The sequence below is a fragment of the Cibotium barometz genome, chromosome 49 (assembly GCF_041138505.1).
Source record: "Cibotium barometz isolate CiBa-2024 chromosome 49, ASM4113850v1, whole genome shotgun sequence".
Classification (NCBI taxonomy): Eukaryota; Viridiplantae; Streptophyta; class Polypodiopsida; order Cyatheales; family Cibotiaceae; genus Cibotium; species Cibotium barometz.
Genome location: NC_141094.1, coordinates 37847000 through 37969603, shown reverse-complemented (window position 1 = coordinate 37969603; position 122604 = coordinate 37847000). Strand labels below are relative to the sequence as shown.

The following is a 122604-nucleotide window of genomic DNA, read 5'->3' as shown; positions in this document are numbered from 1 at the left end:
GGATGGCTTCTAATTTCAGAGTTAGGAGAGCTTCTCAACTCAGAAAATCCATAATCGAGGGTGTGGAGGGCATATTATTATTCTTTAAATAATAAAAAATTTTGGTTTGCGCTTTCTTTTTTTTGGCTACCCTGGCGACCTTATTTGTTTCTTTTTTTTGGTTAAATCGTCAATTCATTGGCCGCTCTTCCCCTTTTCTTTTGTGAATTTACACAATTTCCTCTTTTTTATTGTGCACTGGCTAACTTAATCGCAAAGCTTTGCTTTACAAGAATTACTATTTAAAATTGTAAAAAATCTATAGACATTGTTGTCTTGCTGCTTGAATTTTTCTTTCCCCTCTCTTCTTTTTCCATCATGGCTGCCAATCACAAGAGAGTGCATCTCGGCCATACAATCAAGAGGCATTAATTTGAGAAAATTTGTACAACAAGCCTTAGGAACGCATTCAAGAGAATGTTGACATGTAGTTGCATGAAAAGACAAATTGTTGCTGTCGTCGTTTCTGGCTGCTGAAGTCATTGTCGTCATTTCGCTGGCGGCCATGACGGTCAGCAATTGAAAACCAGTTCATGGCTACCACCGTTGGGTTTCCTCTCCCTACTCCTTGTGAGGCCTCCACCAATGCTTTGCAATTTTTGTTGATTTCACTATTTTTGGTGGTTGTGTTAAAAGGAAGATTTTCATTAAAGCTATGTAGTATTAAACTTATACTAGTACTCAACCCGTGCGTTGTTGCAGTATGTAAAAGACATTAAGAAGCGAAACGCATGAATGGAAGTCGGAATACAAAGGGTCAATTAGAATACAAAGGGTCAATTGAAGGGATTTTTTCCTCTTATTTTTTAGAAATCCAGGATTTCTTTTTTTCTCCTCTCCTTGTGTCTTGGTTGTCCATGGCTAATACGTAATAGATATAAGCTCTAATATTTAAAAGCTTTAAATAATAATAGATATAAGCTCTAATATTTAAAAGCTTTAAAATAATAATAATTAAAAATTTCTTTCTTTTTGTGTTACGCTCAGCGCTATGCCAGCCTAATTTTTTTTTTTAATTTGCCTTCTTCTCTCTTTGCACTGGTGGCCATCGCCTTCTCCCATTGTGTGCCTACTAATCCCCTTTGCCTTTTTTTTTTGTTCCGCTAGCCATCAAGAAAAGCTTCTTAAAGCTTCAACATTATTAAAAAAACTAAGCTTTATAAAGCTTATAATTTATAAGCTCTTTGTTACAAGGATTTAAAAGCCTTAACACGTTTTTCTTTTTTTAAAAAAATCTTTGAGTTATAAGCTTTAAAAAAGAGAGTTTTTAAGCTTGTAAAGCTAAAGCCTTTAAATCCTTATATTGGAGCTGGGGGTTGAACCTCTCTTATCCACTTAAATTTCTTGTCGCTCGCTTTTGGCCATCATCGTCACCAGCTCTTTCTCTCTTTTTCTCTACCGTTCGCCGACTCTTAATTTTTACCATGTGCTACACTGCTGATTACCAATTGACAAGCTTTGTTTTAAATCTTTTGTACAAAAGATTTAAGCTTTAAAGCTTTATGCTGAGAGGATGGTCAGGGAGACAGCCATTTCCAACCAGCTCAGCAAAACACTAATATCCGCATGCAAGATCTGGGGCTCATCAATTAGTCGCACAAGAAAGGAGTCAACGATCGGAGCCCACCGATGATCTGCATACCCTCCTTGAGCGTGCCTCGAAATTGGGATAGTTGCCAGTAACTCCTCGGGCCCCTCCTCAAACTCTTACCTTGTTTTTATCTACACTAACACTCTCATTACTTCAATATGACATCAACTTAGCTGAAGATATAGGCCAAGGAGAATTAACCATTATTAAACAAAATACTGAAAGAGATGCTGACCCAACAATAATTATGGGCGTTTTCAGGGGGGATCTTATATTAACTAACCCGCAACAAGACATCTTCTTCTATCCCTTGCATCCTATAGTCCTCAACCTCCGTAGTAGTTGGTGTCGTGTGTTACAAAATTCAGACATCCTAGACAACAATGTTGACAAACTCGACCTGTTTGTTCCAAATGGCATACTAGTGACACCAGCCAACTACAAGGTGGCGGCTAATACTTATCAATGGTTAATTAGTCGTGGATGGTTATAAGTATATAATACTCACCAACATTTAAATCTTTGTGAGTCTACCTTATATCACCCGGTTGGCATCCTTAAGCTCTATACTAATATACACAAGCATTTAGAGGCTATGCTCACAAACATAAGCTATAATTTTGATGCCACTCACATAAATTACCCGAATGTTTTGATAACGAAGAAAATTGGTCTTCTTCCTACTTGAGAGCCAACATTACCTTTTCTTACTCGGCCTGCATTTCTGCCATACTATCCTAAGTGCCTTCCTCATCTTCTTTTGCATTCTCTTCATTCAATATCACTTCAGGATGGCCGACCAGGACTTCTGGATTGTATCTCTGTACAATCATCTCAATATCCATCTCAAATAGTGACAACAAATTTGGATTTTCTTTCAGCATCTATTCTTCTTCGTCATCTTCTACCCCTTCCAGGTAGTTTAGGCCTTCTACATTCATGCAGTGGTCGGTTGGCCAAATTCAGCTTATCTTTTCCTATACGATCAAGATGCAAACGTTCTTCCCCCTCGATTGAGATCATGTCTATATCCCAGTTGTGCTTTATCCTTCCACTTCTGAGCCATGATCTTCCCAACAGCATAGGATATGCACCTACTATCTTAGTCATTTTGAGGGCTATGAACACGACACTGCCACTTTAATTTGATCTCCCCTGATTATCCCAAGTGGTCGGACTCTTCTCTGATCAGCCGTGCGAATCTAGAATAGAGCTAGCTGCATGTCCGTGATTCCTAGCTTTTTGGCTAGGCTATCTGATATTATGTTCACTCATGATCCTCTCCATTGTCTCCCCTCTAATCTTTATGGTCACTTTTGGAATAGATGTGTCACACTCTTGGACTTTTTCCACATTCCTACATTCTGCTATCAAATTCTCCGTTTCGTGCATAGGCATCTGCACCAATCTCTCATTTGGTATTATGTCTTGAAGTAGCTTTTGCCTTAGGTGGGAACTAGATTCAACATTTGGTCCAGTGTGATGTTCAGTTTCATCTTGTTGAGATCCCCCCACAGATCATATTCCTTCATGGAGTTGCTGCTTTTCTCCTGTGAATGGGCATACTCTGGCCTCTATACATTCTTCCTCCTTTACTTTCCTTTCTTTTTCCTAACATTCCCTTGTTAGCTTTCTTATCCAGACTTCTTCCGGATTCCTTTCCACTTCCTTTCTCAAGATACTTTCGCTAATCTGGGTTGTAATTGGCTCTAGTTGGCACCTTAGCATCCTTTCTCTGGGTGCTCTATCATTGCACGTTGGCTTCTTTTCTGCTACAATTTCTTCCCTCTTCTTGACTAGGCTTGTCCTATCCGGACCCTCATCAGAATCCTCTCCCACGAGCATGCTTTCCTGCATTATTTGTACCATCCCTTGTGTACTCTGCACCAACTTGGTGATTTTCTCCACGGACTCTCTATTGTCCTGCCCACTGTTCTGGCTTTTGCTTCTGTTCTAGCTCGGGATTCCTGCTTATTGAAATCTTGATAAGACCTTGCGATCTTGTCACAGCCATCACTTCTTGTGGTTTTTCTTGTTCTTTTCCTGCCTCCTAGTCCTCTTTTACCATGTTTACAACAACTGCATCAACTCCTACTAGGTTTGCCTCCCTCTCCCGCAGCCTTGCCTCTTGTAGTTCCTCTTGATGGTGCTTGAATATGGGGTTGTCGTTTTGTCTATGCGCTGGACCATTGCAGTAGAAGCAAGCTCCCCTTTGCCCAAATCTTCCGCCTCCTCTTCCATATGGTCTGTTGTTTTGAGGCCCCATGGCGACTTAGTTGTTAGCGGGCTGGGACTTGCTACTGCCGCCTTTCCATCACTCTCAGATTCTTGTTCTGAGTGTTGTACCAGTGTGGTTGCATCTTCCGTAGATAGTGCATAGCTGCTGCACATGCTTTTCAATTAGCACTCCTTATTTGTATGACCTTGATTTTTACACCTTGTGCACCATACATTTGGTCTACATTTCTCCTTTGTTAATTACAAGATTTTAGTTGTAATCCCTTGTACTGATCACCAACCCATCGTTACCGCCAGGACATATCAACTTTGGCCCCACAAGAACTCTTTCACACTACTCTAGGAAACTTCACATGACTTTTTCACACTAATCTAGGAAACTTCACTTGCAGGTTTCACCCAACAATGGCCATCTCCTTGAGCTTCCCGCCTCCTGTTTTGAAGCTCTTGATGGTCTCCTTCTTGATTTCTCAATGGTTCCAGAATCTATCGTTCTTGCTGGCATGGAATCCCTTGTTGCAAAATCTTCTTGGATGATGCAGTTGTCCTTCATTTTCTACATCTTTGGCCTGTCTACGGCGATGGTACTTCATTGCTATGTTTGAGATCCCTTCATTCTTCATGCATTATCCATTATACTCCCATGCCTTTCACGTGAACATTCCCGACACTAGTGTGTGTGCACTTCCTTTCTAGATCTATTTTAAACTACTAACTCACTGTGTAGGATTGACCTTAGAAGTAGCCTCTATCTTCGTGCTCCCCTACCTGGCGTACCAATTCCCCAACAGGATCACCAAAAGTGTCGGTGTCTAGTTAAGACCTAGAACTTATGTGGTTTCAGACCACCTAGTCGGCTCTAGAAGAGTAGAGTAGCGACTAATGCAAGTGTGCCCAATGCAATAAGTCAACGCTAGGTCATTGAGCTACTTGTACAACAGGGAGTTGATCACAATTACAAGCAGGTTAGTTCCAGAGTGTGTCCTAAATCTGAATAGGAGTCCACATCCAAACAGGACCACACTTAACACAAGAGTGAATGAAGAATAGACAAGGATATGTAGAATGAAACATAATTAAGAGAAATATCATTTAATGTGTCATTCCTTAATAATAGTTTGAATCATATAGTACAATGCCTTAGCAAGAGCTCTGCTCATGAACTGCTCACTCAACTGTTCCATCTTCCTATTTAGTACTGTTTCTCTCCTTCGGGCCCAAGTAAACCCATATGATTCTCGAACTATCTAGGCGAAACACACTCTAGCTACAATCTCAGTCGGGTAGTCTATCCTCTAACTCCCCTTATCTCACTAATCCCCCTTTACCCCCTTTACAACTACACGGGTACTACCCATTCTTCAAGAAACTGTTACAAAACAAGAAGGCTCGGTTTGTTGCACAATGGTTAGTTTGGGCACAGTGGCCAAATGAGCTAATTGGCCGACCAACACCAACTTGATTAAACATATTAATCATGGTAGATGATATAAAAAGGCACATCCAAAAATAAAATAATGGGCGTCCCCATAGAGGTTATGATTAGCATTCCCTCTTGCTCAGGATGCAATTGACCTCGATTGCATGGATAGTATGAGTGGATAAGATTTTGGTAAGAATATAAAAACTTTTCTAGCATCCATTTGGCATGATCAATAAGATGATTCAAGATATTTAATATAAGTGTTGCCAGTGGGTGTATTGTTAGTCTCATGGTCAATGATACTTCCTTGTCATTAATTTATCCTTTGATTTTTATTATTTTTAATTAATTAATTATAATAATAATTATTATTTCTTGGAAACATATCAGGTGAAACTTTATTTTGAATAGGTTTAGGCATACCTAGATCATAAAAAATATGTTTATGTTCAGAATTACCCTCTTGCTCAAGAGAAAAGTCGTCATACTTATGGTTAACTTGTGTAAGAAAAAATGTCAAAGAAATTTGTATGGTGAAGAATCTTGATGATGTATTATCATTGAAAGCCTTGATTTAATCTAATTTCCATTGAGTGAAAAATAAACTTTGTCATCCCACTTGATATCAATAAGAAAATAGAATTTTGAAGCAAAGTGTAATCGACAAAGAAAATAACTCAATGTTGGATAAACTGATTTGTAAATTGTCAATTAGCAAGAAATCTGAGTGATTCAGAATTCACTAAAGCCCAAGAAATATGTCAAAGTCTGAGATTTATCGTGAAATCCCACTTGGAAGATTTTTGTCCATGTTTTTCTTTTGTTAGCCGAAATTATTGGTGTTGTGGTTGAATAATTATCGAATTGTTGCTCCTGAAAAAAAAACTCTCGAAAGGTGGTAAATTTTTTTCTAAAAATTTGTTGTTAATTGCTGAATTTTATTTTTATTTTGTAGTAAGGTGTGTGAAGGGAGGTAGAAGCTTGCAACTTTTAAAAACCATAAATTATAATCTTGTGAGCTTTTGTTATAAGCTTTATAATATCAAGCTTTTTACACAAGTTCTTGACAAATCTTCTTGTTGTTGCTGTCGCCTCCTGTGCTCTTCTGGCAGTAGCTTCTCTTTGATGGGCCTCATTAATTTGATTTAATTGTTGTGCTGCCAGTCTTTGTGTATCCTGTAATTGTGCTTCCAGTTGTGATATTGTCTCTTGTCTTCTTTGTGCCTCTGCTTGGTTGGTGAGACGATTGTCTCATTGAGGCCTTGATTTTTTTTTTTTGCATGTGCTTTGTTAGCCTGCTCTCTTTCCTGTTGCAGTCCTTGCACTCTTTCTTGTTCTTCTTTGAGGTGGGCTATGATGAGGAGCTCTATTTGTTGAAGCATATCCTCATTATGCTTTGCGCCATCTTGGTACTCCTGCATTTCCTTAGTATGCCTAGTTGTGAGAGGCTCTGTGTTTGTGCTATCTCTTTTTGTAGCTGCTCCTTTGTTTGCTTTAGCCTTGAATTCAAGTCAGCATTTTTGTTGATTTTTTGTACAATGGTTTGACTTAAAACTAAATTATTGCTTTCCAAGGCACTATATCTGTTTTCTTGTTCTTCTATAGCCTTTAAACTCTTCATGATTACTTCTTTATGAGTTTCTTCTACTGCCGCCAAATTTTCTTTTACGCTTTGTATTCATGCATTGGCCTCTTCCAGCTGCTTCCATAGGTTGGCGTTCCTATCATGTACCATGTGTGTTGTCAATAAATGGCAACGCCACACCTTTTATTCTTGTTGGTACTAGTGGCAGCTCCTATTTCTGTAAGGGGATCATGGAGTAGTGCGTCTACGCCTTCCGGATGAATTGTTGAGAATCCACATCCTTGAAAGATCCAAGTTACGACAGTGGCTTATTATCATCCAACCTTCTTCGTTTGCTTGGACTGGAAGTATCTGGGGAGTGTGGGCACTTACTAGATTTTGTTGGATCCTCCAATTCTTGTGTTGCCACTGGTGCTTCTTCGATTACTGGTCTTTCCAAGGCATGGTCCTTTGGTGTTCGTTCTTCATCTCCCTCTATTGGTGTATTCGCTCGTGAATCTTTGAGTGGTGGGGAGAGGTCTTTGAAGATAAGTTGTGGAGGGCTCGTTGGAGGGGAGAGCTATTATTGTTGTTCCTACATAGTTGGGCTTTGTAGCTTTTCTTGGAGGGCCTCTTGGTATGTTTTAATCTTAGATGCCACTACCACTTCCAGTTGTCTGCTTGTCGTATGTTCTGAGATATTTGGCGCACAGAGATCGGTGTTAATTACTCGGGGTAGCACTTCAGCCATTTTGCCTAGGCCGACTTTGTCCAGCTTAGCTTTCACTTCGGCATCCTCTAATAAGTGGAGGAACTCCTTGCTGTGGCATTGAAGAGTGACCTTGCCATGTGGTGTGGTGACCTCCTTCTTGATGAGTGTGCCTTGGAGAAGAAGGACTGGGCGTAAGGGCCCTAGAAGTTAGTCTTCAACTTGCTAGCACTTTGGGACCCTGTAGCACTACTGGCTTGTGTTGTAGAGGGTTGCTCTCGGGATTCGGATTCTGAAATAGACATCTGTGGCAACATATATGGTCAGTCGAATGACTGGCGGAAGCTTTTTTTTGTTTTTTTCGGTTAATTAGTGTTAGTGTGTGTTGTGATATATATGACGTTCAAGAGTAGTCGTGAATGATGAAGGCGTGAATTAGTAGACGTGAAGTTCAGGATGTGAAGGTCTTCACATGAGTTAGCAGACGTGAAAGTCTTGACGTGAAGGTCGAAGACGTGAAAGTCTCGACGTGAAGGTCAAAGACGTGAAAGTCCTGACGTGAAGGTCGAAGACGTGAAAGTCCTGATGTGAGATTACAGACGTGAAGTTCTTGATGTGAAGGTCGAAGACGTGAAAGTCTTGATGTGAAGGTCGAAGACGTGAAAATCTTGAAGTGAGTTAGTAGACGTGAATCCGCAGTCGTGAGGCGTGAAGTTGCAGTCCTGTCTTTTATGCATTTCACGCCTTGTAGGGATAGAGTCTTTTTTCTTGTAAAATAAAAATTTACGAATATACATTCAATAGATAATGCATGGCAAGCATTGATCATTCCATGAACATTTAATATAGAACAAGGGATTCTCGACTTGACACAAATTTATATTATCACGAATTAAAGATATAAAAAAAAAGGAAAGCAAAGAAAAGCTCCCACCTTGATTAGTTTGGATAAGTGATGTCAGGAGCAAGGAAGCGATGGTGCGCAAGCAATCGAATAAGAAAATACATGAAATCACTGAAAGCAAAGTGACAAGACAAGACAGAGATTTGATTTTATAGCGTAGCTGTTGGATAGGGTAGCTATGCTAAATGAAAAAGCCACATGTCATGTTGTAATTGGTTGTTGAGTTCTTACTGTTTCACGGCGTGAACTTCTTCGCACTCTTTCACGGCATGAAACACTAAAAAAAATGGTTCAAGTCGTGAAAGACTGTAGGGTGGTTCACGGTGTGAATCATTTTTCTGCAGTTTCACGTGGAGTCTATAAGATCGAGTTTTTATTTTTGTGCTCAAACACTCACACATGCACATGATGATGCATTTTTTTTCTTTTCCCGTTAATTTACCATTGAAACCAAAGGTTCTCCTTGGCACTTTTTGGCATTTTTTGATGTAATCGTTTTAATTCTATTTGGGAGGTTCTTAGTGTTCCTTCCACCCAACTAAATATTTTTGTTGTAGTGTCTGGTTGTGTATTGCTTATATTTGGGACACCCTTACCTTTACCTTCACATGTCTTATTCCATTCCGTTTTCAGTGTAGGTATTGTTGTTGCCTAGGTCATTTTCAACTTCGTTTGCTGAACTTTCTTTATTCTCCACACAAGTGCAGGTGTGGGTTTTGAGCTTTTGGGGAGTTGATGCTGCAAGCGCTCACTCTCCTTTGTATATTGATTCGAACTTGTGGTTTTGACCATGGACTTTGGTTTGGGTACCCATATTGCTGTATTGCCTTGATAGTAGCCTTGTGCTCGCAGTAGGTCTTTTTGGACCCATTGCTGACGACAATCATGAGGCCTCTGTAAGTGCTTAAAGTTCTGCCACTTAGTAGGTGCTGGCAATGTCCGACTTTTGAACTGGGCCTTCCCCTGAATATGTTTATTACTCATTATCTCCTTTCTCTCTGGTTGATCCTTGAGTTGATTCTTGGGCACACCCATTTATGTGTGCCCTTGTATGTTGGGTATTGTGTAGGCACATTCAACATAGTGGGTGCAGATTCTGTTTTCTGAGGTGTTGCTTCTGTAGTGATGATTTGTTTTCCTTGATTTGCCGAGGTCCATAATGGTATGGACATGACCTTCTCATTGATGCTCAGTGATGCTGTTCTTTCTTCCCAGCAGTGAATATTGCACTTGTTGGCACAAATCTAGGATTATCCTAAGATCATCGCCTCTTCCATTGTACCTGTAGGCATCACAAACACCTTTCCGACCAAGGGATTATTACTGATGGAAATATTAACATTTAAATACCCTTCGACCTTTGTGGTTGTTAGGTGCACACTACAAACTTACGCATCCATGGGTTCAAGGTGTGGTCTTCCAAAAGCTATCCAAGTATTATATGAGATTAAGTTGTGGCTGGATCCTGTATCTATTAATACAACACTTGTTGCAATGCCTTTAGCTATCCCTTCGTCCTCAAGGGTTACGAATGCCATGTTGACATGAATTAGGCCTTTTTGCATTTTAGCTTTTGCTTGCCAAGCCTTAGCCTCATCTTGCGCTCGCTGGATCTTTTCTTTTGCTAATTGTTTCTATTGTTTTAAGAGGTGCTCTTGCAAGAGCATCTCCTGGGTTTACTTCTATTGACATAGCCTTCCATGTGGATGCCGTCAATTGTCTCTATTCGGACAGACCCTTGAGCTGTGATTTTCGATACTCGGAATGGTCCCAGATCTCGGTATTTAAGTTTCTTTTTCCTGGTGTTTCCCACACCATACATTATGACAAGGTCCCCTATTTTAATTCTTTTTGTTTGAGGTTTCTATCAAACCAGTGTTTCTTGCGTAACTTTTTGACCATGAGCCCATGTGATGCTATCAATCGGGTCTCATCTAGTTTTTCCAAGTCTATTAGCTTTCCGCTAATGCATTCTCAGTTAGACACTCTTGTACAATAATCCTTAAGCTTGGGACTAGGTGTTCCATGGGCATAACCGCTTCAGCACCATAAGTTAGATAAAAACGAGTATATCCTGTCACTACCTTATATGATGTGCGGTAGGCCCAAAGAGCTGCTATCAGCTTATGCTCCCAATTTGTTCAATTTGCTTCCAATGTTTTTGTTAGGATGGTACACAAAATCTTATTGGTACTTTCTGCTTGACCATTGGCTTGTGGGTAGTAAGGTGATGATTTTCGATGGATTACTAAGAATCCTGCAAGCAAATGATTAATTACCTCATTGATGAAATCTCATTGATGAAATGTGAGCCGCGATTAGTCACCAATTCTAAGGGGCAGTCGAATCTTGATATGATTTGCTCATACACAATTTTTGTAGTTGTTCGTGCATCCGCTTTCTTTGAAGCTCTGGCTTCTGTCCACTTCGTGAAATAGTCCGTGGGCTACGATTATGTAGCGAGCTTGGGATGGATGCGCCGCTGGACTAATCGGCTCCACAAAATCTATCCCCCATTTTTCAAATGGTTGCCTTATGATGCCTTACGATGATGGGGGTTAGTGGCATTTTGTCTTTCTGTTGAGGAACAACGAAACGTTGTCATTCCTCGCATCTTTTGACGAACTTTATGGCATCCCCGAATAATGTAGGCCACTAGAGTCTAGCTTGGAGAACTTTTTGAGCTATAATTTCTCCAGAAAATGCCCGCCTGCTATTCCCGAATGAGATTGTTCCAGTATGGTCATGAATTCACCCTCTCTTATGCACCGTTTGAGCACATTGTCTTTGCCCAATCTATATGATTCTCCGGCAATAAATTGATATGGTGTCACAAGCTTGATAAGCCTCCGCATCTTATCCTCAAGGGTACATCCTACGGAAAGCCATAAGCCAAATACTCAAAGATCTCTTCACTCCACTCAGGTGCCATATCCAATTTGAATAGATAAGCATCAGGAAGGTCATCATCGACACCAGTTTGGTGGTTCTCCATTTGGAACTCTAGACAGGTGGTCACACATCGATACGTCAAATTTTGCTATTGGTTGCATGCTAGCCCACTAACCTGGTGAGTTCAAATTGGACTACCCAGTTTGCTTCGCTAGTCGTCGTCAGTTGAATGATGCTTGCAGAGATGAACTACACCACTACAAAAAAAGAAGGATTGGCCATGGTCTACGCAGTCAAGAAATATCGACATTATCTCTTGGCAAACAAATTCATATTTTTTGTAGACCATCAAGCCTTGCTATATCTAGTGAATAAGCCTTTCACCACGGGAAGAATCACACGTTGGCTACTATTGTTGTTGGAATTTGACTTTACTGTCATGGTAAGGAAGGGAACACAGCAATATGAGATCCCAATTGGGGGGTCAAAAAATGGGTGCGCCAAGGCTTGCTTCTTCAGACGATCATAAGCCTCTTGACATTCCTTGGGGTCCACTCAAAGATAATGAGAAGTTTATACAAGGGTCTGGCTATCGCAACATAAAATATGATGAAGCATCGGTAATAACCCATATGACCCATAAACCTTTGTACTTCTTTGTAGTTGGTAGGCGGTGGTAGCTTTAGGATCAGTTTGACCTTGCTATCATCTATGGATATACCATTTTTTGAGACTATTTGCCCCAGTATCACACCATGCTTGACCTAGAATTGGCATGGAATGGTCCAGTTATGGTACCCTAGCGGGATTCCCCCCAATAGTAGCCTCTGTGCATCTTTGTGTAATTAAGAGCTCCATGTCTTGTAAGAATGTAGAATGATTGATCATTAACTCAATATCCTTCTTAGTATAGAGTCAGTCCTCTGCTTCTACAACTGAGTTAATGATTGATCATTAACTCAATATCCTTCTTAGTATAGAGTCGGTCCTCTGCTTCTACAGCTGAGTTAGCTATGTTACCCTCTTCTTCTCTGGTTGTAAACACTTCCTCCATTCTAGATTCCTCTTCTTCTCTGGTTGTAAACCCTTCCTCCATTCTAGATTCCTCGTTGATGGGTTCCAAGTTCAGAATTTCTCCATCGCTTCTTCCTGTAGCAATTTCGGGTTCTTTTCCTCATGATTGGAGAGGGTTAACAATTCCTATCTCCTTTCTCTCAGCTCTTGCCCCACGAGTATCAAGCTCTTGTTTCCTTAAGCTCAATTCTTGGAGTTGTCGATCTACCTCACATTGTTGGAGGTCCAATTCCATTTCCTCTATGGTGGGAAAGAATATTTGGCCCATCCTATAACTGTACTTTCCATATCTCGTCTACTAATTTGAGGGGGTGCCAGTATTTGATAGCCTAGAATTCAACGCTTGGAATGGCACTTCTTGTCTTGGGCCGAGTCTAGCGTGGTAGTTAACGGACCTATGCCTGCAGATTGCGCTTCTTCATCCATGACTAGTTTGGAGACCAAAAAATCCCCAGGCGATATCAATGATCCCACTGGACTTGGTTGGGGAGTGTGGTTTATCTCCTTCCCCAAACCCAGCGTATCTCAGCCCTTCTTCCATGGATTCTTCACTACTGGTCTCTGCGGTGCTCAGGTTTCTCAAAACACTCGTGTGTGCTTGTGGAATGTCTTGATCCTACACTTCTTTGGTAGGAAGTTTCTAGATGATTTGATGCACTATCGTCAGGCGTAAGATCGTCTCCGATGAGTTTTCCAGATCTTAAGTGCATGTATGTATGATTTGATAAGCTATTAATCAACCCAATTTGATTCAATTTTCGATTCTATCGCTCTATTTAGGAGGCGTGAATTAGTAGAGAATGTTTCACGTCGTGAAACAACAGGACTCGGTTCACGTTGTGAAACTGTAGGAAAATGGTTCACATCGTGAATTATTTTCCTGCACTTTCACGTGCTCAACAATTTTCCTCCTTAAGATTAGATTCCTTCTTTCAGTCAAATTCCCTTCTTTAGTCGACCCTCATAGCCTTAGTTTTGTCAATCTGTTGGTTTTGTTCTTCATGTGAAATAGTAGGATTTCTTTTACGTCGTGAAACAAAAAGTGTTTCATGCTGTGAACTACTCGAAAATGGTTCACGTCGTGAAAGTCTAATGCACTTTCACATGCTCCGATTTTTGGCGGGTTGTACTGTGTCAGAGGTGTAAGGATAAGAGTTTCTATTTTTGGAATGTAATCCTGCGATTTGTGACGAAAATACTGCAATGATTTTGTGAGCGACTTATGGCATGAAATTGCAAGAAAATGGTTCACATCGTGTGAAGAACAACTTCCTGCACTTTTACGTGGAGTTTTCCACGTCGGCAATTTGTAGTCTTGGGTGCATAATACTTATCCAAATGATAATAATTACATTGTGCCAATGCTAAGGAATGAAATGCAAGTTCGTGGCTCAATCAATGGTCCCTAATGTTTTTGATTTTTTTAAATTTTTTGAAAAAAGAAGAAAACAACACCCAGCCTGCTTCTTCACGTTGGTGTTTTTATGATGCTAACATCAAACTTATCAAGAGTAACCAATGAATCCTTTCCTAAACTACTTTCCACAACATTCACAGCATCAAAACTATAACTTTTTTCTCAACCACACACACCTTATCCTTTCATTTCCACACAATAGACTACCAGAATGCAAAGGCAACAATGAATACTACGCATTGGGGCTGAAACTCAAAGAGTATGGAAGAAACAAAGGTGTTTCCTGGCAGCGATGCCAAAAATGTTATGGGTTGCCTCACCTCCAAGAGAGAACTCTACACATTCATCTAATGGTGGATAAGCAATAGAACACAACCATCGTGGGGTACTTACCAATGCTTCGATCTCGAGTCCCTTGAGGCCTCCAAGATCACTTTGTAAAGCTCCAAACTCCATTTGGTTGGGAATCCTTAGATAATGATGAGTTTTTGGATGATGCGTATGGTTTGGGTGGATGACTTCTACATCCTTGTCTTGTAGGTTATCTACCAAGTCTATTGCCTCATGTGGGAGGCATGAAGATGTAGTGCCTAGAATAGTAGAGATTACCATGAAGCCTCTTGCTCTTGAGATTGATCATATCCAATCATGAAGTTTCTTACTCTTGAGATGGATCATAAATCGATCAATGATGAGTGATAGACCATCTAGTCTTTCACAAGTGATGCATCTTATGTGGAGATGCTTGGTTCTAACTGAAGTTCTAGCAATGTGGAGATAGACCATCTAGTCTTTCACAAGTGATGCATCTCATGTGGAGATGCTTGGTTCTAGCCGAGGTTCTAGCAATGTAGTTTTACATTGTTTCTCCCTCCTCCTACTTGAGACTATAGATCTATGCAATAAGGCTCCATCTGACTCCATTAGGTGAGAATCCACTATGAAAGTGTGCTTCAAGACCTCATAGCTAGCCTTTTCAAGTGGATTTAGTGACCTAAACCACTAGCATGCTTTGCCTTCAAGGAAAAGTCTGAATAAGGAGATCTTAATGGGATCATCAATCCATCCCATTACCTCACAAATTTGATTAAACTTCTTTAGGTATTAAATGGGATCATTAATCTGTCCCATTTCCTCGCAAATTTGATCAAATTTCTTTAGGTATTGAATGGGATCTCCAGTTCCATCAAATTTGGTCATCATCCTTGAGATATGGATTGGCTTGGTTTTTCCCAACTCTGAGCCTTTAGGTGTTATGTTGGTCGCACCCTCCTTCCCATTTTGAATGACACTATTATTATGTTCTCTACGTATTCATGTGTGGTGAGGGAATGTAGGGAGAAAGTTACATGAAACCCTTTGTCTCTCATGATTCAAGATCTCTTTCCCTATGGGGTCGGTTGTGCAGATCTCTTGCCCAATGGGGCTAGAATGTGTAGTTTCCAATTACCTTTGTCCTCTTCTTGAACCTACAACCTAGAATTCAGGCTATAGGTTCACTGTTGTGTGTAGTTTTTAATAGCATTTGTCCTCATTGGCTACTACTGATGTGCATGTTCACTGTAGCTAAGGACACATTTTGCGTATGCTCGAGCATGGATCCCTTGGTTTTGAGGTAGTCTGAGACATTGGGTCCTTACCCCTCCTTGTGTCCCCTGTTCCTCACCCAATCAGAGAAGAATTGGAACTAGGATCCATGGTAAAGGAACTTCTATAATGGGCTCCAATGGAGAGCCGAACTCCTGCCTACGCTATGCGCACTTACTATTGGTACTATGGAACATTTGTCCCTAGTGGTACAACAAAAGAGACATGTCCCAATTGTTATAAAATAATTATAGTTATTGGGTTATTTCTTGCTCATCTTGGGCTTGTGATAAACCTAGATCAAGTTTGAGACTGAAAGTTTGAAACATTGTGGCATTTGACATGGCTTAATTGCTCCCTATGGGAGCGAACCTTGAGGTTCATGGTCTTGCTCCCACTTCTTCACTAGAGTTGTGCCAAAAAATAGGGCACTTAAAGACCTTCTTCATAAAATTGAAGGCATTGTTTACACAACCAATTGGTGATTCTGGAGTTTGGAGAGCTGTGCAGATCCTGTTTTCAAAGGTTTCTTTGTTCCTCCAATCACATTTGTGTTTTGTTAGCTCATTTCTTCCCAAAGCTCCTCTTGAGATGGTGGATTTGAAGGAGTTTAGCCTCTTCTAAATAGGCAAGCACTTTGTTGAGTGTTGTGGTCATTTGCTCCTCAGATCGAAGGATTGATGGGTTTGAGGAAGTGTGGCTTGATGCACTGTGTTCGAACGTTTAGTCTAGATTGGCAATAAAGGTCCCTAATGTCTCTGGTGTAGGTTTGAAAATGTTTTCACAAGTTTTTTTTTTGAATTGATGTTTTTTTTTTGCTAGTCTCATGTGTCTAGGTTCATATCTGGAGGTTCAGGCCTTTAGACTCATGTTTTTAAGCTCACGTATATAGGATATATAGGCTCATGCATGTAGGCTCACATGTTTGGGTTTAGGCCTCTACACTTACGTATGTAGGCTTATGCCTAAAGGTTCAGGTGTCTCAGCTCACACCTTCATGCTCGCATATGAAGATTCATGCTTGTAGGTTCACGTGTCTAGGTTCACGTCTCTCGGCTCACGTCTCCAGGATCACATATCTAGGTTCACATATGCATGTTCATGCCTCTCAAGTTTGTAGGCTTAGGTATTTTTTTAGTTTGAACTTGGCTCACGTACTTCTCTGATATGAAATAAGACTACATGGGGTGTAGAAATCTAGGAATTGGGCCTATAAGACAAGGTTGGTGTGTAATTATTGGGGGTAATAAGTGTATTAAATTTTTTAATAATTTCAAAGAATAAGAATTTTCCTTGGAATTTGTATGTGGTACAGATTATATGATAAGAAAATCTTCTAAGGATATGGCTACGTATATTTATACGAGTCTTTATAGCAGTAATTATCCGTTCGTACTATATTAGGTATACCTACCTCCGTACTCACGTCTACAAGTTCACGTGTCCACGCTCATGACTCACGTGTCTAGACACACGGCTCACGTTAGTAGGCTCATATGTCTAGACTCGCATTTTTTTGCACAGGATTGTGGCCTCATGTCTCCTACTACTAAGAGCTTGTTTGGTCTCATTTTTGAGATTTTTAAACTTAATAGGGTGTGATTAATGGACATAATCCTAATTAATGGTTGTATTGCAACTAATTAAGTATTTTTAAATGATTCAGCATGCATCTAATTTACCAATTCCAATAATGTATGAACAAATTATGAAATGCATGAACAAAAATTAGTTATCCCACTCTAAATCAACCTTATAGAGCTCAACGCTCATGTTTTTAGAGTGGATTCTGCTCCTAATTATAATTGCTAAGCTAATCCTTAGATTAAAGTAATGAAATCTAAGCTTTGCTTGGGCTTAAATTTCATGAAAATCACCAAAAAATGAGGGTAAATGAGGGTTTTACCCTATCAATAGATGGAAATAGAATGCCCTACTTTGCAAAATAAACTTCAAATCAAAATCAAACACACAAACAAACACATGAGGAGGTACACCCTTGGGCTTCTACATCAATGTGGGATACATCCCTTTGCTTATGTGGCTGCATGCGTATGCTTTGCTCTTGCTTGGCTACTTATTCTCGCTCCCTTTCTCTTCCTTGTGATCTTGGCATTACACCCCCCTTGGTGCCATTTTCTTAAGCTACTGCAAGGTGGTCAGATGCGAGTTTCACAACATATTTTCAGCCCCCCTCATTTCTAACTTTCCCGTATTTAGCTTTATCTTTAAGGACTAGTTACCTTTGCATATATAGATGTGATGGGTTCATGATTCATTTCCCAATCATGAACCAAACGTAGTCCTCACTATATGACCCCATGTTGGTAGAAAGACTCACTTGGACTCATGTACTAAGTATATTTTAACCTTTTGACATTTAGCTTTCTTAACAATTGACATTTTTTCCCTATTTTTCAATCCTAGTGCTCTTTTTATCATGATTATATATATATATATATATATATATATATATATATATAGAGAGAGAGAGAGAGAGAGAGAGAGAGAGAGAGAGAGAGAGAGAGAGAGAGAGAGAGAGTAAGTATATGTAAAGCATAAAAAATAGTAAAGAACACTAATATAAATAGGGGCATAAAAAATAGTAAAGAACACTAATATAAATAGAATAAAAAATAATTAAAAAATTAAAATTATATCATTCTTATAACCTTTTATAAAATAGTTAGTATCAAAGAATGGTCATATCATTAATATATCAGATTTCAAGGACGTACATAGAATAAGTCATTATAAATTTAGAGTAAGAACGTACATAGAATAAGTTGTTATAAATTTAGATATATTCTTTGTATCAATCACTATAAGACGATTATTCTCTAAAGTATAAATTTTTGCACCAATCATATTCTTTGTATTTTATACCTAGTGTCAGAGTCTCATTTCAAAAAGTAGAAACATAAAAACTATGGTGAACAAAGTACAAACTTTCACGCCAATCATCTTCTTTGTATTTTCTACATAATATCTAAGTCTCATTTTGAAAACTAGAAATATAGAAACTATGGTGAGAAATAGAAGATATTTTTATAATTATCATATAGAGATTGATACAGAATATGAGCCACTTAAGAAACGAAATGAGTTGAGTACTTTGACTCCATTAGAGGCACCAATATGAGAATGCAAGGAAAGAACAATATGGATCTATGGATAGATGGAAGGATTTATCCAAAGGATCCTATTACAAATTTTACACATCCATTCTCAAATGTCATGTCTTCTTTGATTACAAGTGATACAATAAATGGTCTCCCATGGATACACGATACATCTTCATGAAGAAAATGAAGTAGAGAATCTCTAAATAAATGGTGGTGGAAGCCTTAAAAAAAGAGTTCAAGTAGCTAAGTATCTACAATACTAACTATTTGTTATTTTTTCTTTACATTGATTAAATAAATTATAATTTTTATTATAGGGGAGTACATCTAGATAAAGAAAACATTAATCCATGCAAAGCTATTAATCGATATAGTAAGCTTATTTTATGCTTTGATTATGTAGAATATGTGTGAGAAAAAATGGTGCAAAAAACCTTAAGAACAAATTCATTGAAGAGTTTTTACAAAGAAATACCATAGACATAAATGTAATTCAAGAAACACTTGATAGTGTGGGTATAAGCTGACAGATAGTCTCAAGTTTACAAAACATTATAAGGCAGGCTAAGAGACAACAATATCAAAGCAAATATATCCTACCTAAACCTACGTTTGTTAGACAAGAATGTCATACAATGAACATTGAACTGATGTAATATCTTGGAGAGCCATATCGTATAGAGGATATCTACCATGAAAATAAGAAAGATCTTATTTTAAATAAATCCAATAATATATTCTTCGATGTTGTGGTAATTCAGACTTCAATGGTTATATATTTTGATATTACTCATGTGATGAAGTCAAAGGTGTGCTTAAATTTGTGATCAAGCTTGACGAATGTAAAATCGTCAAAGGAAAGAAACAAGAGTGTGTTTCAATGACACTTATGAACAGGGCTCTTGATCCTTGTATAACAAATGCAACCACATGTTATTTTAGTGTGCAATTACATTTGGTGGTTAGTAGCATTTGAGGTATGTAAAAAAATTCTTTAAATTTAAGTTCAGTGTTGATTAATACAATTATCTAACATAATGAATATTGAAGTCTTATCCTAAAGTATATTCTTTGACAAGTGAACAGTGAAGACTTTGATAGGTGAACAGTGAAGACTTTGATATCTTGTACTGGATTTTTTTTATCATACTTCTATCCCCACTACAATATTAGATCAAACAAATGGTAAAAAACTTCATATAGATGGGATATAGGAGAGTTCAATGTGGAGTGGCACATGGCAAGAGATTTGAAGACACTCAAATGCATATATAATGTGTCTAAAGGAGGCAATGCAAAATCTCTATGCTTATATTATATAGAAGTTTCTAAATTCATGAACAATAGGTATTGGAAAATAAGGCTCTTGTTAGACACCTCAAGGATCTTGAATTTAAGCAAGTGCTTAACATTTCTCTTAAAAGGGTCCACATTTACATCTTGAATTTAAGCAGGTGCTTAACATTTCTCTTAAAAGGTTCACATTTACATCCTGCTGCATGCTCTATGTAGAATCATAGAGAAGCTTGTGTATCTCTATATAGGACTTACATGGAAGTTAAAACTAAAGAAAGAAGGGGTGAAAGCTATCAAAATGATAGAGAAAGTACTATCTGATATGGGACTTCATGGTGGCAATGTGCATATAAAGACAGACACACAAAAGTCTACCCACGAAAAAGATGTTCCAACTAAACCATCAATTAGTGGAGTAAAAGTCAGAAGGTTCCTATTATTTCATGGTGGTGACGAACAAAAGAGAAAAACAAAGAGGCTAACAAATAGACCAAGACCCAAGTCGATAATCAGATGTGAATTATGGAAGAATCTTCATAATGCAGTGAAGATGATGTTTGTAGATGATTAAAAAGCCATAAATAATAAGCAAATGTTTGGAAAGAATTAGACCAGATATTTGGATATTGCGATTTAAAAAAAAGGAATAAACAAGACTTTCAAGAATTCAAAAACTGTTTAGAATCTTTCAAGTCATATATGAAGGATGTGTGGAGAGATCAACATTTCATGCATTACAAGGTAATATCATTTCTATTTTATTTTATTTATCCTTTGTAAATAACAATTTTCTAACTCTTCTTTTTGTGCTTTCCTAGCATATCATATACAACCATCTTTCTTAGTTTATCAATGAGTATGTAAGTCCATAGACATACAAGCCATGGACGAGGAAGTGTTAACCCATTCCAAGGGTTAACAAGAGCTACTACCATTATCTTATATCAAGGAGTCAAGGTAGATACACCAAAAGGTCATACATTTAAGATATGAAGCAATGGTATCCAAATCTACAGCTTGGACAGGCGCCCGTAATGGTCCTATGAAATACTTATGATGATTTTCGCTTGAAGAGTGTGTGGTAGTAAGTTAGGATAGTAAGTTAGGATGAAGTCTCAAGTGATGTAATTTATGGATATATTATGAGATGAGTCATTGTAATATCATTAGGCCTCTTATAAGCCTAAAGTGCCCAGTCGGCCACAGTTTAAGTGAGTGTGAACACTTAGGGCCATGTATATAAGTGAATATCTCTCATAATATAAAGGACTCTCCCATTGTGCAATAGAGTCTTGCTCTTGCTAATCTTCTTATCAATCTCTCTCTCTAATACATGCTAGTGAGTGTGTGAGTGAAGTGAGGTGAGAGGAGGGTCGAGTACACGTAGTGTAATATGGCAGTGTGACAACGCTCACGGGAGACACGATGGAATTGCTTCTCAAAGGAGTTGTAGAGCTTGAAGCCCTCAAGGGTTATGAGCTCGGCCATTAGAAAGATCCTCATGACAGTTGCGGTTCACCAAATAATCTCTTGTTGAATGTGTTTCAAGGGGGGTTGGGTGAGCCATAACATTTTTGGCGCGCCACTATCGGGGAATTATCCCTTGGCTTTTTCCATGGTTTTCCTCTAATTTATGCATTACCCACTGCCCATTGCCCATTGTCTTGATTAATCGTTTCCCATGAAAGAGGTGGTTTTGATGGTGATTTGTGTGTGATTTTGTGAGAATTAGCTCTCTTTTTTGTTTTGTAAAGAATGCTTTTTGTTTAATTTTTAGCTTAAATTATTATTTTTGTTGTTGTGGTTTTTAATGTTCTTAGGGCTTGCGCATAGAGTGGATTAGGATTTGTTTGCTTCCATTGCATCAAAAAATATAAATTTTAGTGTTTTTTAGCTTTCTTTAGAGTTAAACATAGAGCTAGAATCATTAATTTTTGCTTGATTTGTATGTCTTTTGTTTGATTTGTATGCATTAGAGTGTTAGCTAGCATTAGGACTAGCTTAATCCTTTTAAAATTTTTCTCAAAGCCATCAAAAAATCCTTGAAAAAATCGACTAATCTTCCTTAATTGACTGGTTTTTGTCATTAAGGGTGATTAATCCAATTCAAGAGGTAAAAATATTTAAAAATGTTATTTTGGTCATTAAGGGTGATTAATCTAGTTCAAGAGGCAAAAAGATTAGAAAATGTGTTTTTTTGTCATTAAGGGTGATTAATCTAGTTCAAGAGAGCAAAAAAATTAGAAAATGTATTTTTTTGGGGTTGAAATTGATCATGTAAGAGGTCAAAATTAGTGTTTTTTAGTATTTTGAGAGCATCTAGATGCATCAAAACACCCAATTACACCCTGTTCTTCATCAATTGGATGAATTTCCCTCACCTTTGCATAAAGAGAAGAGACTAAAATTAAGAGTTTAATTAATCTCTAATTATAGATTAATTTACACATTAGTCGATGCACATATCTTATCAATTTCATGCTCTATCCAATGATGTGCTCAATGGTGTGAATTAATTAGTTATAAGTGGTTAATTAGAGTCTTTGATTAGTCTAAAAGGGGAAAAGATTAATCTTTGATTATTTCTTAAGCACTTTTTTTACATAACTCATTAAGGCTAATACGCATTGAATGAAAAGATGCCAATGAGTTATCAAATTGTCCATTTTGGGGGTCATTTCTGAAGGGTGTAAGGGGGTGTCATAAAAGGGTTGACTTTTTTTTATTCCCACTTGCCTTTTTGGGAAAATGCCCATATCTCTCCAATTTAAAATTCAAAAAATATTACCCCCAAATCAAGAAATTAAAATTTCCCTCTAGACTAAAAAAAAACTATGAATCACCTGGTTCACGCCGAGAATCGTACCTGCTGTTTCACGTCTTGAAATAGCCCCCGCACGACAAAAAAATCCCGTGAACTGTACTGTCATTTCATGCCCTCACGTAAAAAAAACAATCGGACGTTTCACGCATTAAGGTCTCACACCTTAAGCGGTTCACACCTTAAGCGGTTCACGCATTAAGGTCTCACACCTTAAGCGGCTCACGTCTTAAGGTCTCATGCCAAAAAATAATAATAATAAAATATGTGAAGTCCACTTCACGTCGTGAACTGCACCCTGCTCATTTACGTCGTGAAAGGGGGTCCATCGACAAAAAAAAAGGGTCTGAAAAATAGCCCTGTTTGGAGGCTCATATCTCTTAGACCGTGAATTCGATATGCGTTCTAGTGCTCATCCCAGAAATCTAACGTTGAGCTCTTTGAAATTGGTCTTGAGCGTCCGAAAGGCAAAATCCATCATTTTGACTTTCGACCAGCAACCTCAAAATTTTGACTTTCGACCATCATTTTGACTTTCGACCAGCAACCTCAAAATTTTGACTTTCGACCATCATTTTGACTTTCGACTAGCAACCTCAAAATTTTGACTTTCGACCATCATTTTGACTTTCGACCAGCAACCTCAAAATTTGACTTGGAAAAAAATCAAGGCAAAAAAACAACCCTTAAAGCATTAAAAATCGCCCAAAACAGCCCGAAAACGATTGCAAGCTTATTCGGGCTACTTTTTGAGTGTCTAAACGACGAAATCACGAAAAAGTTAAAGAGAAAGTTTTAGTACTCCAAAAATACTACAACTCTCTCATACAGAGTTTTTTCAAATTCCTTTTGCAACACATTAAAAAACGGGCTGTGAAACAGGAATTTTTTTAAAAAAAAAATTCATCTTGAGACTGATGGAAAATGGGTTTTGAGACCTCCTCATCCACCTCGGATGCTACTGGCATGCGCTTTTTTCGAAAAAATATATTTGTTTACATGCATGTAGCACCTAAGCTAATTAGAGCAAACAGACACCCGTTTGAGCCAGTGAAGGGTACGCCAGGCCTCTTGAGCTGTAAGAAAAAACGGGCTGTAAGAAAACCTAAAAAGCAAAAAAAAAAGTCCTTGCTCATTAAAGGAGCAATTGACAATGCAAGATATGGCCATGATAGAGGGATTACGTGGGCTCACACCCAGACTGAACCCAATGAACCCTTGAGGTCCATGCCCCAACAAATGCATCTGCCCATTCCATTTTCCATGCCGACAACAAGCGTGTCATCGGGTTTTACATCCCGTGTCACATCAATCCCTCCAGGATTTGGTCCCTTGCGTAGCACTATCACAATTCCTAAGCCTTTAGACATGCTAGGTACCAACCCTTTGCAACCCCTAGATACCCACACCTTGGACATATTGACTAGTCTAGGAAGGGGAGTCGCCCAAGGTCTAAGTGAGTCCTTACCCATATTAGCACTTACACACGGCCTCAGTGACATACAAAAACACAGCCGTACAGATTTCCCAAATCATGGATAAATATGATGGAATGACTGATCCTGTTCAATTAAAAATGTTTGAACAACGATGTGAAGTCTTTGGAAATCCAAACTGCCCCACCAAGATACATGCGTTGAACCTATGCTTAGTAGGAAAGGCTAGTCGATGGTTTATCATATTGATGCCGATGATCAAGACAAACTTCAGGACCTTGAAAATAGCCTTTATCCACGGCTTCTCAAGACAAGGTGATCGGTGGAGTGCAACAAGCGAACTCTATTCAATTGAGCGTGAACAAAATGAAACCATTAGAGACTTTATCCTTCGGATAAATCTCTTGGACTCACGATGTGAGCCATGAGAGAAACTAAATGATGCTCAATTGAAGAGATGTTTCATGATGGGCATAAAGAATAATAGTTTACATAACTTGATCATTGTATCCAATCCAAAAACATTCGATCAATGTTGTAAAGAAGTAATACATTTAGATGACAACATGATGGAGGATGAACACGATATGAGATGTCCCTCATCTAAACCAAGTGAAGCAATGGCTAAAGAAAAATTGATTTTGAAATTGTCATTCCCTGAATTCTATGTAGCCTTGCTTAAACGTTTTGAACCAGAATCTCCAAGAGAGGATGAGCCCCCTCGAAACCAATCATCCTTAATGCCTCTCCAAGTGATGGGTGAAATGCCTTGTGTTCATTGCAATTACTACGTCCATCCTAATCCCCATTGTGCCGCGTACAAGGAGCCTATCTTTCTGTACTGCATATATTGTAAAATCTTTGGTCATAACACACCGTAATGTCCCAATTTATATACAATTAACTCAAAACCTCCATCTCCCATGCCCCAACTAAACACAGTTCAAAGGGTCGAAACTGCTCAAAAACAGTTCAGTTCAGTGTTTCTATTGTTGTGGACCACAAAAAGTAGCAGACTGCATAGTTTGGAATAACAGCCACCACTGACACTTTGCAACCGATATGTGAACGATGTGGAATTGATCACATATTCCAAGATTGCACAAGGTGAGTTGCTTCCCTGTAACCTGTCTCTCACAGAATACAACTCTTAACATGTTGAGTGTACAAAACGGGCAATTGTCCACGGTACCCTTGAATGTGCTTATATGCTTACAAGCTAAGGCACGAGACACACTAAAAAAGAATGCAAAAGAAAATACTTCAAAATGGGTAGAAGAGCATGTTTTAAAACAGAAGCCAAAAGAGGAAACAAAACCATCTAAACCCAAGAAAAACAAGGGCAACCAAACTGTCAAAACCAAGGTTGAAATAAAAGACGAGAAGGAGCCTATGGAGGATCTAATCCCAAAAAAGAGCCAAAAGCTACACATGGTGTAAAAGCATCCACCTCAAAGGCTAACCCTGAAACCAAAAAAACCACGGGTAAGAAAAGAACAAAAAAACCAAAAAGAAAGTTCGTTCTCGTCGCATGGGAAACCCTAATGAAAACCTGACCATCCAAGGAAAGTCAGCAGAAGATGAAACAAGTTCTAGTATATTACTTAGTGAGGATGAAACAAGTTCTGATTCGTCACTAGGTGCACCTCATAGACCAATCAAGAAACTAGAACCCGCCCAATCACCCCAAATTGAAAATCATGATCACATGACAGATGTGGAATGCAAAAAGCAAGCTCAGGAGAGCATGCTTAACATTGTTGAGTGTCATACAGGATCACTGGTTGTGATTGAACCTCATAATGCCAATCCTAAAAAAGTAACCAAAATACAAAAACCGAATGATTATCACTTCCCCTTTCAAGAGAAAAATGGTACTCATTTACAAAAGAGTCATTAGAGGCAGATTGCATGAATTATGCGATTGAAAAAGCACGTGAGGAATTCGATGAATCCCTTATTAAATTAAAGTAGTCTCTCAAATCCTCATTTGGAGGAGTGCTCTTCTCTCGTGCGAAACTAGCATAGCATTAACACTTGCACCTTTAAAGGCTAAACATGAGTTGTACCAAGACATCAAGAGCTACATAGAACAGGACTATAAGGATTCGCAAGTTTCCAAATAGACCTCACTTAAAGTTGTCAAAGGATCGAGTGTGTCATTGTACACATTGGGCACTCTTGAAAAAGCTGAAAGCCAAGAAGAGGATGAAAGTGAATGGGAATATGAAACCGAAATGGGATCTAAAGCTAAAACAAAAACTAAAACATCCATGGTTCCTCTTGAAGATTCTATCATGGTATGGTTGGATTTCCCTACGGGTAACAATGTTAAGCGTAAACGCGCATTGCTTAGCTCTCGAGTTAGTCATAACATCATGCCAAAAGACACTTGGGTGTCATTGGGACAACCTAAAATCATCCCTAAAGACAATGGTCTTGCAAGAAATGCCAATGGATAAAAGATTGAAGTTCCAGGTTACTTTGGCTATGTTACTCAAACAATTGGTGAAAATGTGGAATTTAGATTCCATGTTAGCCTAGATCCCCTTGAGTATGATGTCATTCTTGGTGGAACTTGGATACATGACTCATTGTATTCAATTGATAAATCCATGCAAACAGTCACCTTGAACACTCCTGCAAGCATTGTGCAATTGCGATTATGGGAGAAAGAAACCTTGGAGGAGCTGGAACTTCTAACATATCTTACTGAGAATATCCTAAGAATTATGGTTGGATTAGAACTTTCCACTAGAGTCACCACAATTCAAGCATAGCTTTATCCAACACGAGAGCAGAATCTCATGACCCTGAGTTATGGGATTTGTTAAGCCAACAAATACTCATGGCTCATCTTGAAATAATTTCATTTACACAAGACTTGAACTTGCCGTGTTTGGGGTACTTTGAACATATAATGTATATTGAAACTAACCCCCTTACTTGCAAGTTTTTTGTAGTTGAGTATGTGTTGGAAGCAGATTTGATCTTGGGGCATAAATGGACTATTGCTGCTCAAGCACCACTATGCTTTGCTAGTGATAGGGTCATCATGATGGTCAACGACACAAAGTTGACAATATCATACTAGATGGAAGAGGATCTAACCCTAATGGATTTCTATGATGTTGAATGCAAAAGGCTACAAGCCTCTTTCTTGGAAGCCCCTCTACATAAAGACCTACCATCTGCATTAATGAGCGACTGCGATAAAGCATCTACTCCTCCAACTCCATCTTCACTCACCACCAACAAGAGAAAGAGCTTCTATTTCCAATGCCAAAACCTCGCAAATCGGCAGCTATTCTTGAAGAAGTTTCCCAAGCGCAACCATCTACCTCTAAAAAGGAACTCACAGGAAAAGCCCTGGATCCCATGCCTCTTCAACCACCACCCTCACCACAGGAGATGGCTGCATGCTCAAAAGCCTCATTGTCAACAACGTCCATGAGTCTCAAACCCATAACCTTAGTTCCAACCAATGTGAAGGAGGACCCAAAATCTTCCACTTCAACCAAAAAGAAAATCCACCAAGACAATCAAAATCAAGGTATCTTAATGGTATCAAAATGTGGGTGGAGAAGCAGCTACTTGTAGTCCAAGGTTGTACCACGAAGACACCAATCCAATTTGGATGCCTTGATCATCAAAGTCTCTTCCTCCTCAACGCAGCACTCAGAGGCCAAAGAAAAATAAAAGTACTCCACAACATCATCACAAAAGCCTATGCGAGTTCCTTAAAGAACTCCAACATCTCAACAAGTATGGGTACCAAAAAGATTACTGTCTGCAAGCATAAGGGTACTACCAAGGTAATACTAAAGCTTGGATTCCCAAGCGCATCAAAAAGTATCCTAAGCTTGCATAAAAAAAAAAACCTTAGCACCAAAAGCATCATCCACCATTTCATAATGTTCATCAAAGATGGGTGCTTGTGTACATGCTTTAGGAACAAGGGTATTATGATGGTAATACCTTCATATGGTTGCCAAAATTGAACAAAGTGAAGAAAGCCTCACCATTGGCTTCAACCCCAACAACTTCACCTAAAGCTTGACAAGAATGGAAACCCAAGCAACACCAAGCAAGCCACTCAACCTCTCTCATGCATATAACACATACATAAGAGCTTGTGTGTTTAGTCAACCCCAATGGTGGTAACCAACCAAAAGTTGAACCTACTACCTTGACAATAATTGTGCCACAAATTCAAGAATCAATTCCCACGTCTGCAAACGGAGACTTATGAGTGCATCAAGGACAAACTAACAATGCTCTTTTCACCCCTCCAGATGAGAAGCATGAGTGCAGAAGCTATGTGTGGCAAAGTAGACATAAGACCCTATTCTATAAAAAAGGAGAGTAGCCACAAGAACCTATTGCTTGCAAGGTGGTAGCAAAAAAAAAAAAGACAAAAAAGAAAGAGAAACAAACACACGGGTGTCACACATATGGCCTACCTAAAAATGGTAGAATATCACAAGCAACTCCCAACGATCTTTAATGGCCAATACATTTTTGTTAAGCTTATGGCTTACTATTCTTTTGGCTAAGTTAATGTAGTAGTTGCTCCATGAGTACATATCCATACTCATGCACTAGAGGAGATTTGCACCAAAGCCTCACTATCATCGATAACCTTCCAGGTACATCTTTGGATGGGGGGTCATGGTGGGCGAAAGCTTGGTCCATGATACAACTCATCACCTGGAATTTTCCTTCAAATTGCAAACCTCTCTAAACATAAGTCTTCACAACACATGGATCTTTAATCCATAGTGAAGATATCTATATTAGCCTCGCAAGTCGACGTAATTCTATCATACCTCACCAACAAGTGGCTACTTCACCAACAACAATTTAATAAGAGTCTATGTGACTCAATTCTTGTACTTCATGTATCTCTGCTTCATAAAGCACTTAAATATACATAAAAGCATAAACATCACATGGGAAGAAGCATGCAAAAACAGGTCCTACACTCAACAACATTTGACAAGAATCCTGTCACAAAAAGAGATATCATCGAAGGCCAAATTCTTCAAATGATAAATGTCTCTTCAATGAATGAGATGAGGAATTGAGAATCAAAATCTCATTCTGATGATTTTGTTTACATTCCTTCGGATCCTTCCTTCTCTCCTCCCCTATTATTAACATCTCTTAGTTTCCCCACTAACACAAATCACATGTAACTCCGCTTATGAATGCCAAAAAACAAAGTGTAAAAAATATTAACAAAAAAGGCTCACAAAAAAATATAAAAATGAAATCATTCGCAAATATCCCCACCCACCCACCCCATTAGGAATTTTTGCTAATTTCTAACCTTCTCATTTACTAACTAGCCTTTCATATTCCTTCAAGAGGAACAATGACCCTTGAAAGCCATTGAAAGAGCTTGTTAATTCTCCCCACGTAAAGGTTTTCAACACGATCACGAGGACGTGATCGACATCACAGGAAGGGGAGAATGTTAACCCATTCCTAGGGTTAACAAGAGCTACTACAATTATCGTATATCAATGAGTCAAGGTAGATACCCCAAAAGGTCATACATTCAAGATATGAAGCAATGGTGTCCAAATCTACAACTTGGACGGGTGCTCATAATGGTCCTATAGAATACTTATGACGATTTTCGCTTTAAGAGCGTGTGGTAGTAAGTTAGGATGAAGTCCCGAGTGATATACTTCATGGATATATTATGAGATGAGTCATTGTAATATCATTAGGCCTCTTATGAGCTTAAAGTGCCCAGCTGGCCACAATATAAGTGAGTGTGAACACTTATGGCCATGTATATAAGTGAATATCTCTCATAATACAAAGGACTCTCTCATTGTGTAATAGAGTCTTGCTCTTGCTAATCTCTTGTATATAAGTGAATATAAGTGAATATCTCTCATAATACAAAGGACTCTCTCATGTATATAAGTGAATATCTCTCATAATACAAAGGGCTCTCTCATTGTGTAATAGAGTCTTGCTCTTGCTAATCCTCTTGCTAATCTCTCTCTAATGTATGCTAGTTAGTGTGAGTGAAGTGGGGTGAGAGAAGGGACGAGTACATGTATTGCAACGTGGCGACATGATAACGCTCGCGGGAAACACGGTGGAATTGCTTCTCAAGGAGTTGTAGAGCTTGGAGACCTCAAGACGCGCTCGGCCATTAGAAAGATCCTCACACAACAGTTGCGGTTTACCAGGTAATCTCTTGTTGGATGTGTTTCAAGGGAGGTTAGGGTGAGTCATAATAGGAAGGAATAGAGAAAATTTAGAGTTTTTCAATGGTTCTACATAAGAATTTTCTTTAACTTGAAAAAAAGACATCAATACAATTCATCATATGTAACAAGAACAATTTACCTTCTTCACAAATAGAGGAGAGAAGAAGCGTAGAAACATTCAACATCACATCATAAGATGATGCAATGGATCTAAGGAAAACAACGTGTAGGAAGAAAGTGGATTTCATTAGAGTAAATTCATAGTCAAATATATATATATATAATTTAGTGCTATAAGAAGTAATAGATTGCTTCTTATGTTTTGTTGCTTATACGACGACTTCACATTTCCTAAGTGTCCTTTTCCTCAATACATATAATTGGAGTATACGCTCATCTTATCTCATGTATAGTGAGCTATTAATTACAAAATTAGAGAGTACATACTGTTTTTCTCGTGTAAAAAATTGAAATATTTACGATACTGAGGCTATACACACTACTCTGAGTGGAAAAGCGTGCTTGGGATCTTGTCTCAATGCCCTACATTGTTTAATATCATTGTGATCATTTCTATGTGAAATATCTCCATATCCAATGGAGTGTAGGTTACTAGCTGGCTGTGCTACAAAAGAGGACATATTTAAAAATTACCATAAAAGAAAGTAAATGAAATGAGTGGATCCCTACCTCCTCGAAGCTTGATTGTAGGAGTGAATCTAACATGAGCTTTGCATTGAGGTAAATCCTCCAACAATAAGTGTGACCATCAACTTGCTTTGTAACGTTGACCTTTTTGAAATTAGTTTGGTCGGCATGAGTGGCATCTTGTGTTATTGCCTCACAACACTTAAAACTTTTTGAACAGACCTATATACAATATTGTAATTAAGTATCTACATAGAATATTCACATTGTTAATATTACAAAGATTGGTAAAACTTTCTGAATAGACCTATATACAATATTGTAATTAAGTATCTACATAGAATATTCACATTGTTAATATTACAAAGATTGGTAACCCACTTACAATTTCACAATTCCATGATATCTTGCGAGACAGATTTGGCGCAGTAGCAATTTTCGATCATATCAATAATTACCAAGCTCTAGTGCGAGCTACAAAAACGTATCTTTCATTTGACAGCAGTGTGATTGCTTAACTTATGACAATGAGTATGTAGAGAAATTTTTACTCACCTTTTGTTATAAGCCAAGAGAAAAAATGTCCAGGAAGCTCTTATCCTTATGGCGCCAAAAATTGGAGATGATAAGGTCAAGAATAAAGATCTTTCGTTGCATATCTTATGGAAGGTCACTCATGATCATATTGAACACCATATACACATATGAGTCATATACATATAACATAACAATAAAGTCAGAACTTACCTAAGAAGAGTAATCATAATTGTGTCATTCATTTCTCTCCTTAGGTCTTGGAAGACGTCAATTTCTTCTTCATGTAGACTAAACTATTGTGGTTCACTATGCAAAACTGCCCTCACAGTAAATTTGTGTCTAAGTTGTTGTAGAGCAGCACTGTTTGTGCCTCATTGACCACCTCTTGGGCCAAATAACGGATTTGATCTTGAGGATAGACATATCAACCCTTCCTCTTCCTCCAATGCAACCGATTTACTAGATGTAATATACCTTGCAGAGCTTGCCACCATTTCCATAAGTAGTTGCCTAAATTTACATGATTGATCAAAAGAATTAAGATTTGAGACTATGATCAAGTTGTCCAATAGGTATAAACACCCAAGCATCACTGAACCACATTAGAGAGGACCAAATCCACCTTAGGAAAGACTGAAATCTCATGATAGGGTGGCTATCTACATTCTGTGTTCTGTGTTTCACTTTCCTGGTCATTTATACCCTGCACATCCATGCCTCACGCAAGGAATGCCCTTTTCTCTATACCTAACTCAACCCATAGATGCCCTGATGATACTCTCCACTGGGCCAATGGCGATCTGCATATCTACTTTTGGGTCATGGGGTGCAAGGGTTCTAAAAGACTATTAGGTTCCTCAAAGACTTCTTGAAGCTCATTATGACATTTAGTTGCTAGATCAATGTCACGACAAGCAGCAACTTCGTTTCACTTTTACATCCCCCGCTGATGGATCAGATATGTCATGATCTTACAAAGAACTTTCATCGCCTGGTCCTTGCACAACATATTGAAGATCGGCTGAATACACACACATGAAAGCTCAGATTACACATGCCCGAGTCCCCAGTCAGCGGATCGGGTACATCATGATGCCATGAGAACTTTTGAAAGCGGATATTGGATCAGCCTGCCCAATCCATGCCCATTACAAATGACACTATGGCGTAGTCAATTCAATCGATGGATTCGCCCAAGCAAAAGTGCTGATGTGCATCCTATGTAGTGGTCTTATGGCTCTTATCACTTTAACGATGGAAACTCCATGAAGAAGAATGAACGAACTACTCATGTGAAACCCATGAGTTGCCTGATACACACAACTTTTGGGAAATCACAAACACTCGAGGAACAGGTTGCCACAGCAGCAGCGTAGAGAGGTACCAACTATCACAAGAAAACACTACGTTTTTAAAGGGGATTACGTGCTGTGGTCATGGCTCATAATGAGCTTGCACAAGGTGAGCCATAGTTTCCTGGCATTCCTCAAATCACATGGGTGTTAGTGGCTATTAGCAAGTGACCAGTCCATATAAGCCAAGCATCTTTGCCTACAATGGCATCTAGTATTCATTAAAAGTATTACACCAACATAAGCCCACATTCTAAAATGTTATCACTTCTCTCCATTTCTGAGAATATGTTACACTAATGAAAGGATTGGATTGGTTTGGAGTGGTTATTACAAAACTAAGATTTCAAACCTTCTGGGATAAATCTACCACATGCTTCTTGGCTTGTACAACTTCTTAGCTCTGAATTATGTACCATTGGCTGGCTGGGTAAAATCCCAACGACTCTGGTAAAAGATAACCATATACCATCAATGAAGTAACACATGCTATAGAACACCACGCCCATCCAAATAGAAGCACAAGAAAACCACTTGAGGTTTCAAAAAGAAAATTTATATCACAAGAAGCAATATAGAGACCTCCAAACAGGTCAAAAAGTATGGGTGTGGGTTCTTTTTTTTTTTGGGGGGGGGTTGGAGTGTGAAAAAGAGAGAAACACCCTCTTGCTCCACTCAGCCTAGCCATGCTTTTGTAATGGTAGCCCATTTCCCACTGCTGAGCCCAACCAACGTTGACTCTGACTTGATTCTAGTCTTATGGATCTGAGCGAGCGTAAGAAAAGGTTTTCCGGCTACCTGGCTGTCACTTCCACAAGCGCATGCCCACCAAGTCCTTCCCTTTCGAACAATGAAAACACGCCGAATAGATCATCCTTACATGTCAAGTAAGATGGGCTTTCATTGCAGCCTCAAACTGCAATTGCTACATCCTCCACAGGAAGAGAGTCCCTGCGGACTGATTATCACAACATCAGTAACCCAGTTAGTATGAGAAATGGGTAGGTAGACACATGTATCATAGACAAGACGGCACACACATGCCTGTACACTTCATTCTTCCCTTTGAAAACAACATAATCACATCCAGTCACCTTAGCATACCTTTTTTGGAGGGTCGTGCAGCTAGGGCTGCTACTTCTGCAGCAATCTCAGCGGCTTCAGCTTCAGCTTCTGCAGCTTCCGCCTCCTTGGCAGCCTTCTCAGCTGCAGCAGCTGCTGCTTCAGCAGCAGCCACAGCTACAGCAGCTGCTCGTGCAGCTTCTTGAGCTGTCTTGTATTTCAACTTTGCAAAATCGACATCAAATCTGGCAGACGGTCCACCTCTCAACTTCTTTTTTGACAGTTCCAAAGAATTGGCATCCTGCAAAGGCCTGTTTGTTGGAGACTCCATATCGATGCCCTTCAACACTCCTTTATACAATTCCTTCCTCTCGTCGCGCACCTGTAATAGTGTTCCTTCAGACTTCGAAGTTGGTTCAGCCGTGTTCACTTTATAATTCTGCTTCACCTGCCAAGACAGCAGGTTGTAGACAAATATTGTGTTAATCATGTGTAGGAACTCCATGATAGGGTAGATCCCCCATCGATGAAAGACAGGCAGGTGAGGTCTCCCCTTTTTCCTGGATAGGCATCATATATGTAAAGCCCCGAAGTGTTAGCATATAAAAAAGGACTTATTAAAAAAACATAGAAGGCTGTTCACTTGGAAGCTTAAATGGCTAAAATCCAAAACACATCCCAAAAGGCGAGCTTTCTTGATAACGTAGAGGCACAAGGAGTTGCTTTGTCAGTATACTGCCACTTTATCAAAATCCTCCTTTTAAATTGCAGAGATTAATGATATCTCCAATGTCCATGCACAAGGGAAGAAATACATATCTGAGGTGTAGGAATTGTCCATCCAATGAGATCTTGATCACATAACACAACATACAAATCAGTAGTCCATTGGATGAAGCAGCCAAGTTGAATGCATGTGCCATAGATATGCCACCTATGATATGTTAAGGTTCCGTGAGCGGAATGCCAGATTGCAGATGAGGTCCCCTAAGAGACCGGGTTGGAATCAGGTTGTCAGAGTCAAGAATATAGCACTAAGGTTCCGTGAGCGGAATGCCAGATTGCAGATGAGGTCCCCTAAGAGACCGGGTTGGAATCAGGTTGTCAGAGTCAAGAATATAGCACTAGCACGTCTCCAATCAAGCATGGCAAGCCTTGTTTTAGACTTAGCCTTGACTTCTTCTGGGGTTTCCAAGGCGAGGGTTTTGGTGACAGCACTGAAAAATAAATAACCACTGCGCACAAGCGTATGCACTTGTACAGTTTAACAGTCCAAACGAAAGAGGAATGCCAGGTACTCTGGAACCCACAATCATTTAGCCAGCACAAACTAAGAGAGATTCATTCACACAGGCACTCGGTCCCAATTTTGCTGCTGTAGCGCACCCCAATGGGGTGGGTGATGGATATCTGGGAGAGATAAATAGGTGGATGGATAGACAAACCAGCTGGCCGTAACCTGGACGAATTCAAAAGAACCCATTTATCCTAGAACGCCAACATTTTATTCAGCTTTACCCAAAAATAATATTGATTCCGCACTCACTGTTGGCAGGCAACAAAGCTTGCAAAGAAAAGTTGCATTGAGCAGCTCCGAATCTGGTTTAAGTAAAGACCAGATACGGAAACATGAAGTGGGGTGTCCACCCTGTGCAACTGCACCCAAGTGTGAAACTTCATAGGTTTTAGCAGCCCAATAACTGTGGTGTAGCCTGTTAGAAAAAGTGATCTATGTCATATCATAGACAAGGTCAAAGGGATGTGGATGAATGTGGTGAAGGCTAGGAGTTATCCCACATGCAAAGGCAAAGCCCATATGGTACTTGGACCTATATAAAGGGTCATTTCAATGTAATGTAACACAACAATTCATTCTCAAGTACACAATCTCTTGGTCAAGTAAGTGCATCTTGTGTTGCTTTGTATTGCTTTTGTCATTTGTTTATAATCATGTTTAGCATTATGTTTGAGCCTCCATAGGCTAGCCTAGTCCTAGATCCATGATTTCCAACATGGTATCAGAGCCTGGTTGGTATGGCTTAGCTTAGTTTAGTTGTTTTGCCATTTCTCTTCAATATGGTGCCCACAAAAGGAAGTGCCATTGAGAAGAAGGAATAGCAAAATTATTGCATTAGTCTTTGCACCATTAGGGATCTGGTAGGTTCAGCTCTCCAATAGCTTAGGTTTATCTCTCTTAGCTTAGCTTAGTATTTTTCATATCAGTAGCACTTCTATCTTGCAACAAGCGATAGAAAGTATGAAATAGTGGTAGGTAGCACCAGCACGACACCGCATAAGAGAAGCAAAGCTTCACCGAGAACAAGAGAAGCAACAGTCCATTGGTTGAGGAAATAGCAGCTCAGCTTGGCGAAGAGAGAGAGAGGGCGCATCAGCGCCTACGAGTAGAAGTAGACAACAACGGGAGAAGCTGACGGCAGCGAGGAGGTGAAAAGAGTTAAAGGGTCGCTTGGAAGAAGGGACCGGCTTGCTGAGGTTCTGCAGGGAGACGTCGGGGAGTGTAGCAGCTGCCTTGTACCAGGAGGACGCCTGGGGGGTAATCTGCAGGCGCAGAGAAGGTGGCAGCAGCCGCAGGTGTGAGAGAGGAGAACTGCTGCTGTTCGTGAGGGAGCTGAGGACTTGCTGTGGCTGCTGACGACGGCGACTGAGTTGCACAGCTCCTAGTGAGGACAAACAGAGGAAGTGCTTGAAGAGAAGCAAGCGAAGCAAGCGAAGCGCAGTTGACCAGATCCGAAATCAGCGTGGAGCTCCTGACAGATTCGAAATCAACGCGCAGCGCCGGTGAAATAAAAGCTGGCCGTTTTTGCATTTGAAATAAAAGATTCTCTTTTATTTTTTTTGAGACTAAGGTTTAAAAAAAAAAAAAACCTTTAAGAGGTTGTTCCTATGGCACTTAAGGAAGGATGTTCTTTTACCTCTTTTTTGGAAAATTCTCTGCATTATGCTGATGCCTCAAGGATGGGAATGCACGCACAATCTATGTGCAATGTCAAGACAAAGAAAATGCTATGCAAAAATAAAGATGCAGACAGAGATGCAAAAATGAATGAAGACAAAGACGAAGATGTCAATGAAGATGAACAAGATGCTGTCTATGTTGATTATTATGTCATGGCTCACATGTCATAATGACGAATGATTTATGCCCTCTCTTACCCAAATGTTTATGTATGGACACTACTACCACCGAACAATGTAATCATATAACCACCTCTTATGATGATGAAGAGGTACCTGATGATGAATGGGCTTTCTAAAGCCATGATGATGCACTCCTTTACTCAAGATGTATGTTCACCTCTGACCACCGATGATGTAGGTCATGTGATATGATGTATGCTCACAGTTCTCCTACGTTGGCCATGTAGCCCACAAGGGGGGATTGATGGGAGTTGGGTTTCCATGCTCAACACATGATGGTGCACATGAGGCACAATGTTCATGGATATGGAGTATTGGAGAGACACATGATGGTGCACATGAGGCACAATGTTCATGGATATGATGATGATGATGATGCTATGATGATGATGGGGTATGGGAGAGGAATGTTTTCATGTAGGAATGTTTTTCATGTCATTTTCTTTTTGCAATGTAGAAGCTATGCTCCCTATGAGCGATGCTAATTTCTTTTATGTACTGTAGAGCTATACTCCTTATGAGTTAAGCTTTTTCTTTCATGTAATGTTAGAAGCAAGGAAGGGCATTATGATATGCCATGATCAAGGAAGGGTGTTAGAAAAAGTGATCTATGTCATATCATAGACAAGGTCAAAGGGATGTGGATGAATGTGGTGAAGGCTAGGAGTTATCCCACATGCAAAGGCAAAGCCCATATGGTACTTGGACCTATATAAAGGGTCATTTCAATGTAATGTAACACAACAATTCATTCTCAAGTACACAATCTCTTGGTCAAGTAAGTGCATCTTGTGTTGCTTTGTATTGCTTTTGTCATTTGTTTATAATCATGTTTAGCATTATGTTTGAGCCTCCATAGGCTAGCCTAGTCCTAGATCCATGATTTCCAACATAGCCTATCCAGCTATGCAATCTACGCTATCATATGGATAACAATATCAACCCCAAAAAAGATGACAGTGCTTTCAAGGTCAATCCTATACCTACCAAAGCTCTAATTCCAAGATCAATCTTACACCTACCAAAGCTAAAATTCCAAGATTCATAACCATAATGAATTTAGAAAAGCATAGATTCTCTTTGAGTCTTCTTGAATAAAACCCCTTACAAAGAAGTACTGGATTGAGCCTACAAAAGCAAAAGATAGGACCAGACCTTTACAAGATTGCCTTGGCTGACCATGTCCCTTAGCTTTGAGCTTAGAAGTCTTCTGAAGTTTGAAGGCACTGGATGGTGTCCCTGAAGGTCACATTTTGCATGTTATTGACCGATTAAGCTAACCCAATAAACGTTGCTCTTAATAATGCAGAACAAAACCAGCGTGAAATAATGACCTCAATAAAGGATGCAATTGCAGTTGTGCTGCAGCCGTTTGGATCATTCAGATCAATTATTGCATTGACAATCAGTTCTGTGTACCTAAATGATGGAAAAACACAACACTATAACATAAGAATCAGGCAAACAATATAAGTTGAGTTCACTATTTACTACAAAGTGAAAGCAACAAAAACCCAATGTGATAAGCATCTCCTTTACCGTGTCACATGAAGTTGCCCTTGTGAAAATAATATCCTCAGGTTAAGAGGTGGTGATAATTATTTTGAGGTGTTAAAAGCAGAGTCATGCCATTGCCATTGTGGTGGGGGCTTTCAACCAGTCCCATCCTGAGGCCACAGAGGCCACAGCCTCGCACATTCATCAACTTGGCCCCACTTCACATCAATATCTTTTTCTCGGAAAGTAACTAACCTTAGGGCATGGCATGATGATCTGGCATAGGGATCCCAAGTCAACCATATCAACATTTTATGCTTGTGCCTTGAAGAACCCCAGTTTGCCTACCAATGCCTTCCAATGACTAGCAAGTTGGGATGCAGACGACTCAACAGGGTTGACAGCATCTTCTACTGGGTAGAAACATGAGAAACGGGTTGGGACTTCGCAAATGCAGAATTTTGACAGCAATGTGCTGCACAAACATGAGAATAGGGTTGAAGAATTATCTTTCCCCTTTGTGGTGCACCTTCCTTTCATGATAAAATCAAGAATAGGAAGGGTTACAAACTGATGGCTGTTGCTGAATTCCTCACTGTGTACTTGGGCTAGAAAATGGATGGCTGCACCTTGCAGATGGCTCTAAAGACTTGAAGCTCTATTGTTTGTTGTAAAAATGAAGGGGCCAGCCAAATCATTTGATGATCTCCATAATACAGAATCCTACTTCCCTCAGAGGAATCCCCTCTTGGTGAGTATCAACAGGGTAAAAGAACAGTACAGATGTGCCCATCCATGTCTCATTTGTTACTTGATTAAATCTGTGTATGTGTAGTCTTGAAGCTTAGGACAAGCCCTATTCGAATGCTCAATTTCATGGCAAATCAGACATCTACTCTCTTTCATGTTCGGTTCATTCTCCTGGGTGACCAAACGGCCAAATTGGCCTATGAGACCGAAGTGTTACAATGTTTCCATGATATATCTCATCCTAGATGGTACAAAAATGAACTGAACTGAATGTACAAGGGTAACAACTGGATGATAGAGCCAAGTGATAGATGAGGTAATGTACAGAGCTCCTTAGGGTGCACCTCTCCCTAGTAGTGGTCCATGTGGAACATCGGCAATGGGGGCAATCAAGGGCAACTGCCAAGAGGCCCCTAGGTCCACCGAGTCCGATGGCTGAGTGGAAGTAGTCTGGTGTTGCTATAGGATTTATTGGATCTGGATCTGTAGACCAGATGTTTGCCGTGGGGGTGGGGGACGCTTGGCACACTAGTACTGCTTCACTCCCATGTGACTCCTTTGGTCTGTCTCAGCGGGATGGCTTTGGTGGGTGCATCAGTGGTGCTCTTGTCCCCTCCGCCTCTGAAGAAGGGGGTGATAGTGGCCTGTTGGGAAAGAGGTGGCGCTGAGGCCTGGGGTCTCTGGAGAGGATCCTCCGGTGTCTGCCCATCTCAAGTAGACACATACCAAGGCATCTTTGGTCTAGGAAGTCTATAATCTTGGAGAGTGGACCAAAGCCCTATAACTCAAAGCAAGTAACCTTCAAAGAAAGCTTAGAGTTTTTAGCACTAGCTTCAAAAAGAACATCAAGTTTAGAGTTTTCAAAGAATCAAAACTCTAATCACTTGGAATTTTCAGCACTAGCTCCAAAAAGTACATCAAGTTTAGCCCAAGCTTTAGCAGCTGATTCAAGATTAAAAATATGATGTAGATGGTCATCACCCACGCCAAGAGCAATAATGGCATATGTTCTTTCTTCTCTAGAAAGATCTTATTTTCCTCCTTGCAATCCTCTCTCTTTCTCTCTCTCCACCCAAAAAAAACCCCCTCTTCATTGCCCAAGCCCTATCCTCTCCTTTGCCAGGTGTTTTCAGCTTTTGGGTTGTTTTTCTCTTTGGCGAGTGTCGACATCTTCTGGTCTTCACACCTTGGCAGCCGCTCCGTCATCCCCGACCGAGGCTGTTGTCCCTTGCCTTTCCTTCTCAGGAGCGGACCTCCAGTCCCTCGTTTTGAAAGTCGCCTCCCTGGAGGCCTCCACCTTGGTCTGCAAGATTGTGGGTAGCCACCCGACGCGTGGACAGCTTAGGGATCTTTTGCAAGCAAGCCTTATCGGCAAGCTTGGAAAGATCACTGATATTCATCCTTTGGGGCGTGGATACTACCAGGTCGAGTTTGATTTGCCTACAGCATCGAACAGAGCCATGCAGCTCAACCCCGTCGCAATACGCACGGCCCAAGCCTTTTTTGCAAGGTGCTTGGACCCTCTAGCTGGCGTCGGAGGCTTTTCTTGTGACAGTTTGCTTTCCTGGTCTCAAAAAGAAATACCTTCCTCCCCTCCCGGTAATAGGTGGTGTTATCGAGAGAGTGATGGAAACAACCCCCCCCCAAAACAATTGCTGCTTTGGTCCTAGCTCAAACGGCAAGGATTACCTCTCTTCCTATCTGCATAGTTCCTCACGTCATATCGGTTCCTTGCCTGCGTGGAGCTCCTATTTTGTGGAGACTTGAGTACATTGGCCTCCCTGACCAATGCTTCATTTGCTAGCAGATGCAACACCTTGCTAGAGCTTGTCCCCCCGCCGTCAGCCCAAGAGCGCACCTCCAATTGTCCCCCCTCCCGTTCCCAGCTCAGTTCCTCATCAAGGGGGAAGGGGAGATCCCGGCCCCCAGGATTCAAAGCACCAAGTCTCGGCCTCTGAGGATCTCGATGTAGGAGAGTGGCAGATCGTTAGTCCGAGGTGGAACCACCATCGGACTTCTAGAGTAGAGCGGCACGTCGCCACGTGCGCTAGTCTCGGAGGCAACAAGAGGATACGGTTTTGTTAGAGAATCGTTATGAGCACTTACCTTAGCACCCCACCCTGTTAGCATTTCATCCCTGTATGCTGCCCATATTTAGCCCATACTTTGTTCCCTTTCGGCCCTTGATTGTGGGCTGGCCACCCTATTTTTTCCCCGTTTTCCCCCTATTTTTTGGCGTTTTTCCCATGTCGATTGTGGGCTGGCAACCCTATTTTTTCCCCGTTTTTCCCCTATTTTCTGGCATTTTTCCCAAGTTGGGTCTTCATGTCCAATTGGCCAGCCCCTTACCTATATATAGGTGGGCTGGCCTCTCCCATTCCATATGTTCATTAGTTCAGTTGTGTGGTTCGTGTGTTGAACACACTTGCTCCCTTTTGTATCCTTCACTTATGAGACTACTAGGCCTCTTGCTTGGGATTGTATTCATATTGCTCGCTTGTTTAACAGGGCACAAGCAGAGGGTCTCTCAGCTGAGTGGACCGTGCACACTATAGCGCCTATCCACAAAGCTGGGGACATGACAGATCCCGGCAACTATAGGACGCTCATGATTGGCCACACACTGGCCAAACTATATGGAGCAGTGCTGGAGGCAGAGCTGAGTACATATGCGGAGAGTGAGGGGCTACGCGCTCCTGGCCAGGCAGGCTTTAGACGGGCCTTCTCTACTATCGACCACATCTTCACTCTGCGTTGCCTGATTGATCAAGCGAAGGCGCGGAAGAGGAGGCTTTACTGCTGCTTTGTGGATTTCCGCAAAGCCTTTGATACAGTGCCACAAGAGCAACTCTTCCAGCGACTTCAGTCATTGGGGATACCCACAGAGATGACAAGGGGCATCTATGCATTATATGAGCAGGTACTGGGACGGGTACGATGCCCAGGAGGCTTATCTAAGACCATTGCTAGCACCATTGGTGTGAAGCAAGGATGCCCCCTCTCCGCTACTCTCTTTGGGCTCTACATCGATGAGGTGGGTGATTTCATTCTACGCGGAGGAGGCTGCAGGATCGACATCTTAGGTACACCCGTCCACATTATGCTATATGCTGATGACATCATTCTAGTGTCTGAGTCACAGGAGGGACTACAGCTACATCTACAGGCTTTAGATGATTTTTGTACACAGAGAGGGCTGACAATGAACCTTGGGAAAACCAAGCTTATGATATTCCATACGTTGGGGCAGATCCGACGACAGGCGATCTTCACTCTTGCAGGAGGCCAGGTTGAGGTGACTCATATGTATACCTGGGGATTACATTTGTTAGTACAGCAGGGCGCTTCTCTATGGCACGAGCAGCCAGAGACAGATTGACACGAGGATATGCTGCCCTGGCCATGCTTGAGCGACAGTGCCACTAGGCACACTTTCAAGAGCCCCGCACAAAAGGTGGCTATTCGACAATTTGGTCACACCCGCATTGATGTACGCAGTGGTAGTATGGGCACCTGGACTCTTGGACACAGATCGAGAGACCCCAGGTTCTGATGCTCTCACGGATGATTCACAGCAGCAAACCATCTGTACCACATGACATTGTCATAGCAGAGTTGGCTGCACCACCCATGCTAGTAGAGGCTCTCTTCCAGGTGGTCTGCTTTATTCATCAAGTGCGAGCCATGGCTCCGGACAGATTGTCACGTAGAGCTTGAGGCATCCAGACAGTTAGCTGAGGTTGGTGACACAGGATCATGGTATGCACAGATGATACAACTATTGACCCAGTGTGGGTGGGACATAGATCACTTACCACCTCTTCAGTATGATCTTAATGCTCCACATATGCAGCTCTCACACACTGAGAGGAACAGAGTTACGTGACAAGACTTATTGCAGCGCTATATAAGGCGGACATGGATCACACCCCACCAGCCCCTGCCTACGAAGATGCTATACTACAGAGATTGTTTTATGAGCATCTCAGAGGATGGATTTATTCAGTGACCCGGATATATGGATGTGTTCATGCCTCACAGTGCCCGAGTGGCGATTGGCCAGCTCAGAGTGTCATCACACCAGCTTGAGATTGAGGCAAGTAGGGCAACACCGATCCCCACAGGAGCAAAGAGGATATGCAGACTATGCAAGAGGAGGTTGAGTGAGGAGCATTATGTATGCAGATGCAGAGCATATAGTGACATAAGAGAGAGATACACCACCATCTTTAGTGCACATCCCTCACTCCGCCAGATCATGGAATCCGCAGACCAGCGCAGATTTGGCCAGTTCTTGCTGCTAGAGACATGGCGCCACGAGAGGCACTACTACGGACTCATACCACAGGGAGAGGTGGGCGACAGCTCCAGCTCACTGATTTCTTCCAGAGATCTATCCCAGTGCCTACCCTGACACAGGAGGGTGTCACACTTCAGCGCGTTGCGGACCTCTGAGCCAGACAGAGACCGAGAGCACCAGACTATCAGACTCCCAGACTACATCAGAGGGAGATTACAGAGATACGGGCTCGACATCAGCACCATATCCAGGAGCGGCTAGCTCACTTACACTCACACCCGGAGATCATGCTCCAAGGGATTTTTGCCTCGCCATCGCCTATGTATCGCATATTACACCCCCATTATGGTACTAGTTGGAGCTAGACAGATCTGCATTGCATTCTTGTATACCCTACGCATATAGGTTGCATACTGAGCCTTTAGCAGTAGTGCTCCATCCATCACCCCCCCCCCCCCCCACTAGCTCCGTACTTTCATAGTTTATTTCATGTTTATTTTGTCCTTTTTTTCTAGACATCTAGAGGACATTGACAGTTGTACATTGATTTGTCTCATAGGTCGAGTTCGGCCTCTAGTAGACGTTAATACAGCTTTCTTTCTTTCTTTCTTCTTTCTATCTCTCTCTCTCTTCCCTGCACTCCCTCGTCCCTTTGCTTCGAACCTACGCCGCCTCCTCTCTCTTTGCTGCGCCCCCTTCGAACCTGCGCCCCCTTGAACTTGCGCTTCGAGCCTGCGCTGCCGCCTCTCTCTTCGCTGCCTTCACTTCGAACCTGCCCTCCCTCTTCCCTTCACTTCGAACCTGCGCCGCCTCCTCTCTATTCGCTGCCCCCTCTTTCCCTTCTCTGTCTTCGCTGTCCAACTTGTGCCTCCTCTTGTTGCATGTACTTGCCTCCCCACTTGCAGCTGGCCACTTATGGGGGCCACCAACTGAGGACCAAAATCAATACTAGAAGGGGGACCCCTTCATTCCAACATGGACAGCTCGCTGAACAACATGGACGAAGAGGAGATTGTCGCCGAACTCGGAGGAGCCACCAATGCTGCATTTCATACACCGGTAAAGTCCCCTTCTGTTAAGAAGTTTTATGTGAGAAAAGGTAGGGAATGGACACTATCCCCGGGGTCAAAACGACTAGGGAAGACATCCAAGAGAATCGATGAAGCAATGTATGATGAGATACATAGATTGGTCAGGATAGAGATACGCCACTTGCGTGAGAAAGTTAAGCAAGAAATGCAGCAAGAAACACACGCCAGTTTGGCTGAAAGGTATGCAGACATGTATGCAAAGATGAAGGACGAGATGCAAGCCCAAGTACGGGCGGAACTACAGGTTGCACAAACTTTCATGCAGGCTGAAATCAGAAAAGAATTGCAAGAGGAAATGCATTCAATGATTGCAGAGAAAGAAAGTATGATCTTGGAATTAAGGGCAGAGCTGAATGCATGCAAGGAAAAGTTAGACCATCAAAATAAGGGACAAGGCATGGCTGCAGCACCTCAAATGCAGGAGGAAATAAAAGAACTAAAAATTCAAGTAGAGAAGGAGATAAAAACCTTCGCCAAGGTTGCACAATGCACCAAGGCAGAGGTGGAAGAAAATGCTAAGTGGATTGATGTGGTAAAAAAGCACAAGGGAATGCCTGACAATAAAGTGGAGGTGATGAATGCAACCCTCGAAGAAGAGGCTAAACGGCGAGCCAGAGCCCTACATGTATGGGTTACAGGGTGGGGGGAGAAAGGTACTCCTCAAGAAGATGCTAAGACACTGAGTACAAAGATAGGAGCCACAGAGATTCATATAGCAGAGGCTTGGAGAGTGGGAAAGGATGCCACCAGAGCACGAGCATTGATATTGAAATTTGCAGATATGGATAAGAAGAAGGCTTTTCTCGCCAAGAGGGCCGCGCTTAAGGGAGAGAAAATTTATCTAGATGAGGATCTTATGCCGGTCCAAGTAGCACACCGGAAGGAAAACATGCCTCGACTGTTCGAAGCACGTAAGGAGGGGAAGTGTGCTGTATATAGAGATGGGCAAGTATTCATCCAGGAGCGCCGGTCATCCTGACGGGGCACGGCCTATGGGACCTTGAAGTTATCGGTGTGGAACTGCAATGGAGCCCTACGGGTAGATGCAGGGTGCTTCGAGGACACTTTCAAAGGCCAGGATATTGCCATGTATACAGAGACACACCAATGTGCAGGGAGTAAATTACCGGAGGTTCTTGGGTATAGATGGGAATCAATATGTTGACCCCAACCACGCATAGCAGGGTGGACTAGAGGAAGTGGGGGGGTAGCAGTATTGTTAAGGGAGGATTTACGGGAGGCAGTACATGTGATGCATAGAGGTGCAGACGCACGCTACATGTGGATCAAAGTGAGCACAAATAGACCTCGGGACATTTACATTGCAGTATGCTACTTCCCACCGGCACATTCCAGATCGCTATGCCAGGAGAATCACCATATATACCGCTGTACGAGGACATCATGAGATTTGCGAGCTTGGGAGATGTACTACTAACGGGGGACTTTAATGCACGTATAGGCCGGGAACAATCAGCTCTCTATGCTACGGATGAGCCCATGTACCGCAAGCTAGCAACGGATGAGATAGGGATGCAGAGATCTGCCCAAGACACAGGAGAGGTAACAGAATATGGGAGACACTTCCTAGCTTTGGGGAGTGCACATGGGCTAGTTAACTATAATGGCCTATCCCGTTGGCCAGGTTCACATGCTCTCACATGCTGGAACAAAAAGGGAGGAGCTAGTACAGTGGATTACCTGATGGGCTCACCTACCTTGATACATGATATACAGGATCTCTCCATTTCAGGCAGACCCATTGGGATAGCAGCAGACCATGCATATTTGACTAGTCATACCAGATACCCAAGATATCACTTTACTCGGGAGACCTCTAGGGTATATGGCAGTGCAGTATATGATGGTCTGTTCGCTCTTGACCCGAGCAGTCCACTTGATGAGCTTACGAAAGAGTTGGCAGATGTATTACATGGTTCAGCAGCATATGCTTTCCCGTATACCCCCCCACTTTCTACCCCTCCTCGCCATACGGCCCCACAGAATGGTTGGTACGATGATGAATGCTGCGAGACTCGTGACCACTTGCAACGGCATCCACACACAGACATGCTAGAACGCTCTTCAAACGCCTTGTGCGGAAGAAGCGGGATTACCTGGCCAAGCTTGAGATATGGAGATATACCAACTATTTTTGGGGCAGGACAGCAAGAGGGTGTGGAAGATGTTCCATGAGCGACAGCCACCCACACCTATCACAGCACCTGAGGCATCGCATGAATATGCAAGAACTTTATATGAAGTACCAGGGTAGCCCCCCATCCCTCATCCAGCGACTCGCCCGGATCATATTACTTTTGTCACCATTCGGATGGTTTTGGATGCTATTTAGTATTGACAGACTACATAATGGAAGAGCCCAAGACCAGGATGGTCTGGTGGCAGAACATTTTTCACATGCCCGAGATGTATTGGCACCACTGCTAGTACACATGTTTAACAGGGCCATTTGCGAAGGTTTCCCAGACAGTTGGTCGGCACATACTATTGTACCTCTATTTAAGAGTGGTGACCCCATGATACCAGGGAACTACAGGACCATCATGATTGGCCATTGCTTGGCCAAGATATTCGGATCTATTTTGGATCGAGAGCTGAGTAGAATGGACTCAAAGCACCTGGGCAGGCAGGTTTTAGACGAGGTTTCACGACTTTGGATCACATATTTACCCTCAGGGCTCTCATTGAGGAGGGACGAGCACAGGGGAAGAGGATATATTGCTGCTTTGTGGATTTCCGCAAAGCCTTTGACACAGTGCCACGTGCCAGACTCACGAGGAGATTGCATGACATTGGTGTTCCCGAGGTGATGCAGTGGGGCATTTATGCATTATATGAGGCGGTGATAGGCAAAGTACGGACTCCCGGAGGCATGTCGGATACAGTGACAGCACCATTGGGGTGAAGCAGAGATGCCCACTATCACCCACCCTTTTTGGACTTTTACATTGATGAGATATCCAAATACATTGACAGGATGGGGGGGTAAGGGGCCAGTCTGGCAGGGGTTTGGATACCCATACTGCTATATGCCGATGACATTGTACTTATTGCAGACTCCCCTGAGGGTTTGCAATAGCATTTGGATGCTTAGCAGTCATTTTGTGCAGATAGGGACCTCAGTGAACCTTGGGAAGACTAAGATTATGGTCTTCAATACCGAACAGGCCTGGGTGACTGGATCTGACCATCAATTCACTTTTAGAGGTGAATTAGTGGAGTACATGTTTGTACCTCCCCTTGCCTGCAATGGACTCTGGGAGTGCACTTGTGGTGCAGGTAATGCCAATGGTCTTTGTGGAGCTAGTAAAGCAGGAGCTCCAACTATATGATTCATCCTTAAAGTGGGATTGAGTCGGAAACACCTGTTGGTGTCATGGTTACCCATGCGAGCACAATATCCACACCATAGGTTAGGTCTTGGTTTGAGATGCAAGCATTCCGTAGTCATATGATTTGCTTTACAGTATACACACTAAAACATATCCCTACGCGGATAGAGATGGGGATTGCCTATCTCTTTCGGAACTAGTTTAAACTCATCCTTGAGCTGCTTCATCAGTCGTCCCACCAACTCTATATCCTCCTTCTTTTCATCATTTTTTTGAGATCCACTTTTAGAAGGAGTTTTGAATGATGTTTCAAAACCACCAATCTCCTTTGGAGGTCCCATTAGCTTATCATCATAATCAATGGCATTTAAGGCACATTCATTGAGAGTCTTATGTCTTCGAGCGTAGAGGGCATCGTGAAGCTTCTCGCTCTATAAACCTTCTAAGAATAGAGAGATCAACCATGTCTGCCTAAGCCTTTCCTCGGGTTAAACTGATTAACAGAACTCCATTTGGCTCCAGTTTTTGCATAGGCTATAAGGAAAGATTCTTTCAAGTCCTCATATGTTGCTTTGCTTTCTGGTTCTAGGGTACAAAACCATTTAGCTCCATCTTGTTCGAGTGTGAAGCCAAAGGCTCCGATCTTTGTAGGATCATCTTTTACACTCAATGAAGTTTCAATATAACATACCGAAGCCCTGTTCCAGTCAGTGACATTTTTGCACAGGATATGGGAGCTCCCCAGACCTAGCACTTATCTCTTCTAGGCAGTTAGCAGTAGACGGCGATACACGCTGTTGGTACGCCCAGATGTGTACCTGGCTGAGATTACATGGCATGACGATTGATGCACTCCCTTCATTTGATTACAGCCTTGACTGCCCCTTCTTGGACCTTAGTCACTCTGAGCAGAATAGGGTGATCAAGATGGACATCGTGAGGCTAGATGCAAAAAGGACATGGTCCAGCCCACCCCCTGTCAGAATACGCAGCAGAGATGATGACCAGATCTGGGAACACAAGAGCAAAATGCATGCAGAAAAATACAGCACAAGAGAGAGAGAGAAATAGGCGTGTAACTCTGCTCTGATATACACAAGAAGATCCCGGTATGGTACACTGAGTGGTATGGGGCTGGGGGCCTATTTATATGCCCCCACATCAGCGGTCGGCCTGCTGTAGGCAGCCGACTGGCCTTGAAAACTCCACGACCAGCATCACATCCAGTTGGCCAGATCATAAGCAGTCGGCCAGCTCTGGCATGGAGTCGTGGACCAGTTCAGCAGTCGGCCAGCAAATGGACTACCTCCCAAGCCACAGAAAAATGGGAAAAATAGGGAAAAAATGCGGGGAGTGAATGATGGACAGGATTTTCAGGCCTCATAGAGCGTTTGTGGGCACATTCTTTGATGATATGATTGTGCATTCACAAACTCAGGAAGAGCATAGAAGGCATTTGACCATTGTGTTTGCAGAACTCAGAAACCATAGGCTGATGAGAGTAGAATATTGCAAGATGCCGAGAAGCATTTACAGGTTTATGAGAAAGAGATGTTGGCTGTAATTCATGCTCTTTCTACATGGAAACACTACTTGCTTGGGGCTGATTTCACTGTGCAGACAGATCATCAGACCTTGCGTTATTTCCTCACGCAAACTAAGCTTTCAGAGAAGCATATGCGTTGGGCAAACTTTTTGTCTATGTTTCACTTCCAGATTGTGCATGTGGAAGGCAAAAAGAATGTAGTGGCAGATGCTTTGTCACGCAAGCCACAGGTCTCTGCAGTTTCACTTGCTTATCATCATGAGCTTGATGAAATGAAAGAGCAGTATGCCCATGATGAGGACTTTGGCAGGTTGTATGATCAGATGTCTGAGGGTCAGCGGCATGAGCATTACACTCTTAGAGATGGATTTTTATTGATCCATGGCAGACTGTGTGTTACCAGGCCATTGCGACTCAAGGTTATGATTGAAAGTCATGCTCCACCGTATGCAGGTCATAGAGGTATTGACGCCACGGTAAAAGCAGTGGAGACTTTCTTTTATTGGCCAACCTTGAGAAGAGATGTTGATGCCTTTGTGAGGCAATGCATCGTATGTCAGAAGGTAAAGTTTGACCGTCAAAAGACACCAGGGTTATTACAACCTTTACCTATTCCAGATAGACCTTGGGAGAGCATTGCCATGGATTTTATATTTGATCTTCCATGGACACAAACGGGCAATGATGGCATTTGGACTATCATATGCAGGTTCAGTAAGCAGGCTCATTTCATTCCCGTGCGTAAGACGATCAAAGTGGATCATATGGTGAAGTTGTTCATGGCGAACATCTTCAAGTATCATGGCTTGCCTACGTCTATCATTAGTGACCGTGATCCACGGCGGATGACGAGTTTGTTCTGGAGAGGGTTGTTTGACAACATGGGTACAACTCTCAAGTTTTCATCATCATTTCATCCACAAACCGATGGTCAATCAGAAGAGGCTAACTCTACAGTGTTGGATCTTCTTAAGTGTTATGTGTCACAGCACAAGCAACAATGGGAAAAGTATCTTCCTTTGGTGGAGTTTGCATATAACAACACTGTTCATACCTCGACAGACAAGGCGCCTTTTGAGATTGTGGAAGGAGGGAAGAAGGTACCACCCATTTTGCACACAAAGGATAAGATCTTTGAGGCTGATCAGTATGTGGAAAATATGGATGAAGCTTATAGGAGAGTTAAGTTGGCACTCCAGAAAACTCAGCAAAAGCAAAAGAAAGCCGCAGACCGTCACAGACGTGCTTTAGAGTTTGCATTGGGTGATTGGGTTCTTTTGCGCTTTGAAAAGGCTAGACTCAAGAAGATGAAGGGTAAAGAGCGCTTATTCCCTAGGTTGAGCATGCGTTTGTGATATGCAACGGAAGTCTTTGTATTGGTTGATCTTGTCACACAAATGCTCACACCGTCTTCTGTATCCTGAGTTTCGTGAGTTTAGCAATCCATTTCATTACTTCAAACTTTAAAGAGATGAGAGAGAGAGATATGAGAACTCTACACCAGATTGGGTCCCGAATTACCCACTGAAGGGCCCCCTATCCCGATAACGAGATAGTATTTGCTTTATTACTTTAGAGAGAATGACTTTGGACTGTAGATAAGCCGAACGCAAGATCTCGGAGGATCGGAGAGCGGCTGATCTGTACACTGCTGTAGAAACACCTCAATGACTTGATCTCGAGCCTATGCACTCTTCCCAAGGGCATGAGGAAGGGCTGCACACCTGAGGCTCAAAGAAGAAGAAGGTGGACTGTTCTACTCACTGTTAGAATGCTGAAAACACATAGCTATGTTACCTTCACCAGATGACTGCTGAATGTGTGGATGATGCACAGAAGGCTGGACACTGATGCAAACAACTGTTTCAGGGCTGGAAACTGCTGTAGACTGAACCTTCAGGGCTGGGATCTGTTGTGGACAGAAACGCTGGAGTGTTGAGGATTCTGTGGACTGAAACGCATGAGAAACAGGGGCTGCAGGGCCTGCTGCTGTACAGCTGTGCAGAAACGCAGAGAAAACTGCTGATTGCTGGGCAAAAACGCAGGTATATGCAGGCTGCAAACTGCTGATTTCTGGCGTTGGACTGAGGATGAAGGGTATGCTGAATCTGGGCCTGAACTGAGGCTGAAACAGGGCTGAATGCAGGCGCCTAGGGCTGGGCTGAAGCTATGGTTCTCAAGGGCTGGAGAAGAAAGCTTATGGGCTCTAGGGCTGGATTAGTCTTGGGCTGAAAGCAAGAGAGAGGAGAGCTCTTAGCACAATGAAGACTGAATGAGAAAAGAGGCTCTAGGCAAGCCTATTTATACTAACTGGAGGTTGGTCATTTAATAAAGTTAATATTTATAAATGCCCAATAATGCAAATAATGATAAATAAATACTAATAAATATGGGAAAAATACCAGATAAATCCCAGTAAATTCCCTAAGGCTTTGGGGATGTTCTAAATGATGCACAGGCATATGAATGCATATTATGCAGGATGCAGAGTGCTTTCTGATGCAAACCCTAAGGCTTCTACTGACTCTACATGCATGAATGATTCTCTCCAAGTGGGTTAAGGGACTTAACTGACTGACTGACCCACTAAGGCTGAGGAATGACCTACGTAGCTCGTGCCTGACTTATCCTGGACTGAAGATGTACAATGGGGTCACGGCGTACGACAATTATCATCCTATTGGGTTCTAAAACTGTACAACTATTGCACTTCTGATGATGAGCCATCTTGTCACCATGCACTGAGTGCAGAGTGCATGTGACATTCCCTCCTGATTAGCTTGGCGGTAGGTTCATGGCTTCCAAGTAGTTCGCCAATAACTGGGGGTACTCCTGGAAGAACTCCTCGTCGAGCCATACAGCTTCGTGGGTACCTCGATCTCGGAACTTCGTATAGAACTGACGAATCCATCGACTGGAACCATGCTTCCATCGATGAAGAAGGATCTGCTCAGGCTCAATCACTTCTACCTCGTCTACCACGTCTGGCTGCTGTTCATCTGAAACATCAAACACTTCTAGACCAACATATGGTTTTAGCCAAGAAACATGGAAAACATCATGCATTGTCCAACTGGCAGGCAACTTTAACTTCATTGAGACATCACTTATCTTCTTAACTATTGGAAAAGGGCCAAAACTACGGAATGAAAGCTTGGGACAACGTTTGCCCACTTGTTTCAATCTCTGCTTCATGATACGCAAATAGACCCAATCCCCTTCCTTGAAGTGGACATCTCGTCTAGATTTATTTGCCTGTCTGCTATATGCTTCCTGAGCTTTGGTCAAGCGGTCTTTGACTGACTCAATGATCTCGGAAAATGCTTCCGTGGTTTTATTAGCCTCTAAAGATGGAGACACCATTCTCGTCAAAAGAGAAGAAAAACGGCGACCAAAGGCTGCTTCATATGGAGTCCGTCCGACACTGGATGAATGAGTGTCGTTCAAGATAGCTTGAACCAACGGAAGATAGTGCTCCCATTTGGACTGCTGGTCATGACAGTATGACTTGAGGACATCAAAGGCCAATTGATTATAAATTTCTGTCTGGCCATCTGTCTGGGAATGGAATGCACTAGACAACTGCAACTTAGTTCCAAAGTTTTCAAATAATGCCCTCCAGAAATGCGAGGTAAACTTGGAATCTCTGTCTGATGTTATGGTGCTAGGCAAACCACAAATTGGATACCAATGCTTGAGAAACAGACGGGCTACGTCCTCGGCTGTGGCCGTATGCTTGCATGGGATGAGCATGCAAAACTTACTAAAGCGATCCACAATGGTAAAACACTGAGTGTTACGGGATCCAGTGGATGCTGGTAGAGGCCCTACAAAGTCCATAGATATGTCGATGAAAGGTCCGTCGGGGATAGGCAAAGGTTGAAGTAAACCTGCCTTCTTTGTATGGGGAACCTTGACTTTTTGACAAATCTTACAAGCTTGTACATGTGCATAGACATCACGCCTCATCTTTGGCCAATAAAAGGACCGTTCTAATTTCTCGAGGGTACTGTTGATACCCCTATGTCCTCCAACTAAGGAGTCATGGGCATCGTGGAGAAGAGCAGAACGCTTTTCCCGAGTAACACAGAGACGGTTCTTGTAGAACAACCAACCGTTCTGTACTGAATAGTGGCCAGGCTCAGAAGTGAGGGCCAAACTATACTAAGTACCACACTCAGGGGAGTCGACATATTTGTCTTTCATACTATCCAAGTCCTTCCCCGTGATTTCGAGAATGGTAGCTTTGTGGACTGCCTCGATGCTGGACTTTTGACTGAGAGCATCTGCTACTGGGTTATGCTTACCAGGGATGTGTTCAATCATACCTCCAAACTGTTGGAAGATTTGACTCCACCTGGCCTGTCGATCACTCCACTACTGGACACTTGGCATAGTCTGGAGCCACTTAAGTGCTTGGTGGTCTGTTTTCACTGTGAAAGCCTGTCCATAAAGAAAAGGCTTCCAATGTTTGAGCGCTGTGATCACACCCAAAAGCTCTTTGTCATATACCGAATAATTCTTTTCGGCGACATCCAACTTTCTGCTGTAATATGCCACGGGTCTATTGTCCTGCTGGAGGACTGCACCTATGGCTACATTGCTGGCATCGGTGATGACCTCGAAAGGTTCGTCCCATGATGCTAACTTTAATACAGGTGCTTCTGAGGCAGCTTTCTGGAGTGCACAGAATGCATCAAGTGCCTTACCTATAACTGAGACTTTCTGCTTGCGAGTCTTCACCCCCTTGAGCAAGTCGGTAAGAGGTGCTGCAAGGTTGGAAAACTGATGGACATGTGTGCTATAGGCTTGACAAAGACCTACAAATGAACGGATTTCTTGGGCGGTCTTAGGAATATCCCAATCTAAGATCTCCTGAACCTTTGATGGGTCCAGTCTAATCCCATCGGAACCGATGATGTAGCCCAAATACTGAACTTCCTTAACACCAAAGATAGACTTTTTGGCATTTATGTAGAGCTGATTATCTCGCAAAAGTTGCAAGACTTTCTCCACATCTTTCTCATGCTGCTCCGCAGTGGCTGAGAAGACTAGTATGTCATCAAGGAATATGAAAACACACTTCCCAATGTGGACTGCGAAAATCCTAGACATCATCTTATTGAACGTTGCGGGTGCATTTGTAAGCCCAAAAGGCATGACTACGAACTCGTAGTGACCACGCTCTGTCCGAAAAGCTGTTTTTGGAATGTCAGCTTCAAAAATGCAGACCTGATGGTAACCACTCTTGAGGTCGATCTTAGTGAAAAACTTAGCACCGTCTAAACGCTCCAAAATGTACTCTATCCTGGGCATAGGAAACTTATTCTTGATAGTAGTGAGTTTGTTTAATGCCCTGTAGTCTACACAAAGGCGTGCAGACTTGTCCTTCTTTTGGACAAATAGGATAGGTGCAGCAAATGGGGAGGAAGAAGGCCGAATGAATCCGGCTCGGAGAAGCTCTGATAACTGCTTTTCCAACTCGCCCTCTAAAGTCTTGGAAAGATGATAGGGAAACCTGCTAGGAGGATCTGATCCAGGGACCAAATCAATGTGATGGTCCTCAAGGCGAGAGGGTGGGAGACTGGGCGGGAGATCGTCCCTAAGCATAATGTCCTGGTGTCTGGATAGGAGGTCTGCTAACTGAGGGACTGAAGATGTAATGGATGCTACGAATGAGGGAGGGGCTGTTTGAGCACGAACATAAAGGAGTGCTCCTTCTGCTCCCTTGCGGATAGCTCGTCGGGCCTGGAGATGTGAAATCAATGGGATGCCAAGAATGCTTCTATCCCCCCGAATCATGAGACAGGCTCAGGAAAACCTTTACAAATAGTAAAAGTGTCCTGCCCCCAATTGGGAATAGGCTCATACTAACGGAACCACTGAATTCCTAAGATCATGTCACACCCTAACAGAGGGGAGACGATGAAATCTCGTTGAAATGAGGCCTTCTGAACTTCAAAGGCAAACTGCTGTGCCTTCTGGGAAATGTGGGTGCGAAGACCAGGTGTAAACCCGTCCACATCCAGATGATATGGGACTAAAGTGCAGTTCAATTTATTAGCCAACTGGGGAGAGATGGCATCTTCAGAACTGCCCATATCGAAAAGGACTACAAACTGTCGGCCCTGGGCAGAGCCATAAGCTCGGATGAGGCTCTTCTGAGCAGCATCGCTCTCACCCTCCTGCTTAGCATCAAATACCACGGATGGCATAGGATGCATGGAAGGTACAAGTTGAACTGCATTTGAGGTAGTAGGCGGGGCTGGAGGAGTTGGGAAAGCTGTGGCAACTGTGGCAGAAGGAGCTTTGGCAGCTTGTGCCGCTTGCCATTTGTGGCAATCCTTCTTACCATGCCCTATAATATGACAGAAAAAACATCTATTTTCTGACTGGTACTTCTTTTGCTCCTCTGGAGGAAGATAACCTCCAGTAATGCCTGCTTTAGCCTTTTCATCAGGGGTTTTCTTAGGTTCTTTATCCTTCTTACCCCCTGAACTGGAGCTATTACTGCTGTCCTTCTTAGCATCTTTAGAAGATGCGTTACCTTTCCCTGTCTGTGCAGCTGATTGCTGCTGCTGGGGTTTGGTACTGGACTGAGATGCCTGCTTGGGCTTGCCCCCGTTAAGTTTCATTTCTTCATTCTGAGCGAGAGTCAGAGCCCGGTCATATGTACTTGGTTCAAAGTTACGAACTGTGAACCGAATGTTGGAGTCCAATCCACGAATGAATTGCTCCATCTTGGCCTGCTCAGATAACCCTAACTGCTGTGCTAAAGTAATAACCTTACCGGAAAACTGAAGCACTGGGGATCCGTTCTGTCTGAGTCCATAGAACTCGTCTTTCAGACCGGTCATGTACTGGGGCGGGAGAAATCTGGTCTTCAGGACATGGACAAAGATGTCCCAGTTAAAGGCTGTGACACCTGAGGCCTGGACTGTATGAATACTAGACCAATGCTGCCACCAAGTGACTGCCTCACCAGTGAGATGGGGAGCCGCTAAGTGGACTTTGTCTTGTGGGTCTGTGATCCTAGCTAAAGGAAAATGAGCATTAAACTGATGAATAAATTGATTAACTGAAGAATGATCACACTTACCATCATACTTGCTGAAATTTGGTTAACTGCGAATGATGGTGGTTGATGCTGCTGCGGGCTGCTGGCTGGTGACACCTATGACTGGGGAGACTGAGGAGAGCTGCTGATACCTCAAGTGTATGGCCTCCTTTTCCCGTTGGTGTTCGAGTAACATACGTTCTCGATCAAGCTCACGTTGGTGTTCCCGAGCGGCGAGTTCAGCCCGACGTCGGTCTTCGTCGATCCTGCGTTGGGCTTCCTCATAGTCCCGTCTTTCTTCTTTTTCTCTTCTCCTTTGGGCCTCGTCCTCTCTCCTTTGTTGTTCCATCTGAAAGAAGAGGGAGATGTAGTTGGGTGCTGCTGGAGGTGTAGAAGGACGTTGTCGTGAAGTGTGCGGAGTAGCCAGGAAAGTACAAAACTTCTAGCTGTGAGAGTGAATGTCAAATCCAACAAGGAATTTCACGTACAAGATTTCCCAAGGAGTATTGAACACCATTATTTCCATTGACAAATACATGTGTCCTCTTCCCTCAATACATCCTTGAGTTCCTCCAGGTGAATGCACAGATTTGCATGAAATCCTTTGAACCATTCACATGTGGGCATAACAAAGATTTCCAATTATTCCAATATACATGTGTCCAGCTATATCCATTACATCCAGTGCCCTCAAAACTGTTATTTCGAGATGTACTTTATCACCTGAAAACCTGCCTTAATGTCCTAACATCTCACAAGCAAAATATAGCATTTGGCATAGCTTTGACATACTCATAATTTTCAAAATCCATATGAGAAGAAAGTAAGGCAAATTTTCCTCAGCTTCAATGCATTTTTCACCAATCACCGAGCTCCAAATTCCTTAGCTTCTTCCCCAAAAATCCTTCTATTCAATTCCAAACTTCTTTTGATATATATATATGGGTTAAACGATTCTCTCAATTCGTATAGAATGAGAGTAACATTTAAGAGAATATATATATATATATATATATATAAAAAACACTTAGCTGTCGAGTTGCATGCGTGGAACTCCACCAACCGTATGCTTCATATCAATTATGCGAGGGTGAAACAGCTGGAGAAGCATCGCTCAGTGTTGGTTTAGAAAATAGTTTTTCCCATAAATACATCATTATGTTGTGCTAGAATTACTCTCTAATTCTAGCACCTACAAAGCACATACAGTCTATATATTTTTGAAATAAAAAAGCCTGGTCTTTTCGACACTGTTATCAGACGCTGCATATCTTTTCTCCTCACTCTGCAATGGACGTCTCTTTCCGGTCGTTTTCTTCCTTTCCCCGCGGCGATCTCGGCGGCCAGCTATACATGCCATAGAAAGAAAACTGCCCGATTTCTAGAAATTCTCCAATATTTTGTTAACCTTAGCACTAAGGTTATAAAACATAACCTTAGCATTAAGGTTAAAATCCTCAATGCCTTTTTAATTCCCCTTTTTCCATTGTTATGGAGTGTTGACCATATATATATATATATATAATCAACTCCTTTTTACCTTTACACCATAAAGGTTTTTCTCACGCCTTAGCTCCATTTAACATCCTTATTGTGCATATGATTTTGCCATTTAAAGCATACAATCAAGATCCCGACCAATATGCACCATTAAGTTCTCTGTTTCAGTGCTAATGTCACAAGCAAAATCCAGTCTTATCAAGGCACAAGATATCTGCTGGCTCCAAAATTCTCCATAAGCATAAAAAAAATCCTCCACAATTCACACCACACTGTCAAGGGCTTCAAAACCTGGCTCAGCCTCAGCTCATCTTATTGAACTTTATCTACAATATGAACATATATACTCAGACATCATATAATGATTCATCATGGCACATAACCTCATGCATCTGGATGTGTATTTGACGGCCTCACATGCACGGTTTCATATCATAGACGTGCCATGGCACGACATCCACCCCCTCTAAACCTGCACATCCTCTGGTATGTGCCAAATCTTCATCAAGGTCCACATATAACTGGATGTCGTCTTCATCTTCTGCAGTTCCAGGAAGATCATCCTCTTCCTCTTCAATCATATCCATACTTCCACTGTCAAGCCTCTCATCCTGAATCTCTTGTGAATCAAAAGGATCACCATCATGCCTTCTTTTAAATATCTTGATTCTTTTGCCAGCCACAAGATTCTTTACTTCTGTTCCATCAAGCTCACACAGAGTATATGTGGCATTTCCATGCACATGCCTGACAATGTAAGGGCCAAACCATCTTTTTGCAAATTTTCTTTGAACAGTGAATTGGTTGTCAAGGCTACTATCATACATTAGAACCCAATCACCTTCTTCAATAGGTTTTGGCCGGAGTCTGTGTCTACTATCAAATCTTTCTTTATTTCTCAACCTTGCATCTTTCAGGCGAGCTTTAGCAAGCTCTACATCTTCAGGCCTCCTCTCCAACTGTCTTATTCTCAATGCAAGGAGGTCATCTCTGCTCAATCCTTCCACCCAGGGCAATACATTCCAAGTTAGAATTACTTCTTCAACTGGCATCACTGGCTTCTGACCATACATTAATTCAGCAGGCATGTATCCTGTCACTGAGCTATGAGTTGTACGGTCGGCCCACAAGGCATATGGTAGCAGCTTTGGCCACACTCTCATCCTTTCTCTGCATGCCTTAGCCAAAGCTTTAATGATTGGAGGATGTCCTCGCTCACTTTTCCCATTGCCCTCAGGATTGTAAGCACATGTTAGAGACAGTTTGATACCAATTCTAGAGAAGAATTCCCTTGCTTCTTCAACATCTAGCTCTCCCCTATCAGCTGTTATTTTCCCAACACAACCATATCGGCAGATCACATCTTCCAAGAGAAATTTGCATACTGTTTCCGTACTCTTTGTTCTAAGAGCACGCCCTTCTACCTGATTTGTCAAATCTTCTCTTGCAAGTGCTATGTACCGCATCTGCCAAATTCCCAAAGGCATTGTAACTAGATCCACTACCCATTTGTAGTGCATGGCAGGTGGGTAGGTTGGTTGCAAGCCATCACGATGCCTCACATTTGAGTACATTTGGCATACCATGCATGTTTCCACATATTGGGAAATATCCTTGTACATTCCTCTCCACCAATATTTTTCCTTTATTTTGGTAAAAGTGGCCCACACACTTCTATGCCCAGCCCAGAGACTCTCATGGAATTCTTTCACAAGCTTCCCTTGAGTCTCTTTATCACATATGACTCTCTGTGGCATAGCATTCCTCTGTTTAGGATGTTTCCAGAGATACCCATCCTTTAGAAAGTAACCATATGCTTTTCTGCGGATCCTCTTAAATTCTGAGTCAGACCAATTTTCTTGCCTTGTTAGAGTGCTCAAATATTGACCAATGAGCAACCAATCTCCTTCATATATTTCCTCAATAAAAGACTCAAGTGCATTTGATAAGCAAATATGATCCCCCTTTGCATATGCTGTAGTATAAAACTTTGTACCCACATCATCAATGTCACTAACCATCTCTTCCTCATCTTCATACCTGGCTCTTGATAGCATATCTGCAACTGGATTATCTTTTCCCGCAATATGCTCAAACTCAGGATTTAGTGACTTGATATAAGCAATCCACCTAAGCATAGCAATATCTGGAGTGGTACAACTTCTTATCATCCCAAGAAGTGGCAAGCAATCAGTCTCCACAAGTACAGATGCCCCAATAAGATATTCTTTTTCACATTTTAGAGCAGTGACTATCCCCCATAATTCTCTCTTGATCTGTGGATACTTTCGCTGTCGAAAGCTTAATACCTTTGCTCCAAATCTAATTACATACCTATGATCATCCTCATCATCTTGCCCTACTGCCCATCCAATCCCAGTAGGACTAGTATCAACTGTAACAATCACAGGCCTGCCACACTCATAATCTGCCTTTCTCAAAATGGGTGATGATTGGAGCAAATATTTCAGCTTCCGCATAGCTTTAATATGTACTGCACTCCACAAAAATTTTTGATTTTTCCTCAAAAGCTGATAAAGAGGATCTGCTACATGTGCATAATGTGGGATCCAAATAACATAAAAGACGCATGCTCCAAGAAATCTCCTCAGCTCTGTAACATTAATGCATATTTCCTTCATTCTTTGTATTGCATCTATCTTGGCTGGACAAGGACGGCGTCCACTAGTACTACAAAGATGTCCCACTATTAGCACTTCACCAATCCCAAATACTGATTTCTGCCCAGATAAAGTAAGATTCACTTCTTCAAGCCTGGATAGAATCATGTCACAATCCTTTACATGATCTGCCACAAACTTGCGGCACCCTTTTGAATTCAAATTCCCATCTTTGTCTTTCTCATCACAGCCCTTTATTGGCACATCATCCAAAAATGGCATAGTTTTTTGTGGTATGAAGTCCCGTAAGACTTTATTCATTCCATTCATCATATGTGCCACTGAGTTAGTGGCTCCCTGTGGTAAGGTACACATCCTTACTAATCCCAAAGGAGTTCTCATTGTGGTCAAGTCCCTGCTTTGCATATCCAGCTGGAACTGATCATATCCCGAATACAGATCACCCATAGAGTATATAGCTTTCCCTGCAAATGCTTCTGCAAACTCATCCACAATTGGACCTGCTCCCACATTCCTGATTGTGACTTTGTTTACAGGTTGCATGTCTTGAATAAAGCGCAATGTCCCATTTTTCTTTGGTACAGTAAACCATCTGTTGGAATATGGGGCACATGAAGGCTCCAAGATTCCCATCTTGATCTTTTCCTTTAGTAATTCCATCAACTTTGGCAAGAGAGCCTTTGGTACTGGAATTGGCCGCAGGTTCCAGGGCACATGTGGAACAGTAAAGATCACCATTGGTGCTGTTACACTTGGATCAACACAACCAATCTCATGCGGCTGAAAGGCAAAAGCTTTCCCATGTTTTACAAGCATCTCCTCAAAGCATTCCCTTTCAACTGGCAACAGAAAATCCCTCTCACCAATCTTCAGCTCTTTCAGAGTTTCTTGAGTAAATTTATGCCCAATTTTCTTCGGATCTCTAAGATTTGGCTGCATAGAAGCTTCATCTATCTTCTCCTTGCTTCCTGGTGGCAAGGGCAAGGCAACTGGCTTCACCTTTTTTGCAACCGTTTTGTACTTTGTATCAACATGAGCATCCATCTCACAATTCATGTTTTTACATTCCACCCCCTCAAATTCCTGGATTATATCATACATCTCCACAGATGACACCCTTATCATTTCATTTCCACCCTGTAAGCATGCTCTTCTCATATCAAAAAGTACATCCATAGTATCTATAAATGACACCTCATCAAGCATCCCTGAAATAAACTCATTCTTCTCCAAAAGACCACACTGCTCAAAACTTTTTTGTTCATTTTGTATATGTTTTTGCATGCCACGCTTTAAATCCTTGCTTTTTACAAAAACCAGTAACCCATAGCTGGAGAATCCCTGAAAATTTGCTGAAAAACTATTTACATTGATTGAGTCCTGCGAGAACTCATTTCCCCTTGTACCATTGGAATCCCGCTTTACAATGGCACCTGGCCAAAATCCCTCATCTCCCTGTAATTCATAAACTCTCTGTTTATCTTTGGGAGTGACTGTGCCCGAAGAGATTCACGATTCCTTTCATGATTAATGCAAACTGTCAAAAACTGAACAGCTTTTTTGCCATCTTTACTCCTTATTCTTGCATAAGCTGAACCGTCATCCAAAACCTTTGTTTCCATCCTTACAGCTGTAATGTAGGGTTGCCCAAGAATAAGGGGATACGATGACATCTCCTGAACAAAGAAATTCTGATCATCCTTCACATCCCCTATAGTTACCCTTACATTTGGACATGCTGCATAAAGCTCTCCAGATGAATTATTAGCTGCTTTAATCATCCACCCATGATCCACATCCATTGGCCACTTACATTTGTTGTAGAGATTTTTAGCCATAAGATTTATTTCAGACCCATGATCAATTAGAGCGACATATGGCTCTTCCAAATCACCTATCTTGACAAGGGTTTCAGTGGTGGCTCTTGCCCAATGGCTCCTGGAGTAATGACTCTTTGTAAGAACTTCTTTTTCGTCATCCTCTTCCACAAAACGCACTTGTCGTGCCCCATCAGCAGAGTGATTACATTCCACCACATTTTCTCTCTCTTCCTTTTTCTGTACCTGTACACCATGAGTCTTGGAAGTGCTTGCTTCCCCTTGTGATGGAATAGATTCAATTATGGACTGCCTTTTTCTTCGTATAATATCAATTATCTCATCATGAAATTCTTTCTTTGCAATCCCCAAGACTTCCCCTAGTGTGAATTCCACCCTGCTGTTTAGAATTCTCTCTTCAAGCACCTTTTTGAGATCTGTTGCAACTTCAATATCAGATTGAAGCTTGTAGAGTGGACCTTTCCCTTTACCCTTCTCCTTCATTTTTGCTGGCACTTCTTCCATTGAAACATCATGTGGAGGTCTGCTTTGCTGTGGAGGCATATGTGATGGCCCAGGATCCTTCTTTTCACTTCCACGTGTAACTCTTTTTGATGGCCCTCCTTCCTCATTTTCCCTTTTACGTTTCTCCTCTACCTGTGCCTCATTATTTTGGCATTTGGCAATATAGGCATGAATGGATAAAGAATCCACAGGCTCCTCCCAGCCAGTCTCAAGGCGTATACAATCACCTGCCTCATGCAAAGCTTGCTTTGACACTTTCCTTGATGCAATTAATTCCATTGTTGACGGCCAAAAATTCTCATTCTCATAATCCTCATCATTCTCAAATCCTTGCTTTTGTTGACCAACCTTTAATCCATAGGTTGCTGCCTCAACCATAGAAATGGCATGACTAGCAGCCATATCCTCTACCAGCTTTTTCATCCCTCCTTTCCCAAAGTTTGTACTCAGCGGAAGACCAGTCTCTGTAAGATGGATTTTCCCATCTTTGAAGAACACAAGTTGATTTTTAAGAGCTTCTTTATAGCTGGTACAATCCTTCTTTGCATGCTCTGGGTCATCACACCATATGCATCTATATGTAAACCCTTCTTTGATTTGAGGCCTTTGCATAGAAGCCTGCCCCAATGGTAGACCTTTTTCTTCGATCCTGGACATCTTCAATTTTAAATCACGCATACCCTTGATAAGCTCATCCATCGGCCCATCTATCTTAGGAATTGTGGCAGCTGGCTTGGATAAACTCTCAGGGGTAACAGCAGCTATGGGGGTTGCAGAGCCCATCACCATTTTATCCCTCCTCCGCTGCCGCTTTGCTAACATAGTGACTGCATCCTCAACATCATTCCAATCACTCTTTAATCCTTGCTCTGTATTTTTATCCTCAAGGAGGATTTCCAATGTCTCCTGGAGATCTTTCCCAGCTGCCTGCAAGAAGAGCTCTGTCTTTTCTCTGTCCAAAGTTGCACGCTCTATTCTTGACAACTGGGCATAACGCTTCTCAAACTCCCTTAGCAATTCTGTGGCAGAAATTCCCATTTTAGGTTTTGTGACCCATTCCAAAAAAGTTCGTTTGGTCACTCGCTCAGAATCCTCCATGAAGTATTCATCCTTTAAAGCAAGTTTGAATTCTTCCCAATTTCTGCCACCCTGTGCTGTCTGCAATCCTTTTATGCGCTCTCTTATTTCAGGAACGCATACCAACTCGAAACTTCGAACCATATCCTCCTCGGTCACCCTATTTAGCTCCATCTCCTTTATATAATTGCGCAGATACTTTGTAATGTCCTTCCCATCAAATTGATCTACCTTTTTCACAATTGATTGTAAGGCTTTGGTCATGGAAATCTGTCCCCTCTCAGCAGCTTGTTGCTGTTGCATGTACATGGAAAACATTTGGAACATCTGCATAACTCCGGGGTCAAAATGAACCCCCTGGCCCTCAGAATTCTCAGCCATAGCTTCGCTGTATGTTTCACCACACTCTCACCCCAGCAGTTTCACGTCGGGTTCACCAAAGTTGTCGTGAAGTGTGCGGAGTAGCCAGGAAAGTACAAAACTTCTAGCTGTGAGAGTGAATGTCAAATCCAACAAGGAATTTCACGTACAAGATTTCCCAAGGAGTATTGAACACCATTATTTCCATTGACAAATACATGTGTCCTCTTCCCTCAATACATCCTTGAGTTCCTCCAGGTGAATGCACAGATTTGCATGAAATCCTTTGAACCATTCACATGTGGGCATAACAAAGATTTCCAATTATTCCAATATACATGTGTCCAGCTATATCCATTACATCCAGTGCCCTCAAAACTGTTATTTCGAGATGTACTTTATCACCTGAAAACCTGCCTTAATGTCCTAACATCTCACAAGCAAAATATAGCATTTGGCATAGCTTTGACATACTCATAATTTTCAAAATCCATATGAGAAGAAAGTAAGGCAAATTTTCCTCAGCTTCAATGCATTTTTCACCAATCACCGAGCTCCAAATTCCTTAGCTTCTTCCCCAAAAATCCTTCTATTCAATTCCAAACTTCTTTTGATATATATATATGGGTTAAACGATTCTCTCAATTCGTATAGAATGAGAGTAACATTTAAGAGAATATATATATATATATATATATAAAAAACACTTAGCTGTCGAGTTGCATGCGTGGAACTCCACCAACCGTATGCTTCATATCAATTATGCGAGGGTGAAACAGCTGGAGAAGCATCGCTCAGTGTTGGTTTAGAAAATAGTTTTTCCCATAAATACATCATTATGTTGTGCTAGAATTACTCTCTAATTCTAGCACCTACAAAGCACATACAGTCTATATATTTTTGAAATAAAAAAGCCTGGTCTTTTCGACACTGTTATCAGACGCTGCATATCTTTTCTCCTCACTCTGCAATGGACGTCTCTTTCCGGTCGTTTTCTTCCTTTCCCCGCGGCGATCTCGGCGGCCAGCTATACATGCCATAGAAAGAAAACTGCCCGATTTCTAGAAATTCTCCAATATTTTGTTAACCTTAGCACTAAGGTTATAAAACATAACCTTAGCATTAAGGTTAAAATCCTCAATGCCTTTTTAATTCCCCTTTTTCCATTGTTATGGAGTGTTGACCATATATATATATATATATAATCAACTCCTTTTTACCTTTACACCATAAAGGTTTTTCTCACGCCTTAGCTCCATTTAACATCCTTATTGTGCATATGATTTTGCCATTTAAAGCATACAATCAAGATCCCGACCAATATGCACCATTAAGTTCTCTGTTTCAGTGCTAATGTCACAAGCAAAATCCAGTCTTATCAAGGCACAAGATATCTGCTGGCTCCAAAATTCTCCATAAGCATAAAAAAAATCCTCCACAATTCACACCACACTGTCAAGGGCTTCAAAACCTGGCTCAGCCTCAGCTCATCTTATTGAACTTTATCTACAATATGAACATATATACTCAGACATCATATAATGATTCATCATGGCACATAACCTCATGCATCTGGATGTGTATTTGACGGCCTCACATGCACGGTTTCATATCATAGACGTGCCATGGCACGACAACGTGCTGCTGCTGCCTCCAAGAGTTGGAGACGCTCCATAAGCAGCTGGTTCTGAGCTCTAAGAAGAGCTATGGTGTCTGCTGTAGGCGGAAGAACAAGGTCTCCTTCGGGGGAGACGTCTTCCGGCCGATGAGTACTCTCTCCTGTAGACATGATGCTGAAGTCGGTGGTCGTGCCGGAACGCAATCTAACCATCCAAGGATGCCCCCACGCTAGGATACCGTGTGTGTGGACTATTTGAATCTGATACCAATGTGATATGCAGCGGAAGTCTTTGTATTGGTTGATCCTGTCACACAAATGCTCACACCGTCTTCTGTATCCTGAGTTTCGTGAGTTTAGCAATCCATTTCATTACTTCAAACTTTAAAGAGATGAGAGAGAGAGATATGAGAACTCTACACCAGATTGGGTCCCGAATTACCCACTGAAGGGCCCCCTATCCCGATAACGAGATAGTATTTGCTTTATTACTTTAGAGAGAATGACTTTGGACTGTAGATAAGCCGAACGCAAGATCTCGGAGGATCGGAGAGCGGCTGATTTGTACACTGCTGTAGAAACACCTCAATGACTTGATCTCGAGCCTATGCACTCTTCCCAAGGGCATGAGGAAGGGCTGCACACCTGAGGCTCAAAGAAGAAGAAGGTGGACTGTTCTACTCACTGTTAGAATGCTGAAAACACATATGAATGCTATGTTACCTTCACCAGATGACTGCTGAATGTGTGGATGATGCACAGAAGGCTGGACACTGATGCAAACAACTGTTTCAGGGCTGGAAACTGCTGTAGACTGAACCTTCAGGGCTGGGATCTGTTGTGGACAGAAACGCTGGAGTGATGAGGATGCTGTGGACTGAAACGCATGAGAAACAGGGGCTGCAGGGCTGCTGCTGTACAGCTGTGCAAAAACGCAGAGAAAACTGCTGATTGCTGGGCAAAAACGCAGGTATATGCAGGCTGCAAACTGCTGATTTCTGGCGTTGGACTGAGGATGAAGGGTATGCTGAATCTGGGCCTGAACTGAGGCTGAAACAGGGCTGAATGCAGGCGCCTAGGGCTGGGCTGAAGCTATGGTTCTCAAGGGCTGGAGAAGAAAGCTTATGGGCTCTAGGGCTGGATTAGTCTTGGGCTGAAAGCAAGAGAGAGGAGAGCTCTTAGCACAATGAAGACTGAATGAGAAAAGAGGCTCTAGGCAAGCCTATTTATACTAACTGGAGGTTGGTCATTTAATAAAGTTAATATTTATAAATGCCCAATAATGCAAATAATGATAAATAAATACTAATAAATATGGGAAAAATACCAGATAAATCCCAGTAAATTCCCTAAGGCTTTGGGGATGTTCTAAATGATGCACAGGCATATGAATGCATATTATGCAAGATGCAGAGTGCTTTCTGATGCAAACCCTAAGGCTTCTATACTGACTCTACATGCATGAATGATTCTCTCCAAGTGGGTTAAGGGACTTAACTGACTGACTGACCCACTAAGGCTGAGGAATGACCTACGTAGCTCATGCCTGACTTATCTTGGACTGAGGATGTACAATGGGGTCACGGCGTACGACAATTATCATCCTATTGGGTTCTAAAACTGTACAACTGTTGCACTTCTGATGATGAGCCATCTTGTCACCATGCATTGAGTGCAGAGTACATGTGACAGCGTTATTATGGGCCTTTGGTATTGGAAAAGATTGGTGAGGTAGCCTATCGTTTGAAGCTACTAGATCACTGGAGGATTCACAATGCTTTTCACGTGAGTCTCCTTAGACCTTTCCGTGGGGATGAGGCTCAGCCGGAAGTTGAGGAACTTGATGAGGTTCTTATTCCAGAGCAGATACTGGCACATAAGGAAAGAAAGGTACGAGGTAAAGTTTCCCGTCGCTATCTTGTGAAGTTCAAGAACTATTCACCAATGGATGCGAAGTGGATGGAGGAAGGTGACTTAACAGATTCACCTCAGGTTTTGCAGCTTTATCTCGATGCCTTTGAGTTAGAGCCGACTCTTGTTGTGGCTCATTCAGGTTCAGCAGAGCATGGGTCTGGAGCATTGTCTGATGCTCAAGAGGGGGGTAGCACCTCCACTCCCTTGATACAGATAGGCTCAGATGACATGTAGAGGTCGCTTGGTGCAGTTTTTATCTCACCGAAGGCACTGATGGCTGACAGTACATCTGTTTATGGGACTTCCATGATATATGTGTACTAGTCACATGGGATATTGTGGTTATGTATGGTTCACAGTGGTATACAACTTGGACTATTACTACGCCATTGGTTTGCAGTGAATGTTGATACATGTGCATGGCTTAGAGAGATTGGGACGCTGATCTTGCCATATTGTATATTTCACTTTGGATATTTTGCTGTATCACCAGAATGCAATCGAGGACGCTTGCCATTTTTCAAGTCTCACTTCTCTCTCTCTCTCTAGCTTTTGGGGAGGCCTGTAACATACGTGCAAGTTTGAAGCGTGGAGAGGAGGAGAAGCAAGTCGACTACTGTTTTGCTGGTTTTTGCTGCTGTTTTTCTATGCAAACCTGCCCGTACAGCCCACGTGTGCAGGCCGTACAGAGTTGTACGACAGCAAGTACAGTACGGCTGCTGCATGTTTCTCTGCTGATACAGGCAACGCTGACAGGCTGAGCAGGTACAGGTGCTGTGGGTTCAGACAGAAACTGTGCTGCAGGTACAGTCGTACGCACAGCAGGTACAGGCAGCTGTACGACTGTTGACAGGCGACTGGCTGCAGGTACAGAACTGTACCAGCTAGTACAGTCGAGTACAGAGGCTGGTTTCAGGCAACGCAGGCAAGTACAGTGCCACGTGGACTATTGGTACAGGCTGTACGGACAAGTACAGTGCTGAATTTCTGGTCTGTACAGACAGGTACAGCACTTCCAGTTGCAGGCAGAGCTTTTCCAAAGCTTGGTTGGTGCAATAGTCGAGTGGTTGCAGGGGAAAGAGTACAGACAATCGTTGTCAAGTGCAAACTGGTACGAACTGTTCCACGGGTGCAGAACCACGCACTGACTTGGTAAGCTCTGAACTTGTTCATCTGTCTTTCTTTCCATTGGTTTATGTCTGCCGCAGATTTGTGCTATCTGGCCATTTGTGAGAGGAGGGGTATGGCAGATTGAAAAGGGTGGAAACAGAGATTGGACAGTGAATGTATGTTTGAGCTGAGTTGTGGAATCATGTGCATGAGATATGCCGGATGTATGCTCAAGGCTGTCCTGCTGAATGGTCTTGGCTGATCAGAGGGAAGCACAGAGTGTTGCTTTGAGACACAGATCTGTGTGTGTGAATCCTCTGTGCTAAGAGGTATTGTGGGCTGCCGGATTGGACATACAGGTGTATTCTCTTGGTTGGTTTTGTTGTACTCAGCCTTACATATTTTTGAAATTGAATAAAGAAATACCGCAAGGGGCGCCAAGCTTTGGGGCCAACAGGTGTCGTTCTATTTTCAGATTTGGGGCACTCTAGCTCCAATCACATTTGCTTTTATATCTGGACTACAAGTGGAAGGGTGACTGCTAGTCTACCGCACTTTGGTTTCTACCAGAGGCCGGTTTCAACATCCAACAATAACCCTCCTGTGTACAAGAGTCCATGATCCTTCCCATGCCGCAGAAACCACAGGAAACGCAATCCTGCCTCCCAAAGAGTCATCCGCAACCACGAGCTCAACTGCCTCATCAGGAAGCTCCCGTCCAATCTGGTGTCCATCAACCAGATCAATGAACCATACAGCTTCTCAGTCACAGAGGCATCACACTGCTCACAAGGATCAACACCTGTTACGGTGCAAAAACAAGTCCTCGAAACCTGCTGAAGACCACGCAAGGCCTTCTGAAACCTGTCAACCACCCCCTTTGAATCCGGAACCACAAAGCCTGGAGAAACCACCTCCTTCTACAAGTAATCAACTGCCACTTGCCTGGCTTTCCGAAAGGTCCCCGTGGAAAGAACATCCTCATCTACTGGAGGTTCTTTGTCCCGAATACGACGAGACATCAGAGCATAAGTGACCTGTTTAGTTTCCTCTGACATTGACGAACACAAGAACTACCAACATCAGTACTGGAAAGTTCCAGCCAACTGCTGCCATCTACTGGAAAGCTATCCACCATCTGGTCCCGGAAAGCCCGCACCTGCAACGTATCCACACACAAGTGGCCATTACCAGACTGCCACTCATCACAAACCTGAGGACCTGGGAGAGAGGGTGCTGAAAGCTTGTAAACTCCATTCTCCACTCCGCCTTCCCAAACCACTTGGCCTGTTGCTTTGTCCCGGAGAGCAACAAAATGCTCATCAAACTCCACCCGTACGCCAGTCTTGCAAATCTGATGCACTGACAATAAATGAAAACCAAGTGCCGGAACATACAACACCTGGGAGGAATGCTTCCCCCCTCTGCCATCGGGAACTATCTCCATCCTGCCCTCACTGTGAACTGGGATAGTGGATGTATCCCCAGTAAGAATGTGACCAGAAAGCCTACAGAGATCCTGTAAACCGGAACGGGAAGGAGTCATGTGCCTGGAAGCACCACTGTCTAGAATCCACTCCCGAGTATCCGTTGCGGAGAGTCCTCCAATCTCCTCCCTGCCTGAAGAAAATGAAACAGCGGTGTCCACCACCTCCAGGTGCACAAAAGCCCGAGTCTTCATGATTGCTGCTGAGGAATATTCACCCTTCTCGGTCTTCCGCTTGGGACACTGCCTCCAGTGGTGGCCTTTCTCGCCACAATCATTACAGGTCCTCTCTGCCTTTAGTTTCTCGTGGTCAGTAAAACGGACTTCTTCTCAGAAGACTTCTCCGTCGAAGCCTTCCCTTTGCCCGTGTTACAGCCTTTCGACCGTTGGCAAGTTAAGGCCTCCGAACCTCCACCCTGAGGAGGGTTCGTGAATCGTTCCTCCTGGTCCAAGACCATGGGCACAAGCTCCTCCCATGTGATGGTGCTGGTAATCAAAGACGAGTAAAATGCTGAGTACGAAGAGGGCAAGTGTGACAGCAACGTTATGGCCATGTCCTCTGACGATATCTCCTTCCCAGCCTGAAGAACTTCCTGCTGAAGAGCCTGCAGCTTGTTAATATGCTCCTGCATCGTCAACGACTTTGCAGGGCTCATAACCCGCATCTGTACTTCCAAGGAAATCCTCTTCATGGGCGATACCCTGTTGTAAAGAGAAGCCAAATGCTGCCATATACCTCTGGCCAGTGTCATGTGCTTTACATGATTGATTACCTGCGGTGTGCAGTTGAGAAAGATAAACGAACGGACCCTAGCGTTGACACGATCCCACATCTGTGTTTGAGCCTCCCGGTCCTTTCGGGTTGACGGTAACTCCCCTTCCTCTACTTCCGGCCGTGGAACCCCAACAACGACGAAATCAGCGAGGTCATAGGACTCCAGAACAGATTCCATCATAACCTTCCATATGCCGTAGTTACTCCCGTCCAACTGAAGGTCCACCGGGAACGTGGGGAGTGTCGGGATCTTCACATGTCTCTCGGCCATCTCAAACAGATCTGCCATTGCGGGGATGTCCTCTGAAAAGGGTGGGTGGGTGGGAACAAAGAAGAACTAATACCTGCAAGTGGCTGTCCAGCAAATCAGCCCGCCGTCCTCTTGCTTCTCCTCTTCCCGAACAGTCCAAAACAGTCCACCAATCAGCCACAAAACAGTCCCCCTCTTGCTCACACAAATCCCAAGAACTATCTAGAGCCTAGGGCTCTGATACCATGTCAGAATACGCAGCGGAGATGATGACCAGATCTGGGAACACAAGAGCAAAACGCATGCAGAAAAATACAGCACAAGAGAGAGAGAGAGAAATAGGCGTGTAACTCTGCTCTGATATACACAAGAAGATCCCGGTATGGTACACTGAGTGGTATGGGGCTGGGGGCCTATTTATATGCCCCCACATCAGCAGTCGGCCTGCTGTGTAGGCAGCCGACTGGCCCTGAAAACTCCACGACCAGCATCACATCCAGTCGGCCAGCTCTGGCATGGAGTCGTGGACCAGTTCAGCAGTCGGCCAGCAAATGGGCTGCCTCCCAAGCCACATAAAAATGGGAAAAATAGGGGAAAAATGCGGGGAGTGAGGAAAAATGATAAAACACCTCATAAGGGCTTTCACACCCACAACAAAGGCCCTAACACCCCCCCCCCCTACCATTAGGCATGAAGATGGCCCACTATCGGGACCATTTTCTACCTCTCTCCCTAGATGGCTTTGTGACACGGTCTACATACATGGACACCCATCTCTCACATGGCATTCGCAGTGCCATTGGACAGATCCGGACTTCATCACATCAGCTGAGGGTAGAGATTGGCAGGTACGAGGAGATGAAGCCAGAAGACCCCATTTGTCAGCTATGTCACCAGGAAGTGGAGCCAGAGGAGCAATACATATGCCGATGTACTGTGTACTATGAGATATGAGGGAGATACTGGTGTCTCTTCCGAGAGGGTTTTGGACCATTACGACATGTGATGGAGTTTGTGGATCAGAGGTGTTTGGGGCTTTTCTTATTGGAGCTCAGACGCCATCGAGAGGCTCTCCTATGAGCCAGGACAGCACACCAGGACCCACCCCTCCAGCAAGCCATGACATATTTTTTCAGGGCCAGGACCACCCTGGCAAATACGACCAGGACCTCCACTACCCCCTCGGCAAGCCAGACGTCCCATAGATGTCCTTAAAGAGGAGTCACCCTTGACAGGGCCATAGCACTTTGTCGAGCGAGATGCCCACGCTTACCAAGACCTCGTCCACGGCCGCTTCATCACCAGTGGATTAGAGCCATCATCACTTGCCACAGGAGACGATTGCCCCGCCACTTTAGTTTCTCTATCTTACAGCACCCGAGATGAGCAGATTACACCAGTCTTATGCTAGTTGTAGATATTATACACTTTTGTTGTACCTCAGTAGGAGTATTTTCCTTTGATAGCTGTTTAGGACTTTTTTTTAGTCCTTTTTGTCTTACTTTTGATGAGACACCATCACTTGTGTACTATGTTTTGGTCTCATAGCCCACTTTGGCCTTTCGCAGACCATACTAGCACGGCACGGGAGACGTCCAATCAGAGTACTCACCATGGAGGACATTGAGGATATCCGCCATCGACCGATGAGAGACATCTTTGGATAGTGATGTATATGATGCTTACCTTTGTTGCTGGAGTTTTCCTTCCCAGATGTTATCCATTAGGAGCCCCTAGTACCTTACTTTTCCTTATAGTTGTTGTTTCAGTATCAGTTAGTTGTTTAGTTGTTTTAGCTTTTCTTACACAGACATTGTATCAGATCCACCAATTGTTGTAACCTTTTTGGTCTCATAGGTCATTTTGGCCTTTTGAGGACGTTAATATATCATTTCATTTCTCTCTCTCTCTCTCTCTCTCTCTCTCTCTCTCTCTCTCTCTCTCTCAGTTTAGCACATTCTAGCGCTCCCTTTGCTTCTGCTCTGTGCACACTCTATCATGGTATCGTCACTCTAGGCTTGTGCGTTTTTGCCTTATCTTCAGTCTTGATTTCTTCTTGCTCAGATTTGCTACTGCTGGTCGGCCTTTTCACGACAGCAGCCCCTTTGTTGGCTGCATTTTCTTCTCTAGTGGACACATATCACGAGGTCTGGTGTGGTTGGTTGCTTTGAGGCATCTTGGTACCTATGGTGAACACTTCTTTCTTCTCAGTTGTGAGTTTTTTCTGAGATTTGAGCCCAATTATAATGATGGTTGCTTCAACTGTGCTGCATATGTTTTCTGAGTCTACCAAGTTGGATGGTTCCACATATACCTTGTGGAAGGTGAAGGTGGAGTCGGCTTTGCGTGGAGTGGATCTCTAGGACTGGCTAGTCACAACTGCCAATGCCACTCCCCCGCCCTCTCTACAGTTGGTGTGGCTCACGCACGCACATGTTGATGCTTAGGAGGCAAATGAAAAAAAGGTAGTGTCTTTGGCAGCCCTAGGCTGCCCATGAAAAGGTGGACCTCTTTCCTTCTTGTCGGCCAGGTCCTTGGACACAAATAAACCTCCTGCAGCCGACACCATCTGCTAGATCTCCTATCTGCTGGCCGACAGGAACCTGGTCCATCCCACTGCCTTCCATGCCTTTTACAGTTGCTGCTGAAGCTCCAAAATCTGGTCTTTATCTGCTGCCCCTCAAGGATTAGCAATGGGATTTACGTGTCCATGTGCATGCACATGACAAGCACCTGACCAGGCAGACGAAAAAGAGGGTAGGGAAAGCGGGAGAGCGGGAATACTCATCATGGCTATAGGGCTACCTGAGTTACAGTCAAAAACAGGCCTTTTCCAAGCCTCCTTGATTAAGAGGCAAGGGAGTGACATGTGCTTGTGCAGCAATGCAACCAATTTTAGACCAGTTTGGGTAGCCAGAACAGCCCTACACAAAATACCTAAGAACCATGCAAGTGCAGCAAGCCCAATTCGACTTTTTCTTAATACTGCTGGCTGTGCATTGGCGGACCACTACGACCCACCAGTCATAGAGGGGGCTACTTGTCCTATTAATAGGGAATCTTCCCAACTTCAGCATTCATCCTTGACCTTCAATCACACAGTTTCCAGCTATCAAACACCCCAGATCCAGCCCTAAACACAGCAAGAAACATAGCAGAGAAGCAGAAGAAGATTAGAGCTATCAGATTGCAGTGTGTTTCTAGAATTCTAGTGAAGGCCTTCACATCCATTCCCAGCCCATAAGATCAAAAGAGCACAATGAGGTAGTTGTTGCACCATTTCTCTCAGCTTTTACCTTGTCTTGTAAATACTCCAGGAGGAGAGAACAGGGAAGGCTGGCTGATGGGACCCACTGGCACTTTGTGCAACGTATGGGTGAATCTCTTAAGTTCTAGCTTTTATGTTCCTTGCTTCCTGTCTACACCAGACAGTTACATCTGTTCTTGCATCCTCTATCATCTAACCTCTAGTTCCACTTCTCGTAGGGCTCTGCAGCAGGTGTGTCACAAGGGAAACGTCTGCCACAAGATAAAACAGCAATAAACTCCCTCGGAGACAACAGTATCTAGCGCAGTTCTTTAGTATTCAACCCTCTTGAGCTGCCCAAAAGGTTAACCAGTTATAGACAATATTATTATATGAGATCTGCGACAGTTCGAAATCCCAATACCAAACAGAACATATGAGATCTTATCCAGTTATCCAAGGCATATGAACCATTATCCCACCTGTAAAACAATTAACTTGATTTGACCAGAAGGTTCCACACAAAGATGATGACATATTCTACCTGTAGTCCAGCAACTTTCTGTCTTTGGAGCTGTCTGAAGAGACCAATGTATCAGCAGTGCCACGAGTTTCATCTGCAGAAAACTCTCCTGAGAGCACACCCATGGGGACAGGGGACATGCATTCATCTGGTCCCTTTAGAAGGCCATGTTTCAAAAATGCCTTTGGCAGCTTCTCTCTTGATCCATGCCCGCTTAGCCCAACGTTCATATTTCGCCATTTGTCCTGCCCAAATTTAGAGAAAAAAAAAGGCCTAACATTATTTGTCAATGTTTACCTCTTGAATCCTCTTAATGGATTAGCATGTATACAATCATGCCACAAATACAAATGGTGCCCAAAGAATAGCAGAGTTTGCTACCCGACCCCCTTTTCACAAATGCCTCACTTAAATTGGTCTACACAGCCCACCCCTAAGGCAGCCAACCCTAGTCAGCAGCTTTACATTAATTTGCATTGACGTGTTAATTAACGTTTTGCACTAACTAGAGTAACACACAAACCCTCTTTTGTCCCTTTCTAGAATAGAGCTCACAACATGGGCTGGTTCTTTACAAAAACCTAACCCTAACTGGTGGCCTAGCCCTAACCCTAACTCTAAATGGTAAAGCCACATGACACATGCATCCAATGACTGAGGATGATGAATGTGACGGACCAAGGCTCATCATAGCTGCGAGTTGGTTGATGATAGCTGGGGTCCACGGATCAATGAGAGAACCCAAATAAAAACTTCCCCCAAACCCAACCTTGTGCACTCTTGGAATCTAAGGGCTCTACCTGTCAATGCATGTAACAACCAGGTGCCGGGTGGGTGCATGAGTTGGAGTCAAATTAACTTTAAACAAGATTTAAAAGCACTAATCACGACACAAACACATGTAGAGATATGAATAGTACACCACACTAGGAGCCAAAAATGTTGCCCGACCCCCCACCCTTTTTTTAAGGAATATATTTTGCTCTGAATACAAGATCACAGGTGCCCGAGGCTCACCACTGGTCTGCACCTAATTACTCCACAACTCTCAAGGTCCTCTTGTCCAACAAGCTCAAACTCAAGCGTCCTGGAAAAGTCTGCCCCAAATACTCCGACCGCCCTATAGTCACATGTATCTCTAGGAAAGAAGGGTTAATCCATTGTCCAGCCAGTATGCTGCACAGCCAACCCTAACTCTGCAAGTTCAATCCATGGGGTTCTTCACGTGATCAAATCGAAGCCAAAGGCCACATCAGCAAGACGGCAATCTGTGACATTGACGATGTCTCCAGTACAGATTACTAGGCACGCTCCTCCATGCAAATATCCATCAACCAAACCCCCATAATAGTTGTCCAAATATGTTGTTACACGCACTGAGCTTGAGACCAGATTACCTGCAAAGATCTTGTAAATCTGAACGGAAAGGAGTCATGTGCCTAGAAGCACCACTGTCTAGAATCCACTCCCGAGTATCCGTTGCGGAGAATCCTCCAATCTCCTCCCTGCCTGAAGAAAATGAAACATCGGTGTCCATCACCTCCAGGTGCACAAAAGCCGGAGTTTTCATGATTGCTGTTGAGGAATCTTCACCCTTCTCGGTCTTCCGCTTGGGACACTGCCTCCAATAGTGGCCTTTCTCGCCACAATCATTATAGGTCCTCTCTGCCTTTAGTTTCTCGCAGTCAACATCGGACTTCTTCTCAGAAGACTTCTCCGAGGAAGCCTTCCCTTTGCCCATGTTACGGCCTTTCTACCGTTGGCCAGTTAAGGCCTCCGCGAACCTCCACCCTGAGGAGGGTTCGTGAATCGTTTCTCCTGGTCCAAGACCATGGGCACAAGCTCCTCCCACGTGATGGTGCTGAGCCTGCCACTGGTAATCAAAGACGAGTAAAATGCTGAGTACTGAGAGGGCAAGTGCGACAGCAACGTTATGGCCATGTCCTCTGACGATATCTCTTTCCTAGCCTGAAGAACTTCCTGCTGAAGAGCCTGCAGCTTGTTAATATGCTCCCGCGCATCGTCAACGACTTTGCAGGGCTCATAACCCGCATCTGTACTTCCAAGGAAATCCTCTTCATGGGCGATACCCTGTCGTAAAGAGAGGCCAAATGCTGCCATATACCTCTGGCCAGCGTCATATGCTTTACATGATTGATTACCTGCGGTGTGCAGCAGTTGAGAAAGATAAACGAACGGACCCTAGCGTTGACACGATCCCACATCTGTGTCTGAGCCTCCCGGTCCTTTCGGATCGACGGTAGCTCCCCTTCCTCTACTTCCGGCCGTGGAACCCCAACAATGACGAAATCAACAAGGTCGTAAGACTCCAGAACAGATTCCATCATAACCTTCCATATGCCGTAGTTGTTCCCGTCCAACTGACGGTCCACTGGGAACGTGGGGAGAGTCGGGATCTTCACATGCTTCTCACCCATCTCTAACAAATCTGCCATCGCGGGATGTAACTGAAAAAGGGTGGGTGGGTGGGAAAAAAAACTCTAAACTTGCAAGTGGCTGTCCAGCACTTTAGCCCGCCTTCCTCTTGCAACTTCTCTCCCGGAACAATCCAAACAGTCCACCAATCAGCAACGTAACTATCCCCCTCTTGCTCTGAAAACTCCCAAGATCTATCAAGAGCCTAGGGCTTTGATACCATGTCAAAATACGCAGCGGAAATGATAACCAAACTTGAGACCACAAGAGCAAGTAGAATGCAGAAAATAGACAGCACAAGAGAAGGAGAGAGATAGGCGTATAACTCTTCTCTATACACAAGATCCCGAGGAAAACTGAATGAATACAATGTGGGGCAATGGGGCCTATTTATATGGCCCCATCATGCAGTCGGCCAACACTAGTGGCCCTCACGACTGGGCACATCCAGTCGGCCAGCAGAGAAAAATACCACGACCCCTCCTGATGAAGTCGACCAGCAGAGAAAAATACACGAGTGCAGTCGGCCAACATCAGAGGCTCCTGCCAGCCTCCTGCCAGCCTATGGCAGCCACCCACATCATGGAAAAAATGGGAAAAAAATATAGGGAGTGAGGAAAAATGATAAAATTCCTATACAGGGCGGGCACACCCACAACAGAGGCCCTGGTGTCTGATAAAGACAGGAGATGACTTCTAACACAACAGTCCCAGAATTCACAACAACAACAACACGCAGGGGGAAGAGGCCAATTGAGAGGCAGGGGGAGTCAAAGAGGTCGTGGAAATTGGCAAAGGCAATATAATGATACACATGGATTCTTTTATTGTGGTAAGCCTGGACATGTGCAGGCAGATTGTTATAAGAAGCAAGCTGACATGCAAAATGGGAAATTGCAGCAAAACAACTATGCATCCTCCAGCAGAAACAATAAGGATAATGAAAGGTTGTTTGTTATGCAGCATGTCGTTAATGCCATGTCTGAAAATGTTGAAGCAGCACATAAAGATGATGTATGGTACGTTGATTCAGGTGCTTCGAACCACATGACAAGTCATGGGGAGTGGTTCAAGGAGATAAAAAACCTTGAAAGGCTAGGTTTTGTGGAAACAGGGGGATGACACTGCTCATCCAATTGCCCATGTTGGAGATGTGCCATTGTCTATGCAGGATGGCAAAGTGAAGTACCTTGCAGATGTACTTCATGTTTCGAACATAACAAAGAATCTGGTTTCAGTTGGCCAGATGATTGAGCAGGGTTTGCAGGTTCGGTTTAACCCTGATGGTTGTTATGTTGAAGACTTTAAAGACAAGTGCAGGTTGGTTGCAAAAGACAACAGAGTGGGCAGAATGTTTACATTGAATGTAAACATGCCTGAAGTGAGTGCTGCGATGTTTGCAAATGGTTCAGGAATTGTTGCAGACACAGACATTTAGCATAAAAGAATTGGACATGTGAATGTGCACAGAATGAAGTCTATGCAGACTAAAGGAATTGTGACAGGGCTGCCAAAGTCTAAAGTTGAAGGTATGCAGAAAATATGTGAAGCATGCCAATTTGGAAAGCAAACAAAGCATGTATTTCCATGTGACAGAAATGTAAGCAGAAATGCACTAGATGTTGTGCATTCAGATGTATGGGGTCCTACGAAGACCATGTCTATGGGAGGCTGCAGGTATTATGTGACATTTATTGATGACCACACAAGGAAAGTGTGGGTATACTTCATGAAGGAGAAAAGTGAGGTATTCACTCATTTTCAGAATTTCACAGTTATGGTTGAAAAGCAAACAGGGAAACATGTAAAGTGCCTAAGGTCAGATGGAGGGGGAAAGTACTTCTCCAATGAGTTCTTTGAATTTTTGCAAAAGAATGGTATTCAGAGACAGTTTACATGCAGATACACTCTGCAGCAAAATGGAGTTGCTGAGCGGAAAAACAGGCACATTGCTGAGATTGCGCGAGCATTGATGGAAGAGAAGAATATGCCGTATAGCTATTGGGTTGAGGCTGTTTCTACAACAGTTTACATCATGAACAGGACTCCAACTGCAGCCATACATGATGTAAGTGCAGAGGAGAGGTTTACTGGCAAAAAACCTGATTTGTCTCATCTGAAAGTCTTTGGATGCATTGCATATGTGCATGTGCTAGATAAGCTGAGAACTAAGCTGGATTCAAAAGCTGAAAAATGTGTGTTTATTGGGTATTCCCTTGAGCAAAAGGGATACAGGTGTTATAACCCTGCTACACGTGAGTTCAGGGTAAGCAGGGATGTTGTTTTTGATGAGATGAGCAGCTGGTATGTTGCTGAAAAAGAAGCTGTTGGGGCTGATGTGAGTGGAAATGTGGTTGCACAGAATGCAAGTCAGCAATCACAATCTTTGAGTGGACCAGGAGAGTCCTCATCTAGTGATTCAGTTGTTGATAGACCATGGAGTGGCAGGCTGCGTCATAATACCAGTCTTGCAAATGTGATTAGTACATCACATAAAGACAAAGAGAAAAAAGAAGGCTATGGAAGCCATGAATGCAAAGCTGCGAAGATCTGGGAGAGTGAAGAATCCTGTGCAGAGGTTTACCTATGATGGTTATGTGGCTGCATACATGGCAAAAGTTGTCCAGGTTGTAGAGCCCACATGCATTGATGAGGCTGTTGGAAATGTGTGTTGGAAGAAAGCTATGGATGAGGAGATGGATATACTATATGGAAATGAGACTTGGAATTTAGTGCAATTGCCTGAAGGCAAGAAAGCCATTGGATGCAAGTGGGTATACAAAGTAAAACATAACAGTGATGGAAGCACAAGGCTAGATTGGTAGCCAAAGGATATGCGCAGACATATGGCATTGATTATGAGGAAACTTTCAGCCCAGTTGCCAAGATGGCAACAGTGAGAGTTGTGATAGCAGTGGCTGCGTCAAAGCAATGGTCTTTACATCAGATAGATGTAAAGAATGCATTCTTGCATGGGGATTTGCAGGAAGAGGTGTATATGTTACTGCCACCTGGTTATGAGGATGTGAGTCACCCCGAGCATGTTTGCAGGTTGAAGAAAGCCTTGTATGGCTTAAAACAAGCACCAAGAGCATGGTCTGACAAGATTTCTGAATATCTTGTCACTATTGGCTTTCATGTAGCCAATGCAGATTTCTCGCTGTATGTAAGACACAGTGATAGAGGGGTTGTGCTTGTTGTCATCTATGTAGATGACCTGATCATTACACGGGACCATGATGCAAAGATCTTGCTTAGACAGAAGTTTGAGATGAAGGATCTGGGGAGCTCAGATATTTCTCGGGCATTGAGGTGATTAGGTCACCACATGGTCTTGGATTACTGCAGAGACAGTATGGCTTGGACATGTTATCCAAGTATGGTATGGCTTGGACATGTTATCCAAGTATGGTATGGCAGGCTGTAAGCCTATCTCAGTGCCATTGGATCAGAATGGCAAGTTGAGTGCAGATTCAGGAGAGATTTTGGAGGATCCTACTATGTATAGGCGCATAGTAGGAAGCTTGATCTACATGGCGATCACCAGACCAGATTTGAGCTATGTTGTTGGGTTGGTGAGTCAATTTATGCAGGTTTCTCGGAAGCTGCATTTGGATGCATTGAGACGCATACTGAGGTATGTGACGTCTACTTTGCATTGTGGACTATTTTATGAAACTGGGACAGAGATATGTGTACATGGGTACACAGATGCTGATTGGGCTAGTAGTATCTCAGATAGAAGATCTACTAGTGGCTTCATGTTTTCTTTGGGGAGTGCTGCTGTGACTTGCAGTAGAAGCAAGAAGCAGCCTACGGTTGCTCTATCCAATACAGAGGCCAAGTACAGAGGTGCTGCTATGGCAGCATGTGAGGTAGCTTGGTTGAGAAAGCTACTTGTAGATTTGGGTCTATCAGTGGATAGACAAGTTGTCATTTTCTGTGACAACATTAGCAGTATACAGTTGGCCAGGAACCCACTTTTTCATGCTCGCAAGAAGCATATAGAGGTCCACTACCATTTTGTCAGAGAGAAGGTTTTGGCAGAAGACGTTGACCTTGTTTATGTCAGCACACAGGATCAGGTCGCTGACATCTTCGCCAAAGCATTGGGTATAGAGAAGCTCCGCAGATTCAGGGCTTCGCTTGGTGTACATGAGATGGAGTTGAGCTCGAGGGGGAGTTGAGATATCGAGCTCATCTAGTGAGGCAGTGGACACTGATGACCCGCCTGGGGGATAGGCCCCACACTTACATCACTGGCATGGTTGGTGAAGATCATGGGTGATATGCGGCCAGTGGGATGACAGGCTGTGTGAGAGCCATTCTTGAGACTGGCATAGTTATAACGCTAGCTCATTTAGTTGGGTTCACACTATAGAGAACCCTAGTATGTATTTGGTTAAGTACCTTTTCATATTGTGTGTACTCTTATCTTTGTATATGGTGTGTTGAGTGTTGTGTGAAGAAGAAGAAGATTTTCAGCCTCACCTTGTGTGCTCTCTTTTAGGGTTTTGTGAGTGTGTGTGTGCTTGCAAGAGCTCAAGCTCTCTTCTCCCCTGCATCTTTTCACCCAAGATCTAAAACATATCCACGGGCCCTATGGCCTACCCAGGATCTAGATCTTAGATCATCCTACCATGTCCTTGGAGTCCATATGAGCCTTGTTGGAAATTATTTCATCCCCAGATGGACTTTCCCATGCACATTCATGCTTGTATCTGGCTCCATTTGAAGCCTGGCATATGCATCTAGGCACTACATATTTTTTGCTATTTTTTGCCTATTTTTAGGCATCATTTCAGCATCTTTTGCATTGTTGGCCAGTCCTCTGATTTTCTACTGGCCGACCAACTCCTCTCCCACCTATTTAAAGGTGGCTAGGCTTAGCCTCGTTATCATCCATCTTTTCAGCTTTTGCAGTGATAGGCAGCATCTACGGGACCTCCCTCATGTTGGGTAGGAGGGCAGCTAGCCTGCACACACACACACACAAGCTCAAGCACAAAGAAACGTGAGTGCTAGAAAAGATGTACTCGTTGAATGATTGAAATGAAAGTACAAATGAGTACTAAAAAGCCTAGGGCTAAGTGCCCAACACACAAAAGTGTGTTCACACAGGGAAAAAACCTGTGTCCAGCTACAAGGAAAAAATGCCCGTGAGTAAGCTGGGTTCACACCTGAACTAGCCGGGAGTGGTCGGGTGATGTGAGAGTGCTGGAAAAGATGTACTCGTTGAATGATTGAAATGAAAGTACAAATGAGTACTAAAAAGCCCAGGGCTAAGTGCCCAACACACAAAAGTGTGTTCACACGGGGAAAAAACTTGTGTCCAGCCACAAGGAAAAGTGCCCGTGAGTAAGCTGGGTTCACACCTGAACTAGCCGGGAGTGGCCGGGTGGCCATGACCAACAGCCCCCCCCTCAAGTGAATGGTGTAAGCGGGTAGCAGGGTGATAAAGTTGTGAATGTTGCCCTGCACTATGCTCCACAGTAAGAGTGATCAAGAGAGATCACGATGGCAAAGATGAACTCCATTGCCAATGGGAAAAGCAAGAAACTTGCTCGGGGGTTCCGAGCCTAGGAGGAGGTCAATCTTGTGGTCCTCTAGTCTGGCAGAAGCATTGGCTACTGTCTGGGAAGTCTGGATGTAAATCATCGCACACTGTGAGCCTTTCCTGATTGCTCGTTTAGCTTGCAAATGGCTTATGAGCGGAAAGTTCGGGATTCCTGGCTCACACTTAATGGTCACTGGGACGTTGGACACATTTCGACTAATCTGGAAAGTGTGCTTGTCCCACTTGACATCAGGAAGGAACTTGTGAAACCACCAAATGCCCAACATTATGTTTGCTTCTACAAGAGGAGCAACCATAAAATCACGCACAAATTCTATGCCTTGAATAACTAACTTAGCACCAAGAGCTTCATACTTGACGCTGGTCGTCATGCCTGTGCTAAAACCCTCAACTTGCTTGTCCACCGAAGTCATGACGAAACGGGCACGCCGAGCGGTCTGTTCCGTGACCACGTCCTCCTGTCAGAATACGCAGCGGAGATGATGACCAGATCTCGGAACACAAGAGCAAAAACGCATGCAGAAAAATACAGCACGAGAGAGAGAGTGTTGGGGTAAAGGCATAATGCCCACCCTTATAGTGTGTACAAGCCCATAAGTTATAGTACATAGTATACTTAGTACTTTTAATGTACTAAGTGCACTATGTGTACTAGTGCAATATACATGTGTGATAGGGGAGTCACACACTCATTCCCATGAGTTGACTTATCCCCACAACTCTCTCTCTCTCTCTCCCTTGTTCTCTCTGTGTATGTCTCCCACATGAATTAACCTAACCCTAATTCATCATACTCCCATTCAACTGGTATCAGAGCCGGTGTTGGTCGTACCCTGTGCTGGTCGTACCCTGTGACTGCTATCAGCTGGCTTAAGCAGTGCTGCTCTCCCAGGCGCAGGTGGAGAAGAAGGCGAATGCAGGGGTGTCAGCGCTGGGCAGCATACGTCCATACATTGGGCGGATAAGCGCTGAATCCAAGAAGCGTGTAGCGCTGGGTGTAGACTGGCGCTAGGCGAAGCAGGCAAACACAAGCGAAGGCATGCATGTAATCGTGGAGACAAGCTCATAGCGAAGCACTGGCCACCTATGCGAGTGGCGCTCAGCAGAGCGATAGCACCACTAGGCAAAGGCAGGCGAGCGAAGAAGCGTTGGGTGAAGGCGTTGGTGAACAAGCGCTGGCTACTAGGCGCTAGGCGAAGGCAGGCAAGCCTGAAGGAGGCCAGCGCATTCAAGCGAAGCAGGCAAAGCAGGCGGATACGTAGCTGGGCAGCATCAACAGCTTGAGACGCCAACTCGTCGAAGCTAGACTGGGGCCACGTCTGTGACCAGCCCAAGCCACGTTCTCTGCACGACTGTACCCGTCAGCTGCAAGTACAGTCGCCCAGCCCTCCGTCATCCGTACAGCAGCAAACGCATCAGCTTGATTGGAGCAGCCAACCATCTGAGCATCAGCTACAGCTACAGCAGCTTCCTCAACCCCCTTCTGCAAACAACAGCATCACGATTTCTACAGCAGCACCAAATTCAGCAAACCCCCCCCTTTCCTGCAACAAAAAAATCAAAAATTACAAGGTATCTTGCTTCATTTTTTTTCGGACTTGCAATTGAGCAGGTACAATAATCAATTGAGCAGGTACAGGTGCCCAATTGCTCAATTTTGAGCAAAATTGGCAAAATTGGGTGACATTGGTCACAATCAGGATCAATTTGCAAGAAATTGGTCACAATCAGGATCAATTTGCAGGAAATTGGATGTCGAAATTTGGGGCTTTTGATGTAATTGTGCAATTAAGCACTCATACATGCTGTATGATGTGAGAAATCGCACATTTGGGCAAAATTGCAGCAAATTGCAGTGCAAATCAAGGGGCTTTTGTGCCGATTGGGTTGATTTGCATGCAAGCAATCGCATTTGATGCTGTGGATAATGTGTTGATGCCTTACAAGCACTCAATGTGCCTATAAATCAAGGGGCTTTCATTATTTGGATGTATATGTGGCCAGGGGGAAGCATCGTGAACACTCTGGATGCCTTCATGTGCGTCAATGTACCATGTATGATCAGAAATTGATCTTAAATCAAGGGGCTTTTCAAGTTCGTATGCTTGTTGAGCTTGGCAAAGCAGCAGGCAAGACATTTATGCCTTGAATCCTCAAAAATCAGCTTGCAGTCAAGGGGCTTTTGCCCAATTTCTGTTCGGGACTGTTGTATGCAGTGTACGGGACTGTAAAAGTCTGATTTTCACTCATTTGGACAGCCAGGAGAGCATTTATTGCTACTGTACCTGCTGGTACAGATTTGGCACAACTTTGTGCAAGTTTTGGCATGGCTGTACACTGTTTTGAGTGACCAAAAGGCTCAATTTCAGCTGCTGTACTTGCCGGTACAAGTTTGGTACATCATTGGTGAGCACTTGGTACTGCTGTACAGTACTTTGGAAGGGCAACAGAGCACATTCAAGGTTCCGTACGCTTTAGCTTGTGGCAGTCTCATGTATGCCATGGTTGCTACTAGGCCGGACATTGCATTTGCAGTGGGAGTGGTTTCTAGATACATGGCCAACCCTGGCAAGAAGCATTGGGAAGCAGTGAAAGGTGTCATGAGATACCTGAAGGGCACACAGGATATGTGCATTTGCTTTGGCAAACAGGATGCATTAGTGCATGGTTACACGGATTCGGATTATGCCGGTCATCCAGATAACCGGAAGTCTACTACCGGTTATGTATTTACATTCACAGGAGGTGCTGTGTCATGGATATCCAGGATGCAGAAGTGCACAGCCTTATCTACTACAGAGGCCGAGTATATTGCAGCCACAGAGGCTTGCAAGGAGGCATTATGGCTATCTCGGTTAGTGGTTGATTTGGGTTATACAAGGGATATTCCATTGTTGCATTGTGACAGTCAGAGTGCCATCCAGTTGGCTAAGAACCCTGTCTTTCATGCAAAGACGAAGCATGTGGATGTGAAGTATCACTTCATCAGAGAGGTGATAGAGAACAAGCAAATTCAGCTTGTTAAGATTCATACGGATGACAACCCGGCTGATCTGTTGACAAAGAGTTTGCCTCCGGAGCGGTTTGCTCATTGCAGACACTTGATGGGCATTGGATGAGGCCAGTTTCAGCCTTGATATGGCCTTGTATATTATAATGTACATGCTGATTTTTTCTTTTCCTTTACTTAAGGGCACTTTGCCTTTAAGTGGGAGGTTGTTGGGGTAAAGGCATAATGCCCACCCTTATAGTGTGTACAAGCCCATAAGTTATAGTACATAGTATACTTAGTACTTTTAATGTACTAAGTGCACTATGTGTACTAGTGTAATATACATGTGTGATAGGGGAGTCACACACTCATTCCCATGAGTTGACTTATCCCCACAGCTCTCTCTCTCTCTCCCCCTTGTTCTCTCTGTGTATGTCTCCCACATGAATTAACCTAACCCTAATTCATCATACTCCCATTCAGAGAGAAGTAGGCGTGTAACTCTGCTCTATATACACAAGAAGATCCCGGGTATGATACAGGCAAGGGGGCTGGGGGCCTATTTATATGCCCCCACATCAGCAGTCGGCCTGCTGTAGGGCAGCCGACTAGACACAGAATCCTCCACGACTGGATAATCACAGTCGGCCAGCAGCATGCAGCCAGTCGGCCAGCACTGAGGGTCCACGACTGGTCAAGTAGAGTCGGCCAGCTCCAATACACACATCCTGATGTAGTCCGCCAACAAATGGATCCTCCTACCAACTCAAGGCTGCCTCCCAAGCCATAGAAAAAATGGGAAAAATAGGGGAAAAATGCGGGGAGTGAGGAAAAATGATAAAACACCTCATAAGGGCGGGCACACCCACAACAAAGGCCTTGGTGTATAAAACTAGACAGGAGATGACTTCTAACACCCCCTCTCAGCTCTTGGCTGTGAAACCAACCACAGGGACCTGGGGTGCCGCCTGAGCAAATCCTGACAGAGCGACTTCGTGAAGAGGTCCACAGTACAGTCCTCCGTCGAACAGAACTCTAGCAAGATGTCATCAGCAACAATATGTTCACGAACAAAGTGCCTCTGGATGACCATGGGTTCCTCCAGTGGAAGCCCAAACCTGCAATGCAACCTCTGCATCCTCACCACCTCACAAGCAGCATCACAAACAGCCCGGTACTCTGCCTCTGTCAGCGACAAGGCAAAAGATGACTGCCTCTTACTGCTCCGAAAAAATGCTCCTGGGCCTGAAGTAGATCTCCTCGTGTCCAGATCTCCTCCCCAAACTAAGTCACTCCAACCGTGGAGTCGGACTCCATCCAACAATCCCCCTCCTGTGTACAAGAGTCCATGGTCCTTCGCATGCCGCAGAAACCACAGGAAACGCAATCCCGCCTCCCAAAGAGTCATCCGCAACCATGAGCTCAACTGCCTCATCAGGAAGCTCCCGTCTAATCTGGTGTCCATCAACCAGATCAATGAACCATACAGCTTCTAAGTCAAAAAGGCATCACACTGCTCACAAGGATCAACACCTGTTACGGTGCAAAAACAAGTCCTCGAAACCTTATGAAGACCACGCAAGGCCTTCTGAAACCTGTCAACCACCCCCTCTGAATCCGGAACCACAAAGCCTGGAGAAACCACCTCCTTCTGCAAGTAATCACCTGCCACCTGCCTGGCTTTCCGAAAGGTCCCCGTGGAAAGAACATCCTCATCTACTGGAGGTTCTTTGTCCCGAACACGACGAGACATCAGAGCATAAGTGACCTGTTCAGTTTCCTTTGACTGACGAACACAAGAACCACCAACATCAGTACTGGAAAGTTCCAGCCAACTGCTGCCATCTACTGGCAAGCTATCCACCATCTAGTCCCGGAAAGCCTGCACCTGCAGCGTATCCACACTTAAGTGGCCATTACCAGACTGCCACTCATCACAAACTTGAGGACCTGGGAGAGAGAGTGCTGAAAGCTTGTAAACTCCATTCTCCACTCCGCCTTCCCAAACCACTTGGCCTGTTGCTTTGTCCCGGAGAGCAACAAAATGCTCATCAAACTCCACCCGTACTCCAGTCTTACAAACCTGATGCACTCACAACAGATGAAAACCAAGTGCCGGAACATACAACACCTGGGAGGAATGCTTCCCCCCTCTGCCCATCGGGAACTATCTCCATCTTGCCCTCACTGTGAACTGGGATAGTCGACGTATCCCCAATAAGAATGTGACCAAAAGCCTGCAGAGATCCTGTAAACCGGAACGGGAAGGAGTCATGTGCCTGGAAGCACCACTGTCTAGAATCCACTCCCGAGTATCCGTGGGCGAAGAATCCTCCAATCTCCTCCCTGCCTGAAGAAAATGAAACATCAGTGTCCACCACCTCCAGGTGCACAAAAGCCGGAGTCTTCATGATTGTTGATGAGGAATCTTCACCCTTCTCGGTCTTCCGCTTGGGACACTACCTCCAATAGTGGCCTTTCTCGCCACAATCATTACAGGTCCTCTCTGCCTTTAGTTTCTCGCGGTCAGTAACGGACTTCTTCTCAGAAGACTTCTCCGACGAAGCCTTCCCTTTGCCCGTGTTACAGCCTTTCGACCGTTGGCCAGTTAAGGCCTCCGAACCTCCACCCTGAGGAGGGTTCGTGAATCGTTCCTCCTCGTCTAGGACCATGGGCACAAGCTCCTCCCACGTGATGGTGCTGAGCCTGCCACCCACTGGTAATCAAAGACGAGTAAAATGTTGAGTACGAAGAGGGCAAGTGCGACAGCAACGTGATGGCCATGTCCTCTGACGATATCTCCTTCCCAGCCTGAAGAACTTTTTGCTGAAGAGCTTGCAGCTTGTTAATATACTCCCACATCGTCGACGACTTTGCAGGGCTCATAACCCGCATCTGTACTTCCAAGGAAATCCTCTTCATGGGCGATACCCTGTTGTAAAGAGAGGCCAAATGCTGCCATATACCTCTGGCCAGCGTCATATGTTTTACATGATTGATTACCTGCGGTGTGCAGTTGAGGAAAATAAACGATGGACCCTGGCGTTGACACGATCCCACATCTGTGTCTGAGCCTCCCGGTCCTTTCGGGTTGCGGTAACTCCCCTTCCTCTACTTCCGGCCGTGGAACACCAACAATGACGAAATCTGCGAGGTCGTAAGACTCCAGAACAGATTCCATCATAACCTTTCATATGCCGTAGTTGCTCCCGTCCAACTGACGGTCCATCGGGAACGTGGGAGAGTCGGGATCTTCACATGCCTCTCGGCCATCTCAAACAGATTTGACATTGCGGGGATGTACTCTGAAAAGGGTGGGTGGGTGGGAACAAAGAAGAACTAATACCTGCAAGTGGCTGTCCAGCAAATCAGCCCGCCGTCCTCTTGCTTCTCCTCTTCCCGAACAGTCCAACTCTGATACCATGTCAGAATACACAGCGGAGATGATTACCAGATCTGGGAACACAAGAGCAAAAACGCATGCAGAAAAATACAACACAAGAGAGAGAGAGAAGTAGGCGTGTAATTCTGCTCTATATACACAAGAAGATCCCGGGTATGATACACAAGTGGCAAGGGGGCTGGGGGCCTATTTATATGCCCCCACATCAACAGTCGGCCTGCTGTAGCCATAGAAAAAATGAGAAAAATAGGGGAAAAATGCGGGGAGTGAGGAAAAATGATAAAACACCTCATAAGGGGGGGCACACCCACAACAAAGGCCCTGGTGTATAAAACTAGACAGGAGATGACTTCTAACACCTCCATGCTGCCGCTGTCAAACAAGACGAGGACTCTCTGGCCACCTATGTAGCCAAAGGTCTTAAGTGATTCGTTGCGCTCATACTCCTGGTCATGGGTGCCCTTCTGCTTATCTTCGAGCTCCTGGCTAATGATTGCTATAACTGAAGCATTGGGATTCGAAGAACTAGGAACAGCCACTGGAGTCTGTGTGGGAGCTAGGCTCATCACTGATGCCGTGGAGGTTGAGGCGGTGGTCTTTGGAGCGGTAGTCTTCTTAGGACACTCCCGAGAAGCGTGTCCTTTTGCATGAAAAAAGAAACACCTACCCTCCTTGTATTGAGCAATCTCCTCAGCACTCAACTTGCCACCGGTCTTGCCTGCCTCCGCTTTTTGGTCCAGAGAAAGCTTGGGCCCATTGGTCGAGTTCTTGGAGCCAGAGGCTCCCGTGCTCTATCCTATGGAAGACCTCGTCTGGTTCTTGCCTTTTCCCCCAAGGTGGTAGCCTTGGGAGTAGCCGGTTGGGAAGTCTTGGGCTTTCTACCATTGTGCTTCATTTCCGCACTCTGCGTAAGCGAGAGTGCGTCCTCGAAGGTGGCTGGCCTAAACATACACACCTCCCACTAGATGTGCGTGTCAAGACCATACAGGAATTGCCCTTTCTTGTCTGTATCAGATAAGCCTAACTGCAAACATAAGTTCGAAATTTTATTGGCAAACTGAAGGACCGGTTGTGTGTTCTGACGCGCTCCCCTAAACTCGTCTTCGAGTCGCGCAAGGTAATGGGGCGGTAGAAACTGCTGCTTAAGGTCGCGGACAAACTCGTCCTAAACATAAGCTCCCATACCTAATCTGGTGTGGGCATGAGCCCACTGGGTCCACCAAGGAATGGCCTCACCTTCCCAAGTACCAGCTAGCTAAGATCACCCTATCAGTATCATTTTTTCTAGCTGCGGCAAAGTAAGCTTCAAATTGATGCAACCATGAATAAAGAGTTATGGGGTCGAGTTTACCAATATACTTACTGAATTTCATTTTCTTGGAAAAATGATTTGAGGAAGCCGCTGGTGTCAATCTTGCGTCCAAAGCCACAAGGTATCGCTCATGTTCCACGCGTCACATGGCGTCGTCTTCACGTTGTCAAATCTCCAATGCACGCGTTTGCAACTCAAGCATCGAACTCAGCTGCGGTCGTGACCCTTTGAAAGGGTCCTTGTGTAGAGGATCTGGAATCTGGGAAACGGTGGGAGAGGGAGGTGGAGACGGAGAATGCAGAGCTGGAGAACGGGTGCGCTCTTCCAGAGCCAGTATCTGTGCCTTCTACTCTTCCAACTTGGTACTCTGGTCTGCGATTGCTCGCATCATCTGTTGGAACATCTCTTTTACACTCATGCTTGATGCCCTAGCTGAACTGCCTGGTGCACTTTGGTCCCAAGGTTCTTAGTCTCTCTCGCCATCATAGCTCGCCATAGCAGGAAAATGCACTTCCTTTCCGGAGCGCAATCTGACCATCCACTATGTGTGTGGGAGACTTCCGGAGGCTTTCGGAGGCTAAAAACCAAACGTCCTTCGAGGGACAGGAGTCACTTCGAAAGGGATGGTCCACCGGAGTCTGAAAACCAACCACACCAACGAGAAAAAAATCTGGTTTCTTGCTGAATCTTTACACTTGAAGTAGGCTTTGATACCACTGTAACATGCGGAAGCTTCGGGGGAGATTGGTAACTTCAATGCTCAGAGATTAGCACACATTTCACGACGGAAATAATGCACAAAACTGAATATAGATGTGCAGAAAAATAGAGAGAGAAAGAGAGGGAGAAGAGGACACGGTACTGGGTCCCGAATACCCTCTGTAGGGCCCCCAACACGAATGGTGTATTTGCTTTTATTAGAATAATGCAAAATCTGAAAAGATTGAACCTAAACCTTCTTGGCTGAGATAGATCTCTGCCCTTAACCTTCAATCCTCTCACCCTTGCGTTAGCTTCTCCCTTGGCTATCCTGGCCCTTGAGTAGCTTTAGCACCTTGTGAATTATGAGATGAATAGGACTGATTTATGCCTTGGGTTTATATACCCCTCCTAGATACTGGTCGGCTGGTTTTATCCAGGTCGGTTTGCTGAAAATAGCCCCACGACCTGCTTAAAGTAGCATTAAATGCTGAAAATACCACGTGTTCACACCAATGACAGGCTGGCCATCCTGCGCTTTGCTATGGACTGTTGGGAAGCTTGTGTGGGCTGCCCCACACCTGGCCAACAGGCTTTAAAGGGCCTGATGCCCTGTTGGCTGCCTGTCCAGAGGCCCTAGGGCTGGCCAACAACCCTTCCAGCCCATCACATGGCTGGTGGGCACAGCCGAGGCCCTCCTGGCCCTTTGGGGGTGGTTCTACACCTCCCCCATGCCCACATAATTGATCTTGGGGTAACCCTATGGGCTGGCCCCATCCCTACATGCAAATCCTACATGTCTACACAGAGGTTTGGCATCCAGTATCATACCAGATACATAGAACCACTGACATCATTCCAGAGGGAGACTCACAACGCGGACTACCACTGTTTCATGTGCAGGACAATGCACACCTGACCTTGGACACATGTGCAGGACAATGCACACCTGACCTCGGACGAATGGAGTGGAACCCTGGCTGACTCGTCCCGGACTGGGCCAGGTCAGGTCTCCTGCACCTTCTTGTTCAGATATGTCTGCGTGGCATCCAAGTGCGGGATGCACGTGACAACAAAAAGGTTGCTATAATGCTTGTACATGGTTAAGCCCTTGGTCAGCCCCAAAGGGATGACCTCTAGTCCCTTCTCCATGACTTCTATGCTTCTAGATTGATGAATGACTTGAATGAACTGAATATTGCTGAATGTGTTGGATGAAAATGAGGGGTTTTGATTATATAGGTGTGGAGGTGCCAGCAAAGGTGCTGTCAGCCTGCTAATTGGACCTGAAATAGGCATTGAATGCCATAAATGCTGCGCTTATTGCCATGAAATGCTTTGCCTTCTTTACTGCTGCCCAAACCTGTTGCCATGCATGCTATCACCTGGCCGCCTGCTGCCTTGGATCCTTGCTGGCTGCCAACTGTGTTCTGTTGGCTGCTCTCCAAAGCTCTCCATGATGTGGCTGATGATGGTGCTCATGCTGATGCTGATGGTTCTGATCGTTTTCTCAGGGCTAAAACTTCCAGACTTGTTGCCACAGCACAACTAGCAAAAGGTTTTGCATCATTGGCCCTTCACTCTATCTATGTCGACCCGTGCTTTTGGTCTAAACCAAGATCACTGTATAAAGACAGCGATAAGGTTCATCATTTCCCACCACACAAGTTCCAGCTTCTCACCCTCTTCAACCGCAACCATGCTTAGCATACCCATGCAGAAGTGCTTCCTTGTTTCTTAGTGCTTCCATGTTTAAGTTCTGAGTATCCAAATAATAGCTATTATCAAAAAAGTCAAAACGTCGAACATGCCGACAACACTGAAAAAACGGCACACAAAACAATTGATAATGAAATTGCCATCTTGTATTAATCATGCGACAAATTTACAAATGGTGGGTTGGACTCATGAGGATCCGAGGCACGGGGATACTTTGCTCACAAGCCTTGTGTGTCAAAAAAATGTGATTGAGGTGGAAGAGGTCGGGCTAGGCCACGTCACTACCACACTCCAAGGGTCTCCCACATAGATGCGTTATCCTTGGTACGGGCTAGCATACCCCCAAAGCCCCCACGGGGTTGGGATAGTTTTCCCAAGGCTGAGCCACGTCCCACATTCACCCCCTCTTCACAACGAGCTAACTTTCAAGTAAAAAGGCATAATAAGACCCAAATGCTTCCATATTATAGTTCAAGTAAAAAGGTGTAATAAGGCATAAATGCATTGTGAATGAGCTAACTTTCAAGTAAAAAGGCGTAATAAGGCCCAAATCCTTCCGTATTCTGAGTCTCCATATAATAACTATTAAAAACCAAATTGTGAATGCATTGTGAATCTAAAAGCGTTCGAGTAAAAAGAGTAGCAAGGCCCAGAAGCTGGTTAATCACCTATGTAGAATACAAATCACAACTAGACCACTCAACTTCACATCCATGAGTAAGATCAGTGCACCTACAAAGTAGATGTGTGGTGCTTACTTTCAGGTCCACGTTGGACCGTGTTGCCAAAACTATTGCAAACTCGGGATCCTTCTGAATAGTACGCCACTTCCCTGGGCCATGTTTCTCTACCCCTGCCCTCAAGGCCGCCTCTTCTTCGGGAGTCCACTTCTGCTTTGGATTGCCCATTCACACACTCTGATGCTGCCAGAAAAAAAAAGGCATTAATAACCACGTTAAAACCCCAATATGTAGAAACCAAAAGCCAAAACCCTACTCTCATGCTGTTAGATTCAAAGGCACATGTCCTAACCCTTACTCTGATGGTCACCCAAATGTTGAAGCCCTAAAACCCCACTTCCCTGCTGTAAGGCACTCCTGATCATTCCTACACCACAGATTTCAAGCTGAACATGCACTCGCAATGATTCAAAACGAAGTGCAATGCCCCTAGGACCCCAATTCCATACTGCAAATGTACACTTGAGCATACCAGAACATGTGCCAAAACCCTAGACTCCCGATTCCCAAATCACACCCCACTCTTTCATAAAAACCCCAATTTTGCATTGTAAATGCACTCCTGCTCACACAAAGTTCAAAGTGCAAATGCACTCTTAACGCACAAGAAACGCTTCTCGTAATTCAGGACAATTGCCTTTCACCTGTGTATTTTTTCAAGCCGCAAAATTTCAAAGCTCCAACTCCGAAAGGATCGCATGGCAGAGGTAACCAGAAAGCTCTGAGAGCTGCATCAGTGCTGCAGGAAGCCAGCGACGCAGAATGTACAGGTCCTCCCGCAATAGGTTCCTTCTCGAGTGAAAACACTTAAAAAATTCGCCAACAGAAAATTGTTTCTGTTAGGGTTTCAGGGGACACTGTTAGCAGTCAACAAAAAACGCACTGCTGTCAAAGACTACTTGCTATTTTTTTCTGCTTTGGGATGTCTTTTAAAAGCCTTAATAATTATTATTATATTTATTTTTGTTTTAATTTTGCTATACATAGTAAGGACCCAAAATGTTTTTTTCTGAGTTTATTAATTAATTTTCTTTTTTGCATGACGGGCACTATGGTCGAGTTTTGACTTTTAGTAAGGCTTACTACCACGTGTTGCTACCTACTTCTCCAAGTGATCAGTTGTGTATGGCAACACTTGGTTGACGTCTGAGGTTGGTTTTGCATTTACTCCATATGCGTGCGCGGTTGCTCGCATTAGCTTGCCTGACTTCTAAGGCTTGGTTTCCACCTGTTTGCATATACGTGCCGGATTGCTCGAATCCATCTACGATTACCATGGTAGAGGCTCGCACGTCTTAGGCTTGTTTTGCATGTGCTCCATATGCATGCCCGATTGGTGGGATTGCTCTGGCTGACGTCTGAGGCATTATTTCCTTATTGCGTGTGCCTGGAACATGCACGAAATCATCTTCTAAAAGTGTGTTGATGTTACGGGCATCGAAAGGACATGGGTATCACGTGTAAGATGGTCCTCGTGTATTTGCATGCTTTTTGTTTCTTATTCCTGTGTCTAGCTCTCTCAGATCATTTATAAATACCGGGTTCTTCTTTTTTTTATGTATACTTCTAAGCATGGCACCTAAAAGAATTTCGCTCCGAGATATGACCAACTCGACGCGTGTTGGCTTATTTTTCTATGTGACGAAGCACAAGCCACTTGTACCATTGCTCCAAGAAACCTGCCTCGAAATTCAAGAAGGATTCTTGCCCCACCCAAAGGTCCCTCCTCCGTCCATAATGTTCTCACAGTCAAAAGGAGAGCCATATCACAAGGGTAGTTTGTAATTTTCCCGTGTTTTCTTTCCCCAAAACATGCTCGTATGTTGATATTAAAATTGCGCATATATGCGCTTGCCATTCTTTGCACACTATTCGCTAATAGTCTGGCAAATAAGTAAAATTGGCTATTTATGAATTTCTTGTTTATAGGATTGATGGTTTTTTGCTTTTGCTTTTTCCAAAAACTTCTTGAACTCTGAAGAGAAAAGCCAACAAGTAGCAGTTGAATCCTTCTGTCACCAAGTTTCCAGCTCCGAAAAAAATGAAACAGATCGAGGCATCAATTACAATATGCATAGGCAATGGAGATATTGACATATCCAACTAGGAACCCCTTGAAAAAATTGTGCATGTGGAATGCCTCAAAGGCATGTTTGCATTAGAGAAAGGTGGAACGCTCATCTCCATTTTCAAATGGTCGTCTCTATGATGGCACCCTCCTTGATAAGTATTGGCAAGCTCATAAAAAGATACATGCAATGGGATTTCTTCAAGCCTGAATTAGTTATGTGTAGAGTCTTGCGTCAAATATGCATGCATGCTTTTGAGGGTATGGTGGGATACTACATGAAGGATCTTCACAAAACCCACTTCAAACTTTTCTGCCATAATATTTCATGCGAAAAAATAAGTCGTGGGCATCAAGTATATGCTCTGTATGGTCAGGGAGATTTTAAAAACAAGGTATGTCTATCACCAATGAATCTTTTCAAGCGTGCATATGTCCATAGAAAATTACATTCCAAATAAGCTTGGTGCAACACTTGAGAACACTCTACTTTGAATGGTGCGAATCACCAAGTATTATCCTATAACAGCATCATGGATAATACCAAAAATAGGCAATGGCATGGATAGAAAAAGAGCTTCATCGATATGGAAGGTGATGAAAATACCGCACCTCACACAGTGTTCCGACATAGAGACGATTTCTACATGGACACACCAGCAAGAAGGTATTTTTATGGAACAAACAGAGAAGATGAAAGTGATGTAGATGACAGAGCAAATGAAGAAGGCAATCATGAAGGCAACCGGCAAAATCCAATTGTTGTTGACAATGAGATGGATGTTGAAGAAGAAGACTACATTGAAAATTGCTTGTCTATTCAAGAAAAGACCGCAAAATTCAAAGAAGTCATAATAACCAGAGAAAATTATGTCCCCCTATCGCCTACTACAAGAATATATGTAGGGCTTCCTAAAGATGATGCTTGTTTTGTGTAGTTTGCATAGCCAACCTTGTTTTGCTGAGTTTTATGGTGCTCTTTTACATATGCAAATGTCGACCTTCCATCTTGTGTGAAATCTTTGTGCAATCCAATTGCTCTCTATGTATATTCCCTTGTTTTGCTGAGTTTTATGGTGCTCTTTTACATATGCAAATGTCGACCTTCCATCTTGTGTGAAATCTTTGTGCAATCCAATTGCTCTCTATGTATATTCCCTTTTGCTATATAATTCCCGTTGTCTTTTGAATTCGCATCCATGGAAGTGGCTTATTCCTCTAATTTTATGTTTTTGACACTACTTAATGTTTTCCTATTGACATGGAATTTATGAAAATTTGGGCATATACTTATGTGGAATTAAATTAAGCTAATGGCATTCATATACTAATGTTGAATTAATTTAATGCCACAGCTATGACATTAAATTAATGCACACCAAACAAAATCATGAATATGCACACACCAAACAAAATCATGAATATATTCACCCATTTGCTATCTTGGGTACATATATTCATCCATTTTCTATGGCTTCCCACGCAAGCCGTAATGAAATACCCACTCCCATGCAAGCCGTAATGAAATACCGTAATGAAATACCCACTTCCCACGCAAGCCGTAATGAAATACCCACTTCCCAGCAAGCCGTAATGAAATACCCACTCCCACCTACCTCCCACACTACCACTTCCTCTCCCTCCCCCATGACTGCCACCTCTCTCCACCACCTCCCCTCTCCCCCATGACTGCCACCTCTCTCCACCACCTCCCCTCTCCCCCATGACTACCACCTCTCTCCACCACCTCCCCTCTCCCCCCCCCCCCCACCTCCGCCTCTCACCCCCCCCCCAAAAAAAGGTGCTATACAGAGAGTGTGAGAGACAATCCTAGCATGTTGCTGGAGTCTACCTTGCAAGGAGACAAAAAAAAACACATACTTGGAGAAAGAGAGAGGTTCTCACATCACTGTGGCTAGGTTGGATAAAGGTGATGAGAAACAATCGTGAGCCTATACATTCATGCGACAGAGAACATCATTGCGCATCTCTCATATCGTTGGACTCGAGCATATCAACTTGAGCATATCAACTTATCACATGCACAACAAGTACTTGAAGCACAACGGGAGCCAAAACAAGGTAACAACATAGATGTGATGCCAAGTGCAGGTATGCATATCAAGTGCAATGCCTAGGCCTTTATGTATGCCCATGCTAATGCCCTTAATAGACAATATGCAAGTCACACAGCTTGTGGATGTATATGCAAATTTGCCTTTTAGTGTGCCTTTGCCAATTGTACAAAACATGGATGCACAAGAAGACAATATCAACGAATACTAGACTTGATGTGCATAATATTATAAACCAATAGTTAATCCTTATTTGGGAGTGGAAAGACATAATGCCTACAAGGACACCAAACATGTTTTAGAACAATATTATAAACCAATAGTTAATCCATATTATTCAACCTTAGGTGGGAGTGCAAAGGCATAATGCCAACAAGGACACCAAACATGTTTTATGTTTTAAAACAATATTATAAACCAATAGGTAATCCAAACTTATTCATCCTTAGTTGGGAGTGCAAAGGCATAATGCCGACAAGGACACCAAACATGTTTTAGAACAGCCGTGTTAGTGTGGCATCAATATATGCTCAACAAGGCAAATCTCTCGCTTCCACTTCCTAGAAGTCTCATAGGCCTTGATAGTGGCATGCAAGGTCTTGTTCATGTTTCCTTTCGTTGGTTTAAGGGTGAGAAACATTTTAATTTTCTACACATATTCAGCACTTTTAACACCCTTTGAAGGGTTCATGAGATGAAGCATGCACCCACTTAGATAAATATGCATACGCTTCACTCACATGCAAACCTCCCTTGTGTTATGTGCACATTATATGTGTATATACTAGGAGGCTAACCCACATTAGGCTTGTGAGCATGGGAGCATGGGAACAAGCTCTAGTGGAGCATGGGTTAGGACTAACCTTAAGGGTTAAGGTTAGGGTCAGGCATCCAAGGGTCACACATGGGAAATGGAGAGTCAAGAGTCACTTGAGGGCCCTCCTATATAATAGGGGCATGGGGCACACTCAAGGGATGTTCTCTTGTGTAGAGGATTGTATCTACATTCTTGCCATTTCACTATAGAGCTGAGTGCTGTTGTATTGGAGTCATACCTCTTGGTGGTATGGAACACCAAGGTTAAGGTATGTGGTACTCCATTATATTTCATGTGTGCAACCCTTGGGCTTGGGGGTGGTTGGGTGTGGTAGAGTTTATGCCTGATTTATGCATGTTTATGCATGTTGATTATCTAGAGAGATCTTAGAGTTGTAAGAGTGGTATCAAAACAATCTCTAGTTAATTGTTGTTTTTTTTCTTTCTTATTCTAACTTTTGGCATTTTTTTAAAAAGTAAATTTTTATATTTACTAAACAAAAATGTTATTTTGTTGGTTTGTTTTGGTGATTTCGCACGTGGATTATCGATATGAAGATTGGAACGCGTGTTACTACTATTCAATGGACGAATCGACGTTGCGGGGGAATTCCGTGAGTTTAATGCTATTTTTTCCTATTTTTTATGGTTTAAAATAAGCATTAATGGAAATTTTTACAAAAATACCACATATTTTATTGTGGATATTTTTGGTAGAATGGATTCCCTAAATTTCTATAATTTTTAGAAAATTTTTCTTAAAATTTTAAAAAAATTTTGAGCATTTTTATGGTTAAAAATGTATTTTTGATGCATTTTGCGGGTATGTTTTCGATTTTCTGCCATTTTTTTTTTTGCTAAAAAGCAGTGTGGGTCAGTCAATTGATGCATTGGATTCTCTCCCGTGCATGTAAAGTTCTTCTCTTCCCCAAAATCTGAATTTTTTTCTTCTATTTCTCTCTCGTGCGTGTGAACGCCTTTTAATAGGATGATTTGATTAAATATTAATCATAATTAAACTTAATTATGATTAATAAAAAATTAATTAAACCTTAATCATCCACCTCTCTAACAGAGAAGGAGAGGGTGGAGAGAGAATGGATTGGAGAAGATGGAGAGGAGAGAAGAGTGAGGAGAGACGATTCATCTCTCCCTCTCTCTCATTTTGGCGCACAGGCTGCGGGGGGACTGCACAGCCCGCCGCCGCGCAAAACGAACCCCCCTATAAAATTTTTTTTACAAATCTTTAACTAAAGCTTAATTAAGATTTTTTTAAAAGCTTTAAAAAATTTATATTTAAAATAGATTTCTTCTTTTTCAAGATATTTTCAAATGGAAAAAAGCTTAGAAAAGGGAGAAAAAAATATATTATTTCTTTGAAAATTTTATTTTTTCCTCTGGAATTTTTTTTTCCTTGAACATTTTGGCTTTTCGCATTCTCGAAAAATCTTTTGACCTTCCGAATTCCGGGGATCTTTTGACCTTTGTGATTCCGAAAACTTTTGACCTTTCATATTCCCATTTTTTTGTCTTTTCATTTTCCCGAAACTGTTGGCTTTCCGTATTCTAGGAAAACCATTGGAATTCCAAAAAATTTTTACCGTTCGTATTCTAAATGCATTCGGGGTAAATTAAGAATTTTAAAAAATTCTGAAAATTAGTGAAAAATTAGACAAAGGTTATTTTAATTTGGGATTGGTGATTGGCATGTGGTGATTGGTGATTGGCATGTGGTATGTCCATTCAGGCACCCGTGACCATTCAAATTCTTTTTAAAAATCTATTTTTGGCCCAAAAATTTAAGACACTCATTAAAATTTTTAAATTTTCATTGGATTTAAAAATGTCAAGCGAAATTGGAAATTTCGTGGACGATGGGATTCTCATGAGAAATTAGGAATATTCTAGAAATTCTTTTTAGAAATCCTAGAAATTGGTATTTTTTAAATATCAATGGTATTTTGGCAAAATTATTTGCTAAATTTTTTTTGAAAAATTATAGATTTGAGTGCCATAAGATGGGTTTTAGTGGTTTTCAAAATTAGCATATTTTGAGGCCCTAAAAAATTAGGGAAAATTAGGAAAAAATCATGGTAATTCTTTTTTCTTGAGAATTCTTATTTTCGAGGGATATTTGGTGATATAGTACGTTTTTTATGTACTCACACTAAACAAATGCGGGTTATTCGCATATTATTAATGCGAGCATGCCTTGTATTAATACTTTATTTGTTTGGATTAATTCTAGACGATGTTTTCATGATTTTTTAGCCAATATCTAGCCACCAAATGCTAATTGAAGCATTTTTCTTATGTGTAGTTGTTTCTAGTAAAGTAATTTGCTAGAACTTTTGGTCGAGGGGTCAAGAGAAGGGTGAAGAAAAGTTTAATCTAGATTCATAGAGGACTCATTTACCATGGCTCATATTGACTTTTCAGTTAATGACAATGTCGATGACATGAGAGTGATCATCCCAACTCTAGAAGGGAAGATCTTAAGTTATGAAGAAGAAGAGGAGGCGGTAGCAAAGAGCAAATTTTTGGAGGTGACACAACATCTCGAGGCTACGATAACAAAGTGCCATGATGAGATGGAATCACTTAAGGTGCAGATTTTAACTCTACATAAAGCTCTTCTAGCCACCTCAACTACAGCTACCAAAGCAGTTGCTTCGTCTTTTGCACCAAAGGTGTATGGAGGGGAGAAGAAGGAGAAGACACAAGAATGTGTAGATGCCTGGCTTAACAGGTGGAATACACACTTTGCTTTTCACCCTTTCATTGATGCGCAGAAACTGCAAATGGCACATGGTTTAGTAAAGGGAAAAACTTTGACTTAGTGGAAGGATCTAAAAGAAGATTCTATTCCCACTACTTGGCTGGGATTTGAAGTTGCATTCAAGAAGGAATTTGTCCAACCAGAGGATGAATTCGAAGTTATTGCCAAGTTAGTTAAAAATAGCACGGCTAATCAGTCTTTTGATAACTATGTGCAAAAGTTTAGACAATTGGCTGCTAAAGCCAAGTTTGATGATCATACTTTGTGTGGTATTTTCATCAATGGTTTATCTCGTGATTATCAATACGAGGTGAAGAAGTGCAAAGTTAAAACGGCTGAGGATGCTATTCGGACTGCTTAGGTTTTTCATAAGACAATGGTTGGTGCCAATTCATCAAAACCAACGTCAAGTGAAAAGAAACCCATGTTCACTTATTCAACAGTGGACAGAAAAGGAAATTGGTTTTCACACCGAAACCAAAAAATGGTGACAATGCCAGCAAAAAACCAAAGTTTGTAAGGAAAAACTCACATGCTTTAAGTGGAAAGAGAAAGGGCATACAAAGAAATTTTGTCCTTTGAATGAAGCTACAACAACTTCGGTGCCTGGTCAAAAGGCAGCACCGAAAAAGTTTATTCCAAAGAAATCTATACACATTATAGAACTTCAAGGTAAATTCTCTGAAGTCAATATTTCGCATCTTGAAGGAACCTAATGTTCAGATTGTACTTTCAGTAAAGACGTTTATGGTCCAAACGAATTATTTCGTGTTTATGGATCAGTGAAAGGACATCATGTTGAGAGAGAGAGAGAGAGAGAGAGAGAGAGAGAGAGAGAGAGAGAGAGAGAGAGTTTCTACCATATGATAATTATGCCTAACAATTCAAAACATAGTGGCAAGTCTCTTGGATTTTGTGGTCATCTTGAAGCATACACTTAATGATCACAAAGCATTGCCATGTTTTAAACAAATACCTCAAAGGAGGCCATGCCGATGTAACCTCCTTTGAGGTAGTTTGTTTTTGAAAATAAATATGGGGGAGATAGACTAGAACTAACTAGCTCTCATACACACACACACACCATAACACCTGCATGAACATTAGACAAGATAGAGAGAGCAGGAGGAAAGCCTTTCCAGCAAGGCATAGCATCAGATTATCATTTTAAAGATAACAAAAAATTAGAAAACCATTAAAAGAATAAGAAAAAGTAAGATTTCTAGCTTACATGAAATTCTGGGAGCTTTCCTTTGGCTTGATGGTTTAAGGGATCTACTTTTGTTTGCAACAAGAGTGGCCACCAATTCTTTAGAAGAGAGAATGGTCAAAAACTAATGAATTATTAATAAATTCATAGTTTTTGGCTCTAGGAGGAGTAGAGTAACAGTGCAATAAAAGCATCCACGTGTATCATTATACTGCCTTTGCCAATTTCCACAACCTCTTTGACTCCCCCTCCCGGTTTCGGTTTTCGGAGTGACCACCAGCCTAGTCTCGTGCCCGGATATTCGTGGGCGCAATTCGGATTACAAACAACCACCTATGATCTCTTGAGTCTTTGATGACTTGCTCATAATATGCTGTCAGGAGGCCCTTCTGCCTCGCAGAGCCGTCGGCGTACTCCCGTGCAGTCGAGACTTGGTTCTCCAGCAGCTTCAGGTGGCCAGCGTACTAGCTCGACACGACACAGTAGAGCAGGCGTAGTAGCAGGGAGAGCGGTGGGGGATGCATGGCACAGTGCTTTGGGAGGGGTGGTGGTGGGGACGAGAATGATATGTTATAACAAGTTTCTTTTTGTGGTTCTGTCAAATGCATCCTTCTCCTATGGGTGACCCCACACAGTGTAGGAAGAGGGAATGGTCGTGGATGGCAGGACAGCTCACCACAACATAATTTTCAGCCTACATATGGTGCTAGAGGTGGTCGTGGATATAATGCAAGCTTTGGCAGACACTTGTCATACTTTCTTGTAAATATTGTTGTGCATATATCTTTGTATTCGGGAGAGAAGAAGATATTGATCAAGTTAAGCAACTAGAAGAAGGATCAAATGAAGGTATAGTAAGTGAACAACTAGAACTTGAACCAAAATCAAACACAACAGCTAATCTGGAATTTGAAGAAGAAATAGAAGAACAAGCCATGGATCTAGCTGAGGATGAGAGAGTTGATGACGAACTAGAAAATCTTATTTTTTTGTTATTTGACAAGCAATATACGTTTTTGTCACAATTTTTTTGAGACGTTGTAGTCTCACAACAACCAATGTCAATACCAAGAGGTGGTGCCTCTTGTGTAGAGACGTTGTAGTCTCACAACAACCAATGTCAATACCAAGGAGTACCTTGGAATTCTTAAAGGAAACATTGTTGTACCCAAGGAAACTTTTATCAATGAGCTGGAATTAATGGAAGATATTTTTAACTATGAACTTTTCCAGTTGGTTATGGATCCAGTGTCTTTGTGTATTCATTTTGATGCAAACACCGTTTCTTTAGATGTTTGGGAAAGTAAAGTGTTAAGTTCCATTAAAAGCGAAATTCAGGATGTATTTCTTGATGAATTACCTCATGGATTACCTCCTAAATGAGAGGTGGACCATAAAATAGAGCTAGTACCAGGGGCAGAACCTGTTAGTATTCCTCCGTATCGGTGTAGCCAATCTGAGGAGGATGAGGTAGCCAAACAACTAGCTAAATATATGAGGATGGGTCAAATTAGACCAAGTAAGTCTCCTTGGGGTGCACCAGTTCTTCTGGTTAAGAAAAAGGATCAAGGTACCTGGAGGATGTGTATTGATTATAAACGTCTTAACAAGGTTATAATTAAAAATAGATACCCATTACCTAGATCAGATGATCTTATTGATAGGTTGCATGGAGCTAAGTATTTTACAAAGCTTGACTTGCGAGCCGGTTATCATCAGATCCGTATAGCAAAGGAAGATGTTCCTAAAACTGCTTTTAGGACAAGATATGGCCATTATGAATTTTTAGTGTTACACTTTGGTCTCACTAATGCACCAGCAACTTTCCAACAGATGATGAATGATATATTTCAAGTGTGGTAGTTTTCTTAGATGATATTTTAATATACAGCAAAACTTTGGATGAGCATGAGAGTCATCTTAAAGAGGTTCTAGGAAGGCTCAGGAAGAAAAAACTGTATTGTAAATTATCTAAGTGTGATTTCTTTAAAAAGGAATTGTTATATTTAGGTCATAAGATCTCTTGAGATGGCTTGAGTATAGATTTGGATCGGATCTAAAAGGTTTTGGAATGGCCAGTTCCGCGTATGGTCAAACAGCTAAGATCTTTCTTAGGTTTTGTGGTATTTCTTTGAAAATCTGTTAAGGATTATTCGAAGTTGACTGTACCTTTACCAATCTTCTTAAAGGTAAAAATAAAAATTTCAATTCTTTAATTGGTTGGAATGATAAGCTACAGGAGGCTTTTGAAATTTTGAAAAATAAAGTTCGAGATGCTCCTGTGTTAGCTTTGCCAGATCCTAGCAGACCTTACATTGTTGAGACTGATGCTAGTGATTTTGCGGTAGGCGCAGCTTTATTCTAGGATGGGAAGCCTGTGCACAACCTTCGAGAGTAAGAACCTCAATGATGCACAAACTATGTACCTAGTTTAGGAGAAAGAGTTGTACGCAATCATTTATGCTTTAAAGACATGGAGACATTATCTTTACGGGTCTTAGTTTATGGTCTTGACAAATCATCAATCTTTACAGTATATTTGTGATCAACCGAACCTCAATGATGCACAAACTATGTACCTAGTTTAGGAGAAAGAGTTGTACGCAATCATTTATGCTTTAAAGACATGGAGACATTATCTTTACGGGTCTTAGTTTATGGTCTTGACAAATCATCAATCTTTACAGTATATTTGTGATCAACCGGACTTAAAAGGTAGAAAAGCCAGATGGGCTGAGTTGATGCAGGATTTCGATTTTATGATTAAATACAGGAAGGGTAGCTTAAATTGCATTGCTAATGCATTGAGTCGAATTGGTGAAGTTAATGAACTTTGCTTCACTGAGATTACTTCTAACTTGTACGATTCACTCAGGGAAAAATGCAGCACAGATATTTTCTTTGGAAAATATTGGAATTTGGCAAAATCAGGGTCCAACTCTGAAGTAGATCAAAACCTGGTGAAAGGAAAAGCCAACCAATTTTTTCTTCGGAATGGTCTTTTATTCCGAAATGATAAGGTTTGCGTGCCCGATGTGCCGAGAATTAAGTTAAGGATCCTATTTGAGTGCCATGACGCACCATCAGCAGGACATCTTGGCATAGAAGTACCTTGGCTTTAGTTAGAAGGACATTTTATTGGCCAAAAATGAAAGATTTTATTCAGAGTTATGTGGTCCGATGTCATCAATGTCAGATAAACAAGGCTGAACGCCTTAAATCTGCTGGGTTATTATACATCCTTTGAATATTCCGTCCGATGTCATCAATGTCAGATAAACAAGGCTGAACGCCTTAAATCTGTTGGAATTAGGGTTGCAGGAATGCACACACAACTTCAAGAAGATGAGGAAGCTTGAGCACAACACAGTAGTGTATTATGAGTGCCAAAAAATGAAAGATAACAAGCCCTAGAAGATAATGGGCGTATATACAATGCACGGGGGAAAAAACCTCCTAGTGAGGGACAAAGTGCCCCGGCGGTCCTAAGTGTGTTCACACACATCACTACTATAATATGGTAACAAATCCCCCCTGGAGTGATGCGGTGAACAAGAGCTAGCACTCATGTATAGGGAAGTGTCTAGCTATGTGGACGAATCCACAAAAGGGAGTAAGCCCAAAGCTTTGCGAAAAGCTTCGAACTTCTCACGAGGCAGAGCCTTTGTGAAAAGGTCTGCAAGGTTATCCTGTGTTGGCACATAAGCCAAACTGATCTCTCCTGCAGAGAGTCTCTCCCTGACATAATGGTAGTGCACCTCAATGTGCTTCGTACGAGCATGGAACACTGGGTTCCGCGCAACTGCCAATGCGCTCTGACTGTCAGTGAAGATGGTGGTGGCAGATGGCTGCCCAACACCCAAATCAGCCATAAGGCGTCTGAGCCACACACACTCAACCGTAGCTGTGAAAGCTGCCCTGTACTCAGCTTCACAACTAGAAGTGGCCACAGTAGGCTGCTTCTTGCTCAACCATGATATGCATGAGCTTCCAAGCATGAAGCAAAAACCACTCGTGGACACGCGTGTGTCATAACAACCAGCCCAGTCAGAATCTGAAAAAGCATGTAAATCTGGCGGCAATGATCCCCCCTTGGGATAAAACAACCCAAGATGCCGAGTACCACTCAAATAGCGAAAGATACGCTTCACTGCCTGCCAATGCTTAATGCCTGGGCTATGCATAAATCTGCTCACCTGTGAGACTGCAAACTGAATGTCTGGCCTCGTAATGCATACATAAATGAGGCAACCAACAGCTGTTTGATAGAGTGTGACATCAAAGTGATCTCCAGCATCATGAAGACTCAACTTCAAACCTGTCTCCATTGGAGTAGCAATAGGCTTGCAGTCTTCAAGGCCAAATCTCCGCAACAATGTTTCAATATACTTTGTCTGACACAAAGCAATACCTCCATCACACTGCTTAAATTGTATCCCCAAATAATGATGCAAATGCCCCAAATCTGACATCTCAAAAGAGGCATTCAAATCAGCCTTAAAATCAGCAATATGACTCTCATTTGGTCCTATGAGCAGCATGTCATCGACATAGAGAGCAATGATTAGATGTACACCATCCACACGTTTAACATACAAAGTGCTTTCTGTTGGACTATTCTGAAACCCATGTGCAGTCAAATATGCATGTATTTTTTCATACCAAGCTCGTGGAGCTTGCTTTAAACCATATAAAGCCTTTTTTAACCTGCACACTTTGTTTTCCTGCCCTCTTTGAACAAAACCACGAGGCTGCGATACATACACCTCCTCATGCAAATCTCCATTTAAGAACGCAGTCTTTATGTCCAGCTGATGTACATTCCAACCATTATGAGCTGCTAATGCACAGATGCTACGAACAGTGGTCATACGACATGTGGGAGCAAAAGTCTCATCAAAATCAATGCCCTTCTCTTGAGCATAACCTTTTGCAACAAGCCTAGCCTTATGGCGATCCACTGTGCCATCAGGCTTACGCTTCAATTTGTATACCCACTTAGTGCCAATGGCCTTCTTGCCAGGGGGCAAGTCACATAAAGACCATGTACCATTCTTCATAATAGCATCGTATTCTGCTTGCATAGCAGCCATCCAATTTTCTGAACTTTGTGCCTCATCAAATGAAACAGGCTCACTTTCATCGCACATACTAGAAACAGCCAATGCATAACAATCTGACGCATAAGAGGCACCATGAGAGCCAGAACGAGTGCGACTAGACAAAGGGGCATCCAACTTGCTGTCACGCAAAGTCTGCACCAGCCATCTAGGCATATTCCTAGAGCCCTCAATCTCTTGTCTCTCATCCTCAAGTGCATCATGCACATCTGCATCAGATATAGGCTGATCTGTGCCATTATTTAAAACCTGCATAGGCTGAAAAACTGCCTCATGAGGTATTGCACTTGACTGTGCACCACTGAAAAGAGGCAACAATGTATCATAGACATCACGTGAGCTGATATCTGTCTCCTTAGTACATGAAACCAAGGGCTGAACTGCATCTTCCACAAATACAACATCACGGCTAACCAAAATGCGCTTTGTCTGTGGATGATACAAACGATAGCCTTTGCTCTCAGCACTATATCCAACAAAAATACATTTGACAGCTTTGTCATTCAATTTTCTGCGATGTTGCACAGGCACTAATGCATATGCCAGGCAACCAAAAACACGTAAATGGCCAACAGATGGCTTGCGGCTATGCCAAGCCTCATATGGAGTGACAACCTGTAATGCTTTGGTGGGACACCTGTTTAGTACATAAGTGGCACACATGACAGCCTTAAGCCAAAAACCATGTGGTAGACTTTGACTCTTAACCATACATCTTGCCATTTCCATGAGAGACCTGTTTTTTCTCTCAGCCACACCATTTTGCTGTGGTGTATACGGCACTGTACATTGGTGTTTTATCCCACGCTCAGCCAGAAATGCATTAAATTCTGAAGACATATACTCCCCCCCTCGATCTGAACGGAGGGTGCCCATCTTACTTTCTGACACATTTTCAGCCATAACCAAAAACTGTTTGAAGCACAAAAACACTTCGGACTTTGCCTTCAAAGGATATACCCATGCATGCCTGGTAAAATCATCAATGAAAGTCACGAAGTAAAGGTAGTTTCCAAATGATGGAGTTTGCATGGGACCACAAACATCACTGTGAACAAGCTGCAATCTGCGTTCAGCTCTCACTGATCCATCTTTGGGAAAGGAAGTACGCTGCATTTTACCCAATATGCAGCCCTCACAAACATGCTTGACAGGTGCCTCAAGCTTAGGCAAAGAAGACACCATTTCAGATTTCTGCAGGCGCAGCAAACTTGCAAAATTCAGATGACCAAAACGTGCATGCCACAGTTTTGCATTTGAAATAGCCTGCGTATCCATAATAGCACATGCTGAATCCTCTACACATTTGCCATCCATATTGAGCTTATACAGCCCTCGACATAGTGAACCAGATGCTACAATGATGTCACCACAAGAGAGATCATGAACAGTACATCTGTCATCCACAAATTTTACAACCAAACCTGTTTTGGCAAATGCGGAGACTGACAGCAGATTCTTTTTGATCCCTGGCACATACAATGCATCAAAAAGTGTAAAGGTGTTGCAATTTGCAACATTCAGCACAATCTGTCCAACTCCTTTAACGGGATAAGAGGAGTTATTGGCACAAGTGACAGTATTCCCTATGGGAGCAGACTCAAGGAAAGTGAATAAACTGCGCTGCGAGGTGATATGCTTAGTGGCACCACTGTCAAAGTACCATACATCTGAATCTACTGCAGACATACATGTGTCATGCAAAGATGGGTCATAACTGCACTGCGCATTGAATGCCCATTCTGTATCTAGCACAACATTAGCAGATTCATTGTTAGAAGGAGAGGCATCTGCAACAGCCATACCAGCCTCTTTCTTCTTAGCCTCTTTCGCAGCCAGCTTAGGACACGCTTTGATGACATGATCATTTCCCTTACAGTACTTGCAAAATGTCTTCTGTTTGTCACCCTTCTTCTCATCTTTGTCTTCCTTCTTTGGTTGCGCAGCATTTGCAGATTTCTGCTTACTAGAAGAAAAGCCAGCTTTACCTTTCCCGCTTCTCTGACTAGCAACGAAAGCTTGATCTGCGACACGCATAATATTCCTGTTTTGCCTTGACTGGTCTTCTTGCAGCAAAACAGAAACTAACTCCTCAAATGATAAGGCATTGGGATTGCCTTTCATCATCAAGCGAAGAGTGGAAGCAAAACCCTGATAAGAATCTGGTAGACCATTCAAAACAGTCTGCACAAGTGAACTGTCTGACAGGATTTCATCTGCAGAAATGAGCTGCTCTTTGAAATCCTTGATCTTTGTCAAAAAGCTATCCATAGAATCACCTTCGTTCATATGCTCACTCTCCAACTGTTTTCGGAGGTAAGCAACACGAGCCTCATTTCTTGCCTGATACAATGTGGCAAGTACATCCCAAGCATCCTTAGAAGTCCTGCAGGAGCGAATATGTGGGATAATGGTACGTTTGACAGACAGCGCAATCAAGGCATGAGCCTGCGCATCTCTACCATCCCAACGAATCTGCTCTGCTGAAAGTGGTGGTTCTCGAACAGCTGCTACAGCACTTGTGCCTGCACCATCATCTACAGTACCTGTTTCTGATGTGTTTGCAGCATTCCCAGCCACAATAGGACGTGCATCAATACCCTGCACAATGTTCCATAACCCCTTTGCTACCAATACATGTCGCATCATATATGCCCACAATGGATAGTTGGTGCCATCCAACTTATCCTCAGCAGCCAACATGCGGAATACATCATTGTTGTCAGCCATGGCCAATGACTGTACTACTAGATGTAAATGCTGTCTGTAAGAGGTAAACCTGTATAAAATCGACCTGTGCTATGTAGCACAGCCCAAAACAGACGAATGGGCACCTGTCCTGCAGATTTTAATCTTGACAGAAAATCTGCACAGTAGGACGATTTTGCCTGCGCAGTACTTGGAATGCAAAAACGGAGGGCGAAATGACTTCAGATCAAAATTCAGAAACGAACGAGCCCTACGGGTTCTCCCACGGCATATACTAACCTGCAGACGCTCGTGAAACCTCGTCGCAATCGGAGGAGATGAAGCGGCAGGTGCCGGTGATGCTGCCCGGGAGGAGGAAGCCTGCTCTGATACCAATTGTTGGAATTAGGGTTGCAGGAATGCACACACAACTTCAAGAAGATGAGGAAGCTTGAGCACAACACAGTAGTGTATTATGAGTGCCAAAAAATGAAAGATAACAAGCCCTAGAAGATAATGGGCGTATATACAATGCACGGGGGAAAAAACCTCCTAGTGAGGGAAAAAGTGCCCCGGCGGTCCTAAGTGTGTTCACACACATCACTACTATAATATGGTAACAAAATCTGCTGGGTTATTACATCCTTTGGATATTCCGTCTAGAAAGCGGGAAAGTATTTCCATGGATTTCATTACAGGACTTCCACATTCCAGTAGGGGTCACGATGCCATTTGGGTAGTCGTGGATAGATTGACAAAGATGGCTAGGTTTTTACCCATAAAAACAACAGTTAAAGCTTCGAAATTGGCTTACCGATTTGTCGAGCAACTATTTAGACTATATGGTCTACCTTCTGATATTGTGAGCGATCGGGACTCTAAGTTCACGGCTAATTTTTGGCAAAAAGTTTTCAAGAAATTGGAAACAACTTTAAGTATGAGTTCCTCTGATCATCCGTAGTCTGATGGGAAAACAAAGCGGGTGAATCAGGTTGTAGAGGATATGCTTCGTGCTGCATAAGTCTTTGGAAAACCATCAAATCGGGAAAAGTATCTTCCATTGATAGAATTTGCCTATAACAGTTCTAAACATACGGCTAGGTTTTAGTTCATTCATGCTTATGTATGGGTATCAACCCAAGGCACCTATTGATGTCGGTCTTAAGGACATTGAGCTTAATGCATCGAGGGATTTCTTGCGTGATATGCAGGAAATGCTGATCGAAGCTCGGGATTCTATCAAGAGTGCTCAGGATAGAGCACGGTTTTATGCTGATAGAGGACGCTTGTCTCGGTCTTTTGAACCAGGAGCGTTGGTTTATTTAAAAGTTCCTAAAGACTCAGACTTTATCAACGAAAAAATGCTCGAAATTATCTCCTAGATATTGTGGTCCATTTCAAGTTATACGTCAAATTGGCACGGTTGCGTATGAACTAAAATTGCCTCCACATGTTAGAGTTCATCCAATCTTTCATGTCAGTAGATTGAAAGAGAAGCTGGGAGGTGAGGATAACATAGTTACTCCTCAAGAACTCATTGAAGTCGAAGATTTATCTTATGTTTCACACAAACTTGAGAAGGTACCTGAATTCAGGGAAAGGAAACTTCGTAGTCGACTAATCCCTGAGGTTAAAATTTATGGAAAGATAGGGAAATAGAGGGTTCGACTTAGGAGGAGTCAGTTGAAAATGTTCAGCGCAGATTTCTTTCTTTTCATTGTTGCAAGAGTGCAATGTTTTGAGAGAGGGGAAGTATGTTTCTTTTCATTGCAAGAGTGCAATGTTTTGAGAGAGGGGAAGTAATATTATGTGCACATTATATGTGTATATACTAGGAGGCTAACCCACATTAGGCTTGTGAGCATGGGAGCATGGGAACAAGCTCTAGTGGAGCATGGGTTAGGACTAACCTTAAGGGTTAAGGTTAGGGTCAGGCATCCAAGGGTCACACATGGGAAATGGAGAGTCAAGAGTCACTTGAGGGCCCTCCTATATAATAGGGGCATGGGGCACACTCAAGGGATGTTCTCTTGTGTAGAGGATTGTATCTACATTCTTGCCATTTCACTATAGAGCTGAGTGCTGTTGTATTGGAGTCATACCTCTTGGTGGTATGGGACACCAAGGTTAAGGTATGTGGTACTCCATTATATTTCATGTGTGCAACCCTTGGGCTCGGGGGTGGTTGGGTGTGGTAGAGTTTATGCCTGATTTATGCATGTTTATGCATGTTGAATATCTAGAGAGATCTTAGGGTTTTAACACCTTGTCACCCATTTTAACTCACCCAAACCTTGAACTTTGTAAGGATTTTGCAATGCTTAATGCACCCATTAAACTCTATTAAGTGCTCATTATAATTGCTGATTAAACTCTATTGAGTGCTCATTATAATTGCTATTATAATCGATTAAAAGATCCTAACATAAAATGATTCGCATAACCTTCCCAAAAAGGCCTCCCAAAACATGGGTACACACACATTCTCATTAATTTTTCTACCCCAAAAACTCACAAAAAGAATCAATTCATTGACTGTTATGTGGGGAGGGTGGGGGTGGAGAAGTTCCATATAGCTTGCAAAACCAAGAGGGGAGCCCCTTTACCTCAAGCTCGTGAGGGAGTGAGGGTTGGGCTTTTGATCGCGAAACCCTCTTGGGAGCTATTTTTTTGGTTGTGAAGAAACATCCTTGATTGATCTTTGGTTGTGAAGAATGCCTTCAACCAACTATCAAATGCCAAGTGAAACACTCTTTGGAGCTCACATTTGAGGGGTTTCGCTAGCAAAACCCTTGATATCAAATGAGAAACCTCATTTGCCAAAATAACCCTCTCCCAGGGGTCGTTAAGAAACATCCATGATTGATCTTTGGCCATGAAGAAACAAACAAAAAAAAAAACTATTTTTTTCTCGCTTGAGGGTTTCGTTGGCTAAACTATATTGATAACTTGCATGATAGTAAATATATGCAATGAGTTTGATTGTCTTGGACCCATTCAAATGGACTCAACCCATATATATTGCATTGCGTCTTATTGTGAAAGACCAATACAAATAGGATATCTTGTGTGCTTCTTATCGCCAATTCCATTCATAAGGTTTAGCCTTCATATATGTCATACATTTAGTTGATCATGAGAAAGTTTAAGAAAGATCTCCCCAAGATCATCGTTTACAAGAGGACACAAGGTGATCACACTTGAGAGAAATCTATGCTAACCTTAGGAAAGGGAGAGAGATGTGAGTGCATGATAGCCCAGGGTAGCCATGCATAAGGTGAGTACCCACTATTGTCTGCAGACTTGACAGTCAGAGAGGTTAGAGGGAATTGACAGTCAAAGAAGTAGGAAGGAATTAACCACTAGAGAGGGTGATAGTCAAAGAAGTAGGAAGGAATTAACCACTAGAGAGGGTGATAGCTAGGGGAGTCGAAGAGGTTGGTAATCGGAGAGGCCGATGCTGGTGGAGTTGGCCGATGAGTGATCGAGGATGTCAGTGGTTACCATGGAGTGTGGAGGACCCCCTCCACGTACACATAAGTTGCCCATATTTTCCCTTAGTTGTGGATGACTATGTCAGTCCTTTTGTTAGCCAAAGGGCTTCACCACAACGAGGTTGTGGGTTGTTTAGCTTATGAGAAATATAACCATTTTTTTTCAAGGAGTTCTCCCTTGTCCGCTCGGTTGGAACCTCTGAAGCCCTTTGCTCTCCAGGTAGTCTTCCGTCATGGCACCACAAGGTAGGGTCCTCACTCTCATTGCAGTGCTTCTTTCCCTACTAGCTTCACTCCCCACTCCCTCTCTCTGCGCATGATAACTCACAAACATATAAGCCATAACAACATAAGATAGAAACTTCACACGTTAAATCATAAACTGTATTCCATAATCACTCTTCCAATACAAGATGGTGCATTACCATCGCCACATACCACACCACACTACTCACACACACACACTAGACAATGCTTAAGCTCAATATTCTAAGCTCAATGTTCTAATCTATTCTAATATTATAATTTATTGCATAATCCTTTACACTTCGAGCTCCTCTTTATTTTTGGAGGTAGCCTGTGAGCTTCTACTGGGAGTAAAAGAAATATCATCATTAACCACTTTGAGCTTCACTCTCTTTTTGAGGTAGGCTTCTCTGAGTTTATAGTTAGAGTAATAGAAAGATCATCATCAACCATCAAGGGAGGGAAAGAGGAAATAATTCCTTGTCGAGAATGAGGAGACGACTAAGATAGATCACCAAGAAAAAGAAGATCACACTTGAGAGAGATCTATACTCGCTTTGGGAAAGGGAGAGAGATGCGAGTGCAATAATTATCGCATAGCTAAGTGTGGCCATGTACAAGGTTAGTACCCACGGCCTGCCAATGGACTCAATGATTGAAAAGGTCGGAGTGAATTGGTGTCAGAGAAGTTCGAGGGGATCGGCGGTGTGGTGTGGCCAAAGAGATTGAAGAAGTCAGAGAGGTCAAAGGGGATCGACGAGATCGAAGAGGTCAAAGGGCTAGGTGGTCAATGGAGTCGGCGGTCAACTGAGTTGACAACAAACGACGATCGGGGAGACTAGCATTCAAGGTAGTTGAAGAGGTTGGTCTCTCTCTCTCTCTCTCTCTCTCTCTCTCTCTCTCTCTCCGTCTCCATGTCTTTGTCTCAATTTTTGCTTGGGGTTTTGAACTTTGAGAGTTGGTATCATTTGCATAGTGGTTATATGGCGGTTTTTGTGAGAGGTTTTCATAAGACTAGGTTTCATGCTATTTGACAACCTACTGTGCTAGAAATGATCGTTTGCAATGTTCATATGTGTGCTATAGTTTTATTTTTCTTAACTGAGCTTTTTTTTTTGGTCTTAGAAAAAACCGCTATCACAAGCACAATAGTTTTAGAATTGTGAGGTTGGAGGTTCAAAAAGTGTACTAAATGCTTTCATCAACACATCTTAGCTTGTCATGTAATCATGATCTTCTCTTTGTTGGACATCAAACATGTTGGGTGTTAAGGCCTAATACCCTCTCCATTCAAGGACAATGCTGGTGGGGTGTTCACAGGGAGTTTACACACTTGGGTGCCCATGTGCTATTAGCCTTTGGTTACACACAGTGCTTTTTCTTCTGCCGTGTTACCTCCTCCATGATTCTTGCTTGGTCTGCATCATTCAATGGCAGGTGCAGTGCTGAGCCAATCTGCTGCTGCTGCTGCAGTGGGTCATCTACAGAAGAGCGCCTCTCTCTTTTCAACGAAGCACGAGGGTGTCCATGGCGGATCTCTAGGGTACCCTAGCTGGAGAGAATGCAGAAGGGCCAACCCAGTGGTTTTAGGGGTTAGCAGAGAGCCCAGATGGAGCGGGTTGAGGCTCGAGGCCACCATTGGCAACAGGCTGCCTCAAACAGAGCAGAACCCACCTTCACCAGATGTTGCCATGCCCCGATGTGCAGATGGATCTTCTTCAAATGCAGGCAGAAAGAAGGGCAAAGACAGTATCAAAGATGAAGCCAGGCGCCATGGCTTGTCAAAGCCGCCCACCACTTTCTCGGCCAAGTATGTCCCCTTCAGCCCTTATGACCCTACTGATGAGAACTACTCTTTAGATGAGATTATCTACAGAAGTAAGGATGGAAAACTCCTTGATGTTCAGCATGACTTGGAAGCTCTGAAGAAATTTGATGGTAAGTACTGGAAAGCTTTGTTTGATTCTAGAGTAGGCAAAACCACATGGCCTTTTGGGTCTGGTGTCTGGAGTAAGAAGGAGTGGGTGCTCCCTGAGATTGATAATGATGACATTGTTAGTGCTTTTGAGGGCAATTCTAACCTCTTCTGGGCTGAAAGATTTGGCAAGGAGATGCTTAACATGAATGATCTGTGGGTAAAACACTGTGGTATTAGCCACACTGGGAGCTTCAAGGACCTCGGCATGACGGTGTTGGTCAGCCAAGTGAACAGGCTCAAGAAGATGAATAAGAACCTCATTGGTGTTGGGTGTGCTTCAACCGGTGATACATCGGCGGCCCTCTCGGCCTATTGTGCTGCGGCAGGTATCCCTGCCATTGTCTTCCTGCCTGCAAATAAGATTTCCATTGCACAGCTGGTACAACCTATTGCCAATGGAGCCGTTGTCTTAAGCCTTGACACTGACTTCGATGGATGTATGCGGCTTATCCGGGATGTGACCGAACAGGTGCCCATTTATCTGGCCAATTCTCTCAACAGCCTTCGGCTGGAAGGCCAGAAAACAGCAGCCATAGAGATTTGCCAGCAGTTCGACTGGGAGGTTCCTGACTGGGTTATAGTGCCTGGGGGCAACCTTGGAAACATCTATGCATTCTATAAAGGTTTTGTCATGTGCAAAGAACTTGGTTTGACAAACCGAATCCCTAGATTGGTGTGTGCACAGGCTGCCAATGCAAATCCATTGTACCTTCACTACAAAGCTGGCTGGAAAAATTTTACACCTGTGAAGGCTAGCCCTACCTTTGCATCGGCCATTCAAATTGGTGACCCAGTGTCCATTAATCGTGCCGTGTATGCGCTTAAGAATTCTGATGGCATTGTGGAAGAGGCCACTGAAGAGGAGCTTATGGATGCTGCTGCACTGGCTGACATGACCGGCATGTTCACGTGTCCACACACAGGTGTTGCACTGTCTGCCTTGATGAAATTACGCGAGAAGAATGTGATTGGGCCTACAGACCGGACAGTTGTTGTGAGTACAGCACATGGATTGAAGTTCACTCAGTCAAAGATTGCCTATCATTCCAAGGAAATTCCTGAACTGCAATCCAAATTTGCGAACCCCCCTGTAGAAGTAAAGGCTGATTTGGGTTCTGTCATGGATGCTTTGAGGAGTAAGCTGGGTGGACAGGTGTGAAGAGTTCCAGAGTCTCTTATTGTCGGCAAAGAGGCTTGGGATGGGTGAGTGCTGTGTAAACAAAGACAGCACCCATCTCTATGCCATATTTAAAGCAGATCAGTGCGAGTTTCGCTTGAGAAGCAGCGGCATCAAAGGCCTAGCGTTCTATGCTACGGGAGTTTTTTTGTTTAGTGTTATTCCTATGACTACATAAGACTGAGATTTAACTGCTTTAGATTTCCCATTATATCATCTTTCTTTTTAGGAACTGTCTCCATCAATATGTGATTTCCAAATGAGATTTTATTGTAGCATACAATGTGAGTGATGTGAATTTGGAAAGAGCTTTGAGATGCTATGGAGGTGCTAAGTATTATGTAGATGTTCCTGTTTTTCTCTTTCTGTTGGATGGAGGTAATGAGAACTTGGGCATGATGTATTTGGCAATCTTATTATGAACTTGGGGACTCATGAGCCGTGTATCGTTTTGGGTCTCTGACTTTTTTGGGACATGACTTTGTACATTGTGATCGAGAGCCATGTTTTTTGGTGGGACGTGTGCAACAGTGGGTGTAGACTGGCTGGAATTGAAAGCCCTCACCCTGGGAGGTGAATCCCTTTATGATCAGGCAACTTGCCTGTGCACAATGCGAGGATGGTACCTGTAACTGCACTAGTTTTGCAAATCATGATAAGTTCAACCAAGTTCTGGAGAAACAGATATAATTTGTGTGTTTGTAATGGCAATTTGTAGCTGCCTTCAACTTGTTTCACTATCAAGTGTACTAGCAATTTTTAGCTGTCTTTGACTTGGTTTTAGAAAAGCCGGTTCAAGACAACTGACAGCAGTACATGGGGAGTTAATGACAATTCCAGCATACTGGAGATGGAGCCTCAGATTGGAAATGTAAGTCTGTACAGACGTCTACTCCACCCATCTGTAATGGGCGGGCGTTAGACAGGGGAGATCCTCTGTCCCGAGGGATGGGCAGGTGTGTTCCTCCCTTTTTAACCTCTATAATTATGAACTACTACAAATGTGAGGGTCACGAGAATGCTTATTTGCGATTGATGGCTAGGCATTTGTTCATGGGTACAGTGTGTGTAGGCTTTTGTCCAAAGATAAGCATTTACATTAATTGATTGATCAGGTTTACAACCTCTTTAGGAAAAAACAATTGTTTTAGTCGTATTGAGGTAAGCAGAGTATGTTGCAGTATATTATGGAAGTGAGATTCTGGAAGGAAGGATACCCCTGAGGCAAACCGTTGTTTTAGGTGCATGCATCCTCTGATGATAAGCACAAATATTATAGTAGCTCAAAAGATCAGGTGTTTTTTAGTTGGGAAGCTTTGATATGCCACTCCAATTGTTGCACATAGGTGGTTCAAACCATGCTTTGATGTTCATAACATCTTTGTCGAAGCAAAGCTGCCTAAGGAATCAGAGTGTTCTCTTGATGCCCCATCAACAGTAATTAAGAGCGCCTGTGTGAAGACATCCACTGAAGGTCAGGTGTAACAAGCCATGGTAGTAGCCACATACCCAAGTCACAAATCCTCTGCATGTTTATATACCCAAGCCATGGTAGTGGCTATATACCCTCTGCATGTTTGTAACTCATTGGTAATTAACATGATTTAGAATATGAGCTGTGAGGTAGCTCATAACATTTAACTTAAAGTCAACTCTACTCAAACATTGTTGTGGGTTTCTCGAGTGAGCAGAAGAGAAAAAATGTGTGAGCACTTTTGTGTTGGGCCTATATAAACCATTCACATGTAAGGGTAAGCTTTAAACTATGCCCACAGCATCCTCTTTAAAGGTTGCAGTCTCCTAGATTTATTACGTATGCAGGAGGCTATGAGACCAAGAAGGTCTAATGTCTGTAGCACACACTGGTGGGATCCTCCCACGTGCTGCCGACCATGTGTGCCTATGCTAGGGTTACAAGCTCACTCTTTGTTAGGGCACCGAGGTTACAAAGGCAACCAAGGTCTTCTCTTAAAAAAAGAAGAAAGATGGTGAGCCATCCTTTAGATGCCATACCTTCTGAATGTACATGACGGGCTAACATAATTCATCTGTTTAAATTGTGGAGTGACAACTTTGTTAAAATGATGTGATATGGGATGAAGGGTTTGGTACAGATAAAACAAGAGAGAATCATGACCAGCAACCTATACATCAATATGCAATCTCCAATAAGAGATGGAAGATTGTTTGCCCAAAAGGGTGCTTGATTTATGGTTGCTAGTCTAATTAACAAGTTAATAAGAGATGTAAGATTGTTTGCCCAAAAGGGTGCTTGATTTATGGACTTAGAAGGGGTAAACATCCAAGATGGTGTTAAGGGGTGCTTAAGGGGTAAACATCCAAGATGGTGTTTGACTCAAAAGACTATGGAATGTTGTGGGAAAAAAATACAAGCATTGAGAAGAGTGAGATAGAAAGGCCATAGAGAGAAGACATAAGGAGTAGATAGAAATTGGGTCTAGAGGAGAAAGGTTAGAGCTAGGGCTTCTATAGTGTTGAAGGGGAGAGAATATGGAGTTAATTAGAGGGTGAATAGGGGCCTAATTAATGATTTAGCATTGATGGATCTAGAGTGGGAATGTGGTGGAGTGGATAGAAGGAATGAATAAGGAGTAAAAGAAAAAGGGCTTGATATGGAATGGGGCTAACTAGACGTAATATGAAGATGCATAAGAGCAAAGCGAATAGGGAGAGATAGACTACAATGCATCCAAATTTATGGTGGACTTGACTATGAAGATGGAGCAAAGAGCTAGATATGAAGAATGTAGCTAGGTGGAGCTTAATATGGATATGGAGCCAGAGGTTGGATAGGGGGTGGAGTGTGCTATAGGTATACCTCAAATTGAATATGGGGAGTATGGTGCTAAGTCTAGAGCTAGGTATGTGTATGTAACATACCCATATTCTGTTCCATGATATATGCACAAAATTTCTCAAATTTATAGAAAAATCACATCACACTTCAGAGAAAGAAGCAATTTTCAATAAACCATAATCGTTTTTTTTCTAAGTCTGACAATCCAAAATCCCATAATAATCGCTAATACAAATACTCAATAATCAGAGAGAGAATCACCAACAAAAAGATCTAGCCAATCTAGGGATTTTCTGCGACGCCCATCCTCCCAGAGGGCATAAATCTCTCTCTTTGTCCGGCGTTCCCTGTTTAAGGACGGTCGGTCTGAATCTCTCTCTCTCTCTCTCTCTCTCTCTCTCTCTCTCTCTCTCTCTCTCTCGTGTACAGAAATCACCTCAAGGCTCTGGAAATAATAGCCCAAAAAAACAGCCCACGAGAATTAGTAGATTATCATGCACAAAAACGATAAAGATAGAAATCCTTTCTAAAAACATGATCTTTAACCAAAATAGAGATGATCCTTTCTAAAAACATGATCTTTGCACTGGATAGTGGTGTCGGATTCGTTTCGCGCATACCAACACCAAACCGTGCGGAATCTCTAACTGGTCTGAACACAATGATGATCTAACTTTCTTTAATACTTCTCTCTGATAAATAAAGTTATCTACCCCCTCATGTGAAGCTGTTACTGAAAATTAAGGGTCAATTTGGTGTCCGGGCCCTGTTTCGAGCACCCGTTTTGTGGCTATATTATGAAAATTAACCAAAAATCGACATCTCTAAGATTACTTAGTTTGAGACCAAAATTAATCTTTTATGTCCTCCGAGTATTTCCCACTTTTCAACATTAAATGTAGATGCCCCAAATCACCAAGTCAAATGGGCCCAAAAAATACGCACACATGAGTCCGTTACATTATCCCCGGGTTAAAAAAAGAGTGCTGTCCTCAGTGCATGAACTGAGGATAGTGATTCCTCACATGGTCCTTGGATAACCAGATGGCATCTTCAGCCTGATAAGTCTTCCATTTGATTAGAAGATCAACTATGTCCCGATGTCTAAGCTTCCTAACCCTGCGATGATCCAAAATTGTCTCTGGTTCTATCTCAAAATTTCCCACTTCCTCTACTATTGTACTGTCACCAAGTATGTGATTTGGATCAGCCACGTACTTCTTCAATAAGCTAATGTGAAATACATTATGTGCTTTAACTCCTTTTGGAAGCTGTAGGCGATAAGCTTGTGTTTCAATCTTCTTAAGTATCTTGAAAGGTCCTACATATCTAGGTGCCAATTTCTTAAACTTTCCAAGTCTTAAAGAACTCTTCTTTGGTTTCACCTTTAAGAATACAATTTCACCCTCATTGAATTCTCTTGGCTTTGTTTTCTTGTTTGCAGAACTCTTTTGACGACTTTAAGCAACTCTTATGCATTCCCTCATGTCTCTTCTCTACATCTCCATTTTATCTAGCATTTGTTTACTTATCTCAACCTTCCCAACATGATCATACCATAATACAGGTGACATGAAATCTTGCTCATATAATGCTTTGAATGGAGACATTCCAATAGTAGACTGTGGACTACTATTGCATGAATATTCCACCATATGCAAGTATTCATCCCACTTTCCAGAATTATCAATGCAATACATTCTTAACATGT

General features: G+C 42.9%; 2 protein-coding genes across 4 annotated transcripts; one reads left to right on the top strand and one right to left on the bottom strand.

Moving 5' to 3' along the window:
* Positions 1-33425: 33425 nt before the first annotated feature.
* On the bottom strand, positions 33426-95312 carry LOC147610546 (single myb histone 1-like). Of its 3 annotated transcripts, XM_086786166.1 has the most exons (8): positions 95069-95312; positions 94443-94607; positions 75567-75790; positions 38442-38526; positions 38263-38346; positions 34331-34396; positions 33991-34249; positions 33426-33844 (listed from the first exon to the last, which is right to left on the bottom strand). In XM_086786166.1, exons 2-8 carry the CDS (start codon positions 94590-94592, stop codon positions 33798-33800), a joined length of 915 nt encoding a protein of 304 aa, XP_086642292.1. In that variant the 5' UTR covers positions 94593-94607; positions 95069-95312; the 3' UTR covers positions 33426-33797. The 3 variants fall into 3 exon arrangements, with proteins under 3 accessions (XP_086642292.1, XP_086642290.1, XP_086642291.1); XM_086786164.1 differs by having other exon boundaries at positions 33991-34396; XM_086786165.1 differs by having other exon boundaries at positions 33991-34396; positions 94443-94601.
* Positions 95313-116094: 20782 nt separating this feature from the next.
* Positions 116095-118521, top strand: LOC147610545 (threonine synthase, chloroplastic-like). The gene has a single exon (XM_086786085.1). It carries the CDS (start codon positions 116351-116353, stop codon positions 118055-118057), a length of 1707 nt encoding a protein of 568 aa, XP_086642211.1. The 5' UTR covers positions 116095-116350; the 3' UTR covers positions 118058-118521.
* Positions 118522-122604: the final 4083 nt, after the last annotated feature.

Bases quoted from the DNA above. Each gene is read 5' to 3' on its own strand.
- LOC147610546 (XM_086786164.1), bottom strand. From the start codon at position 94,592: ATGGGCAATCCAAAGCAGAAGTGGACTCCCGAAGAAGAGGCGGCCTTG. The intron at 38,527-75,566 runs GTAGAATATGTC...TCCATCATTTAG, and splicing joins AGAAAGTTGCTGGACTACAG to GTACACAGAACTGATTGTCA. The intron at 34,397-38,262 runs GTCTGGTCCTAT...CTGTCTTGGCAG, and splicing joins GCCAAGGCAATCTTGTAAAG to GTGAAGCAGAATTATAAAGT.
- LOC147610545 (XM_086786085.1), top strand. From the start codon at position 116,351: ATGGCAGGTGCAGTGCTGAGCCAATCTGCTGCTGCTGCTGCAGTGGGT.